Source organism: Bombina bombina, chromosome 8, assembly GCF_027579735.1.
Source record: "Bombina bombina isolate aBomBom1 chromosome 8, aBomBom1.pri, whole genome shotgun sequence".
Taxonomy (NCBI): domain Eukaryota; kingdom Metazoa; phylum Chordata; class Amphibia; order Anura; family Bombinatoridae; genus Bombina; species Bombina bombina.
Genome location: NC_069506.1, coordinates 268,546,758 through 268,690,936, shown reverse-complemented (window position 1 = coordinate 268,690,936; position 144,179 = coordinate 268,546,758). Strand labels below are relative to the sequence as shown.

The 144,179-nt window shown below is 39.2% G+C and overlaps 2 protein-coding genes across 5 annotated transcripts in view; one reads left to right on the top strand and one right to left on the bottom strand.

Moving 5' to 3' along the window:
• Positions 1-36,815: 36,815 nt before the first annotated feature.
• HYOU1 (hypoxia up-regulated 1) lies at positions 36,816-90,417 on the bottom strand. 4 transcript variants are annotated; one of them, XM_053691299.1, is made up of 25 exons: positions 90,347-90,417; positions 89,256-89,355; positions 84,157-84,250; positions 83,940-84,018; positions 83,691-83,845; positions 82,885-82,961; positions 80,295-80,476; positions 76,514-76,629; positions 75,378-75,564; positions 74,475-74,609; positions 74,131-74,213; positions 73,843-73,975; positions 73,567-73,754; positions 72,127-72,265; positions 71,080-71,140; positions 70,327-70,403; positions 70,053-70,196; positions 61,867-62,042; positions 60,185-60,272; positions 59,923-60,045; positions 41,513-41,646; positions 40,670-40,754; positions 40,287-40,533; positions 40,109-40,195; positions 36,816-39,846 (listed from the first exon to the last, which is right to left on the bottom strand). In XM_053691299.1, the coding sequence occupies exons 2-25, from the start codon at positions 89,347-89,349 to the stop codon at positions 39,788-39,790; spliced, it is 2,943 nt and encodes a 980-aa protein (XP_053547274.1). In that variant the 5' UTR covers positions 89,350-89,355; positions 90,347-90,417; the 3' UTR covers positions 36,816-39,787. The 4 variants fall into 4 exon arrangements, with proteins under 4 accessions (XP_053547274.1, XP_053547275.1, XP_053547276.1 ...); XM_053691300.1 differs by having other exon boundaries at positions 90,294-90,403; XM_053691301.1 differs by lacking the exon at positions 90,347-90,417 and adding an exon at positions 89,619-89,750 and having other exon boundaries at positions 40,057-40,195.
• Positions 90,418-118,092: 27,675 nt separating this feature from the next.
• Positions 118,093-144,179, top strand: part of VPS11 (VPS11 core subunit of CORVET and HOPS complexes) — a 126,981-nt gene continuing 100,894 nt past the window's right edge. The window contains exons 1-5 of the mRNA XM_053691297.1: positions 118,093-118,246; positions 129,519-129,663; positions 130,533-130,668; positions 133,811-133,974; positions 142,078-142,310. Coding sequence (XP_053547272.1) covers positions 118,110-118,246; positions 129,519-129,663; positions 130,533-130,668; positions 133,811-133,974; positions 142,078-142,310 — 815 coding nt within the window. The 5' untranslated portion in view covers positions 118,093-118,109. The remainder of the gene's footprint in view (positions 118,247-129,518; positions 129,664-130,532; positions 130,669-133,810; positions 133,975-142,077; positions 142,311-144,179) is intronic.

The following is a 144,179-nucleotide window of genomic DNA, read 5'->3' as shown; positions in this document are numbered from 1 at the left end:
TATGTGTGTGTGTGCATCTGTGTTTATCTGTATGTGTGTGTGTGCATCTGTGCTTATCTGTATGTGGGGGGGTGTGCTTATCTGTATGTGTGTGCGCATCTGTGCTTATCTGTATGTGTGTGCGCATCTGTGCTTATCTGTATGTGTGTGCGCATCTGTGCTTATCTGTATGTGTGTGCGCATCTGTGCTTATCTGTATGTGTGCGCGCATCTGTGTTTATCTGTATGTGTGTGTGTGTGCATCTGTGCTTATCTGTATGTGTGTGTGTGTGCATCTGTGCTTATCTGTATGTGTGTGTGTGTGCATCTGTGTTTATCTGTATGTGTGTGTGTGTGCATCTGTGTTTATCTGTATGTGTGTGTGTGTGCATCTGTGTTTATCTGTATGTGTGTGTGTGCATCTGTGTTTATCTGTATGTGTGTGTGTGCATCTGTGTTTATCTGTATGTGGGGGGGTGTGCACATCTGTGCTTATCTGTATGTGGGGGGGTGTGCGCATCTGTGCTTATCTGTATGTGTGTGCGCATCTGTGCTTATCTGTATGTGTGCGCATCTGTGCTTATCTGTATGTGTGCGCATCTGTGTTTATCTGTATGTGTGTGTGTGCGCATCTGTGTTTATGTATGCATCTGTGTTTATGTATGAGTGTGTGCTTATCTGTGTGTGTGTACCTCTGTGTCTGTGTGTGCATCTGCACCTCTGTGTTTATGTATGAGTGTGTGCACCTCTGTGTTTATGTATGAGTGTGTGCTTATCTGTATCTATGAGTGTGCGCCTATCTCTGTGTGTGTGCGCGCATCTGCACATCTGTGTTTATGTATGAGTGTGTGCTTATCTGTGTGTGCACCTTTGTGTCTGTGTGCATTTGAAAAATATCATAGGATTGTATGAGATAGTCAAGTAATTTTTTTTTGTATTATTGTCAAAGCATGCAACGTTGAAGAGGTCTCATATGGAACTATGCAAAAGGAAGAATGTATAATACAATTATCAGACACAACACTTTCATACACTGAGATACAAATGAGTTGAACATTTTGTGTAGTTTTTTTTTTTTTTTAACCTTTATTTATCAACAACAGGTATAATTTGTACCTACAGATGATGCCTATCCCTACGACTAAACATAGGGTAACAAAAAGAAAAAAAAAATAGAGCTCTAATTTCTGCAAATAATCTATACAGTACCTTGCATAATAACACTTTATATCAGGCTCTCACAAAAAAGCACCAAGAAATCAAGAAAAGAACATGACTACTGTTATAATTTAACATAACATGTCTTGTGTATATATAAAAAAGAAAAATTGTTACGTAACTATTCATTATAATACCTGTGTTGAGATATATATATATATATATATTTCTTCCCCCTTATATCCTACCATGAAAAGAGAAGAGGGGGAAAAACATAAAAAAAAAAAATCTAATATAGGAATCTACAAATCTACATTTGTACTGGTCATTTACTCTTGACATTTCACATTGCATAACAGTATATTATAAATCAGATATGAATAATTTTGTTACAAACTTATACAGGTGGCCCTCGTTTTACAACGGTTCAATTTACACCGTTTCAGAATAACAACCTTTTTTTCCAGTCATGTGACTGCTATTGAAAAGCATTGAGAAGCAGTGCATTTATTAAAATAGCCAGTAGGTGGAGCTGTCCGCTTGTGTTGCAGCAAAGCCAAGCAAGCTGAAATTAATCCGTTTAACCAGACCTGAGCTATCGAGCAGATTTCAAAGGAACAAGATCTTCCTGTCTATAACTCAGTCCAGATTGGAATGCATAGAAAGAACTGTTTGCAGAAAAATGCAAGTGAAGTCTGTGTTGTGTGATTATTTTATTAGGTTTATAATTCTGTTTAGCAAATGTTTTTGTTAATTTAACTTAGTTTAATTATATATTTTGTGTTGTGTGATTATTTTATTAGGTTTATAATGCTGTTTAGCATTTAAAGTCTTCATTTCAAAGCTTTTAAAATAATGTATTAGGGTTACTTATGACAATTTTGAGAGGGGCCTGGAACCTATCTCCCTCACTTCCCATTGACTAACATTATAAACTGGGTTTCAATTTACAACAGTTTCAATTTACAACCATTCCTTCTGGAACCTAACCCCGGCGTAAACTGAGGGCTACCTGTATATGAAATTAGTCATCCAATATGTTACATAACATAGGAATCTACATTTGTACTGGTCCTTTGCTCTTTAGAAATCATATTGCAAAACAATATATTATAAATCATATATGCATAATTCTGTTAAAAAACTTCAGTATGAATTCATCATTCAGTATGTTACATAACAGCAGACAAACGGGAACAGTTAAAAAAAAAAAAAGGGAAAACCTCTCTCGCTGCCTCTATCTCACCACCATGTTGACCAAACTATAAATCGGTCAGTGATCACTTTGACCCCTTTTTAGATCCGTAAAAAGACCTAATATAATAAATGCCTAAAAAAATTATCGAAAGGCTTCCGAATGGGCCAGTGGGGCCAAGGTTTGTTCTTGAATTTTACGGGGATATAGGTTAATTATAGGGCTCCAATTTTTAAAAAGTTCTTGATCCCTATCCTTAAGAGAAAAAACTGTATTGTATGATTCAAACACTAGTTGTTGATGGAGCAGGTTACGAAGACTAGAAAAACTTGACGAATGCAGGTCCCTCCAATTTTTTAAAATCAGGAGTCTGTTCACTATAATTATGCTGTTCAGCATCCTAGTATTATTTAGTTTAGCCGTTTCTAGATTAGGATGTATAAAAGAGATTACATGATAGGCTTGAACTTTAAAATTGTCATAGTAGAGCTTTCTGTATCAGTGATTGACTTTGCCCCAGAATTGATGTATTTTAGGACAGTAGAAAAACATGTAGTATATCCACCTTTTCCAAGTGGCATTTTGGACAGTACTGCTTTGTACCTAGAGAAAATTTAGACCATTTGGAAGGAGTAAAATATGCATTCTGTATTTATTTAGTATGTAATTCTTTCCAACTAATTGATATATTTAGTTTATCTAAAGCAGGACAACTATATTTAATATTTGCTAGTTCGTAACAAGGGAAATATTGAAGCCAATCAGTAAACATTTTATATAGATGTATTTGTCCTTGTTTGGCTAGCATTATATTATATATAAGAGAGATGGTAAATTTACCTGATGCAAATTCTTTAATACATTCATTAATTTCAGAACATTGATAATCGGAACCAACATTCCAGTCTTGTGAATTGATATAGTGGCATATTTAGAAATATGCAAATAAATTAGATCTAGGGAGCTCAAATTAATTTATTAAATTGTTAAAAGAGAGAATTGGTCCAAAGGAAGAGACCATTTGTTGAATATATTTAAGTCCTTTATGAGCCCAAATCCCAAATATCGCACAGTGGATTCTGGGGGTGAACTCTGGATTCCCTTGAATCGGTAGAAAGACAGAAAATCTATATCTAAGATGCAGCACATTTTTTTGCCAGGCAATAATAATATTTTAAAAGGATAATAGATTAGATACATTCGTCGGGAGTTTTTTAACTGGACAGTGGAGAATAGATTTTAAGGAAAAAGGAGATATAAGTGTACTCTCCATCTCGAAAGAAGAAACTTTATTTGACTCAGTGAGCCAATCGATAGCAATTTTAACTAGCGTAGTCAGATTATAGAGTTTAATATCAGGAAGAGCGAGACCTCTGTTTGCTTTTTTTTTTTTAAGAGTTTTGAGAAATAAATAGAGGCAGATTCTGAAGTAAGTAAAGTATTCGCGGGAATATAATTATTTTAACTATATTTACTCAAGCTGACAGAGATAACGGAAATGCAGCCCAGTTTTTGAGATCTAGAATGGCTTTCTGAAATACCTGTGGATAATTTAATTTGTACCACAATTTAGGATTTTTGTGAAGCATAATACCCAAATATTTAATACTGTCAGAATTTTTAAATGAATGTACCAAATAGCTCTCCTTAAGTTTTCGAATCCACAGGAGTTCGCTTTTTTCGACATTAATCTTATACCCTGAAAAGGAACAAAAAATTGTAAAAATCTTGGAATAGAATTGATTGAGTCATGTAAGAAAATGATAAGTTCATCAGCATAGAGCTAGATTTTAAAAGCAACTGTGCCGACTCTTATTTCGGCCAATTCTTGACGCAGCCAAATATCTAGAGATTCAACTGAGATAGATATTAAACAACAAGGGAGACAGCGGGCACCCTTGTCGAGTACCCCATCCTAGAGAAATTTTAGAGGAAAGATTACCGTTTATAAGAAGTGATGAATGTGGATTTTTATAAATCTTAGAGATAAATTCAAGACAGTGACCTTTAATACCAAATTGATCTAAAGAATGTAGCAGATGGTCCCAAGATATTGAATCAAATGCCTTCTCAGCGTCTACGGATAATACAGCTAAATCCTTACCTGACTTCACTTTATTCTCTTTCTGTGTCGAATTTTGATTCCAAAAAAAATCTAACACAGATTCAACTTTTCTGAGATTAGAGGTTACATTTCTACCATACATAAAACCAGTTTGATCGGTGTGGATTATTTTATGTAGACAGCCTTTAAGTCTATTGGCAATGATGGAAAGAAGTATTTTATAATCTGCATTTAAAACAGATATAGGTCTATACGCAGCTGGTTGTTCACTATCTTTTCCTTTTTTCGGGATTAATGTAATATTCGCTGCGGAAAAAAAGTTAGAAATATGGCTAGCAGTTATATAATAATTATTAAAAAGTACCACTAAAAAACTACTGATATCTTCAGGAAGCATTTTATATAATTCTATTGGCAGCCCATCTGGGCCTGCTGCCTTGTTTAACTTAGCGTCTTTAATTATTATCATAACTTCTTCCTTTGAGATTGGGGCATTAAGAATTTCTACATCTGATACAGGGAGTTTGGGGAGTTGCTATTTTAGCCCAAAACAAATCCTTGTTATTAGTATCTATATCCTGCGCAGAATATAGTTTTCGAAAATAATCATAAAAGGCCGCTCTGATATTTTTGTTATCAGTATATCTTATATGGCCATCCTTAATAGCGGATATATAATTTCAGCTCTTACTGTTCTTAACTACTCGGGCCAAATATTTGGCAGAACTACCATCGTGTCCTTTAAAGCGATTGCTCATTTTAGTCTCTTCCTCAAGACACTGTTGTTTGAGATATACATCTCTTTCCATTCTAAAATGAGAATATTGGGACCAATTACTCTGGGTAGGGTAAATCTTGTACCGACTAAAGGAATTTTTAACTTGATTAGATAGTTGCCATTCTTTCATTGTACATTTATTTTTATAGTGACACATATAAGCCTTAATTTGACCTCTTAAAACAGCCTTAAAGGCTTCCCAGAAAATTTCAGTTTTATTATAATAATGATAGTTATTTAGACAGTAATTTTGCCATTGCAGTTTTAACCAATTGATAAATGTACTATTTATTAAAAAATGAGGGAACGTAAAACTTATACAGGGAGTGCAGAATTATTAGGCAAATGAATATTTTGACCACATCATCCTCTTTCTGCATGTTGTCTTACTCCAAGCTGTATAGGCTTGAAAGCCTACTACCAATTAAGCATATTAGGTGATGAGCATCTCTGTAATGAGAAGGGGTGTGGTCTAATGACATCAACACCCTATATCAGGTGTGCATAATTATTAGGCAACTTCCTTTCCTTTAGCAAAATGGGTCAAAAGAAGGACTTGACAGGCTCAGAAAGTCAAAAATAGTGAGATATCTTGCAGAGGGATGCAGCACTCTTAAAATTGCAAAGCTTCTGAAGCGTGATCATCGAACAATCAAGCGTTTCATTCAAAATAGTCAACAGGGTCGCAAGAAGCGTGTGGAAAAACCAAGGCGCAAAATAACTGCCCATGAACTGAGAAAAGTCAAGCGTGCAGCTGCCAAGATGCCACTTGCCACCAGTTTGGCCATATTTCAGAGCTGCAACATCACTGGAGTGCCCAAAAGCACAAGGTGTGCAATACTCAGAGACATGGCCAAGGTAAGAAAGGCTGAAAGACGACCACCACTGAACAAGCCACACAAGCTGAAACGTCAAGACTGGGCCAAGAAATATCTCAAGACTGATTTTTCTAAGGTTTTATGGACTGATGAAATGAGAGTGAGTCTTGATGGGCCAGATGGATGGGCCCGTGGCTGGATTGGTAAAGGGCAGAGAGCTCCAGTCCGACTCAAAGATGAGCTTGTGGGGCCTTTTCGGGTTGAGGATGGAGTCAAGCTCAACTCCCAGTCCTACTGCCAGTTTCTGGAAGACACCTTCTTCAAGCAGTGGTACAGGAAGAAGTCTGCATCCTTCAAGAAAAACATGATTTTCATGCAGGACAATGCTCCATCACACGCGTCCAAGTACTCCACAGCGTGGCTGGCAAGAAAGGGTATAAAAGAAGAAAATCTAATGACATGGCCTCCTTGTTCACCTGATCTGAATCCCATTGAGAACCTGTGGTCCATCATCAAATGTGAGATTTACAAGGAGGGAAAACAGTACACCTCTCTGAACAGTGTCTGGGAAGCTGTGGTTGCTGCTGCACGCAATGTTGATGGTGAACAGATCAAAACACTGACAGAATCCATGGATGGCAGGCTTTTGAGTGTCCTTGCAAAGAAAGGTGGCTATATTGGTCACTGATTTGTTTTTGTTTTGTTTTTGAATATCAGAAATGTATATTTGTGAATGTTGAGATGTTATATTGGTTTCACTGGTAAAAATAAATAATTGAAATGGGTATATATTTGTTTTTTGTTAAGTTGCCTAATAATTATGCACAGTAATAGTCACCTGCACACACAGATATCCCCCTAAAATAGCTATAACTAAAAACAAACTAAAAACTCCTTCCAAAACTATTCAGCTTTGATATTAATGAGTTTTTTGGGTTCATTGAGAACATGGTTGTTGTTCAATAATAAAATTAATCCTCAAAAATACAACTTGCCTAATAATTCTGCACTCCCTGTATTTTGGTTATTCTCTCTTTGAGTTGTATATATGGCTAAAGAGATTATTGTGTGGTCTGAGATTATGATATCATTCATTTTAGGGCTTGAATCTAACAGGAGAAGTTGTTCTAATACTAAAATATAATCAATTCTTGAAAACGTATGATGTGATTTAGATTCACACGAGAAAGAGGAAACATCAGGAAATTTAATCCTCCAAATATCGTTAAGTTTAAGATATGTGCAAAATTTTTAAAAATATTTAGCTGCTTTATTATCTTGTCCCTTAATAATAGACATTCTATTGATTCTGGGACAAAGTGTCATGTTAAAATCGCCTTAAAGTATTAATCTATAACTACAATATGGGTATAATTTCATTTTAATCAAATCCCAGAATCCAAGTGAAAAGTGATTAGGTCCATAAACATTACATAAAGTATATTCAAAAGCTCTGATAAGCATATGGATTATGATAAACCTATTATTGGGATCACATTCAGTTTGGATAACTTGATGCTCTAGATTCTTGTGAATTAAAACTGCCACTCCAGATTTACGATTCAAACAAGGAGTAGCAATTACTTTTCCTACCCACCGTGACTTTATTTTAGGAAGTTCTTTATCTTTAAGGTGGGTTTCTTGCAAAAACACAATGTCAGCGGAATGTTTACCTAACTGAGATATAATTTGTTTGTGTTTTATGGGGGAGGTTATTCTGCCAACATTCCAAGATAAGATATGAACTTGTCCTGTAATACTCCTTTATATTTTTAAATATTTAGTCATAGTGGGGAGACCAAGGCAGGAAAAAGAGGGAATAGAGGGGAAGAAAAGGGGGGGGGGGAACACCCCTAAAATTAAAATAACCTGGGTAGATTAAACGTGTATCCAATATCACCGGGTCGTGAGAAATATCCACAGAAAAATCAATTTCGGAGAAAACCAAAGAGAAAAGAGAAAAAAATTACAGCAGATATTTCGGACTGTAGCTAGAACCTGGCTTTGCTAGTTTCTACATTATACTCTATCTTTCTTTGCTGTTATTAAGAGTGCTTGTATTACCGTTACTCTCCACTAATATTTTTGCCGGATATATCATCCTCACTTTGTAACCTTTATCTATTAATTGTGGAAAGAAGGGAGACATCTCCATCCTTTTAATTTGAGTAAATCTTGAAATAGTAAGATTTTATGATTGCCAATAGTTAACAGTAGACTCCTCCTATATTGTCTGAGATTTTCTACTTTATCTTGGAAATTTAACACTTTTAAGATAAGCATCCTATCTCGGATGGTGCCATCTTGGTTGAATCTTTTTGTGCCTACTCTGTGCGCTCTTTCTATAGCTATGGGTAGTTTTTCTTTCGGAAAACCTAATATTTGGGGAAGTAGCTGGGAAGTGAAATGTATTAAATCCTCATAAGCGGATATCTCTGGGAGACCCACTAATCTAATATTGTTGCGCCGGGCGCGATCCTCAATATCCTCCATTTTGGCTGTCAAAGTAAGTATCTTATTATCATGTTTATTTATTGTGTCTTCTTGAATATTAATCTTATCTTCTATATTAGAGATCCTTCTTTCAGCTTCTACTAACCTAGACGCAAACTGTCTTAACTCGCTTGCAATTGCTGCTATTTCTGTTGTTATACCCCCCAGTTCCTTCCTAATTATTTGAAACTGTGGAGTAAAGAACTCCAAAAGCTGTGTCATTAAAGGTGTATGATCTGGCGGGATACTTTGAGATTCAAGGATAATATCTATGCTATTATCCATCATTTTGGACTTCTTATCCTTTGCTTTTGGGGGCATTGTCGGTGATCGGGTGTTTGTATGGGTGATAAATCTTTCCCTATAGAAATGTGTGTGTATATAGTATCAAACCAAAATTATACAAAGTGCGTGTATAATATTTAACAGATGTCAACTAAAAAAAAACTTTTTTAACTATAGTGATAAAGCCATCTTGGTGGCTGTTTTTTTGTTTGTGTTTTAATATTAGAATATAAAGTGAGTGAACTTGTGAAGACTTGTGTGAAAAGCCAATTGCTAATACATTTATACCAAAATAATGGGTTTACAGAAGTAGCCCAACCAGACTTTATCCTTTTTAGTAAGTGCAAATAACCGTCTATCCCTGTTCAGAAATATCTTATGGCTCCTTATAATGCGTACATGTAGGTTGGTCTTACCCTTGTATATAGCTCAATACAGACTTTTATACATAGATCTTAATTTACTTAACTTTGTTCACAAAAAAGAGCATGCTCTTCACAGACTTTAACATACACTCTGCTTCCACTTGTGTCAGTATTAGGACTTATTGACACTAGCCTAAATTTTCCTAATCAATCGCTATACAGCGGTCACGGATTCTATATAAACGGTAGTTTCTTTTATTCTTTTTTTTTATCTTATAGTTATCACCATCGTATATTCCTAATATACCTAAATATAAGGGGTATGTAGATATATATCGAAACATTATTACCATCTGTTAAATCACTAAAAATGCACTACATATATTTACCACAGCCCGTATATCTTTATAATGTTCCTGTCACATATATTCTGAAATATCCAAATATAAGGAATATATAGATATATCAAAACAATATCTGTTAAATCACTAGCAATACTATACATAAATTTGCCTTGGCCCATATTTCTTTATGGAGTTCCTGTCTCAACAAAGATCTTATAGTAGGAAGTGTCCACCTTAATTTTTAGATATATAATTATGCACAGTCTTGCATTGGAGAAAGGCCATATAGCTACAGGCCACTTAACACTGAGAAAGGATTTATTGTCCTCTTATAGCACAGGGTCTGTATGTACATTGTATTGCAAGCGTGATAATCCGCCTGTTACTTTAACTCCCCTCTTCTGCTTCTTTTTCTTACTTTCTCCCTTCTGTAAGGTATATCGAAGTGTTTCCTCTTTTATTTTTCACCTCCAGATATCCCCCTGGATTCTTCCAGATAGCTATGCTTAGCTTATTTATACATGAGAGTATATATAGCTCTTGCCAGAGGAAAATGTCATGTAATTACATCCAGGGTAACGTCCCTATAGCTTGCAAATTATTAAAATATCTGCTATGTATAAACAACAGCTACGTGGCCCCCTTGGGATTAATTGCTGGGATAACAAAGACACGGATAATAAAAGTTGCAAATATAATAAAAGTTGCAAATACTTGCCACACCTTTCGATTTTCTCTGTTTTTGATTTATTTTGGTTCTTTTTTCCTTTTGTTGTCTAAACGGCAAAACTGCGGCTAGAGAAGAGAGAACAATACCATTGCATCCAGGGGCCCTTGGATCTTTTCCTACTGCTCAGCGAACGAGAAGCTGATTAGCTGGCTCCAGATCGCTCCGGTATCCAACTGACCTGCCTCAATCAGCGCCTTCCTGCTCTGACCCATCCTCCTGGAGCTCTTTGTGATATGTCGTTTCAGCAACTCTCTCCTCCACTCCTTTTTTTTTTTTAATAATTTTTATTGAGGTTACAAATAAATCATACATTGAATGCAATATAGAAGGGATGTACAACATATAAACATGAGGCTGCACTCGGAAGTACAAAACATTGTGAAAATAGGCTGGGAGATATCTCTATTCTTAGAACCTCGTTTTTACAGAGGTCACCTTTTGTTTGGATTAGACATGTGCGATTCGGTTCGGTCCGAATCGAAATTCGGATGAATTTTGTCGAATTCGGAGATTCGGATCGATTCGAATTCCGAACTGCGGTAGTGCCAAATCTACAGAATAAATCCGAATCGATTCGAATTTATTCGGTAGATTCGGATGGCCGTGTATTACACTAGTATTATACAGTATACTAGTGTAATACACAGCACATCCAACTTAACACTGACCGAAAATCTGAATCGATTCGAACTGAATCGAACCAAACTAAATTTCCCACGAATCCGAATGAATCCGAAACGAATTCATTCGATTTCTTCCGAATTCGAATTGATCCAAACCGAAATTCGAATCGGTCCGAATCGATCCGAACCGAATTTTTCGCGGCTGTACATGTCTAGTTTGGATATTTTCTTATCATTGGATTTTCCGACTTCTTTACCGTAAACATTAAAGGCATGACCATTAGGGTAATAATTTAAGTCACTAAGGCACTTAGGATATGAACTCTGGACAAGGAGGCCAGCAAATCTCTCCTTCCCCCAAGGAGAATAACATTATGGGGTTGTCAGGTAATCTCATAGTCTCTGCACCTGGTTTATCTATATGGGGGGTTTAGGGCGTGTGTTGGTCAGGGGTGGTAGGGGATCTTCAGGTAATAGTTACTAATCCGTACTGATTTACCAGTCTAATTATGGGGTTTTGTGGGTCTCAAGTGAGTCCCATGGTTCCCATATAAGAAAATAGTCATTTAGTTGTCTACGTTCCCTAAAGACATAGTTTTCCATGGTTTCCACATAGTTTATACAGTCTCCTCCACTCCTTCTTGACACTACCAGGTTTCCTTCTTGCCTCTGCCTTCCTTCTTGGCTGCAGGTACTAGCCACCCGGCATGGTGTGTGCCACTACACCTCTCAGCAGTGCATCAACTTCCTCCGTGAGCAACAACCAGTTCACAGAAACAACTTACGGGCCAAGGGGCTATGCAGTGTGGGGCACGGTGGAACTCCAGAGCCCAGAACACGAGAACGCCAACTCGTGCATCTCTCTCTGACTCAAAACGGAAGTCAATCAAACCATTTTGTATAGTTGTGAACAAACTGACTGTAACTTTGACTGTAACTTTTGATCCCTGATACTCCTCTTATGTCTGTGACACAATAACTGAGGCAGACAGCGGTTCCAACGATCATATGTAACCTGTACAAAAGACTCCAGCAGTAGTGGTCTCTATCTATTATCCCCTATACTGGGGAGAGTTAAGTAGTAGGTAACAGAAATGCAAATGGAGGCTGACTTTTCATTAATACAATCAAGTACAGGAGCAAGCTGTATAGTAGCAAGTGAAGGAAACCTTTCTTCTTGCAGGGGCTCCCAAAGTGCTCTGTTTTATTGCCTTTCCTATTTCTACTTGCAGTAGCTCACATTTCTGAATAAAATAATCCATTGGAGACATCAGCAATGCAGATAGCTCATTAACAAAGGTACTTCCACTGACCCTCATAATTCACAGTCTTAGGTATGCAGAAGTTTCCTTGATGGGGAAATCTAACATCCCGTCTTGGACTTTGCTGAAACAGAATGTCCTTCGTTATAGGATAATTTGCCTTCTGGGGTAGAAGGGATGACTGTCCTCCTGTCTGCACTACATGTGTCAAGGGAGAAGCAGATGGATTTAGAATGTAGCTGCAGTACAAAAAATAAAGATTTTTTTCTTCAAGCCGTGAAGACTTGGAGACATCTTAGGAAGCCACCCACTGGAAGTCCCCAGAAAGAGAACTTTTAAATTAATTCTCCAACCATGTCTGTGAAGAAACAGCAGTAGACTGTTGGTATGAAATACAGCTGAAGGAAAAATGGAGCCTGAAAACATTCTGGAAGCTGTAGGTAGACCAAACGGGAGCCAAAAATGGAAAACTTTATCCTGAAAGGCAAATCTTAGAAACTGGAGATAGTCTAGGAATAGGAAGGAATACATCCTTTAAATTAAAGGGACAGTCTAGTCAAAATTAAACTGTCATTATTAATATAGGGTATGCAATTTTAAACAACTTTCAAATTTCCTTTCAACATCAAATTTACTTTGTTCTCTTGGTATTATTCATTGAAAGCTAAACCTAGGAAGGCTCATATGCTAATTTATAAGCCATTGAAGCCCACCCCTTATCTCAGGGCATTTTAATAGATTTTCACAGCTAAACAGTGTGTCATATAGATAACATTGTGCTCACTCCTGTGGATTTATTTATGAGTCAGCACTGATTGGCTAAGGTGCAAGTCTGTCAAAAGAACTGATATAAGGGGGCAGTCGGCAGAGGCTTAGATAAAAGGTAATAACAGAGGTAAAAAGTATATTAGTATAACCGTGTTGGTTAAGCAAAACTGGGGAATGGGTTATAAAGGGATTATCTATCTTTTTAAACAATAACAATATTGGAGAAGACTGTCCCTTTATACATTGCCATAAATTAAACCTGTTGAATAATGGGTAGAATAGTCAGTATTGTTACTATTTTAAAAATAGGAACTCTAAAAAATGTGTTTAAAGTCATTAAATGGACAGTCAACATCAAAATTGATATGTTTAAAAAGATAGATAACGCCTTTATTGCCCATTCTCCAGCTTTGCACAACCAACATTGTTATAATAATATACTTTATAAACATTTAAACCTCTAAATTTCTCCTCTTATCACGTAGTGATGACGTCTAACCCCTGGTGATAATACTAGCATGCCATCAGTTTTATACCATGAGCAGTGCTAACACCAGGGTAACGAACAGTGGCAGCCTCAGACTGCCAGCTAATGTGCTATGTGCTTGCCAAACCTAGGACCCCATACAATGAATTACAGATACCCATATATGATGTAATGTGTGTGTGTATCTGTATGTATAAGTGTATGCTCTGTGTGTGTGTATCTGTATGTATAAGTGTTAGCTATGTAGTGTGTGTGTATCTGTATGTATAAGTGTATGCTCTGTGTGTGTGTATCTGTATGTATAAGTGTTACCTATGTAGTGTGTGTGTATCTGTATGTATGTGTTAGCTATGTAGTGTGTGTGTGTATCTGTATGTATAAGTGTTAGCTATGTAGTGTGTGTGTATCTGCATGTATAAGTGTATGCTATGTAGTGTGTGTGTATATGCATGTATTAGTGTAAGCTATGTAGTGTGTGTGTATCTGCATGTATAAGTGTTAGCTATGTAGTGTGTGTGTATCTGTATGTATAAGTGTATGCTATGTAGTGTGTGTGTATCTGCATGTATAAGTGTATGCTATGTAGTGTGTGTGTATCTGCATGTGTAAGTGTATGCTATGTAGTGTGACTGTATCTGTATGTATAAGTGTATGCTATGTAGTGTGTGTGTATCTGCATGTATAAGTGTATGCTATGTAGTGTGTGTGTATCTGCATGTGTAAGTGTATGCTATGTAGTGTGACTGTATCTGTATGTATAAGTGTATGCTATGTAGTGTGTGTGTATCTGCATGTGTAAGTGTATGTTATGTAGTGTGACTGTATCTGTATGTATAAGTGTATGCTATGTAGTGTGTGTGTATCTGCATGTATAAGTGTATGCTATGTAGTGTGTGTTTCTGCATGTATAAGTGTATACTATGTAGTGTGTGTGTATTTGTATGTATAAGTGTGTGTATCTGCATGTATATGTGTAAGCTATGTAGTGTGTGTGTATCTGTATGTATAAGTGTATGCTATGTAGTGTGTGTGTATCTGCATGTATAAGTGTATGCTATGTAGTGTGTGTGTATCTGCATGTGTAAGTGTATGTTATGTAGTGTGACTGTATCTGTATGTATAAGTGTATGCTATGTAGTGTGTGTGTATCTGCATGTATAAGTGTATGCTATGTAGTGTGTGTGTATCTGCATGTGTAAGTGTATGCTATGTAGTGTGACTGTATCTGTATGTATAAGTGTATGCTATGTAGTGTGTGTTTCTGCATGTATAAGTGTATACTATGTAGTGTGTGTGTATTTGTATGTATAAGTGTGTGTATCTGCATGTATATGTGTAAGCTATGTAGTGTGTGTGTGTGTGTGTGTGCATCTGCATGTATAAGTGTTAGCTATATAATGTGTGTGTGTATTTGTATGTATAAGTGTATGCTGTGTAGTGTGTGTGTGTCTGCATGTTTAAGTGTATGCTGTGTGGGGTGGGGTGTGTGTATCTGCATGTTTAAATAACATTTTTGTTTTGAAGTACAATATTTTTTTTTGGAAGTACACTTTTGATTTTTGTTAATACAATACAAATTTTTCTTCTGGAAGTACAATTCTTTCTTTCTAAAGACACAGTGAGTCCACGGATGATCTACTTTCTATTGGGAATATCATTCCTGCCCAGCAAGAGGCAGCAAAGCTGTTAAATATCACCTCCCTATCCTCCCACCCCAGTCATTCTCTTTGCCTACGTTAAGAGCAAGGAGGTGGTAAAGTTTAGGTGTTTGAAAGAAGATTCTTCAAGCAAGATTTTGTTATTTTTCAGCAGTGTAAGCTTGTTCTGCTTTGTCCTGGGGTGTAGCCGTAGTCCATGTCAGTCTCTTCAGTAGAGGATTAGCTTTTAAAGGGACACTGAACCCAAATATTTTCTTGTGTGATTCAGATAGAGCATGCAATTTCAATCAACTTTCTAATTTACTCCTATTATTAAATATTCTTCTTTCTCTTGTTATTTTTATTTGAAAAGCAAGAATGTTAGTTTAGATGCCGGCCCATTTTTTATGAACAACCTGGGTTGTTCTTGCTGATTGGTGGATAAATTCATCCACTGATAAACAATTGCTGTCCAGGGTTCTGGACTTTCTTTTTCAAATACAGATAGCAAGAGAACTAAGAATAATTGATAATGGGAGTAAATTAGAAAGTTGCTTAAAATTGCATGCTCTATCGGAATCCCAAAAGAAAAAATTTTGGTTCAGTATCCCTTTAACCCCTTAACCCCTTAATGACAAGTGACGTACCAGGTACGTCCTGCAAAAACTTGCAGTTAGTGACAATGGACGTACCTGGTACGTCACTTGTCTAAGAGAGTGCTGGAAGCGATCGCAATCGCTTCCAGCAGCTCTCAGGGTATTGCAGTGATGCCTCGATATTGAGGCATCCTGCAATACCCTTAGAAAGCATCCGATGCAGAGAGAGCCACTCTGTGGCCCTCTCTGCACCGGTAGCGATGCGGCCGGTTCGTTGGTGGGTGGGAGCGCAACAGGGAGGCGGGTGGGCGGCCCATCGCTACCCGGCATCCGGCTCCTGTTAGTGCAATGTGCACGCCGGGTGCCGGGAGCGTGCGGGGGCGCGCATGCGCGTGCGCGCGCACGCCCGCGATCACCTAAACACACTGACACCAATGAGTGGGAAGAGGGGGGGAAATATATATATATGAGGATCTGGGAGGGGGAGGGGGTTGGGGTATTGTGGGGGGCTGCTACACTACAGAAAAAAATAAATTAGTAATAAAAAATAATAATTAAAAACACTTTTTTGGGGGGCAAATTGGGTACTGGCAGACAGCTGCCAGTACCCAAGATGGCGGCAATTAGGTAGGGGAGAGGGTTAGATTGCTGGGGGGGGGGGATCATGGAGGTTGGGGCTAAGGCAGGAGTCCATCACAGCTAAAACATTTTATTTTTTTTTATTAAAAAAAATAAAAACTCCTTTTATTTAGTACTGGCAGACTTTCTGCCAGTACTTAAGATGGCGGGGACAATTGTGGGGTGGGGGAGGGAAGAGAACTGTTTGGGAGGGATCAGGGGGTGGGATGTGTCAGGTGGGAGGCTGATCTCTACCCTAAAGCTAAAATTAACCCTGCAAGCTCCCTACAAGCTACCTAATTTAACCCCTTAACTGCTGGGCATAATTTACGTGTGGTGCGCAGCAGCATTTAGCGGCCTTCTACTTACCAAAAAGCAACCACAAAGCCATATAAGTCTGCTATTTCTGAACAAAGGGGATCCCAAAGAAGCATTTACAACCATTTGTGCCTTAATTGCAGAAGCTGTTTGTAAATAATTTCAGTGGGAAACCTAAAGTTTGTGACAAAATTTGTGAAAAAGTGAACTTTTTTTTTTATTTGATGACATTTGGCGGTGAAATGGTGGCATGAAATATACCAAAATGGGCCTAGATCAATACTTTGGGTTGTCTTCTAAAAAAAAATATATACATGTCAAGGGATATTCAGGTATTCCTGACAGATATCAGGGTTCCAATGTAACTAGCGCTAATTTTGAAAAAAAGTTGTTTGGAAATAGCAAAGTGCTACTTGTATTTATGGCCCTATAACTTGCAAAAAAAGTAAAGAACATGTAAACATTGGGTATTTCTAAACTCAGGACAAAATTTAGAAACTATTTAGCATAGGTGTTTTTTGGTGATTGTAGATGTGTAACAGATTTTGGGGGTCAAAGTTAGAAAAAGTGTGTTTTTTTCAATTTTTTCCTCATATTTTATATTTTTTTTTATAGGAAATTATAAGATATGATGAAAATAATGGTATCCTTAGAAAGTCCATTTAATGGCGAGAAAAACGGTATATAATATGTATGGGTACAGTAAATGAGTAAGAGGAAAATTACAGCTAAACACAAACACTGCAGAAATGTAAAAATAGCCATTGTCATTAAGGGTAAGAAAATTGAAAAATGGTCCGGTCATTAAGGGGTTAATGACCACAGCACTTTTCCATTTTCTGTCCGTTTGGGACCAAGGCTATTTTTACATTTCTGCGGTGTTTGTGTTTAGCTGTAATTTTCCTCTTACTCATTTACTGTACCCACACATATTATATACCGTTTTTCTCGTCATTAAATGGACTTTCTAAAGATACCAATATTTTCATCATATCTTATAATTTACTATAAAAAAAAATATAAAATATGAGGAAAAAATTGAAAAAAAACACACTTTTTCTAACTTTGACCCCCAAAATCTGTTACACATCTACAACCACCAAAAAACACTGTGCTAAATAGTTTCTAAATTTTGTCCTGAGTTTAGAAATACCCAATGTTTACATGTTCTTTGCTTCTTTTGTAAGTTATAGGGCCATAAATACAAATAGCACTTTGCTATTTCCAAACCATTATTTTTCAAAATTAGCGCTAGTTACATTAGAACACTAATATCTTTCAGGAATCTCTGAATATCCATTGACATGTATATATTTTTTTTTAGTAGACATCCCAAAGTATTCATCTAGGCCCATTTTGGTATATTTCATGCCACCATTTCACCGGCAAATGCGATTAAATACAAAAAATCGTTCACTTTTTTACTAATTTTTTCACAAACTTTTGGTTTCTCACTGAAATTATTTACAAACAGCTTGTGCAATTATGGCTTAAATGGTTGTAAATGCTTCTCTGGGATCCCCTTTGTTCAGAAATAGCAGACATATATGGCTTTGGCGTTGCTTTTTAGTAATTAGAAGGCTGCTAAATGCCACTGCGCACTACACGTGTATTATGCCCAGCAGTGAAGGGGTTAATTATGGAACATGTAGGGAGCTTTTAGGGATACTTTTAGCTTTAGTGTAGTGTAGTAGACAACCCCAAGTATTGATCTAGGCCAATTTTGGTATATTTCATGCCACCATTTCACCGCCAAATGCGATCAAATAAAAAAAAACGTTACATTTTTCACAATTTTAGGTTTCTCACTGAAATCATTTACAAACAGCTTGTGCAATTATGGCACAAATGGTTGTAAATGCTTCTCTGGGATCCCCTTTGTTCAGAAATAGCAGACATATGTGGCTTTGGCGTTGCGTTTTGGTAATAAGAAGGCCGCCAAATGCCGCTGCATTTCACACGTGTATTATGGCTAGCAGTGAAGGGGTTAATTATGTAGCTTGCAGGGTTAATTTTAGCTTTAGTGTAGAGCTCAGCCTCCCACCTGAAACATGAGACCCCCTGATCCCTCCCAAACAGCTCTCTTCCCTCCCCCACTCCACAATTGTCCCCGCCATCTTAGGTACTGGCAGAAACTCTGCCAGTACTAAAATAAAAGCTATATTTGGGCTTTTTTGGGGGTTTTTTTTTGTGGCATATTTACATATGCTGCTGTGTAGGATCCCCCCTTAGTCCCCAACCTCACTGATCCCCCACCAAACAGCTCTCTAACCCTCCCCCTCTGCCTTAATGGGCGCCATCTTGGGTACTGGCAGCTGTCTGCCAGTACCCAGTTTAGCAACAAATGTGCCTTTTTTAAAAAAAAAAATGCCCTTTTCTGTAGTGTAGCTTTCCCCCCCCCCCCAAGACCAACCCCCCACCCCTTCCTGATCCCTTAGATGTTTATTTCTAAATTTGAAAACATTTTTTTTTTAACTTTTAACAATTTTATTTTTCTGTAGTGTAGCGGTTCCCTCCCGCTCCCGCCCCGTGCACGCGCCCGCCCCGTGCACGCGCCCGCCCCCCATGCACGCGCGCGCTCCCGTCCCCCCCCGCCCCCGATCCCGCCCCCCTTCCCTCCACTCGGCACATCGATGGCCGCCCACCCGCCTCCCAGACTTGCTCCCACCCACCAACGATACCGGCCACTGATGTCCGGTGCAGAGAGGGCCACAGAGTGGCTCTCTCTGCATCGGATGGCCAAGGGGGGTTATTGCAGGATGCCTTCTGCATCGGATGGCCAAGGGGGGTTATTGCAGGATGCCTCCATATCGAGGCATCACTGCAATAACCGGAAAGCAGCTGGAAGCGAGCAGGATCGCTTCCAGCTGCTTTCCAGACCAAGGACGTACGCCACATGTCCTCGGTCATTAACTGTCTTTTTTTTGAGGACGTGTGGCGTACGTCCTTGGTCATTAAGGGGTTAAGCAATGGGAACTTGTGGGGTACAATCCTCACTGCGCCTCCCATGTATTTAATGCTGCCCTAACTTTGAAAGTGTCAGTATATGGCCGGGTTATAATACAATATATTTAATAATTATTCTTTAAAATAAACCCCCAATAAGCATGCATATACCAAACAATAAAATTAATGTAAATTCCTAAATTCTTTATATTAGTTAAAATTTATAGACACATTGAAATATATTTGTAAAAAAAAAAACCCAGATCTGAATCAAACTGAATCAAACTATGCTATGCAAAGATCACAAAAGTTACGTTATTTATTGACCTTATTCGCAGTTGAATTTCATTAAAGGACCAGTCAACACTATACAGAACAATTATAAAAATATTCCTTGTGCAATATTACATGTCTCTTACAGTACCTTATCATTTTTATGTCATGTTTTCCCCTCTAATTATTCTTTTACATTTTTGGCCGCTTTCCCTGTCCTCTTTGTCACGTGTTTGTAACTTGCGAATGAAAAATGCATATACGTATATGCATTTTTCATTCACTGCGCAGCCGCAACCGGAAGTGGTGCACATCGGCAGCGCGCTTCTTTGGTGGAGCAGTGCACATAAAAGGATGTGCACTGTCCACAGAAGCGGAACAGCGTGAACGTGAAGAGCGCGCAAGCGTGACAAGCGTAACACAGAGCTGCCTGACTTCCAGCCTGCTTTGTCAATGTAGCAGGTATGCACTCTGTTGCTTGTTTTGATTGGCGGTCAGTAGCATCGGTACACAGATTTCCATCTCCCCACTGAACAGGATAACACCGGAGCACACGTTTGTGCATAATCCTCTGTGGAGACAACGCTTGGGCACACGTTTGTGCATAATCATCCTTGGAGTGAGTTGAGACGGCTTGACGTCTCAGCTGTTTGGCTGTGTTGCCCGGGCTACGCTCTGATACACCGGATACCAGCGGAGTAGGTGATCAGACATAGGTAGCCAGGCACTGTTTATACACAGCCCTGTGACTTGTTCATTTATCTTGTATAACCGCAGTTTTTCCAGAGTTTACTACATCGGATTGCTGACAAGTTGTGACTGAGGCTCTTACACACAGAGATTACGCTCATCTCTTTGGGCTTACTAATACTAACAGACAGTAGACAGTAATACCACCCGTGCCTCTTACTAACCACTTATACGTGTTGATCCATATACTGTGAAATAGCTGACGCATAGGTCTGTGTCACTACTGTCTACTGTCTGTTAGTATTAGTAAACCCAGAGAGATGAGCGTAATCTCTGTGTGTAAGAGCCTCAGTCACAACTTGTCAGCAATCCGATGTAGTAAACTCTGGATAAACTGCGGTTATACAAGATAAATGAACAAGTCACAGGGCTGTGTATAAACAATGCCTGGCTACCTATGTCTGATTACCTACTCCGCTGGTATCCGGTGTATCAGAGCGTAGCCCAGGCAACACAGCCAAACAGCTTAGAAGTCAAGCCGTCTCCACTCACTCCAAGGATGATTATGCACAAACGTGTGCCCCAGCGTTGTCTCCACAGAGGATTATGCACAAACGTGTGCTCCGGTGTTATACTGTTCAGTGGGGAGATGGAGTTTACTTTTAATAGATGTAATTAAAAAGCACAGTAGAGTGTGGGCTCCAGCAGTGCTGGAGTTCGGCTTGGCAGTTGCCCCCAAAACTTTAGTGAGTAAGAGCACTGATCAGATCCAGGCACGGTGCAGTGAACGATACTGACATTTGTGCTGGGGAGGAATCAGTGTGATCTTATATTGTACTCATTGTGGTATTTTAATGAAATTCAACTGCGAATAAGGTTAATAAATAAGGTATCTTTTGTGATCTTTGCATCTACCAAGATATGAGCCACTAACTTTAGCAGTGCTTAGTTAAACAATAGAAAAATACACTTTACCAGTCAATTTCTATGCTAAGTTATCTGAGATGAAATAAATTCTTTAGCAGCAATAAAGTAAATTCTAAAATATAGATATATATTTGCAGAGATAAATTACACACTAGAGAGATTTACTACAATAATGGGCCTGACTAAGAAATATGCAACCCAAAGGATATTTATCTAGCAAATAAATTAATTACTTAGCATACAAGAGTGACTAGTTAAGACTACACAGGACTATGAATGCAAACTAAAATACAAAATACCCTTTTAAAACTAACTGCGATTTGACTTACCAATTACCTTTGTCTAAAATATTAAAGATAAACAACCGTCATGCATTACCAACATAAACAATTAATGTTTTAACTTCCAGAGTTTCTCCAATCAATCAAATTTCGCCTCATAAATTGAAAGAGGTAATTTTTGCAAGATGGATAAAAAGATATGCCCAGGTTGCTTTATAATAGACTGGATCGCAGCAGTTTTAGTCAGTCCAAAATTCAGCACAGAGTTTTTCTTTTTTCTGCAATATAGTCCCATCCCTTTTTATTTTAAGCTTAGCATGGATTGGCCCTTCGAGTCGAAACATTTGATTGGCTACTGGGGTTTGCATATATTTAACAGCCAAATGCCTTTTGGCTGTAATACTGGATTTAGGCCATCGGGGGCAGCAGATAGAGACAACAGTTTCATTTTTTTTAACACTGCTAATACAGTAAAAACATTTCTTTAAAAATGTTTATTTAAAATACTATAATTTATTTATATTAACAAGTCACATGTTCCAAGTGTATTGGACTATGTCATATTATTCATCCGGATTATTTTAATATGAAACATCATATTATCTATGTACTTATTGGATGCCTGGAAAAATATAAAGAAATATGGTAGTAATTCTTGAAATAACTTGGATATTTTATATCTATAGTTATACATATTCATTTTTACTGTTATACAAATAGATAATCTTATATCCATTAAGGTTCTTCCTGTCATTTTCCATTAGATTCCTGGAACACAGAGAAACTGTATTTATTTTGAAATAACTTAAGCATTTTATATATACTAATGCAGTTATTCATTTAATTTATTACAATCTGAATTGCATTTCCCCAGATCCCCATATAGACATTTAATATAGTATTTAAAATTATATAGGTTGTATTTTAAAATGAATTTCAGTTGCAATGCCACATTTGTCTCTGTTTAGCTAGCCATCTTTCATCTAGACATGCCGTCTAGAACTTGTGGATTCAATATACAGCAGGTGTCAATTTAGCACCTATGTGCATAAGACTATTTCCTTTGAAAATATTTGTAGATTCAAACATTCTCACAGACGGACCGTCTATAACCCACAGGGGTTCCTGTGACCAAGGTAATGAGATAGATGCTCTCTCTTTGAAATAACTTAAATGTTATCTTAATTAGGAGAAGCGTATCTTATGTCTGATATTTTTTTGAACTAATTTGTCTTTCTTTGAAATGATTGCCTGAACTTAATTAGACCAAATGTCTTTTCTTTGTTCTCACCTGGATGCATTATAATTAGGAAGAAGGGGGGGGGGGGGTCTCACCCAGCCAAGACCATCTCATAATACATTGGATTTTTAGCTACAAAATGAAATATCAAATATCTATGATATATCTGTAGTTTATTTAATGTTACTTACAGGTACCCTGACAAAAGCCTGAGTAAGATTACTCAGTCGTCGTTTCTTTTCCACAAGTCCATGTGAGGGAGCAGGCCTCTCAAACCTAGTAAGCTGCCTTGCTGCTGGGCAGATTTCTAAAGGTAAGTGCTGAATTTATTTTTTTCTGGGAATACAGGAAAGCTTTGGCACTTTAATTTTAATATGGGACACAATAGACATTATCCTTTGGAGTTTGGGAATTATGTTATGATGGCAGTAATGGCAGGTACTGGGGATGAGGAGATTGTGGCTCATGGTGTTTGGTGCGTTTCCCTTACTCCCGGCGGCATTATTTTAGAAGACATTTGCCGACCGGGAGGTTAATTTTTGATACGCCCACGATCAGCGGAGCTAGCTGAGGCAGCAATTTCTGTTGTGCGCCTCTTTCCCACTTCACTTCCGGTGTTACGGAGAGCAGCGGTTTGGTAGATAGGAAGTTAAACAAGTTCTTGTATGCTGCGCTATGGTGATGCGGGAGAACAGCCTCAGATCTGTTAAAAAAACGTTGTGCTCCAGTGGCAGCAAGGAAGGTAGGCACCTCAGCAAAGCTCAGTTGAGGTGTAGAGGTTGTCCGGAATATATTGTGACAATTTGCAAGCAAAAATAAAAAAAGTTATGTTTAAAGGGACACTGAACCCATTTTTTTTCTTTTGTGATTCAGATAGAGCATGCAATTTTTTTTTTTTATTTATATACTTTTTATTGAGGTTAAAGGCAAGGTACATCGTAAATAAAACATGTCAAAATCATATATCTACAGAATTAAGGGAGATCACAACATACACTTCGTTGAGAATACAAGATCATGTCTAGAGCCTTGCCAAAAAAGAGAAAAATAAAAAAAGAAAGATAACTCCAGACATGTAAAAGCTATACTTAACCTCATATTTTCTAATATTTTCCTAACTATGAATATGCTAAACATATGTATAAGCTTATTATGTAGCATGAAAGAATACGCTGTACCTGAATTGATAAATTAAAAAAAACATCATGTCTCTTTTCCTGCTACAGACGTTTGTATAATCATTTCTGTTTCATTAATGAATAATATTTTCTTCTAATTTATTGCGTTTAAGGAAAAGAAGACTTATTGATGCAGACGATCATGGTATATATATACCTATGTGTGTCTGTATATATCTAGAGAAGAGGGAAGAGAGAGAGAAAAGGAGAAAAAAAACAAAAAAACAATCATAATAAAATATCCTACCCCTCTCCTTCTCCTAACCTCCTACCAAATGTCCAGTAAAACTATTTCCGAGTTTCTAAATGGAAAGATCAGTTGATCTATTTCGTTAGGAGGAAATATTTTAATAAATTTTGACCACTTGTTAAAGAAGAGTGTTATTTCTTGATCAGAGTTTAAATCTGTTATTAACTGCTCGATTATATATTGTTTTTTGAGATAATTTTTAACTTCCGAGATTGTTGGGGAGAAGTTATTTTTCCATTTTCTAAAAATTAAGTTTCTAGCTGCTAATATGGCTAGGTTAATTATCTTGAGTTCTTTTAAGGGTAGCTTCTCCTGCATTAAGAAAAGAATAATGTTTAAAGAAAATGTAAAGGGAGATACCTTAAGTGTTCTTAATAGCCAATGTTGTAGTTTCAACCAACATTGCTGTATTTTGGGACATCCCCATATCATGTGGATTAAGTTTGCAGCTAAATAACTGCATTTTGGGCAACTATAAAAATTTTTATTGTGCCATCTAAGTCCTTTTTCTGGAGTATAATATGTATGATAAATCAATTTGATATGTGATTCTCTCCATGTTTCTTCTAAGGTTGTACTGAATAATATTGATAGGGATCGTGCTATTTGTAGGGTCTGAATTGTATTATCTAGGGTAAGGGAGATCCATTTCTGAGCTATATATTCAAGGTTAGCCTCCCCCCTGTATGATGTCAGGGTTGAGTACCATGTAGATATGGAGAGATGGCCTGCCTTGACCAAAATTGACCAGTTATCTAATGATTTCCATGTCCAATTCCACGAGAAGTTTCTTACTAACTGTTGAGTATAGTGTCTGGCTTGCAGGTATGCAAAGAAATCCTGATTATTTAATTCAAATTCTTGTTTTAGTTCCTCAAAGGATTTGATATTTTTTGCTGCTACATTAATGAATTGTGATACGAGATAAAGACCCTTACTACGCCAGTTCCTAAAGATGGGCGATTGTATCCCTTCCTGAAATTCCGGGTTCCCTAGAAAAATTTGGAATTTTGGAATTAGTATATCCAATTCTACCCGTTTACCAATTTTTTTCCAAGCTTGGATTATTGTATATATGGATTTAAATAACTTTACCTGCTTGGGAATTAGGTTATAAGATAGATGTATCAGTGCTGTAGGTGAGAAAGGATGGATCATATTATGTTCTAACTTATTATCTGTGAAGTGATCCGTCTCTGTAATCCATCCCATTACAATTCGGGCAAGAAAAACTAAATTATATGCTTGCAGGTCCGGGAATGCCAAGCCTGCATATTGTTTATGGAGTGATAATTTGGGGAGAGATATTCTTGGTTTTTTAGATTGCCATATAAAGTGTCTAGCTGCCATATTAAATTTTTTGATGTCGCATGATCTCAAAAGAATGGGCAGATTTTGTAATAGATATAGCATTTTTGGTAGAAGTACCATCTTAAACAGTGCGACACGTCCTGATATGGACAGGGGTAAGTTTTGCCAGCTCCTCATGTGTGTAATGATCTGAAGAAGCATTGGGGAGATGTTTAAGGAATACCATTCCCTAGGATCTGCAGAAACCTTGATCCCAAGATATCTGAATGAGTCTGTCACTGTTTTAAAGGGAATTTCTGCTAAGGAATGTTCTGTTTTTCTTAACCAGAGTAATTCGGATTTAAGTTTATTGACCTTATACCCAGAGATTCTACCAAATGCCTCAATTATCTTGATGAGCTTTGGGATATTTGAGGAAGTGTTTGAGATATATAACAGGAGATTATCTGCGTATAATGCCAATTTCGTTACATTCCCTTGGATTTTTATACCATCAAGTTGTTGCCTTATTTTAATGGCTAATGGTTCAATTGCTATATTAAAAAGCAGAGGTAATAGAGGGCACCCTTGCCGGGTGCCTCTATTTAGTTTAATTATATTTGATTTTATGCCATTAATAATTAACCTTGTAGATGAGTGGAGGCATAATTTATTGATTAGACTTAAGAATTCCCCCTTAAACCCAAATTGCTGTAGGGAGTTTAGTAAGTAGTTATGATTAACGCTATCAAATGCTTTTTCGGCGTCGATAGCCAATATTGCTGCATCAGGGTAATCTTTTAAAATATTGCTATCAGCGTTTTTAAAATAATCAATGGTCAAGCGTAATTGTCTGATTTTTGCTGCAGAGCTACGGTTAGAAAGAAACCCTGCTTGATCCTTATGTATAATTTCAGCTAGTCCTTCTTGGAGTCTTTTTGCTAGGATGGAGGTGAATAATTTATAATCGGTATTTAAGAGGGCGATTGGTCTATACGATTCTTTTTTATTTTTGTCTTTACCTGGTTTGAGAATGAGTATTGTCTGTGATGCCACAAAATTAGGGGGAATCTGGGTGTTCTCCCTATAAAAATTGTTAAATAGTTTTGTTAAGTGTGGGAGAAAAATTGATGCTAAATTTTTATAAATTTCATTTGGGAGGAAGTCTGGGCCTGGAGCTTTATCTAGTTTTAATGCTTGTATAGCTTGGTTTACTTCTGATTCTAGAATAGGGGAGTTAATTTTAAGATTGATTTCAGGGCTAATCTTTAATAGAGACATATCTTCCCAAAAATGTCCCTGATATTCTATCTCCATGTTGGAGCAGGAATAAATTGCTTTATAATAATTGTAAAAAGACTCAGAAATTTCTTCGGGGTGAGTGGTTACTTTCTCGTTAACTGATATAGATTCAATTACCGTTGAGCCTTTAGAGTTTTTTATTAATTTTGCTAATAGCTTACCCGATTTGTTACCGAATTTATATAACTGTGTAGAGCATGCAATTTTAAGCAACTTTCTAATTTACTCCTATTATCAATTTTTCTTCGTTCTCTTGCTATCTTTATTTGAAATAAAAGCCATCTAAGCTTTTTTTGGGTTAAGAACTCTGGACAGCACTTTTTGATTGGTGGATGGATTTTTTCCACCAATCAGCAAGGACAACCCAGGTTGTTCACCAAAAATGGGCCGGCATCTAAACTTAGATTCTTCAAATAAAGATACCAAGAGAATAAAGAAAATTTGATAATAGGAGTAAATTAGAAAGTTGCTTAAAAATTCATGCTCTATCTGAATCACAAAAGAAACATTTTGGGTTCAGTGTCCCTTTAACATTTAAAGAGACAGTAACATTTTTTGCGTGTGTGGTAATTTCAAATTAAAATATAAGTTTATTTAATTTTAATCTGTTCATTTGTGAATAAAGATGGACCAAGAGGCCGCCCTGCAAGATGTTACATGTTCTTTATGTTTTGATGCAAACGTGGAACCACCAATCCCTTTCTGTGCCTCATGTATTGAGAGAACTTTAAATTACAGGGATAGACTGTTTTTTGAGCTAACATTCTCTAAGGCGGATACTGTCTAGGAGTCTTCTGACAATGTTCAAGATATGCCGCAGCTTTCTCCTCATGTGTCCCAAATGCTATCGTCCACACATGCAGTGCCCTGCGCTTCCTCTTAAGCTCCGCCTGGAGTTACTTTGCAAGACATCACTTCCCTCATGTCTTCTGCGGTATCTGATGCATTGTCTGCTTTTCCCATGCTGCAGGGAAAGCGCAAGAGGAAATGTAAAGAATCAGTGAGTAAGGTTTCTGACACAGTCGTGGCTATCCCGAAGGCTCTTTCCCAGAAATCTGAGGAAGAGGATACTTTGGTAGCATCTGAGGGTGAAATCTCAGATTCAGACAGTGTAATTCCTTCTTCTGATGCTGAAGTTGTATCCTTCAGGTTTAAGCTGGAACACCTCTATTTGTTACTTAAGGAGGTTTTGGCTACCTTGGACGACTCCGACACCACAGTCGTAGTCAATCCTAAGAAGTCTAGCAAGCTAAACAAGTATTTTGATGTACCTTCCATGGTGGAGGTTTTCCCTGTACCAGATCGCGCTACAGAGATTATTGCTAAAGAATGGGAGAGACCAGGTATTCCTTTTTCTCCATCCCCTATTTTTAAAAGATGTTTCCTATTGCTGACTCTATCAAGGAGTCCTGACAGACGGTCCCCAAAGTGGAAGGGGCAATTTCCACCTTAGCTAAGAGAACCACTATTCCCATAGAGGATATCTGTTCTTTTAAAGATCCTATGGATAAGAAGTTGGAGGGGTTGCTCAAAAAGATGTATGTACACCAGGGCTTACAATGGCAACCTGTGGTGTGTATTGCTACTGTCACTAGTGTGGCGGGATACTGGTTTGATGCGTTGTCTGTTTCTTTTCAGACAGACACTCCTCTTGAAGAGTTCCAGGATAGGATCAAGGCCCTTAAGTTGGCCAAATATTTTATTACGGATGCTTCCCTACAGGTTAACAAGCTAGGAGCAAACATTTCTAGGTTTGCCATACTGGCCCGCAGAGCCTTATGGTTGGAATTCTGGTCTGCGGATGTGTCGTCTAAGTCTAAGATTTTGGCGATCCCTTACAAGGGTAAGACCTTGTTTGGTCCGGGATTGGCAGAAATTATTTCTGACATTACGGGAGGAAAGGGTAATTTCCTCCCTCAGGATAAGAGGAATAAGGAGAAGGGACGTCAGAGTAATTTTCGTTCCTTTTGAAAACTTCAAGGGTAAGCCTTCCTCTCCCTCTACCAAGCAGGAACAGTCCAAGCCTTCCTGTAGGCCTAACCAGTCTTAGAACAAGGGAAAGCAATCTAAGAAACCCACTAATGACTCAAAATCAGCATGAAGGGCCTGCCCCTGATCCGGGACCGGATCTTGTGGGGGGCAGACTTTCTTTCCTCGCTCAGGCTTGGGTTTTGGATGTTCAGGATCCCTGGGCAGTGAACATCGTGTCCCAAGGATACAAACTAGAGTTCAAGACCTTTCCTCTCAGGGGCAGGTTTCTGCTTTCAAGATTATCTGTTGACCAGATAAAAAGAGAGGCGTTCTTACACTGTGTTCAATGTCTGGGGTTTTACTCCAATCTGTTCGTGGTTCCCAAAAAATAGAAAACTTTCAGACCAATTTTAGATCTCAAAAGTCTAAACAAATTCCTCAGAGTACTGGCCTTCAAGATGGAAACTATTCATTTCATTCTTCCCTTGGTTCAAGAGGGTCAATTTATGACAACGGTAGATTTAAAGGACGTGTACCTACATGTTCCCATCCACAGGGATCATCCTAGACAAACACTTCCAGTTTTTGGCTCTTCCATTCCGCCTTGCCACAGCTCCCAGAATTTTTTCAAAGTGGCACCTTATCTGGACGACATCCTGATTAAGGCGCCATCCTCTCAACAAGCAAACTCCCACACGGAGATGCTGTTATCCTTCCTGCGATCTCACGGATGGAAGGTTAATTTGGAAGAGAGCTCCTTAATTCCAACTACAAGGGTAGTTTTCTTGGGAACCATAATAGATTCCCTATCAATTAAATTTTTTCTGACAGAAGTCAGGAAATCAAAGATTTCCGATTCTTGTCTGGCGCTTCAGTCCTCTCCTCGGCCATCAGTGGCTCAATGTATGGAGGTAATCGGTCTGATGGTAGCTGCCATGGACATCATTCTGTTTGCCGGTTTCCACCTCAGACCTCTGCAGCTATGCATGTTCAGGCAGTGGAACAGAGATTATGCAGATCTGTCTCCATGATTACATCTGGATCAGGAGACAAGGGATTCTCTTCTTTGGTGGTTGTTTCAGGATCATCTCTTCCAGGGAACCTGCTTCCGCAGACCCTCCTGGGTGATTGTGACAACGGACGCCAGCCTATTAGCATTTGGAGCAGTCTGGGGCTCTCTAAAGGCTCAGGGGACTTGGACTCGGAAGGAGTCGGTTCTACCTATAAATATTCTGGAGCTGAGAGCAATTTTTAATGCTCTCCTGGGCTGGCCTCAGTTAGCTTTGGCCCGGTTTATCAGGTTCCAGTCGGACAACATAACTTCAGTGGCTTACATCAACCATCAGGGGGGAACTCAGAGTTCCTTGGCCATGACAGAGGTAGCCAAGATTATTCAGTGGGCGGAGACCCACAACTGCTCTCTGTCTGCGATCCACATTCCAGGAGTGCACAATTGGGAAGGGGATTTTCTGAGCAGACAGACCTTTCCCCGGGGGAGTGGGAACTCCATCCGGATGTGTTTTCCAGCTTGATTCTCAAATGGAGACAGCCGGAACTGGATTTCATGGCAATTCAGCAGAATGCCAAGCTCCCGAGTTACTGGTCGAGGTCAAGGGATCCTTAGGCTGTACTGATAGACGCTCTGACGGTACCTTGAAATTTCAGTCTCGCATACCTATTTCCCCTGTTCGCTCTCCTTCCTCGGGCCATTGCTCGAATCAAACAGGAGAGGGCGTAGGTGATCCTCATCGCACCGGCGTGGCCTCGCAGGATCTGGTATGCAGACCTAGTCGAGATGGCATCTCTTCAACATTGGAGACTTCCATTGAGGAAGGACCTTCTACTTCAAGGTCCCTTCCTTCATCCAAATCTAATTTCGCTGAAGCTGACTGCTTGGTGATTGAACGCTTAATTTTATCTAAGCATGGTTTTTCTGAGTCGGTCATTGAAACCATGATTCAGGCTCGTAAGCCTGTGACTAGAAAGATTTACCATAAGATATGGCATAAATATCTGCATTGGTGTGAATCCAGAGGCTACTCTTGGAGTAGAGTTCGGATTCCTAGAATTTTGTCTTTTCTCCAAGAGGGTTTGGAGAAGGATTTATCGGCAAGTTCCTTAAAGGGTCAAATATCTGCCTTATTTATTTTGTTACATAAACGTCTGGCGGATGTACCAGACGTGCAATCATTTTGTCAGGTCTTGGTCAGGATCAGGCCTGTGTTTAAGCCGGTTACTCCTCCCTGGAGTCTTAACCTTGTTCTTAAAGTTCTTCAGCAGGCTCTGTTTGAGCCTATACATTCCTTAGATATTAAATTGTTATCTTGGAAGGTTTTGTTTCTTGTTGCTATTTCATCTGCTCGTAGAGTTTCAGAGCTCTCGGCATTACAGTATGAGTCTCCTTACCTTATTTTTCATTCGGATAAGGTAGTTTTGCGTACGAAGTTAAGGTTTCTCCCTAAAGTGGTTTCAGATCGTAACATTAATCAGGAGATTATTGTTCCTTCTTTATGTCCTAACCCATCTTCTCATAAGTAACGTCTGCTGCACAACCTAGACGTGGTGCGTGCCTTGAAATTCTATTTACAGGCGACTAAGGATTTTTGCCAGTCGTCTGCTCTGTTTGTGGTATTCTCTGGGAAACGTAAAGGACAGAAAGCTACGGCTACTTCTCTTTTCTTGTGGCTGAAGAGTATCATTCGCTTGGCCTATGAAACCGCTGGACAGCAGCCTCCTGAGTCACGGCTCATTCTACGAGGACTGTTTCCTCTTCCTGGGCATTCAAAAATGAAGCTTCTCTGGAACAGATTTGTAAGGTTGCAACTTGGTCCTCTATACACACTTTTTCCAAATTCTATAAATTTTATACTTTTGCCTCGGCTGAGGCTTCCTTTGGGAGAAAGGTTCTTTAAGCAGTGGTACCTTCTGTTTAGGTTCCCTGTCTTGTCCCTCCCTTATCATCTGTGTCCTCTAGCTTGGTATTGATTCCCAATAGTAATTAGATGATCCGTGGACTCACTGTGTCATTAGAAAGTAAACAAAATTTATGCTTAACTGATAAATTTCTTTCTTTCCTTACACGGTGAGAAGACTGGGGTGGGAGGGAAGGGAGGTGATATTTAACAGCTTTGCATTGGTGCTCGTTGCTGCCTCCTGCTGGGCAGGAGTGATATTCCCAATAGAATTTAGATGATCCGTGGACTCACCGTGTCAAGAAATAAATTTATCAAGTAAGCATAATTTTTTTTTGTTGAAACTACACTTCAAGCATGTGTCAAAAACACTGTCAAAAATAAATCCAGTTCCCATTTTTCTAAAGAATTTGTGATTTACATACAATGATATAGAATCACACATGCTTGCCTTTATTATTTCTGTGTTAAAGCCCTTTGCCAGCCTTTTTTTTCTTACACCCGAGACCTGATATCTTTGAGCCCTTATAACTTTTTTTGTGCAATTAATTTTCTTTTATACAGGGAGTGCAGAATTATTAGGCAAGTTGTATTTTTGAGGATTCATTTTATTATTGAACAACAACCATGTTCTCAATGAACCCAAAAAACTCATTAATATCAAAGCTGAATAGTTTTGGAAGTAGCTTTTAGTTTGTTTTTAGTTATAGCTATTTTAGGGGGATATCTGTGTGTGCAGGTGACTATTACTGTGCATAATTATTAGGCAACTTAACAAAAAACAAATATATACCCATTTTAATTATTTATTTTTACCAGTGAAACCAATATAACATCTCAACATTCACAAATATACATTTCTGACATTCAAAAACAAAACAAAAACAAATCAGTGACCAATATAGCCACCTTTCTTTGCAAGGACACTCAAAAGCCTGCCATCCATGGATTCTGTCAGTGTTTTGATCTGTTCACCATCAACATTGCGTGCAGCAGCAACCACAGCCTCCCAGACACTGTTCAGAGGAGTGCTGTTTTCCCTCCTTGTAAATCTCACATTTGATGATGGACCACAGGTTCTCAATGGGGTTCAGATCAGGTGAACAAGGAGGCCATGTCATTAGATTTTCTTCTTTTATACCCTTTCTTGCCAGCCACGCTGTGGAGTACTTGGACGCGTGTGATGGAGCATTGTCCTGCATAAAAATCATGTTTTTCTTGAAGGATGCAGACTTCTTCCTGTACCACTGCTTGAAGAAGGTGTCTTCCAGAAACTGGCAGTAGGACTGGGAGTTGAGCTTGACTCCATCCTCAACCCGAAAAGGCCCCACAAGCTCATCTTTGATGATACCAGCCCAAACCAGTACTCCACCTCCACCTTGCTGGCGTCTGAGTCGGACTGGAGCTCTCTGCCCTTTACCAATCCAGCCACGGGCCCATCCATCTGGCCCATCAAGACTCACTCTCATTTCATCAGTCCATAAAACCTTAGAAAAATCAGTCTTGAGATATTTCTTGGCCCAGTCTTGACGTTTCAGCTTGTGTGTCTTGTTCAGTGGTGGTCGTCTTTCAGCCTTTCTTACCTTGGTCTCTGAGTATTGCACACCTTGTGCTTTTGGGCACTCCAGTGATGTTACAGCTCTGAAATATGGCCAAACTGGTGGCAAGTGGCATCTTGGCAGCTGCACGCTTGACTTTTCTCAGTTCATGGGCAGGTATTTTGCGCCTTGGTTTTTCCATACGCTTCTTGCGACCCTGTTGACTATTTTGAATGAAACGCTTGATTGTTCGATGATCACGCTTCAGAAGCTTTGCAATTTTAAGAGTGCTGCATCCCTCTGCAAGATATCTCACTATTTTTGACTTTTCTGAGCCTGTCAAGTCCTTCTTTTGACCCATTTTGCCAAAGGAAAGGAAGTTGCCTAATAATTATGCACACCTGATATAGGGTGTTGATGTCATTAGACCACACCCCTTCTCATTACAGAGATGCACATCACCTAATATGCTTAATTGGTAGTAGGCTTTCGAGCCTATACAGCTTGGAGTAAGACAACATGCATAAAGAGGATGATGTGGTCAAAATACTCATTTGCCTAATAATTCTGCACTCCCTGTAAATGAGTGTAGTAGTACTTTTAAATCTATTTAAAATCTTTTGTGACACTTATGTTTAGCAAGTTAACCACAGCCCTGAGGACGCGTTATCCTGACTGATGCGAGTTAGCCTCAATTGTGTTGAAGTGATCATGTTGACTTTCAACTTACACCTGACACGCACAATATCGCTCATGTTTAACTGTTAGTACACCACTCATAATCTGGCCCTTAATGGTTTCCCTATTAAACAAGGGAGGGCCAGACGAAACTATCTTGAGGGCCGCATATGGCCCCAGGGCCAGTACTTTTAGACCACTGATTTAGATAATATTTAAAAGTGTAAATTAGGGCTGCAACTAACGATTATTTTCATAATCGATTAATCGGCCGATTATTTTTTCGATTAAATAGACTAAAAATAAATATATTTTTTTCCTATATTTAAAATAAAATCCACGTACTGAGTGTTATAAATATACATTTCAGACTAAAACTTTACATTAAAACAACTGTTGGTCCAATTTTTTAAGCAGCAGAGCACATATTTATAATTAAACAAACCACAAACTGTTTGAAAAGAGGTAGAACTAGTAATAGGTAGACTACCACTGTTTATAACATTCTGTTATTCACTCTTTCAGAAACTTTGCATTGAAATGCAAAAATGTTAACATGACCACATGCTCCTGGCTGAGGCTGGCTCTCTTTTTTGCAAGCTATTTTGCATGCAGCAGAGAAGAGGCACTCAGATGGTGTTGAGGTGCCTGAGATGCAGAAATAGACTTTTGCCAATTTCACCAAGGTGGGATATTTATCTCTGTTAGTTCTCCACCAATGCAAGGGGCCTCTCAACAAAGTAAGCCCGGACTTCATTTTAACATAAAAATATCTTGAATATCTATATGCAGTAGTAAATCGCCATCTATAAGGTTAGGGAATGAATATCTAGTCCCTTCTTAAAATAACAGATATATACTTAGGGGTGGAATTTGTTACATTTTCCAATTAATTAAAAATAAGAAAAAAAAAAGGCAAAAGGACTAAAGATTATATATCATTAAAAGGACACAGCCTTACACATTTATCTATACAGTACATATAATCAGCAATAGCAAGCGATCCGCTAATAATTGTGCAAACAGGTAATAGTGACATCAATTCATATAACAAATCCCATCAATCTAGGGCTAGGTATAAATAACATGCTCAGCACTATATCATGCAAAGCATAGTCCCATCACCCGATTTGATATAAACAATCCAAATTATGACTCCTAATTTATTTTTGGGTTGCACATAAGGCAGGAATAGTTGTACACTTAAAACAGAAACTTATAGTGTCCTGAAAAAGTGAAAAGTAAAATGTCTGTAGAGGTCCTATAGGCTAAGGGCATAATCATATAACACAATACCATGTGCAGGAGCTCATTGGAGTAAAGCAGCTGGTGCTGTGCACAGATCTAATTGCAAACCAACTAATCGATTATGAGATTCGTTGACAACTATTTTCATAATCGATTATGCCGATTAGTTGTTGCAGCTCTAGTGTAAATGTAACTTTATTTGTAACGTTTAACACAAAAACTGAATATGCCTAATAATTTTACATAGAAAATAGCATAATTTTGCGACATTTCCAAGCTCTTGAATTTGATGAGTCCAAACGGGTTAAAAGTTGCTAGAGAACACACTTCGGATTTGAATTCTGATGATGAATTTGCACAGTGCAAAGGACGGGGTACTATTTTGACTTGCCATAGATACATTTAATAAACTCTAATAAATTGTTTCTGGGTTTCAGCTTGAATAAAATGGCTACACATCTGAAAGCCCATACAATACTGATTGATTGGAGGGGGGAGGTTCTAGACCAGTGAAACAGTTAAAAAGGGAACCACACCTTGCCATCTTCTCCTGGTGTCGTTCCCTTTTTAACTGCTTCACTGCTGGGAGGCTCGCAAAACTGGCTTTAGAAGGAACACTAAGCGAAACTGGCAGCATATGCACACACCTGGTGCCAACATATAGATCTACTATAAAAAATGAAAATAAAAAAACTTTTCTAGAAATAATTAGGTTCTATTTTGTGGATACTTGGAGGTAAAGTCAAGCAAAATAGAATTTAGATCATAGTTCATTTTTTTTTTTAAATTGGTAGAGTAGGGCTTTGTTTCTCAACCGCGGTCCTCAAGTACCCCTAACAGTCCTGGCTTTCATTATAGCTGAACTAGAGCACAGGTGAAATGATCAGCTGATGGATGAGAGCAGGTTAGTAACCATGGTTACTACTGATCAGCTGATTACTTCACCTGTTCACTGGTTCAGCTATAATGAAAACCAGGCCTGTTGGGGGTACTTGAGGACCACGGTTGAGAAACACTAGAGTAGGGGAAAGTTAAAGGGACAGTCTACACCAGAATTTTTATTGTTTAAATAAAATAGATAATCCTTTTATTACCCATTCCCCAGTTTTGCATAGCCAACACAGTTATATAAATACACTTTTTACCTCTGTGATTACCTTGTATCTAAGCCTCTGCAAACTGCCCCCTTATTTCATTTCTTTTGACAGACATCCATTTTAGCCAATCGGAGCTGGCTCACTGGAACTCCACGTGCGTGAGCACAGTGTTATATAGATAACACACATGAGCTTACACCCTCTAGTGGTGAAAAACTGCAAAATGCCCTGAGAGAAGAGGCGGCCTTCAAGGGCTTAGAAATTAGCATATGAACCTCCTGGGTTTATCTTTCAACTAAGAATACCAAGGGAACAAAGCAAAAATGGTGATAAAAGTAAATTGGAAAATTGTTTAAAATTATATTCTCTATCTGAATCATGCAAGTTTTTTTTTTACTAGAATGTCCCTTTAAATCTACAAGATGTTTCATTTATGTCACTAATTGAACCATTGACACAAACACACCAAACACTGTTTATAATAATATAAAGAATTTTATTTTTTTCTCTCCATGACCTGGCACTTGGAGAAATAGCACAAAGAAGGAATGTCAGATGGAGGCTGCGGCGTATTACCTTTCCTTCTGTCTTGATTTACAATCACTTTCCAGCCCCCTGAGCCAGTGTAAATATATGAAACAATAAAAGTAGAATTATCACAGTCTTATGGATACTTTCACCAATGTTGCTTCAGCCACCATAAAGCCAAACTCTGTGATCCTGCAGCCAAGAGATTGGTTTCCATTGAGATTATTTCCTTGAAAGGCATAAATTGAGCAGAAGTTGCTTTTAAGGCCCTAACCAAATTTAATTTGCAGTCATTATTTAAAGAAACAAAAACAAAAAAAAACACAAAAGCATTCTATAAACAGTGGTCAAGTAAGTTGTTTGCTGGAACAACCTGTCGTTTGGTGCATTGAACTGCAATATAAGGTCTTTGTTTAGAAGTCCCTAGAGCAAAGGTGTCCAAACAGGACAATATTTCATTTGCTCTGTCTTTGTTTTGTTAACCTATTTTCACTTCCCAAAGAGCAGATTTGGACTCCAATAGTCTAGAGGAGTGAGGTAAGAATGTTGTAATGATCCTTAAAGGAATAGTCTAGTCAAAATTAAACTTTCATGATTCGGATAGCACAGGCAATTTTAAGCAACTTTCTTAATTTACTCCTATTAGCAAGAGAATGAAGATAATTTGATATCTTTATTTTAAAAAAGCAGGAATATAAGCATAGTAGCCAGCCCATTTTTATTAAGCACCTTGGTAGTGCTTTCTGATTGGTGTCTAAATGTAGCCACCAATCAGCAAGCGCTACCCAGGTGCTGAAACTAAAATAGGCCGGCTACTTAGCTTACATTCAAATTGAGATACCAATAGAACGAAGAACAATTGATAATAGGGGTAGATTAGAAAGTTAATTAAAATTGCATGCTCTATCTGAATCATGAAAGTTTTTGACTAGACTATCCCTTTAATATAAAAGGGGTCACAGACCTGGGTACACCTGGAGAATCTAGACTATAACATGGTCTGCTTACTGCTGTAGAAATTAGTATAAAATGGATGTCTAATCAAAGAACATTATTATGATAACTAATATTTTCATCTTAAAAAAGGGACGTGAAACCCCAAATTTCATGATTCATGATTCAATTTTAAACAACTTTCATTTTTTTTTTTTTATTAGCAAATTTGCTTCCTTTTCTTGGTATAATTTGCTGAGCAGCAATTCACTACTGGGAGCTATCTGAACACATCAGGTAAGCCAAGCCAATGAAAAGTGTCATAAATGCACAGCCACCAATCAGCAGCTAGCTCCCAGCAAGGCATTGATGGTCATAAAGCCTACCTAGGTATGCTTTTCTTCAAAGGACACCGAAGAAAGGAAGTAGTTTAGATAATAGAAGTAAACTGGAAAGTTGTTTAAACTTGCATGCTCTATCTGAATCATGAAGGAACAATTTGGGGTTTCATATCCCTTAATCTGGCGTGTATAATATATATATATATATATATATAAATATTGATTAATCACTGTTGTGACCATAGCATCATCTATGTTTAAATCAGTACAAGGTATTCAGGTCATCAGTGCTAAACCTCTGACTAGATGCCGTTGCTTGCTCTGGGTAAATGGCTATAGGATGTGCTCACAGGGGGTACCCACCCACAACACTATAAGACACGCACAACCTGGACCCTGCAAGCTGCTTTATCAGGTATAAAACCCCTTTCATGCCCAGTGTATACAATTCACAATCCCAAACTCCCTTTTCTAGGAAAGTAAACACCAAAATATAATTTTTCAACAAAGCTAATAAATAAAGACAATTTAATGACAAATTAGTTCTGGAATCTAAAAGGTCCAATGATGAACATCATGAATCCCTTACAAATAAGGTATTTTATAATATTCATAACAGAAGGATTCAGTTTTCTGAGATGTTGTGTCATATTCCCTTAACCATTATTTCCCATAGTGCCCAGCTGTAGCATTAACATGTACTCAGGTACACTATGTATCCCTTTGAAAAGCAGATTAACATACTGCCGTCCCAGATCTCCATGTTGGACTACAGTGTGATGTAAATTGCACTCTCACCTCAAAGCTGTATCTAAAACCTGAAGAATTTTTATTCTGTGAAGAAGCAACTGCTAACCTGAGTAAGAGAACCTAACCCACCAAAAAACAGCTGTGTTTATTTCCCCTCTCTAAACAATGATTGTGTGTTGTATATCCAGCTAATGCTGATACAAATAAAGCTAAACTAGCATTCAGAAATGTTGCCATTATTTTCTTTTAACCAAATGGCTACCAAAGAGTGCTGCAACTCATGGTTTAACAATGCACGGTAGCCCTCTCTAGTAGGCAAAGGGTGTGGCCTTTACTATGACCCAGCATTATAAATGTTTTTTTTTTTGGAAACATTTTTCATTGTGACACCAAACACTTAAAGTCTTTCTATGCATATAACACATTTCTAGCATATACTAAAGAACTCTTTAGGAAGGAGGCCAAAATGAAAATGGTCCCAAAAGATCTAAAAGGTGGTCAGAAACGGTTCTATATAAACCCTTCTACCTTCAGGGAGCTCAAAACTGATACAAGAGAAAATGGTCAGACAGAAGGAGAATCAGAAAACTCTGTTATACAGTGAACAATTAAGTGCTAAGTCATGGATGCTGCTTTCTCAGATCTGGCAATAAAATGAGATATTCCATCCAGCGCATGTGGCAGCGAAAGATGTAGGTGGACACCACATGAAACCTTCCTGGGACAATAGACAAGAAAAAATAAAAATGGTGCAGACAGGACAGAAATGTACATCTCAATTGCAGTTTGTCTTGTGGGGGGGAAAAAAAAAGTTCTGTTGGCAGGAAACGGTCGTTATGTCCATTACAAAAAAAGTAATGTTAATAAATATGTATGCCAACACGGGATGAGAAGGTTATAATTCCGTCTTGTGGTTATCTTCTGAGGCCTCTGGAGACTTCTGTGTTGATGAATCTAACAAATAAAACAATTAGTTAATAAAGGCAGAGAGACTGGAGAAAAAAAAATATTAAATAAAGGAACAGCTCGTAGTGAAGGAAAGAGCATGAGTATATCAAGATACCAATAAAATTAGGTATGATGCATCCAGAAGAAACAATTTATTTGGAATGGAGAGATCATGTGCACATCCACTCCGCAGTCACACCGTGCCTACACACGTACCATCCTCACATGTGACCAGAGCCTTAAAATTCCTGTGCGTGCCCTGGATTACCTGCTTCCGAATCTCCTAGCTCAGGAATCTCACTCTTTTCTTCTGCAGTTGGCGGCTCTTTTACAGGCTCCTGCTCACTTGGTTTATCTGAAGTGGAAGGGCATATATAAGTAAGTTAGGTAAACACAAAGAATAGTTACAGCAACAGTAGTATAGGGGGTAATGTTACTTAAATCACCTGTACTCTCTTCAGTAGGAGAGATGATCTTCTCGCTGCTCTCAGTACTGTTCTTGTCATCTTCTGATTTTGTGGCGTTTGATGGCTTCTTTTTTGGTTTTGGTTTGGAGAATTTGGCCTTGTTGAGCAGGTAATGGACCTCTCTGTCCAGCGCTCCCAACTTTTGTTCAATGTCTTTGGACAATAGGACTGGCTTCTCCGTGGGGGAAAGTTTATTCTGCTCTGCTTGGGTTTCATTTTTCCATACCTGTGGCAGAAGAGTAAAATAATGCATACGCTAAATGATAGGATAACTGTAAAGTGATAAATGATGTGCTGAACGTTAAAAGCTATTATAGTTTAAGAAGAAATATTCTTAGATGAGCAGTGTGAGATCACCTTACCCATGTATCATTAATGAGCTTCTCCAGTGTGGTTAACTCCACCTCTGTAAAGATCTGATCATCTTCTGGGATCATTCGTGCACTCCTGACAGATAAAAGAAACATCATAAAACTTGCAACCTATTTCTCTCATGTAGCCTACTTCAACTGTCAAAACAGACCCTCAAATTAAAGTGAAGGTAAACTTTGGTGAATGAAAGCATGGTTTTTTTTAAAATACTATTAAAAACAGGGGCACTTTCATTCATCAAAGTTTACAAAGCAGCCATTTTGATTAAAAACTTACCTTTTTTCTTTTCACAGCCAGAGCACCTTCCCCCTCCTGGAAATCCTCTCTTCACACGTCAGCAATGACTAATCCGGCTTCCTCCAATCACAGCATGGCCTGAGGCAATGACCACCCTGGGGGAAAAGCTGTGATTGGAGGAAGCTGGATTAGTCATTGCTGACGTGTGAAGAGAGGATTTCCAGGATGAGGAAGCTGCTCTGGCTGTGAAAAGAAAAAAGGTAAGTTTTTAATCAAAACGGCTGCTTTGTAAACTTTGATGAATGAAAGTGCCCCTGTTTTTAATAGTATTTTAAAAAAAACATGCTTTCATTCACCGAAGTTTACCTTCACTTTAAGCATCTCTTCTCCCTGTACAGCCCACAACAGTCCATATCCTCCAAGTCAGAGGAACATCGCAGAATCTCCTAACCCCTATCACCAAATGCATAGAGGCTTCCCTCATCCACTGACAGCTACTTACAGATAGTAGCCACAACAATTAATAAAACACACACTTCCCATATTCCACACAATCTGTATCAGATACTCAATGACACTTTTCCTTTTTTTCTTACTTTAAAAAGATGCTGGAGTGATTAAGCAGACTGTCAAGGGCACTCAGACGGTCTGGCCACTTCCTCCTCTCTTCCACTTTGAAGAACAGAGACTTGCACAACTTCTTGAGCTCTGAAAGCTTCTCTTTCAGTTCCTGTTGGTACAGAAGTAGTTAACAAAAAAATTAGAAAATAATCAGTAGTGTAAAAGATATTTGATATAAATTACGCTCTAGCATCACAGCCTTGGCAGAAAGTCATTCTGCCCGTCCAACAACCACTTTCATATAGAGAAATTGCGTGGCAATTTATGTCTGATATTAAGTAGAAACAATATTTGCAGATGTTTGTATAACACACCATCTTAAGGGGTACTGGAAAAGTTATGAAAATGTATATAAAAATGACAAGTTTGATGCTTCACATAACTGCTGTAATATTTCCTGCTTATTCTTTGTCCCTTGAGATGCAGTGGACATTATGAAAAAGTAGCATTTAAAATATAACAAAGATAAATAACTGATACTACTGTATTCATTTCAGTTTAAATTTGAACAGATTTTAGTCGCCCCCCCGGTAAATCAACATATTCAAATGTTGCTTTTATGGATGATAGATTATTTTTTTATTATTATTTAATGCTCATCTAAAAAGGAACAGTAAAGTAAAAAAACATAATTTATGCTTACCTGATAAATTCCTTTCTTCTGTAGTGTGATCAGTCCACGGGTCATCATTACTTCTGGGATATTACTCCTCCCCAACAGGAAGTGCAAGAGGATTCACCCAGCAGAGCTGCATATAGCTCCTCCCCTCTACGTCACTCCCAGTTATTCGACCAAGGACCAACGAGAAAGGAAAAGCCAAGGGTGAAGTGGTGACTGGAGTATAAATTAAAAAATATTTACCTGCCTTAAAAACAGGGCGGGCCGTGGACTGATCACACTACAGAAGAAAGGAATTTATCAGGTAAGCATAAATTATGTTTTCTTCTGTTAAGTGTGATCAGTCCACGGGTCATCATTACTTCTGGGATACCAATACCAAAGCAAAAGTACACGGATGACGGGAGGGATAGGCAGGCTCTTTATACAGAAGGAACCACTGCCTGAAGAACCTTTCTCCCAAAAATAGCCTCCGATGAAGCAAAAGTGTCAAATTTGTAAAATTTGGAAAAAGTATGAAGCGAAGACCAAGTTGCAGCCTTGCAAATCTGTTCAACAGAGGCCTCATTCTTGAAGGCCCAAGTGGAAGCCACAGCTCTAGTAGAATGAGCTGTAATTCTTTCAGGAGGCTGCTGTCCAGCAGTCTCATAAGCTAAACGAATTATGCTACGAAGCCAAAAAGAAAGAGAGGTAGCGGAAGCTTTTTGACCTCTCCTCTGCCCAGAGTAAATGACAAACAGAGAAGACATTTGTCGAAATTCCTTAGTTGCCTGTAAGTAAAATTTTAGAGCACGGACTACATCCAGGTTGTGCAGTAGACGTTCCTTCTTTGAAGAAGGATTTGGGCATAAAGAAGGAACAACAATCTCTTGATTGATATTCCTGTTAGTAACTACCTTAGGTAAGAACCCAGGTTTAGTACGCAGGACTACCTTATCCGAATGAAAAATCAAATAAGGAGAATCACAATGTAAGGCTGATAATTCAGAGACTCTTCGAGCCGAGGAAATAGCCATTAAAAATAGAACTTTCCAAGATAACAACTTTATATCAATGGAATGAAGGGGTTCAAACGGAACGCCCTGTAAAACATTAAGAACAAGGTTTAAACTCCATGGTGGAGCAACAGTTTTAAACACAGGCTTAATTCTGGCCAAAGCCTGACAAAAAGCCTGGACGTCAGGAACTTCTGACAGACGTTTGTGTAACAGAATGGACAGAGCTGAGATCTGTCCCTTTAAAGAACTAGCAGATAAACCCTTTTCTAAACCTTCTTGTAGAAAAGACAATATCCTAGGAATCCTAACCTTACTCCAAGAGTAACCTTTGGATTCACACCAATATAGGTATTTACGCCATATCTTATGGTAAATCTTTCTGGTAACAGGTTTCCTAGCCTGTATTAAGGTATCAATAACTGACTCAGAAAACCCACGTCTTGATAAAATCAAGCGTTCAATTTCCAAGCAGTCAGCTTCAGAGAAGTTAGATTTTGATGTTTGAAGGGACCCTGTATCAGAAGGTCCTGTTTCAGAGGTAGAGACCAAGGTGGACAGGATGACATGTCCACCAGGTCTGCATACCAAGTCCTGCGTGGCCACGCAGGTGCTATTAGAATCACTGATGCTCTCTCTTGTTTGATTCTGGCAATCAATCGAGGAAGCAACGGGAAGGGTGGAAACACGTAAGCCATCCTGAAGTCCCAAGGTGCTGTCAGAGCATCTATCAGGACTGCTCCTGGATCTGGACCCGTAACGAGGAAGCTTGGCGTTCTGTCGAGACGCCATGAGATCTATCTCTGGTTTGCCCCAACGTCGAAGTATTTGGGCAAAGACCTCCGGATGAAGTTCCCACTCCCCCGGATGAAAAGTCTGACGACTTAAGAAATCCGCCTCCCAGTTCTCCACTCCCGGGATGTGGATTGCTGACAGGTGGCAAGAGTGAGACTCTGCCCAGCGAATTATCTTTGATACTTCCATCATAGCTAGGGAGCTTCTTGTCCCTCCCTGATGGTTGATGTAAGCTACAGTCGTGATGTTGTCCGACTGAAACCTGATGAACCCCCGAGTTGTCAACTGGGGCCAAGCCAGGAGGGCATTGAGAACTGCTCTCAATTCCAGAATGTTTATTGGCAGGAGACTCTCCTCCTGACTCCATTGTCCCTGAGCCTTCAGAGAATTCCAGACGGCACCCCAACCTAGAAGGCTGGCGTCTGTTGTTACAATTGTCCAGTCTGGTCTGCTGAATGGCATCCCCCTGGACAGATGTGGCCGAGAAAGCCACCATAGAAGAGAATTTCTGGTCTCTTGATCCAGATTCAGAGAAGGGGATAAGTCTGAGTAATCCCCATTCCACTGACTTAGCATGCACAGTTGCAGTGGTCTGAGGTGTAAGCGTGCAAAGGGTACTATGTCCATTGCCGCTACCATTAAGCCGATTACCTCCATGCATTGAGCCACTGACGGGTGTTGAATGGAATGAAGGGTGCGGCAAGCACTTTGAAGTCTTGTTAGCCTGTCCTCTGTCAGGTAAATCTTCATTTCTACAGAATCTATAAGAGTCCCCAGGAAGGGAACTCTTGTGAGTGGAACGAGTGAACTTTTCTTTTCGTTCACCTTCCATCCATGTGACCTTAGAAATGCCAGCACTAACTCTGTATGAGACTTGGCAGTTTGAAAGCTTGAAGCTTGTATCAGAATGTCGTCTAGGTATGGAGCTACCGAGATTCCCCGCGGTCTTAGTACCGCCAGAAGAGCACCCAGAACCTTTGTGAAGATTCTTGGAGCTGTAGCCAATCCGAATGGAAGAGCCACAAACTGGTAATGCCTGTCTAGGAAGGCAAACCTTAGGTACCGATAATGATCTTTGTGAATCGGTATGTGAAGGTAAGCATCTTTTAAATCTACAGTGGTCATGTACTGACCTTCTTGGATCATAGGTAAAATTGTCCGAATAGTCTCCATCTTGAACGATGGAACTCTTAGGAATTTGTTTAGGATCTTTAAGTCCAGGATTGGTCTGAAAGTTCCCTCTTTTTTGGGAACCACAAACAGATTTGAGTAAAACCCCTGTCCCTGTTCTGATCGTGGAACTGGATGGATTACTCCCATTAACAAGAGCTCTTGTACGCAGCGTAGAAACGCCTCTTTCTTTGTCTGGATTGTTGACAATCTTGACAGATGAAATCTCTCTCTTGGAGGAGAGTATTTGAAGTCCAGAAGGTATCCCTGAGATATTATCTCTAGCGCCCAGGGATCCTGAACATCTCTTGCCCAAGCCTGGGCGAAGAGAGAAAGTCTGCCCCCCACTAGATCCGATCCCGGATCGGGGGCCCTCAATTCATGCTGTTTTAGGGGCAGCAGCAGGTTTCCTAGTCTGCTTGCCCTTGTTCCAGGACTGGTTAGGTTTCCAGCCTTGTCTGTAGCGAGCAACAGCTCCTTCCTGTTTTGGTGCAGAGGAAGTTGATGCTGCTCCTGCTTTGAAATTACGAAAATTAGACTGTCTAGTCTTGGCTTTGGCTTTGTCCTGAGGCAGGGCATGGCCTTTACCTCCTGTAATGTCAGCGATAATCTCTTTCAACCCGGGCCCGAATAAGGTCTGCCCTTTGAAAGGTATATTAAGCAATTTAGACTTAGAAGTAACATCAGCTGACCAGGATTTTAGCCACAGCGCCCTGCATGCCTGAATGGCGAATCCTGAATTCTTCGCCGTAAGTTTAGTAAGATGTACTACGGCCTCCGAAATGAATGAATTAGCTAGTTTAAGGACTCTAAGCCTGTCCGTAATGTCGTCCAGAGTAGCTGAACCAATGTTCTCTTCCAGAGACTCAATCCAGAATGCCGCTGCAGCCGTGATCGGCGCAATGCATGCAAGGGGTTGCAATATAAAACCTTGTTGAACAAACATTTTCTTAAGGTAACCCTCTAACTTTTTATCCAATGGATCTGAAAAAGCACAGCTATCCTCCACCGGGATAGTGGTACGCTTAGCTAAGGTAGAAACTGCTCCCTCCACCTTAGGGACCGTTTGCCATAAGTCCCTTGTGGTGGCGTCTATTGGAAACATTTTTCTAAATATCGGAGGGGGTGAGAACGGCACACCGGGTCTATCCCACTCCTTAGTAACAATTTCAGTAAGTCTCTTAGGTATAGGAAAAACCTCAGTACTCGTCGGTACCGCAAAATATTTATCCAACCTACACATTTTCTCTGGTATTGCAACTGTGTTACAATCATTCAGAGCCGCTAACACCTCCCCTAGTAATACACGGAGGTTTTCCAGTTTAAATTTAAAATTTGAAATATCTGAATCCAGTCTGTTTGGATCAGAACCGTCACCCACAGAATGAAGTTCTCCGTCCTCATGTTCTGCCACCTGTGACGCAGTGTCTGACATGGCCCTAATATTATCAGCGCACTCTGTTCTCACCCCAGAGTGATCACGCTTACCTCTTAGTTCTGGTAATTTAGCCAAAACCTCAGTCATAACAGTAGCCATATCCTGTAATGTGATTTGTAATGGCCGCCCAGATGTACTCGGCGCTACAATATCACGCACCTCCCTCTGAGCGGGAGATGTAGGTACTGACACGTGAGGCGAGTTAGTCGGCATAACTCTCCCCTCGTTGTTTGGTGAAATTTGTTCAATTTGTACAGATTGACTTTTATTTAAAGTAGCATCAATACAGTTAGTACATAAATTTCTATTGGGCTCCACTTTGGCATTGCAACAAATGACACAGGTATCATCCTCTGAATCAGACATGTTTAACACACTAGCAAATAAACTTGCAACTTGGAAATACAATTCAATTAGAATAATATTAAAACGTACTGTGCCTTTAAGAAGCACAGAAGATCTATGACAGTTGAAAATTAATAAATTGAAACAGTTATAGCCTCAATCCTTGTAAACAACACAACTTTAGTAAAGGTTTAATCCCATTAGCAAAGATAACAAATTCTGAAAGCAGGAAACAAATTACAGAATAAACGTTTTTTATCTCAGTCAAACTATAATTCTCACAGCTCTGCTGAGAGAAATTACCTCCCTCAAAATAAGTTTTGAAGACCCCTGAGCTCTGTAGAGATGAACCGGATCATGCAGGGAATACAATGAGTTGCTGACTGAAATATTTGATGCATAGTAAAAGCGCCAAAAAACGGCCCCTCCCCCTCACACACAGCAGTGAGGGAGAACAGAAACTGTCAGAAAACAGATTAAGCAACTGCCAAGTGGAAAAATAGTGCCCAAACATTTATTCACTCAGTACCTCAGCAAATGAAAACGATTTTACATTCCAGCAAAAACGTTAAACATAATCTCTAGTTATTAAACAGCTTTATGTATTTCTTACAGTGTAATTCTAGTGAAGTACCATTCCCCAGAATACTGAAGTGTAAAGTATACATACATGACATTATATCGGTATGGCAGGATTTTCTCATCAATTCCATTGTCAGAAAATAAAAACTGCTACATACCTCTATGCAGATTCATCTGCCCGCTGTCCCCTGATCTGAAGTTTACCTCTCCTCAGATGGCCGAGAAACAGCGATATGATCTTAACTACTCCGGCTAAAATCATAACAAAAACTCTGGTAGATTCTTCTTCAAACTCTGCCAGAGAGATAATAACACACTCCGGTGCTATTTTAAAATAACAAACTTTTGATTGAAGATATAAAACTAAGTATAATCACCATAGTCCTCTCACACATCCTATCTAGTCGTTGGGTGCAAGAGAATGACTGGGAGTGACGTAGAGGGGAGGAGCTATATGCAGCTCTGCTGGGTGAATCCTCTTGCACTTCCTGTTGGGGAGGAGTAATATCCCAGAAGTAATGATGACCCGTGGACTGATCACACTTAACAGAAGAAATGAACTTTTATGATTGAGACAGAACATGCAATTTCAAACCACTTTCAAATTTACCAATTATCTAATTTGCTTCATTTGCTTGGTAGCCTTTGCTAAAAAGCATACCTAGGTAGGCTTATCTCAATATTGGGGGCTAGCTGCTGATTGGTGGCTGTACAGGACTCTTGTCCTTAACTCACCCAATGTGTTCAGCTAGCTCCCAGTAGCGTATTGCTGCTTCCTCAACAAAGGATACAAAAAGAATGAAGCACATTTGAGACTAGATGCACTTTGGAAAGTTGTTTAAAGTTGCATGCTCTATCTAAATCACAAATAATTGAGTTCCATGTCCCTTTAATTCAGAACAGATCAATCATTTAAGCCTGAATGTAAAGTATCACTACTGTAGTTTTAAGAGTATTGTTGTCATCTCTCAATCCTAAGTGTAAGTCAGTAAGTAAATCAAGTTTCATGTGCAGTATGTCAGTTTTTTGTAGAAAAGGATCTTTGTTATATTTGAAGTTTAGCATGGAATGGTAAAATAGCAGTATATTAATTCATAGTTCTACATCATTACAATGGACAGTGAAGGTAAACTTAAACTTTCCTGATTCAGATAGTTAATTCAATTTAATCAACTTTCAATTACTTCTGTAACCTATTTGCTTTGTTCTCTTGTCAATCGTTTGTTGAAAAACATACCTAGGGTAAGCTCAGGAGAAGCAATGCACTACTGAGAGCTAGCTGCTGATTGGTGGCTGAACATATATACCTCTTTTCATTGCCTCACCAGATGTGTTTAGCTAGCTGCTGCTCTCAACAAAGGATACCAAGAGAATGAAGCATATTTGATAAAAGTAATACATTGGAAAGAGATTTAAAATGGTAGGCTCTAGCTGAATTATGTCCTTTTAACCTTCAGCAAAAACAACTTGATGTTTTTTGAACTACCTTGTGCTCGGAAAGAAAGAGAAGGAAGATTGTATTTTGAGATTAACAATACGTACACGTTAAAATATATTTATATTGAAGAACCTGAAGCAAAAACGTCTTATCCTATGGTATGGGTTGACAGAAACAGCTTTAAGACATGAAAGAACCAGAACAGAGGTTTGAAAATCCAGATGAACCAGCAGCTCACATTGGATCAAAACAATGTTGAAATTTTAACCCTAAGGGATTATTGTAATGATGTTTGGTCATTCCTTACGTTTAAAAATAAAAGTACACAGAAAAACACTTTATGTCCTTGACCCAAACAGTAAAGGATGAGTTCATTTTCTCTTGTAAGGTGTATCCAGTCCACGGATCATCCATTACTTGTGGGATATTCTCATTCCCAACAGGAAGTTGCAAGAGGACACCCACAGCAGAGCTGTAATATAGCTCCTCACCTAACTGTCATAGCCAGTCATTCTCTTGCAACTCTCAACAAGCTAGGACGTTGTAGGAGAGAGTGGTTAAATATAGCTAGTTTATTTTCTTCAATCAAAAGTTTGTTATTTTTAAATAGTACCGGTGTTGTGCTATTTTATCTCAGGCAGTAAATAGAAGAAGAATCTGCCTGAGGTTTCTATGATCTTAGCAGGTTGTAACTAAGATCCATTGCTATTCTCACATATGTCTGAGGGGATTACACAGATGAGGTAACTTCAGCGAGAGAATGGCGTGCAGTTTATTCTGCTATCAGGTATGTGCAGTTATAATTTTTTCTAGAGATGGAAAACACTAGAAAATGCTGCTGATACCGGATTAATGTAAGTTAAGCCTGAATACAGTGATTTAATAACGACTGGTATCATGCTTACTCCCAGGGGTAATACCCTTATGATATTTACAATGGATAAAAAAAATTAGAGGTTACCTTAAGAAAATATTTATTCAACAAGGTTTTATCCTACAGCCCCTTGCATGCATTGCCCCTGTCACTGCTGCTGTGGCGTACTGGTTTGAGTCTCTGGAAGAGGCTTTACAGGTAGCGACTCCATTGGATGACATACTTGGCAAACAGAGCACTTAACCTAGCCAATTCTTTTATTCTGATGCCATTGTTCATTTGACTAAACTAACGGCTAAGAATTCTGGTTTTGCTATACAGGCGCGCAGAGCGCTATGGCTTAGATCATGGTCAGCTGACGTGACTTCAAAATCTAAGCTACTTAACATTCCCTTCAAGGGGCAGACCCTTTTCGGGCCTGGTTGAAGGAGATTATTGCTGATATCACTGGAGGAAAAGGTCATGCCCTTCCTCAGGACAGGTCCAAATCTAGGGCCAAACAGTCTAATTTCCGTGCCTTTCAAAACTTCAAGGCAGGTGCGGCATCAACTTCCTCTAATAATAAACAAGAGGGAACTTTTGCTCAATCCAAGACGGTCTGGAGACCAAACCTGACCTGGAAAAAAGGTAAGCAGGTAAAAAAGCCTGCTGCTGCCTCCAAGACAGCATGAAGGAACGGCCCCCTATCCGGGAACGGATCTAGTAGGGGGCAGACTTTCACTCTTTGCCCAGGCGTGGGCAAGAGATGTTCAGGATCCCTGGGCGTTGGAAATTATATCCCAGGGATATCTTCTGGACTTCAAAGCTTCCCCCCCAAAAGGGAGATTTCACCTTTCACAATTATCTGCACACCAGATAAAGAGAGAGGCATTCTTACACTGTGTGCGAGTCCTCCTAGTTATGGGAGTGATCCATCCAGTTCCAAAAGGAGGAACAGGAACAGGGTTTTTACTCAAATCTGTTTGAGGTTCCCAAAAAAGAGGGAACCTTCAGACCGATTTTGGATCTAAAGATCTTAAACAAATTCCTCAAAGTTCCGTCGTTCAAGATGGAAACTATTCGTACCATCCTACCACTGATCCAGGAGGGTCAATATATGACTACAGTGGATCTAAAGGATGCTTATCTTCACATTCCGATATACAAAGATCATCATCGGTTTCTCAGGTTTGCCTTTTAAGACAGGCATTACCAGTTGTAGCTCTTCCCTTGGGATTAGCTACAGCCCCAAGAATCTTTACAAAGGTTCTAGGGTCACTTATGGCGGTCCTAAGGCCGCGGGGCATAGCAGTAGCCCCTTATTTAGACGACATCCTGATACAGGCGTCAAACTTCCAAATTGCCAAGTCTCATACGGACGTAGTACTGGCATTTCTGTGGTCGCATGGGTGGAAAGTGAACGAGGAAAAGAGTTCTCTATCCCCACTCACAAGAGTTTCCTTTCTAGGGACTCTGATAGATTCTGTAGAAATGAAAATTCACCTGACGGAGTCCAGGTTATCAAAGCTTCTAAATTCCTGCCGAGTTCTTCATTCCATTCCGCGCCCTTCGGTGGTTCAGTGTATGGAAGTAATCGGTTTAATGGTAGCGGCAATGGACATAGTGCAGTTTGCACGCTTACATCTCAGACCGCTGCAACTATGCATGCTCAGTCAGTGGAGCGGGGATTACACAGATTTGTCCCCTCAACTGAATCTGGACCAAGAGACCAGGGATTCTCTTCTCTGGTGGCTATCTCGGGTCCATCTGTCCAAAGGTATGACCTTTCGCAGGCCAGATTGGACAATTGTTACGACAGATGCCAGCCTTCTAGGTTGGGGTGCAGTCTGGAACTCCCTGAAGGCTCAGGGATCGTGGACTCAGGAGGAGTCTCTCATTCCATTAAGTATTCTGGAACTAAGAGCAATATTCAAGGCTCTTCAGGCTTGGCCTCAGTTAGCAACTCTGAGGTACATCAGATTTCAGTCGGACATCACGACGACTGTAGCTTACATCGACCATCAAGGGGGAACAAGAAGTTCCCTAGAGATGTTAGAAGTTTCAAAAATAATTCGCTGGGCAGAGATTCACTCTTGTCACCTATCAGCTATCCATATCCTGGGAGGCGGATTTTCTAAGTCGTCAGACTTTTCATCCGGGAGAGTGGGAACTCCATCCGGAGGCATTTGCACAACTGATTCATCGTTGGGGCAAACCAGAACTGGATCTCATGGCGTCTCGCCAGAACGCCAAGCTTCCGTGTTACGGATCCAGGTCCAGGGATCCCAAGGCGACACTGATAGATGCTCTAGCAGCGCCCTGGTCTTTCAACCTGGCTTATGTGTTTCCACCGTTTCCTCTGCTCCCTCGACTGATTGCCAAGATCAAGCAGGAGAGAGCATCGGTGATTCTGGCCACGCAGGACCTGGTATGCAGATCTAGTGGACATGTCATGCTTTCCACCATGGTCTCTGCCTCTGAAACAGGACCTTCTACTTCAGGGTCCTTTCAACCATCCAAATCTAATTTCTCTGAGGCTGACTGCCTGGAGATTGAACGCTTGATTTTATCAAAGCGTGGCTTCTCCGAGTCAGTTATTGATACCTTAAGACAGGCACGAAAGCCTGTCACCAGGAAAATTTACCATAAAGGTTACTCATGGAGTAAGGTCAGGGTTACTCATGGAGTAAGGTCAGGATTGCTAGGATATTATCTTTTCTCCAAGAAGGTTTGGAAAAAGGATTGTCAGCTAGTTAAGCGTCTGGCAGATGTTCCAGACGTTCAGGCCTTTTGTCAGGCTTTAGTTAGAATCAAGCCTGTGTTTAAACCTGTTGCTCCACCATGGAGCTTAAACTTGGTTCTTAAGGTTCTTCAAGGAGTTCCGTTTGAACCTCTTCATTCCATAGATATCAAGCTTTTATCTTGTTTGTTGTCTACTCTGGACAGAGAAGAGGTCAAAAGGCTTCGGCAACCTCTTTTTCTTTTTGACTAAGAAGCTTAATCCGCTTAGCCTATGAGACTGCTGGACAGCAACCTCCTGAAAGGATTACAGCTCATTCCACTAGAGCTGTGGCTTCCACTTGGGCCTTTAAAAATGAGGCTTCTTTTGATCAGATTTGCAAGGCGACGACTTGGTCTTCGCTTCGTATTTTTTCAAAATTTTACAAATTTGATACTTTTGCTTCTTTGGAGGCTATATTTGGCAGAAAGGTTTTACGGGCAGTGGTTCCTTCAATTTAAGTTCCTGCCTTGTCCCTCCCTTCATCCGTGTACTTTAGCTTTGGTATTGGTATCCCACAAGTAATGGATGATCCGTGGACTGGATACACCTTACAAGAGAAAACACAATTTATGCTTACCTGATAAATTTATTTCTCTTGTGGTGTATCCAGTCCATTGCCCGCCCTGTCATTTTAAGGCAGGTAATTTTTAAATTTAAACTACAGTAACCACTGCACCCTATGGTTCCTCCTTTCTCGGCTTGTTTTCGGTCGAATGACTGGCTATGACAGTTAGGGGAGGAGCTATATTACAGCTCTGCTGTGGGTGTCCTCTTGCAACTTCCTGTTGGGAATGAGAATATCCCACAAGTAATGGATGATCCGTGGACTGGATACACCACAAGAGAAATAAATTTATCAGGTAAGCATAAATTGTGTTTTTGTTAGAGATAATTACCGTCTGATATTTATATATTAAGGGGTCAATTTAACGAGGGCCGAATGGCCCCTGTTCAGACTCTAATCAAATTCTCTCAGAAAAACCTCAACATGTTATATTTGCATACACCATCTGTCTGTGTAGAAGTGTAAAAACATGAATAAAGGGCAGACACCAGAGGACTGGTGTGAATGGTTACATGCAAGTTTTTTTTTCTCTCTTTTTTGTTTTAAAAAAAAAGAAAATAAAAAAAAAAAAGAAAAAAAGTTTACTTATATTTTCAAATTTGCTTTGTTCCCATGGTATTCTTTGTTGAAGAGATAGCTAGGTAGGTGTCTGGCACACTACATGGCAGGAAATAGTGCTGCCATCTAGTGCCATATAGTGCTCCAGACACTTGCATGCTCCTGAGTTTACATCCCGCACTTTTCAACAGAAGTCAATTAGAAAGTTGTGCGCTCTCTGAATCATGATATAAATATTTTGGGTTTCATGTCTTTAAAAGGACATTAAAGTAAAAATGAAATTTTTGCATCTCAGATAGAACATGCGATTAAAAATAAAAGGCAGCATTGTTCTAGAAGCTTAAATAACAAAATTTATGCTTACCTGATACATTTATTTATTTCCTATGGCATGGAGAGTCCACAACAGCATTCCAATTACTAGTGGGAACCAATACCCAAGCTAGAGGACACGGAATGAACAGAGAGGGAGAACTAGGCAGGAGGACCTAAACAGAAGACGCCACCGCTTGAAGAACCTTTCTCCCAAGAGAGGCCTCAGCCGAGGTAAAAGTATAAAATTTGTGGAATTTGGAAAAAGTACGCAAAAAGGACCATGTTGCCGCCTTGCAAATCTGTTCCACAGAAGCTTCATTTTTGAAAACCCAAGATGAGGAGACAGTCCTAGTGGAATGAGCCATAATTCTCTCAGGAGGCTGCTGTCCAGCTGTCTCATAAGCAAAATAATCATACTTTTTAAACAGAGGGAAAGGGTAGTAGAAGTGGCCTTCTGACACTTACGCTTGTAGGTAAAATTTTAGAGCACGCACAACATCCAAGTTATGCAAGAGACGTTCCTTATGAGAAGAAGGATTAGGACAAAAAGAAGGAACAACAATTTCCTGATTAATGTTTCCATCCGACACCACCTTAGGGAGAAACCCCAATTTGGTACGAAGAACCGCCTTATCTGCATGAAAAATAAGGTACGGGGAATCACACTGCAGAGCTGAAAGCTCAGAAACTCTGTGAGAGGAAGAAATAGCAAGGAGGAACAAAACCTTCAGAGATAACAATTTTATATCAACAACATGCGTCGGCTCAAAGGGACCCTGCTGCAAAACTTTAAGAACTAGGTTAAGGCTCCAAGGTGGAGCAACAGGTTTAAACACATGCCTGATTCTGACCAGGGCCTGAACAAAATATTGAACAGCTGGAAAATCAGCCAGACGTTTGTGTAAAAGGACAGTGCAGATATCTGACCCTTCAGGAGTACTGACTGACAACCCTTTCTCCAGGCCATCCTGAAGAAAAAAAGATAAAATTCGGGGAATCCTCACCCGGCTCCAGGAGAACCCCTTAGATTCGTACCAATAAAGGTATTAACGCCATACCTTATGGTAAATCTTGGGAGTAACAGGTTTGCAAACCTGAAGCATAGTATCAATAACCGCTTCAGAAAAACCACGTCTAGACAGAACTAGGCGTTCAATCTTCAAGCAGTCAGCTTCAGAGAATCCAGGTTTGGATGGAGCAATGGACCCTGAATTAGAAGGTCCTTCCTCAGAGGTAACCTCCAAGGAGGAAGAGATGACATCCTTACCAGATCCGCGAACCAGATCCTGCGAGGTCATGCAGGAGCTATTAAAATTACAGATGATCTCCCCTGATTGATACGAGCAATGACTTGTGGAAGTAGAGCAAATGGAGGAAACCGGTATGCCACAGAGAAGATCCAAGGAACTGCTGAGCATCCATCAGAGTGGCCTGGGGATCTCTTGACCTTGAACCATACTTTGGAAGCTTGGCGTTTTGATGAGACGCCATCAGATCCAACTCTGGAACCCCCCACCTGAGGGTTATCTGAGAGAACACCTACGGATGGAGAGCCCAACCCCAGGATGAAAAGTCTGTCTGCTCAGAAAATCCGCCTCCCAGTTGTCCACTCCTGGAATGTGAATGGCAGATAGGAGACAATCGTGAGCTTCTGCCCACTGCAGTCACCTCCTTCATAGCCAAGGAACTCAGAGTTCCTCCCTGGTGGTTGATGCAAGCCACTGAGGTGATGTTGTCCGACTGGAATCTGATAAACCGGACTAACGATAATTGAGGCCAAGCTACTAAGGCATTGAAGATTGCTCTCATCTTTAAGAGGTTTATAGGAAGTGAAGACTCCTCCCGAATCCACAGGCCCCGAGCCTAACAGGCTGGCGTCAGTAGTCACAATCACCCAGGAAGATCTCAGGAAGCAAGTGCCTGGAGCCAGGTTTTCCTGTGAAATCCACCACGAGAGAGAGTGTCTCTTGTTAGGGAATTCAGATCTATCCTTTGCGATAAATCTGAATGGTCTCCGTTCCACTGACTGAGCATGCATAGTTACAGAGGTCTCAGGTGGAACCGAGCAAAAGGAATGATGTCCATGGAAGCAACCATCAGACCAATCCCCTCCATGCATTGAGCCACTGATGGACGAGTAGCAGACTGGAGAGAAAGGCACGAAGAAAGAAGTTTGGATTTCCTGGAAAAGATTCATGGACAGGGAATCTATGATTGTCCCTAAGAAACACACCCTTGTAGCTGGAACAAGGGAACTCTTTTCCCGATTCACTTTCCATCCGTGGGAACGTAGAAAAGACAACAACATCTCTGTATGAGATTTTGCTAGTTGAAAAGATGACGCCTATACCAAGATGTTACCTAGGTAAAGGGCTACAGCAATTCCCTGGGAGTCTGACCACTGTCAAAAGAGCCCCCAGAACCTTTGTGAATATTCTGGGAGCCGTGGCAAGACCAAAAAGAAGTGCAACAAAGTGGAAATGCTTGTCCAGAAAGGCAAACCTTACAAACTGGTGATGATCCCTGTGAATGGCAAGCTTGTTGAAAAAGAGAAAGCCTGCCCCCCAACCTGATCCAAAATTGGATCGGGGGCGGACCCTTAATGCTGATTTAGAATCAGTGGAAGGCTTCTTATTTTGCTTCCCCTTATTCCAAGGCTGACTGGACTTCTAAGAGGTCCTGGATTGCTCTGGTTTGGAAGAAGAGGAGGAAGACTTCTGTCCTTTAAAGTTGCGAAAGGAGCGGAAATTAGAATTCTGTCGACCCTTAGGTCTATTCTTCTTGTCCTGAGGTAGGAAAGATCCCTTTCCACCCGTAATTTTTCAGAAATGATTTCCGCTAGACCAGGACCAAAAAGAGTTTTACCCTTATAACGTAAAGCCAAAAGTTTGGCCTTTGAAGATGCATCAGCCGACCAAGATTTTAACCACAGAGCTTTGCGAGCTAGAACAGTGAAGCTAGACATCTTAGCTCCCAGTATAATTACCTGTATGTTGACATCGCAGATAAAGGTATTGACCAGTTTAAGAGCTTTGATCCCATCTTGGATCTCCTCTATCATAGTCTCTTCTGATATCAGATCAAACAGGACATTGCACCAATAAGATGCTGCTCCCACAACCGTAGCAATACTTGCCACTGTAAACCTTGATGGATGTAAATCTACTTTAAGTAAGCCTCTAGCTTCTTATCCATGGGATCCTTTAAGGAACAATTATCCTCTATAGGAATGGTGGTTCTTTTAGCTAGGGTAGAGATAGCTCCTTCTACTTTAGGCACAGTGCATCATGAGTCACGAATGGAGTTAGCAACAGGAAACATCTTTTTAAAAACAGGTGAAGGGGTAAAGGGAACCCCTGGCTTTTTCCTATTCCTGAGCTATAATTTCAGACATCTTGTCTGGAACAGGAAAAACATCCATGAATGAGGGAGAATCAAACTCTTAAGTTTAGTAGACTTTTTAGGGTTGACAGCAACCAAAGGTTCAGAGTCGTCCAAAGTAGCTAGAACCTCCTTCAGTAGCAACCAGAGATATTCAAGCTTAAATCTGAAATTAACTTTTTCTGAAATTTTTCCCCCCATAGTATCAGAGTCTGAGATCTCACCTTCAGAAGCTACTGAAGTATCCTCCTCATCAGACATTTGGGAAAGGTTGACCAACACAGATTTAGAGGGATCAGAAACATGTCTAGATTTCCCCTTACGCTTACCCGAAGAAGGGAAAGCAGAAGACACCACAGAGGTTATCTGAGCAGCAAAATCTCCTGCCAAATATACAACCCAAGGAGGTTGAGAGGAACCGCAGGGCACTGTATGTGAAACCACTAAGGCTTGGGACGTTTGAGGAGAAAGATGTGGCATATCCTGAACAGCATTATCCTGAGAGACAACTGGCTCAGAAGGGAGTAATTTATCTTTGAATTTTAGAGTCTTAGCTAAACATGAGGGACAAAATTGCATAGGTAAAACACTTTGGGCCTCTAAACATAATAAACACTTATCTGTAGAAACAGAATCTTGGTCTGTGTCCATATCTGAGAAAGGTCCTCAAACAATGAAAAATAAAAGAACCGTTATGTCACTTTAAGAAAAAAACCTTAACTGTGCAGAAAAAAAGTATATTATGCTAAAATTTATTGAGTCCCTCACACCTCTATACCACAGACTAGCTGAGGAGATCTTACTGCACCGGGTGGAGTTGACAGTAGTAAAGGGAAGAACTCTCACATGCAGATCCGCTCAGTCGTCGGTTATGCTGTTAGCTCTGAAAACTGATCTGGATCAGTAAAACACAGTCAATATAGCCAGAACATGTGATCATCTTAATCACAGAGGAAAACACCCGCACTGGATATTCACTCCGCCCTGAGGAAAACATCTGCACTGGATATTCACTCCGCTCTCACTGAATACAAGTGGAGGACACGTGATCGGACTGAGAAAAGAAACTGCGCCACTGAAAAAGCACGCATTTCTGTCCGACAAAATAAAACCAACGTTGCACACTGTAACACACTTCATGCATTATTATCCTCAAATAAATAAAAAAAAAACTCACACTTTGAGCAATAGACTCTAAATAACCCTTCAGCCAGTCTCCTTAATAAAAAAGGTGGAAAATTAACCCTTCAAAGTCTCATTAAATCAGTGCCTGCCAGACTGCACAAGTATTAACCCCTAAGGGTTATAACATATCCCATATGTAGATCCATAAGAGGGATTAACCTCCCAAGTGCTGTCCTTCAGTACCTAGAAGGCAAATGCACTTACATGTGGACCCACCTGCAGGGCAGGAACAGCTTCTTAGGTGTGATAGACACTCCACTCTCTATCAAGGACCTGAAGACAAATAAAGAGCAGAGTAACCAACCCTGGCTTTCTATGAAGGGATAGCAATAATGTTAGAAATAAAGTAAAGACAACCTCGCCGCTTTCTAACTGCTAATAGCCACCATTACTCTTACTAAAGAGATTGACATGGACATATCCCCTAATCCTTGCTTGCAGGAAAAAGTACCCATAAAAGGATGAAATATCTTTCACCATCTTCGCACATCCTCCATTGACAAAGGCAAAGAGAATGGCAGGGGATTATGGGTAAGGGAAGTTACACTTAACAGCTCTGCTGGGGTGCTCTTTGCCTCCTCCAGATGGCCAGGAGTTGAATATCCCACTAGTAATTGGAATGAGGTTGTGGACTCTCCATGCCATAGGAAAGAAATCACTGTAATATTTCTTAGCAAATCCATTTCAGAGCATAGGATACATGTTAATGGACTACTTGTAAGAATAAAAATTTCTCCGCTTCAGACATTCCATTGTTTTTTTTAATCCTTTTTAATATAGCTGTTATTTGTAGACTCCATAAACCATGTTTACTTTCTAAATACCTAATGTAATTAACATTTCCTTTTGCTCTGCCATGAAAATTAAAAGGTTCAGTAGCTACTCTTATGTTCTAAAACTTAAAAATCCTCACATCTGCTTTTATGATCTTCAGAAGACAACTGTTTGCAAAGTCCTTTTCAGAAGTCAGCAAAATCTACTCCAGAGCTCTCTGAGAGGTCAGAATGTTCAGAAGAGGTTGAGGATCGATCAGGGAGCCCCAATACAATTATTGTGAGATTTAACAAAGCCAACCCCGGTGTGGAAAAATACACATAAGCATATACCCCTTGCTATCTTGGTGATGAGAATTTCCAGATATCAATAGCAAATTGAGACCTCTGGCTAACACTGGCATGCTGCCAAAACATCTATAAGATTGACAGTTTATAGCACCATGTCAGCATTTTCTTAACCTCCATTCTCAAGGGAGATACCAATGAAAAACTCTCTATACTCCCTGTCCAAGGTTATGGAAAACATAACGCTGATGTCTTACAGAGGATTTATAAAGTTGCAGGATATTCTTTAAACAGCATAAATACCTTGGTAGTGGCTGCGTATCCATTATCTTCTAGCCAGTTAGAGACCTGGCTCAACTTACTAGAGACTTCTTCCCTTTCAGCCTTTGTAGAGACTTTAACATATTCCCGTTGCTCAAGTTTATCCTGTGAAGAAGACATGACAACTTATTTACAAACCCCAGTATAGTGTTTCCCACAATGCAAATCCATAAGTCTGCAGCATTCTGTTAAATACTAGTGTTATCTAGTAATTATTTGCTGTTTTGTTAAACATTAATGGTACCTGTGTCTCAAAAATAAAGGCTTCTAAACTGTTTGCGGCTTTCTCTAGCTCATGCTTCGCAATGTCTCGGTCAGTCAAGTCCTGGAGCCTGTGGCAAGAAAGGCAAACAATCTACTTTAATTTCCTTGAGAAATAATTATAGGGACAGTAAACATACAAAATAATGTTATATAATTCTGCACATAGTGCATAATTATGTAACATTATCTTAGTGGCACCTTTATAAATCTAAAGCATTTCCTGTTCTTTTTATCTCAAAGTTGGACTCCACTCAAGGTTCCACTGAGCGGGTCTTGTTCAAAAGCGCTTCAAGAAAATTGAAGTGAATGTAGCTCGCTCCCGCTACCAATGGCGAGATCGGGCGCTCTGTAACTAGACAGCGAACCCGTGAAGCGTTTTTGAACAACAAGACCCGCTCAGTAGAACCTTGAGCAGAGTCCAACTTTTGGATGAAAAAAAATAATCAGGAAATGCATTAGATTTATTAAGGTGCCCCACAAATATCTGGGTATTCTTCTCACTAAAAACCCACATGAATGGTAACAAAGTAAATTTTCCTCCTATATGGCAAAAATGCAATACGACTCAAACTTCCTCTTACACTCTCTGCTAAGATTACCCTGATAAATATGGTATTATTCCCTAAGATGTTATTCTTGTTGCAAAACATAACAGTTTTTGTATACAATAAAGATATCCAAGTCTTTAATTTGCAATGCTCTAAGTTTCTTTGGGGAAAACGTAAAGCTCGTATTTTAATAGCCAATCTCCCTCATCCTAAAAATAATGGAGGGCTTGCATTTCCTAATCTCAGATTTTATAATCTGGCCCGTTTAGCAAAAATGGCTCTGGATTGGCTCGCGGAGGACGACTATCACACATAGTGTTGAGGAAGAGACTTTGGTTTTCCCCTTGTCTTCTTTAAAGGTCCTGTTATATAAAAATAATGCACACTCCTCCTATAAAAGAAAAATTCCCAAGCATACGATATACAATATAATCCTGTCATGGAATAAAATATGCAGAATATTGCAAAAAAATAATCTAGTATCTAAACACCTCCCAATAAGAGTTAATACAGATTTTGTATATGGATCTTATTATTACATTTTTAAATTATGGGCCCAAAACGGTTTAAAAAATATGACTCAGCTATTTGACCTACAGACAAAAATTATTAAAACCTATGCAAGTCTTACTTCAGAATTTGGTCTAAATTTTTTTTTGCATATCTCCAAATTCAACATTTTATTACATCATAAAACTATACACAACCTAATACTTGGGACTTCGGGGAATTAGAATCCACAATCAGATGCTATCTAAAATAAAAAAAAATTAAAAGATTTTTAAAGGTGCTGCTAAGATAATGTTATATAATTTTGCACTATGTGCAGAATTATATAACATTATTTTGCAGGTTTACTGTCCCATTAACGGTTAAATATGGGGAAAGTTTTTACAATTGGTAGTAATAAAAAGATTTGGGTTGGATTTCACAGTAACCTGCTTCAAAGAGTCAATGTAAATGTATTTAAAACACACACACACTTTCCCAATGCTACTGTCATTATTACTATTATTAATTGCATTTGCCACAACTTTTCTTTAAATCCAGACATGCTCTTTCTGCCCACTCCTGCCTATCCTTCCTGTTTGGCACCACCCTCCCCATCCCTCACTTCTTTGTAGATGTCTTCATCTCATCTTCCAGAAGATCTTGGACATCATTCACAGTCTGAAGTGCTTCAATGTCATCAACAATCTTCTGCTTTTTGGGGGTTAATGGCTTTTTGGGCTCTTCTTCTGGTGTCTTTGCAGAGTCTCCTTTTCCAGACTCCTCCTTCTGTTTGGCATCCTGTTAGAAGAGGTTGGAAATATGTCACAGGTCTTTGCTTAGAAAGAAATCGACCATTAAATAGGTTTACTGTAATGTTTTCATGAGTCATTTGGAACATAGGAATTGGTAAATACCACTGCTGTTTGGTATGACCCAAAAAAATAATAATACATCAGACAATCAGGACATGCACCATAGTATATTGGCATTTTCAAAGAATGGGGAAGCCAATTCTACAAAGTCAAACTGAAGAGGGGTTTTCTGGAACTTTCATTTTGAAGACTTATGAGGGTAGGCAGAGGAAAAAACACCAACAGATTTAAAGGGACAGTCTACGTAAACATTGTTATTGTTTAAAAAGATAAATACCTTTACTACCCATTCCCCAGTTTTGCACAACCAACATTGTTAGATTAATATACTTTATGACCTCTTAATTTCTGCCCGTTTCAAAGGCTCTATTGATAGCCTCTTAATCACATGCTTTTGTATTTGCTTTTCACAACAGGAGACTGATTGTTATCTATATGGCCCACATGAACTATGTGTTCACACCGGGAAGTTATTTAAGAGACTTAGCGCAACACAGTTCTAAATGCAACTCAAATAGTCACAGTCATGTGATCAGGGGGCTGTCAGAAGATGCTTAGATACAAGGTAATCACAGAGGTAAAATAGTATATTTATATAATAGTGTTGGTTATGCAAAACTGAGGAATGGGTAATAAAGTGATTATCTATCTTAAAACAATAAAAATTCTATTGTAGACTGTCCCTTTAAAGGAGCAGGAGAGCACTGGGCAACTGAAGGAAACCTGCAGAAATCATCACTTGGCTCTCCACAAACAGCCCATTAATATCCAGTGGTAGTTTTCTGAGATAAGAAAGTAAAGTCAATCATCTGCTACGTCACCTGCCCCATAGACTTTAGGTCACTCCCGCTCTTCGGCATTAGACTAAATGGATACCATATGCTCGACCTGTCTCTAAGATTAAAGGGACAGTCTAGTCCAAAATAAACTTCCATGATTCAGATAAAGAATGTAATTTTAAACAATTTTGCAATTTACTTTAATCACCAATTTTGCTTTGTTCTCTTGGTATTCTTAGTTGAAAGTTTAACCTAGGAGGTTCATATGCTAATTTTTAAGCCCTTGAAGGCCGCCTCTTTTCTCAGGGCATTTCGACAGTTTTTCACTACTTGAGGGTGTTAGTTCATGTGTGTCATATAGATAACACTGTGCTCACGCAAGGAGTTCCAGTGAGCCAGCTCTGATCGGCTAAAATGGACTGAAATAAGGGGGCCTAAATACAAGATAATAACAGAGATAAAACTAGGGAATGGGTAATAAAGGGATTATCTATCTTGTTAAACAATAATAATTCTGTTGTAGACTGTCCCTTTAAGCTAGAGGAGTGGAAGCTCGCACTTGTGCGAGTCTATGTTGCGAGTGGTATGACATATGATAAGCATTACCAACCACTTTAAAGGGACATAAAAAACAAAAATTTTTTATGAAGCATACAATTTTAAGAAAGTTTCCAATTTACTTATATTTTGAAAACTTCTTCTCTCTTGGTATTCTTTGTTAAAAAGCATGTCGATATGCTCTTGAGCTACACATCTAGAGCACTACATGGCAGTAGTTTTGCAAGAATGTTTTTTAGCAATGTTATACATTGTGCAAGCACAGCCCCCATCTAGTACTTAAAGGGACAGTCAAGTCCAAAAAACCCCTCTCATGATTCAAATAGGGCATGCAATTTTAAACATTCCAATTTACTTTTATCACCAAATTTGCTTTGTTCTCTTGGTATTGTTAGTTGAAAACTAAAGCTAGGAGGTTCATATGCCAATTTCTTAGACCTTGAAGGCCGCTGCATAAATAGCTCCTCCCTTTCCTCCCAACCCAGTCATTCGACCGAAGTTAGGAAGAGAAAGGAAAAGCCAAGGAGCAGAGGTGACTGAAGTTTAACAAAAATAAAGACCTGTCTCATAAAACAGGGAGGGCCGTGGACTCATTGTATCGTAAAAGAAACAAATTTATCAGGTAAGAATAAATTTCCCTTTTCTTTTACAAGATACGATGAGTCCACGGATTTCATCCTTACTTGTGGGATACAATACCAAAGCAATAGAACACGGATGAAACGGGAGGGACAAGACAGGGAACCTAAACGGAAGGCACCACTGCTTGAAAAACTTTCCTCCCAAAAACAGCCTCAGATGAGGCAAAAGTATCAAATTTGTAAAATTTCGAAAAAGTATGAAGAGAAGACCAAGTCGCAGCTTTGCAAATCTGTTCCACAGAAGCATCATATTTAAATGCCCATGAGGAAGCCACAGCCCTAGTGGAATGAGCCGTAATACGTTCAGGAGGCTGCTGTCCAGCAGTCTCATATGCAAAACAAATGATACTCTTTAGCCAAAGAGAGAGGTAACCGTAGCTTTCTGACCCCTATGCTTCCCAGAAAAACAAACAAACAGGGAAGAAGATTGACTAAACTCCTTCGTCGCCTGTAAGTAAAACTTCAAGGCACAGACCACGTCCAAATTATGTAACAGTCGCTCCTTCTTAGAAGAAGGGTTAGGACACAAGGAAGGAACAACAATTTCCCGATTAATATTTTTATTTGAAACAACCTTAGGAAGAAACCCAGGTTTGGTACGCAACACTACCTTATCTGCATGGAAAATAAGATAAGGAGAATCACATTGTAATGCCGAAAGCTCAGAAACTCTGCGAGCAGAAGAAATAGCAACCAAAAATAAAACTTTCCAAGATAACAACTTAATATCTATGGAATGCATAGGTTCAAACGGAAGCCCTTGAAGAACATTAAGAACTAAATTCAAACTCCACGGAGGAGCAATTGGTCTAAACACAGGTCTGATTCTAGTCAGAGCCTGACAAAAAGATTGAACATCTGCCAGACGCTTGTGAAACAAAATAGACAAAGCAGAAATCTGTCCCTTTAAGGAACTTGCTGACAACCCTTTCTCCAATCCTTCTTGGAGAAAAGACAAAATCCTGGGAATCCTAACCATACTCCATGAGTAGCCCTTGGATTCACACCAATAAAGATATTTACGCCATATCTTATGGTAAATCTTTCTAGTAACAGGCTTACGAGCCTGAATCAAGGTCTCAATGACCGAATCAGAGAACCCTCGCTTAGATAAAATCAAGTGTTCAATCTCCAAGCTCTCAGCTACAGAGAAATTAGATTCGGATGATGGAAGAGTCCCTGAATGAGAAGGTCCTGCCTCAATGGAAGCTTCCACGGTGGCAGAGATGACATGTCCACCAGATCTGCATACCAAGTCCTGCGAGGCCACGCAGGAGCAATGAGAATCACAGAGGCCCTCTCCTGTTTGACTCGAGCAATCACCCGGGGAAGGAGAGCAAATGGAGGGAACACATAAGCTAGGTTGAACGACCAAGGCATCTATCAGTTCAGCCTGAGGATCCCTGGACCTGGATCTGTATCTCGGAAGCTTGGCCGTATCTCCCAATTGTCCACTCCTGGGATGTGGATTGCTGACAGATAACAAGGGTGAGTCTCCACCCACTGAATTATCCTGGTTACTTCTGTCATCACTAAGGAACTCCTTGTTCCTCCCTGATGATTGATGTAAGCTACAGTGGTGATTTTGTCCGACTGGCCTGAAGCGCATTGAATATTGCTCTCAACTCCAGAATGTTGATGGGAAGTAGAGACTCTGATCGAGTCCATACACCTTGAGCTTTCAAGGAATTCCAGACTGCTCCTCATCCTATCAGACTGGCGTCCGTTGTCACTATCTCCCATGAGGGTCTGCGGAAGCATGTCCCCTGGGACAGATGATCCAGCGACAATTTGTCTCCTCAAATAGATTTAGATCAGGAGAGAGTCCCTTGTCTCCTGATCTAAATCTATTTGAGGAGACAAATTTGCATAATCTCCATTCCACTGTCTGAGCATGTTCAGTTGTAGAGGTCTGAGATGAAAACGTGCAAACGGAATGATGTCCATTGCTGCCACCATCAAGCCAATTACCTCCATGCACTGAGCCACTGAAGGCCAATGATTGGACTGAAGGGATCGGCATGTATTCAGAATCTTTAACTTTCTGACTTCCGTCAAAAAGATCTTCATGGATAGAGAGTCGATTAGAGTTCCCAGGAAGGGAACCCTTGTCTGTGGAATTAGTGAACTTTTCTCGAGATTCACCTTCCACCCGTGAGTCCTTAGAAAGGACAGAACAATGTTGGTACGGGACTTTGCTAGCTGATAAGACGCCTGGATCAGAATATCGTCCAAATAAGGCGCCACAGCAATGCCCCGCGGTCTTAGAACCGCCAGCAGAGACCCGAGAACCTTTGTGAAAATTCTGGGTGCCGTGGCCAGACCGAAAGGAAGGGCCACGAACTGAAATTGTTTGTCCAGAAATGCAAACCTCAGGAACTTTTGATGATCTCTGTGGATAGGGATATGAAGATATGCATCCTTTAGATCCATGGTAGTCATATATTGACTATCCTGGATCAATGGAAGAATGGTCCGAATAGTTTCCATCTTGAAGGATGGAACTCTGAGAAACTTATTTAGACTTTTGAGATCTAAAATGGGTCAAAACGTTCTCTCTTTTTTGGGAACTACAAAGAGATTTGAGTAAAACCCCTGCCCCTGAATTGGAAAGGGGCATATTACTCCCATGAAGGAGAGATCTCTTACACAGCGTAAGAACGCCTCTCTTTTTATCTGGTCGACAGATAATTGTGAAAGAAGAAACTTTCCTCTGGGGAAGGAATTTTTGAACTCCAAATGATACCCTTGAGACACGATTTCTAGTGTCCAGGGATCCTGAACGTCTCTTATCCAAGCCTGGACAAAGAGAGAAAGTCTGCCCCCTACTAGATCCGGTCCCGGATCGGGGGCCGCCCCTTCATGCTGTTTTGGTAGCAGCAACAGGCTTCTTGGGTTGTTTACCCTTGTTCCAAGCTTGGTTGGGTCTCCAGGTGGACTTGGCTTGTGAAAAATTCTCTTCCTGTTTAGCGGAAGAGGAAGAGGGGACTCCCTTGAAATTTCGAAAGGAACAAAAATTACTCTGTCATCCCCTTTGCTTAGATGTTTTATCTTGAGGGAGGAGGTGACCCTTACCACCCGTAATGTCAGAAATGATCTCCTTCAAGTAAGGCCCGAACAGGGTCTTTCTCTTGAAAGGAATAGCCAAGAGCTTGGATTTAGAGGACACATCCGCAGACCAAGATTTTAACCATAAGGCTCTTTGTGCTAAGATGGAGAATCCTGAACTCTTAGCCGCCAATTTGGTGATCTGAAAGGAGGCATCCGTAATAAAAGAATTAGCAAGCTTAAGGGCCTTAATTCTATCCTGTATTTCTTCTAAAGAAGTCTCAGTCCTAAGAGACTTTTCTAGAGCGTCAAACCAAAAAGCAGTCGCAGTTGTGACTGTTACAATGCAGGCCGTCGGTTGCAATAGAAACCCTTGATGAACATATAGTTTTTTGAGAAGACACTCCAACTTCTTATCCATGGGGTCTTTGAAAGCACAAGTGTCCTCGATAGGGATAGTCGTACGCTTAGCCAGGGTAGAGATAGCTCCCTCCACCTTAGGGATCGTCTGCCAAGAATCCCGAACGGTGTCAGCTATAGGGTACATTTTCTTAAAAATAGGGGAAGGGGAGAACGGGATACCCGGTCTTTCCCATTCCCTAGCAATAATTTCCGAAATTCTCTTAGGAACCGGAAAAACGTCAGAATAAGAAGGAACCTCCAAATATCTGTCCATCTTACTCAATTTCTCTGGAGGGACCACAATAGAGTCAGTCGTCCAGTCACCAAAACCTCCCGTAGTAACAGGCGGAGGTGTTCAAGCTTAAACCTGAAAGACATCACGTCCGAATCTGTCTGGGGCAATGCACTTCCTGAGTCAGACAGTTTCCCCTCAGAGCCTCCATACCCCCCAATTCAGAGCCCTGGGAGGGTACATCTGAGATCGCCATCAAAGCATCAGAAGTCGCAGGGACCACCTGGGCCTCTTTCCTACTGCGTTTGCCTTGCAACACTGGCAACCTAGATAAAACTTCTGAAAGAGTGGATGACATAACTGCAGCCATATCCTGCAGAGTGAATGAAGCAGACGCAGGTGAAGAAAACGGCGTCGCCTGAGCGGGCGTTAAAGGCTGTGACACTTGGGGAGAAAGTTGCGGCATACCCTGAATCTCATCAGTCTGAGAACATTCCTTAGATATATCTTTATCAAAGAAAATTTGCTCTTTACACTGTAAAGCCCTCTCAATACATGAGGGACAAAGCGTAACAGGGGGTTCCACAATGGCATCTAAACACATAGGACATGTACTTTGTTCAATGTCATCCATGATAACATAAGCACAGGTAAGCTTGGTCAAGTTACTGATAATATATTGATAAAAATCAGTCCAATGAACTTATAATAAAAAAAAATTGGTGTACTGTGTCTAAGAAAAAAGCAACCTTCTGAATTAAAAGCCCGATATATAAATAGGCAGAGAGTAAGCTGTTTAATTTATACCCCACACTTCCTGCACGTGACCCTTAGAAAAATAACACACTGGTATTCCAGAAAAATAAAGCAGTCACCTCGCCGCAGCTCCTACCTGCCTCCACGTGGCCAATCTTATCTCCTCTAGGACGGCGCACCTAAGATCGCTTGTAAGATATTGCAACAAGCGGGCTTAGGAGCCGTGAGGAGACGCTGCCAACTGGCAAAAACAAGTAAAGTACCGCCATGTACCGGAGTACAGTAAAACACTTCCCCAACTCCGGCACTACCCCCAGCGTCATCAATCTCCATGAACAATAAACTTAAATAGAGCAATGCCCGTTACAGTTCAGGTGCATACCAACATAAATATCCCAGCGCTTCTAGGCTAAGTTCTAAAATGCCAGAATGTCTGGAGAAAAAAGCAGTATGTCGGTTCTCATTCTTCTCTAAATTAATGAGAACCTACATACTGTCAAAGGGAAGCCCTTAGGCCCATAGCCCCTAATATAAAAGGCAGAGTACAGTCGGTTCTGACATATGCTGCAGAGCCCCATAAATAAAAGACTGCACTTACCTCCATGCTGAGGAACAGCATGATAATCTCACAGTGTCAAGAGGTCTTCCTCCTGAGGTCCTGTGAAGGCAGAAGGGTCTTAGTTAACATTCTCTAAGACCATACACAGAAGAGCAGGACAATTATAAGAGGCGCAGTGAGGCATAAAACCCCACCAGTTCCCATAGCCTTAAAGGCTATAACTCCAGAGGCTGCCCTATAGTAAAATAGTACACTTTGGCACCATTTAAAAAAAAAAAAAAACTCTTGATTGAAGAATCTAAACTAACACCTCACTTTTCCTCTTCCTATCACTAACACAGGCAAAGAGAAGGACTAGGTTGAGAGGGAAGGGAGGAGCTATTTATGCAGCTCTGCTGTGGAGCTCTTTGCCTCCTCCTGCTGACCAGGAGGCGATATCCCACAAGTAAGGATGAAATCCGTGGACTCATCGTATCTTGTAAAAGAAAAATGTTATGTTCTATCTGAATCATGAAAGAATTTTTTTTTGAGTTTCATGTCCCTTTATCCGATCTGAGGGAAAACAAGCACTGCAGTGGGCTGGTTGCAGGACAATAAGTAAAGGAAAATGTCAGACCTTTTTTTTTTTTGTATGAACTGTGATTTTGTAAACTGAATACAAAGCACTTAGGTTATAATATAAATGCCCCTTTAATTAACAAGTAAGCCTTGGTGCTGAAATTTTAATTCTTGCTAGTGAAATCAAAATGATGAACATGCCCAAGGATAAATTGCTCATCAGAAAATAAAAATGCTTACAACATGCTATTTTAAATGTATAATAGAAATGCCTTCGCACCTTTAAAATATGTGCAAAAATCTAAATTATGAATAAGATTATACTTAACACATGAAGAGCTTGGTACTAAAATGAAGGGAAGATACCAGGAAGTAAAAAGAAGCGCATCCGATTGGCAGTTACCTGATCTTCAGATTTCTCTCCTTCCTTTTTCCCTTCCTGTTTCTCTTCCTCTGATTTGCTTCCAGTTCCCTGTTGCTCTCCGGCAGGCTCTGGCGATTCCTGCTCCTCATCCTTTGTGGCCTCATTTGGCCCCTCTTCATCTTCCTGCAATAATACAACAACATTATAAAAAAAACAAAAAAAACAACACCGACCAGTAACCATATTTAGCAGAGAGGAGAGGTACTGTATTCTTTCTGAAGGCAATGCAAGCCAATTTGTGACAGTATCTTACCTGCACAGTGTCAGTGGCATTGCTTTCTGGTGTGGAGCTTCCCCCTCCAAATAGGCTGGATATAGTGTTTCCAAGTTCTTGAAAAAGGAAGAAAAGAGATCAGAGTAAGATCACTTGACACCCTAAATACTCCAGTATGGCCTTATCAGATGCAGCTCATACACAGTGCTTACTCTATACCCTGCAATACACAGTTCACACTTACAGCGTGTTTATCTGCTCTCTGGCTGCTACAACTCATATTATGTGTTCATTTGCTTCTCTGACAACCACAGCTCACAGATTGTGTTTTTGGTCCTCACACAGTACATCTGCACACACTATGCTCATTTTGTTTAAGTTTTGTCCAGGTGACCCTGTTCCTTGCAAAACATAGTTCTTACATGCACTATACTTATTTGTTCTCAGTCTTCAGCATCTTCCACATTAGACTTCCAAATGCAGCTTACACAATCTTCATTCTCTGTTACATACACACATAGTATTCTCATTTGTTCTCTACCTGCTAGATGTAATCGCCTTCTTTACCGAACGTAGCGCTTACACACATTGTGCTCATTCATATTTTTCCTTCTACAGCTCACTAATCAGAACATATAAACTAACTATAATAGGTTAAAAAAAAAAAAAAAAAAAAACAGATTCTCCTGTTGAATCCCACCAACTTTCTAATTGCCCTAGCACCTGCGTATCACTCCCACAAATCTGCAAGTGGGCAGTCATGCATCCTCAGTCTAAATATCTTTCACTTACTGGTCAGTGTTGATTCCTGCTCAGGCTTTTCATCAACTGTGGTTTCAAACACAGCTTCCACCTGGAGGTAGATTTAAAAAAAGCACAGTATTATAACAGAGCATAAAGCTAGGTGCACACTGCACAGAAAATAAAGAAGAAAATAAATTGGCAGACAATTGGTTAGTAGAACAAAATATGACGATAGTGAAATAATACTAAGCAGCATCAAATCGACAAGGATCTGCCCGGATGTTACAGCCAATATGGCTGCATACAGCTAAAAAGAGTGCATTTGTTAAATGAAATATCACTGTCAGTAGTGCAAAACAAACCAGAACTAACTGGGTCACGCTCCTATGTTATATTTTTGGATTTAATAAAATAGCTTCAAGTATTTTAATGTTTTGCCTCTTGAACTGCTTCTTCAGTAGAATTTATTTTTGACAGAATAGTTCTCAGTTTCTGTTAACCACCTGTGGTATCATGGGGTTTGCAATTTGATAGCAGCGCATACATACTACAAGTGATATGGTGTTGGCATCAGTAAAGCCTTGAAATAGTGGATATTTGTAGAAAGTCTTGTATCATCCAAATTTCTATTATACATTACAAAATATAATTCATAAACATTTTTGTAACATCTCAGATCTCTTTTGAAAAATTTGTGATGGCAGCTTGTGAACGCACCCAATAAAGACTAAAATCAGTTGCCCTAGCTCATATACTTCAGGGGTGCTTAGTGTTTTCTGCATGTAACTTAATGTTTTAAAGCTACCCAAGACTGGGGTCAAATTGATATAACCAAATCTGATTTTTAAAAGTTGCCTTAGATGGTGTAAACTCTAAACAAGTATGAAGCACTTGTGGAAAAAAGTGAATGTTGCCGTCTTATTTTCCAACATGCAAAGTAAATCAAACCTCTGTTTTTTGCTTAGGTGAGGTGCACGCCAATCCTAGGACCCTGCACACAGTCCTACAATATTCCATGCAAAAAATACAGAATGCAGCGCTCTCTTCAGTGCTGTATCCTGTACTTTTTGCTGTCCAATTTTCTACCCTACATACCCGATCCAGACTTAGTAGTCCACTTTCATCCATGTTAAAATGAGCCTTAATGCCTTTGGACTCATAATCTGATCGCTTCTGGAAACTTTGCCCAACTCCATTAAGGTTCACGGTAGTGAGATTTAGAGATCCAAAAACCCTGCACAAAAGAAAGCGATTCACAGAGAATAAAACGAGTACTCCAACAATGAAATACACCAACAACATTAATATTCTATAAGTACTTGCTGCAAAATCTTGTTTTTACATTCATTATATCAGCAAGTAAAGCAAGATTCATATAACAATGGGCATTATGTTCCCTACACAAAAAAACGGAGTACAGGTGGCCCTCGATTTACGCCGATTCAATTTTTGCGCAGTTTCAGAATAACAACCTTTTTTTTCCAGTCATTTGACTGCTATTGAGAAGCATTGCATTGATTAAAATAGCCAGTAGGTGGAGCTGTCCGCTTGTGTTGCAACAAATATATGCAAAGCCAAGCAAAGAAACAGGCTGGGATTAGTCTAGCTAGACATTAGCTATCGAGCAGCTTTCATAGGAACAAGATCTTCCTGTCTATAAAACAGTCCAGATTGTAATGCATAGAAAGAACTGTTTGCAGAAAAATGCAAGGGAAGTCTGTGTTGTGTGATTAATTCATAAGGTTTATAATGCAGTTAAGCAAATGTTTTTGCTCATTTAACTTGGTTTAATTATATATTCTGTGTTGTGTGATTATTTGATACTATTTATAATTCTGTTTAGCACTTAAATTCTTCATTTCAAAGCTTTAAAAAATAATGTATTAGGTGTTACTTATGTCAATTTTGTCAGGGGCCTGGAACCTAACTCCCTCACTTCCATTATAAACTGGGTTTCAATTTACAACGGTTTTAATTTACAACCATTCCTTCTGGAATCTAACCCCAGCGTAAACTGAGGGCTGCCTGTACAACATTTTGAAAATCACATGCCCTTAAAGCATCTAAGTTCTATAACATTTAGCATTTTAAAGAAGATGGATCTCATTTACAGTAATTCAACTCTTTTTTCCTAGCAGACTGTTAAACTGAGATCAAAACGAGAACAAAGACAAATTGATAATAGGAGTAAATTAGAAAGTTGTTTAAAAAAATGAATGCTCTATCTGAATCATTAAAGAAATGTTTTTGGTTTAGTGTCCCTTTAAGCCATTTTCTTTCAAAGGTGGTGAAAGCACAGGACACAAAAGCAGACATTTGTGGATTCAAACATAATAAACTATTGATAAATGTAGTTGATGTAAGTGAAAGCTAAAACGCTATAGGCTGAAATGTAGTAAGCCTTACATTGATTTTATTATTTCACTAAAAAGAAAAGCCAGAAAAAGTGTAATTAACTTAATAAACTGTGTATATTTATTTAATTACAAGCAGTGATACCCTAAATGTTTTTGACTACTTGCTAAGGATACTCACTGCAGATCCTCAGGTCCCAGAAAGCTGAGATCACCATAATTGATGTTGAATTCAAAGTCATCTGTGTATCTGTTGAAAGTAATAACCTTACGCTGTGGGTATGGAGCCATCCTCTGGAAGAGTATGCGCTTATTGTGCTTCAGGCTTTTGATCTGATTCTCCTCATCAACCTCTCGGGTGAACTCTACCTGTGAAATTTATAAATCTATTAGTCATCACCATTATGTATCATGTGACTCTTCTACAAAGCAAATACTTCTCTATGGGATGTCTCACCTGTATGGGGTAAAGCGCCGCATCTCGTACTATGAATGGCTTGACCTTGAAGGCCTTGCTGAGAGCAGCTGCCTGGTACACTGCACCCATTGCTGCTGCCTCATCTGCATTAATGTTCTTCCCCAGCTCCTCCCTGGTTAACAGATAGAGGACATATGAAATATGGTATTGGAACTAGACAGAGTATCAGACATAGAATACAGAAACAAGTGGAAAGTAGCCTAGGGCAAACACATACATGGTAGGGTAGAAAGAAACTATAGGGCCAACACTCATACGGATACTCACTTCTTAACAGCTTTAAGGAGCAGCTCTTGTACTTTGGGAACACGGGTTGCTCCACCCACAAGGATCACTTGATCTATTTCATCCTATAGGAAGAGATGCAAGGTTTATTAAAAAATACAGTAGCATGCATGTTAACAATTGCAGGAGTGTGAGGAGGTAAGGATTATTAAAAATAAGAACATACAAGCAAACAAGATGCAGAAAATAAATAGAACATGATACTAAATATAAAATCAATAATAAAAAATAAGATTTTACAATAGTTATGAAATGTACAGAATACAAAATAAGAGTTATTTAAAAGATCTCTTCACAAGAACAGATCTATTGCATGCAAGGCTCACCATGTTCATCTCTGCAATGCTCAGGGCTTGCTGCACAGGAGCTGCTACTCTCAGGAAAAGATCAGGGCATAGGTCCTCTAAATCCTGGCGGGTCACCTTGGATTTGAAGTCTATATCATCCATGAGACCCTCAATCTGTACACAAAGAAGAAATACACATTTAATGCCACTTTTGTCTGTTATTCCTATGCATTGGGAGTAGGGCCTGTATATCAAACATACCAAGTGCAGGACATATGCACAGAGCTATGAAAATAGAGACACATGCACGACAATGCTTAGAATATAAAGTCATTATAGAATTTTAGTATTAATTCATTTTTCTTTTAATATAGCGTATATATATATATATATATATATATATATATATATATATATATATATATATATGTGTGTATGTTTTTCTGATAAACATATTGCACATTTATTAAGGTGAGCAATTTTACAGATATTACCAGGGGCTATGGCTGCATGGGGCCGCACATTATCTATCACACACATATATACATATACATACATACACACACACACACACACGTATATGTATATATAAAAAGGCAAACAAAATAACAGGTATCAATTTTTGTCCTTTGGCTTCTAGTTATGCCGGTTAAAATTTAGGAGGGGGAACTGTGAAACTACAGCTCAAAAAATGTCACTGAATTCTTTCCCTAGTTACATGATCAGTTCTTTTCGGTCTTTGGAAAATCATATTACTACATATGCAAGCATAAATTAAAAACTTATGTTTCATATTCACATTTCATTGCTATATATCAGCAGCATGAGTTCATCCAACCATTATGTCATGCAGACAGTAATGAGTGGCTGCACTAATGCATGTGGTCACTTTACCCACCACGCTGTAAAAAACACAATAAGGTCAGTTCACATATGCTATACCTGAGCCATATGGTCATTATTGGCACTCAGAATTGTCTTTACACGGTTGGCCTCCTTGAGCAGCTTTGCCATGGCTCGTGGATTTTCACGAACATCTTTTTTTGATTTATTTTGACCATTAAAGAGTTTAGCCAGATGATCCCGAAGCCGCATGTCTATTTCCAGTCCTCCGAGTGTACGATCAAACCTGAGGCAACACAACAACTTAAATTTTCTTGAAAGGGAGAAGAAAAAAAAAAAAAAAAAAAAAGGGAGAAAAAACAACAACAACAACAACAACAACAACCATGGTCCTTCTAATAGGCAGAACTTTGTCAAATGTTCTATAGATCTGGTTTAAGGTGACCCTCTGAGTCACTGCAGTGCACCAATAAGTCCGTGAACAAGAAGAGACAACGTATGTCTTATTGTTCGGACTTTGTCACTTTGAGGAGACTTCATACCCTACAACCTCTTACTGACATGCTGGATCATGTTGTCCACTGAAAGGCTGTATTACAAATACTAACTATATAATGCTGCCTTAAGTAATAAGGCAATTTAGTAAAGACATTATCAAAGCCTGATTTTACTGTACATGAGGAAAACAGCTGTGACACCCTAGCAGTTCTGTCCCCGCCCTATTCCCCATGCCATCTTAACACCTGCTTGTCCCCAAATACCAAACCTCTGTATAATGAGTGGACATTATTGTATTACACAATTATTTGTAACGCCTAGTTTAAGTGGATACAATTCTGATAAAATATATTGTGTATAAGTGTGGAATGGTCATTCTAGTCTCTTCAATTTTATTTTATTTTAGCAGCTTAATCACTAAAATTTCCATATCTGTCCATTATTTGCCACATAATAAAATTAAAATTGCTAGAATGTATGGGAAGACCAGGTTTATTGAATCTATGGACTTTCCTGCTCTGGGGTGAAGGGACAGATGTTATGTCACTATTTGTTACATCCCTCATCTGTCATTGTGTCACCATGTGGGAGATGAACAAACTATAGACCAAAGCAAGCTTAGAGTGTGTCAGTGTGCTCTGGTAACCATTTTTTTTTTTTTATAGCCTTCGGGGGAAGGGAATTACATATATACAGTAGGCAAAATCCTTGTTCTCCGGCTAAAGCAACCAGCTTACCCCACTCCTCGGATCTGGAGCTGTGGTTGAGTGCCAGAGTCTTTGGTCTTCACAGTTTGATACGTTACAATGGTGCAGACTGTACTTCTGGCTCCCATGTCATAAAACATAATATTCTGGGGGTGGGGGAGATTAAAATGAAAAACCTTGGTCAGAAGGGACGTTAAACATGCATATTAAAAAGTGTAGCATTTACATATGTTTTGTATGAAGAAACTGATGCTATTTAACTAGTCTGTAGAACTGGAAGTCAATGGCTAATAAGAAAAGCTCCCACAGCTCTATTACTGTGTCTTTATTAAAAGGGACAGTCAAGTCCAAAAAAACTTTCAGGTTTCAAATAGGGCAACTTTCCAATTTACTTTTATCACCAATTTTGCTTTGTTCTCTTGGTATTCTTAGTTGAAAGCTAAACCTAGGAAGGCTCATATGATAATGTCTAAGCCCTTGAAGGCCGCCTCTTATCACATGCTTTTTATTTTGCTTTTCACAACAGGGGAGAGCTAGTTCATATAAACCATATAGATAACATTGTGATCACACCAGTGGAGACACTGCACTAATTGGCTAAAATGAAAGTCAATAGATAATAAATAAAATGTCATGTGATCAGGGGGCTGTCAGAAGATGCTTAGATACAAGTTAATCACACAGGTAAAAAGTATATTAATATAACTGTTGGTTAGGCAAAACTGGGGAATGGGTAATAAAGGGATTATCTATTTTCTAAAACAACAAAAATGATTGTGCCGACTGTCCCTTTAAGAGTAAATGATATATTAAGTTCAGATATAGGCTACAAATGGCTTGGGACTCTGATATGCTATGGAATCAAAAACACAGCAACATAAGGGCATTGGTTAAGCCCAAAACATTGCTGTGTTTTGGACCCAATGTTTTGAAAAATAAGTTTTTTTTTTGTTTTTTAACTGAACAGCTGGAGGCTTTGTATTTTTGTCTCTTGGATATAGGCTTGGTCAGCCGCCTCCATTTGCTGTTACAACACAAGTGTTTCCATACTTTTAAATAATATGAAATCAACATTACTTTGGTGTGATAATACGGTGTACAGCGCTGTAGCTCTGAACAAAGAAGAGAACAGATGTTTGCAATCCAGTACTAGTAAGTGTACATGCTGTGTTATATCTAGACAATGGGAACTGCTGTCCCACAGGCATAAAAAAAAAAAAAAAATCTAAGTGCAAACTGGACATTTAAACACATTTCATTACATCAGTCCTCATAAGTTATTTTATTAAAGGACCAGTCAACAGGTAAACTGAAATATCAGTAAAGGTGCGCAGTAAATGTGAAATGTAAAGCATCGGCAGAATAAAATTTGGACAAGTCAATGTAAATATTTATAAAATCTTACTTTAATTCTCTGCATGTTCAATTATAGCGCCATATTCCGACCGACCCTGTCCCGAGTAGGCTGTACTTATATGTGTAAATTAGAATAAATTATTTTCTTTTTGCGCATGCATGCATGTCACTGCTCCATGCGTGTAAACAATGCATGTGACCTCGGCCGTGTAACCTCCGCGTAAAGCTTTCATTGCTGAAATTTGCCACCGTTATGAATCCCACGGTTCCAAAACCCCACCCACTAATGGTCTGACCCTAGAGTGAGAGACCCCCGAGACTATCTATAAGGCCGCTCTTGATGGTGACCAGTTGTGCCTATCAATCCCACCCACTGAATACTGACCCCACCTACCTACTACCTGTCCTTAGTTGTCCGAGTCGGTCTCACTCTCAATGTCTCTGTGGGGTGACTGGGGTCACCCCACAGAGACATTGAGAGTGAAACTGACTCAGACAACTAAGGACAGACAGGTAGGTTAGGAGGAGCGAGCGGCAGTCTGCCTTCAGTGCTGCTGAGTCTGACAAACAAACAGTTGTTTTTAACCTAGGCTCTTCCAGACTGAGACATGACCCGCCGCTGTCAATCCTTCTGTTATGTGCACGATAGCGCGTTCACAGGTCGCCAAATACGTCAGCAGTGACGTCACCGGCCAGTTAGTGCATGCGTACTATGCTCAAATCGCAAATACCTATATGCGATTGTATACTGACACCACGTGACTTAAGGGGACAAGGAAACGATATACATTTTCAAAACACTTGTTCCCAATAAATATACTTCCTTTTTCAGCCAAGTAGGTCTCAAAATGATTGACTGTCTATAATACACCTATTTATGTGCAGATCCTATACTATTGACTGGTCCTATTAAGGCACGTAACATGTACTGTATGTGAAAAAGTGTAATTTGCCAAATTACCTGGATAGAATAATAAGGGTTTAAACATATATTTTTATGCTTTACATGTATTGTAAAAAAACGAAAACCTTTTAATGGCCTCCTTGAGCAATTTATTAATTTTTTGACTTTGGGGGTGGGGTGTTGGGAAATCAATATTTTTAAAAGTCCATAAAACAATTTGAAATTCTAAATATACTGCAAATAATATAGGTGTTCTGTTATAAATGTTGTAAAAAAAAAAAAGTACATTAAGGGCTTCATTTATCGTAATTCTCCCACATTTACGCCTACAAATACGCTGTCGGAATTGTTCTCCTATTTATCAAAGCAAAATATGCCTAAAAATAAGCAAATACGACCACAAAATTCTCCCACTCTATTCTCTCTCGCCTAGGCGCATATGTGCGCCAAAGAAAGCACAAAAAATGCCCTTTTTGTCGTATTTTTAAAAATACGCCTGACTAATCGCAGAAATTCAGATTTACCATTATTTTGCACCTTAGGAGAACCTAAAATTCTCCTACAAATACGATCATGAAAGTTCTCCATAACCACTGTGGAGAACATTGAATTTACTCCACTTTTTTTGCAAGAGAAGATGGAGTATAGATGGAGTATTTCTTAATTTTGGCAGCTATAAGAATGAAGAATGAAATATGAATCAATGATGTAAATTTTCTTTTAATAATAAACATTTTAAATCGATGAATGTGAAGATAACAATTTTTTGTTATTTTAGGTTTTATAATAAATGTATTATTTGAAAATAAAAATATGGTGCCCTATTAATTTATTTTTGTAAAGGAAGACAAGCTTATCAGTCTAAAGCCAACAATAAATTATATCAAGTAGAGATGTGACATGTCCATAGTTAACACATTTTGGGTCACCACTGACATTTTTGCATATCTATAGGAGTCATAAGTACTGCTGGGGGTGTGGAAGAAGATAAAGGTGTTATTGTTTAAAACATCAGTTTTTATTATTTTAATTGTAGCATGTGTAAAAAAATATAAAGCTTTCTTACACGACTAAAACCAAAAATGCATTTATTGATTAAATTACATGTATTCAGTTACATGTTTTGTCATAATTTAAAAAGAAATTATATATTTATTTTATTACATTAAAATTAAATTAGGTTTGTATTTGAATAATTAAATACACAGTTAAGTGTGGTTTAAACAAGTTAGATTTCAATAAAAAAAAGTTAGACAGGTTCTATACAAAAATCAAGTCTATATGGGAGTATTTCTAATGATAAATAAGGCGCATATATAATACTAATGGAGAGACTTTTCAATCTGCTGAATCACTCCTTTGGAAATTGGCGTTAAAATACTATAGTTTTTATGCTAAATATGGTCGCACATGTGCGCCTCTCCAAAGGCGAGCTGCGGAGAACTGATAGAACTGAAAGACGCATTTCGAGAATGAATGATAAATGGAGCCCTTAGGTGTCAAGAGGACACATATAATCTTTGTATAGCGAGATATCTAGAATTCACAGACCTGTGCTGTTGCATTGATATCCTTTCTACGGAACACTCCGTAATTCAGAGCCACGGCAGTATTATCGTTAATTAACTGTAGGACCTTTAGGCCAGTTAGCTTAGCTGCTTGCAATACTGCTCTGCGCTCTGCCTGGTTAAAGAACACAGGAACGGTGATCACTGCATCTTTCACGGGCTGCTCTGCAGGAGACAAAAAAAAAAAGAGAGAGTAACTGGACTGACATTTATTTTTAGAGCACTAATAAAATGAAGTAAGGTTTCCGGGATGCAATCTCAGTTTGGTTGTAATAATGAACAAAAACATTACATTCTAGATGAGGTTAAAAGATGATAAAAAAAAAAAAAAAAAAAAAAACTCTATTGAGCTCAACCTATATAGAACACATCTGACTTATAATTAAGAGGCTGTCAATTTAATATACATTAATTCAATTACAAAGCTGAACTATCCCTTCTATATCTTAGATATTGGCAGTCACAACCGCCTTAGGGGAAAAGTTCCAGAACGATTACTCTTACAGTTAAAAACATGTTTATGTTGCTGAAGATTAACCTTTTAATGCCGTTATGCCATTGTATTCTGTCACAACGGCACTGGGCTTTAAAGCCGTTATGACGGAATACAACGTCATCGCAAACGGCTGTCCTGAAGCCTACTAGGCTTGCAGGATTTGATCGCGGTCTGGAGGGCGTTCCCCCCCCCAGACCCGATCCCATAATTGAAATCTTGCGATCTTTTACACGATCACGTGATTTCAGTTTGTCTACATTGAAACGCTGTTCCAATGTAGACTTTTTAATCCGGTCATGAAAGGGTTAAAAAGGGACAAAAGGGACAGTGACGAGCTTGTAATTACAAGACTTTTCTGTTGTATAGAATAACATATCAGCCAAGTCTTAATGTTTTTAAAACAAATTAACATCCTTTTTACTGCATTTAGTTTTCAATAGCTAAACCCTACCCACCATTTACCTTATTTGAAGGAACCAATCTGGACTTTAGTCTGCAGACAACAAGGCTAGCCACAGTCATAAAGTTACTATAAAATACATTGTTTTGCGGATGTTATCTGATAACGCCAAAAAAACAGATATGTAGCAGAGTTTGCATGCAGAAGTCAGCATGGTGCTATTAAAGTGGTGAGAATTAGAAATTGCTCAAATTGTAGAGCTAAATTACATGAAAAGGGGCAAAACAAAACAATGAAAATATATTAAAAAGTTGTTTTATTATGCATAACTAAACATATAATATAAAAACCTCAAGGTGTTTAAGCCTTAAACTATGACCTTGGCACAAACTGTAATAAGGAGCGCTTCTATCAACTCTTTATAGGTACCTTAAATGTTGTGTTTCATGTCCCCTTAAATATATTTGTATAAAGTTATCCTATCCCCCTCTCAAGCTCCTGCAGAAAACAGCCGCACTTTGTCTAACCTCTCCTCAGTTTAAATCCATTTTCCCTTTGTTAGTTTTGCAGCCCTAATTCTGCAATGTCCGTCTTAAAAATGAACCCCCAGAACTTAACTCTAAACTCAAAGTGAGGTCATTCAAGTGAGTTGTATAGTGTCAGGAATAGGTTTTCTTCCCTGGCATCTATGCCTTTTTTAATACATGCTAGTATCTTATTTGCCTTAGAACAGTTACTAACCAACTCTCACCCTTCAGCCGATTACTTCACCTGTGCTCTAATTCAGCTATAATGAAAACCTGGCCTGTTTGGGGGTAATTGAGGACCGCTGTTGAGAAACGCTACCTTAGAAGACATTGCCTTGCATTGTGCACTCATTTTTGTTTCTTATCTATAAGTACATCTAAATCCGTTTCCTCCTCGGTTTTGCTAAGTCTTGTCCCATTTAAATCTTAGGTAAACTGAACATGTTTCACAACTAGAGGATTAGTTCATGTGTGCCATATAGATAACTCACGGCCGTGGAGTTACCTAGGAGTCAGCACTGATTGGATAAAATGAAAGTGTCAAAAGAACTGAAATGAGGGGACAGTCTGCACAGGCTTAGATACAAGGTAATCACAGAGATAAAAAGTGTATTAATATAACTGTGCTGGTTATGCAAAACTGGGGAATGGGTAATAAAGGGATTAAAAACAATAACAATTCTGGTGTAGACTGTCCCTTTAAAGTCTCATTCTGAGCCACAAGATTTGCTCTGCTTTCAAACAGGGTTATGCAACTGATGCTGCCTACTAGCTCACCAGCTGTGTCCTGTGGCTTTGAAGCCTTTGTGAGGATTAAATAGACAGTAAAGTCAAAATTACATTTAAACAACTTTACATTTAAATTCTAGTATATGATTTTCTTCATTCTTTTAGCATCCTTTCTTGAAAAGCAGACCCAGTTAAGCTCAGAAGCAGCAATGCACTACTGTGATTTAGCTGCTGATTGGTGGCTGCACATAGAAGTAAATTGGAAAGTTGTAGACTCTGTCTACTAAAAGAACATTTGGATGTCTCTTGAACAGTGTTAATAATACAAAAACCCCATGTCGTTATTTATTACAGCATGCAATTTATGCACTAGAATGTCCCTTTCACATACAATCTAGTTTCAAATATTGTTCAAATTCACCTGCAAACTCCTCAGCCAGAGACCTGGAATAGTTCAGCATCATTCCCAAGAGTTCTTCGGGAGAATATAGGAGCTCACTAAAAGGAAACAAAACCAAGGATTATTTTCAGGATAGGAGCAGATTTCAGTGGGAGAGTGAGGTGCTAAAACTACAAAGGGATGAATAAGACAGCAAATATAAATAATATAGGACTGAATGTTCCAACAATTACGGCCCTCAGTACTCAAAACGCTGATGTGTTTTTCAGACTTCTATATTAACGCTGCAATTGTACTGAGTACTTTTTCTTCTTTTGTAAATCAAATACAATCATTTTTGTACAGTCAGATAACAAATCTGCAAACATTTGGCTGATAGATATTTCTACCTAATTCTCATTGTACCCAATAACTAATCAGCATTAGTAGAGAGTGCACATTATTTTGCTGTAATAGTCTCAATTTAAACTTTAAAGCTTTTCATAAACATTTTATTGTAGATTTTTTTTTGTAAAATATTTATATTTTTGTTATCTCTTTTTAAATCCAGATTACTTTTATATTAGGGCTATTAGAAGAGACATAATAATGGATTGATATTCACTAAGCTGCAAAATAACACCGAGAGCCTTACTGATCAGTATTCCAGGACTAGCCTCTATAGAAAATGATGTACCAACACTGAGGTCTGCAGAACAAAATCAGCAAACGATGTATACTGTGTGCAACAATGTAATTCTGCTTGGATCTGATCTACATTGTATGGGGTGATATATATCTGAAAGTCCACTCCACTCTATTTATCATGGCTGGTACAGAGCACTCACTCAGACAGCTTGAAGAGGACTGTTCCTCGGCGATCATCCTTAACCACCTGGTAATCAGGGAACCTAGTTTTGAATGCCTCCACCTGAGGATTCTCTCCCCGCTTCCCCAGCAGGTCCTGGAAGTAGCGGAATGTAACCTTGGGATTCTTGACAGCCTGTTAAAGAAAGGAGAGTACAGGGAATAAGATGCTCTCTCTGGAAACCGAACATGTAAGCCCCGTTATAAGGAAGTGAAAAATAAGAGCTCACCATTCCAAGTGCATTATCGCCAAAAAGACGCTCATTCTCCTTCAGAGAAACAGCTACTGGAGTTTTCCTTCTAGACTCCCTTAAAAACGTAAATGTAAAAAACAAAGTAAACGTATTATAAAAAGTAAAACCCACTTCAGTAACATTGCTGCTCATTTGGCAATTCCCCTTCTGAAATTTGCCATCATATTTTTTTCAATATATCAGCACTACTCACTTGTTTAGGACTATTTCCATAGGAACTCCAGGCTTCACAATGGCGACTTTTACCCACTCACTGCCGATATCAATAGACATAACCGCAACAGACTCTGAAAGGAGGAGAGAACAGAAGGCCTTGCTCTTAAAAGGGACATTGTACACTAGATGTTGCTTTGCATAAATGTTTTGTAGATGATCCATTTACCTGGGAGTGTTTTTGTAACAATGTATAGTTTTGCTTATTTTTAAATAACATTGTGCTGATTTTCAGACTCCTAACCAAGCCACAAAGTTTTAGATGTATACTGATATATACAGACTTCAGATTGCTTCTGTTTGTATAATGGGTCTTTCATATGCAGGGGAGGGGGGGAGGTTCTGCTATCAGCCGCTTTCAGTGGGTGTCCCAGTCTTATCTCATCAACAGTGATAAATTGGGAGCTTCTAAGCAAGTTTTTAAAAGGTTTTACACTGGATTTTTATATCAGTATCTGTGCCTATTCTTCTTTATAGTAGTGTCTATTGCATGCAGTTATATTGTTTTTTGCCCCCTTAATGTGTCTCCAATTACTTTTTATACCAGCAGCATAGTATAAAACTTATGATAAAGTGCTTCTTTATGTTTATTTTTATATATGAAATATCCGTTTTTGTTCTTTGATACCACAACCCATTAATATGGGTTGAGCTTGCAGGGAAATCATATCTACTTATGTTATCACTTTCTGTACACACAAATGCTTCCTTATCTGTTAAGAACAACGGAAATGAACATTTAATTGCGTATCTTGTCTACCATCTCAACTACTTACCACTGGGATTGTAATTTCTTCTGCTGGCTATGCTTACACAACTTTTTTATAGCCTATTCTTAAAGGGACAGTCTAGTTAAGAATAAACTTTCATGATTCAGACAGGGTATGCAATTTTAAACAACTTTCCAATTTACTTATATCATCAAATTTGCTATATACTCTTGGTATTCTTTGTTGAAAGCTAAACCTAGGTAGGCATATGCTAATTTCTAAGCCCTTGAAGGCCGCCTCTTATCTCAGTGCACTATAAGTTTATTCTTTGTTCATACACTTCCGCCCTTCACTTAGCCAAGCAAACTTACTTCTCTTCTCTCATATTTACTCTTTCCTCAAACCCTAAACGACTCTTCTCCACCTTTAACTCTCTCCTCTACCCACCTGCTCCACCACCCCCGCCTGTCTTTAGTTCTCAAGACCTGGCAGACTACTTCTTAAACAAAACACGTACTATCCGAAGCAACATCCTAACACCAACCTGCAATATTCCAACAACAGGCCCAATAACTCCCTCTGCCACCCTCTGTATCTTCCATCCAGCCACTGAGAATGAAGTTTCTTCCTTACTATCTTCCTCACGCCTCACTACCTGCCCACTCGACCCTATCCCTTCGCATCTAATACCCTCCCTGTCTTCCACCCTCACTCCTGCTCTTACCCACATCTTCAACCTCTCTCTCTCTCTACCGGCTCATTCCCATCTTCTTTCAAACACGCAAAAGTCACTCCCATACTCAAAAAACCCTCCCTCAACCCCAATTCTGCTGAAAGCTACCGCCCCATATCACTGCTTCCACTAACATCAAAACTAGTTTACAATCGCCTAACCCACTTCCTGTTCGCCAACTCCTTGCTTGATCCACTGCAATCCGGATTCCGCCCAAAACACTCAACTGAGACTGCCCCTACCAAGGTCACAAACGATCTTCTCTCTGCTAAAAATATTGGCCACTACTCTATACTCATCTTACTTGACCTCTCAGCTGCCTTCGACACAGTTGACCACCCCCTCCTCCTACAGACCCTTAGCTCTTTTGGCCTTTGTGACACTGCTCTTTCCTGGATTCACTCCTATCTTTCTCACAGGTCTTTTTCTGTGTCATTTGCCGGCGACTCCTCCTCTCCTATGCCTCTGTCTGTTGGAGTACCTCAAGGATCTGTTCTGGGTCCTCTACTCTTCTCCATCTATACTTCTTCACTGGGTAAACTTATCAACAGTTATGGCTTCAAATATCACCTCTATGCTGATGACACCCAGATCTAACTGTCCACCCCTGCTCTCTCTCCCTCTGTCCTCTCTTATGTCAGCAACTGCTTATCTGGTATTTCTTCCTGGATGGCCTCTCACCACCTAAAGATTAACATGTCCAAGACTGAGCTCCTTCTTATCCCCCCTCAAGCTCTACGCCGACTTCTGACTTCTCTATCCCTGTTGACGGCATCACCATTTCCTCATCGCCCCAAGTCCGCTGCCTCGGAGTCACACTTGACTCAAACCTATCCTTCGTCCCCCATATCCAATCGCTTTCTACATCCTGCCGCAATCATCTACGCAATATTTCCAAAATTTGCCCTTTTCTGAGCGCTGACACCACAAAGCAAATAATTCACTCCCTTGTTATCTCCCGACTTGACTACTGCAATAACCTACTCGCTGGCCTTCCTCTTTCCCGCCTCTCCCCCCTTCAATCCATCCTAAATGCCTCTGCCAGGCTGATCCCCCTTTCCCGTTGATCTATATCTGCTGCACCTTTCTGTGAGTCCCTTCATTGGCTCCCCATTCACAGCAGAATCAAATTCAAAATTCTCACCCTTACATACAAAACTCTCACCAACGCCGCTCCCCTCTACCTATCCTCTCTAATACACAAGTATACTCCAGCCCGTCCACTAAGATCCAACAATGACCTGCTACTTGCATCCACAACAATCACCTCCTCTCATGCTAGACTGCAGGACTTCTCTCGTGCAGCACCTACCCTCTGGAACACTCTCCCTCGTGCTGTCAGGCTTTGCCCTAATCTTTCTTCCTTTAAATGTTCCCTGAAGACTTTTCTGTTCAGGGAAGCCTACCACCCAACTCCATAATAAATTAATTTCACTTACCTAACATTTTCCTCATCTAACTCTGTATTAACATCCTTCTCAATCTTGCAGTCCTCACCTCCTGTTTCTCAACCTCCTACCCTTCTAGATTGTAAGTTCCCACGGGAATAGGGCCCTCAATCCATCCTGTATGTGTTTGTAAATTCTGTCCTGTCTCTTACAAGTCTTGTATTGTTTTATTTAAATTAATTGTATCCATGGACAGCGCTGCGGAATATGTTGGCGCTTAATAAATAAAGTATAATAATAATAAAAAATCTTTTTGACAGTATTTCACAGCTAGACAGCACTAGTTTATGTTTTCCCATATAGATAACATTGTGCTCACTCCCGTGGAGTTATTTATGAGAAAAGAACTGAAATATGGGGGCAGTCTGCAGAGGTTGTAACAGTGTTGGTTATGCAAAACTGGGAAATGGGTGATAGAGATTATCTTTTTAAACAAAAATTCTTGAGTAGACCATCCCTTTAAATATAAAAATGTTCAGTTTAGGTAGGGATACCATAGGCAAATTCAGCTATTTCAGTCCTATAAAAAGGGTATAGGAGTAATTTGTAAACAATTTAATACGCTCCAGCAGGTAAAATGAATCATTAGTAACAAATTAAAGGTGAATTTTTTTTTAGGGTAAACTGTCCCTTTAAGGCTAGCAAATCAACTCATGGAGGAAAAGAAGGAAGGTGCCTCTGAAATAATGCTTTGCATTTATAGAACCACTTTACACCCTACTTAAAGGGACATTGTACACTAGATATTTTTGCAGAAATGTTTTGTAGATTATCCATTTATATAGCCCATCTGAGTGTTTTTGTAACAATGTATAGTTTTGCTTATTTTAAATAGCATTGTGCTGATTTTCAGACTCCTAACCATGCCCCAAAGTTGTTGATGTATACTGATGTCTACAGATTCAAGCTTGCTCCCATTTGTCTAATGTATTTAAATTTTAAGGAAAAGGGGGAGTGTTTACTCATCCTGATGTCCCAACCTCTTTAACTGGGTGTCCCAGCCTAACCTCATCAACAGTGCTAAACTTGGAGCATCTAAGTAAGTTTTTAAACGGTTTTATATTGGATTTTTAGATCAGAAAGATAAGCATGAAGGTAAGTTCATGAGTGTGCATGTGTCTGCAGCACTACTTGGTAGCAGTTTTGTAACAATGTTATACATTAACAGGAGCACTAGATGGCAGCACTATTTCCTGTCATGTAGTGCCTCAGGCATGTGCACTCTACCTACCTAGGTATCTCTTCAACAAAGAATAACAAGATAACAAAGCAAACTTGATAATAGAAGTAAATCAGAAACTTTTTTAAAATTGTATCCTCTATCAGAATAATGAAAGAACATTTTTGGGTTTCAAGTCCCTTTAACCTTTGTTGAAAAGCAGGAAGGTAAGTTTAGGAGTGTGCACGTGTCCCCAGTATTATATGGCAGCAGTGAGAGCACTAAATGGCACTGGCAGCACTACTTCCTGACATGTAGGGCTCCAGGCATGTGCACACTACCTACCTACATAGCTCTTCGACAAAGAATAATAAGGGAAGGAAGCAAATTTGTAAGTAAATTGGAAAAAAAAATATATAAAATTGTATTCTCTATATGAATCATGGGGAAAAAAAGTATCTGGGTTTCATGCCCCTTTAAGTATACTCCGTGCACCAGCATTTTAAACACAGCAGTTGCTCAGAGAGCCTAAGGTGCTTGTATCATTTGATTTAGTCTCAATTTGCATAACTGCATGATTCAACCCCACTTGCTCTCTGACCAACTGTAGTATTTAACCTCTTAACGACCAGTCTTTCTATAGGGCTTGTTTGTTTGTTTTTTATAGCAAGACCACGCTATTACAGGAGGGAGGGGGCTCATAATAGTGTGGTCTTGCTGCTGTGGTTTTACGACCCACTAAAACATTAGTGACCAGCGATGTAAAATACTGGTGAGAATGTCTAGCTATGCTTCACATGTATGTGCAGCGAAAAATGCTAAAACTAAAACAGGGATACATTTTACTTTAAGCATGTTTGCCAATATCTGTATATATTTAAACACTTAAGAGTACATAAAAACAAGTGAGTACCTGTTTCTCTGGCATACACACATGCAGAGTGAGTTTTGCTATACACAGTGCACCCATGTGAATCTCTGGCATAGACTATTAAGGGTGGATTCTGTGGTTGAAGCTCAGCTCCTTACCTGTCTCCGTGGAGAAAACTGTTAATAGGAGGAAAATTCCTGCAGCCCAAACATATGGCCTCATTTTCCAGGCCTCACTCTGTAATCCAGCCATGTGCAGCTAAAGAGGAGGAAAGAGGGTTAGTGTCAGTGGCTGGGCAAACCCATTACAAAGTAAAATCAATCATGATTGCAACCCTGGCACCCATCTGCACGTGCTGATCAATAGATGCATCAGGCAGACCCTTATCAGTCCTTGATTTCCATCTGCCAGTACCTCCCCCAGGTTTTTACACTCATCTGTTACTTCCTTGTTCCTAGTGTCCAGTTATCCATCCCAAACCTCTTCCTTGCTACGTCACACATGACCCATATCCTACTAACCACAATCATTGAAAACAAGTATCTAAATAAGACTTGTCTAACTGAAGATTCAGGGGACACAATGTATCTCTATGGTGGATTGTATTTGGTCCTCCACATCTTCCAAATGAATGCTGTATAAGTCAATGTTCCCAACAGTAAATGACTGAGAAAATGTGGAACCACAGGAGACAAACAAGTAGCTATTGTGTATGTTAATCAACCTGGAACTAGAAAAAAACAGGTGTCTAACAGACATTGCTTCCTGTGGCAGACAAAGCAATTGCAGATTGGTCATTGTGGTAAAATGAAAAATGTCACTGTGGCTCCAAACCAAAAATGTCCGTGTGGCCCCTCATGTGAAAAAAGGACAACACGAACCTAAATTATTTTAGAATCCAGAGAATACCCAAACTGAGGTCTGCAAATGATTCACTAAAGTGTAAAAACGATCTGAATGTACTAATGAATGAAACCCATAGGATAGTATTATCTGGAAAGTTCTGTCTTTCTGGAAAGTCCATTGAATAGTCAGTCTCCCCGGATTCCTGTCAGTAACCTGGCACAGCTTCTGTGTCTCTCACCCTCTCACCTCCCGCAGACCCAGGTCTCTCTGTGTCACTCAGCACCTATCGTCTGTCCCCTCCTGCAATATCCTTCTGTCATGAGCCCTCTACCTAAACCTCCGGTCAGTACCTCCCACAGTCTTCAATTTCTCCCAGTACAACCTCTTCTCTCCCCGCATTCACCTCACGCAGACCCTGCTCTTTCTCTCGCTCTCTGCAGTATCGCGCACAGGCCGGAACGCGGCGCAAGCTGATTGGCGGATTTGCCGGCAGTAACTGACGTCACGTCCAACGCTGATCTTCAACCATTCAGTGTGCGACTCGAAATTTCGGCCTCTCATCTAGTTGGTCCACGTCCCGGGAACCGGCTCGCGTTGGATTGGGCCACGAATACGTGACATCACCCATAGCGTGAAAGCGAGCTTGATAAGGCTAAGGCGTGACGTCATGTATCTTATGGTGTGACGTGTATATGTGTGTGTGGTTACTGACCTGGGGGCATGGGTTACTGTTAATAGAAGCTACATTGCATCAGTTATGCTTTTATGCTGGGGGTTAGAATGTTCTAGAGAAATGTTCAAATGCGTCTTTATTAAAGGTGTAATATTTATATGTGAACCCCTTTCAGCAGACGTGGTAGGTATAAGCATTAAGGTAAAACAAGATACTTGGGCATATATCTTACAAAAAAATAAATAAATAAAAATTAAGCTGTTATGATTCTGGCCGACCATTTTATTTTAAGAGACTTTCCAATTTACTTCTTACATTAATTTGACTTTGTTCCTTTGGTATCCTTTGTTGAAGAGCATACCTATGTACGCCCAAGAGCAGCAATGGAGTATTGAAAAGTAGCTATTGGTTTATTGGCCCATCAGATGTGTTCAGCTAGCTCTGAGCAGTGCATTGCAGCTATGGAAATGACCCCGCTGCTGTAGTTATATTATAGTTATATGCAACACAATAGCACAGTAATAAAATGCCCTTTCACATTATTGTGTTTAGCCAACCAAAGTTTTGGATAGGTTTGATTTCTGAATACTATTGTAAATCTCTGTATTTTATGAAAATGTATAAAGAATCCTCTTCAGTAGGGGGTGTACTCTACAAAGGGCCCTGGTGCAAATATTTTTTTGGGCCCCTTTAAAGGGAAAGTCAGTAGTGAACCATACATAATATACATGCTGCTCTGTATAATGATTTTGAGTATAAAAAGATAGCTGGAGCTGCACTAATAAAAGATTCCCCTGCATTAGGATTGTACATGTTTTGCACATACTTTAATGGGCCCTCCCAAGGCCTTGGTGCCATTGGACCTGCTGAACCAATGGTAGTTCCGCCCCTGATCTTCTTATTAAAAGAGATGCAGAAAGAGAGCAAACATGACTCCATTCTGAAATATGTGTGTAAATCATAGGGTTAGTGAAGGGTTCTGTGTGAGTTTATATCGTCACGGATCACTGATTTGTACTACAATTAATAAATAAGTTAAAGGGACACTAAACCCAAAAAAATTCTTCATGATTCAGATAGAGAATACAAATTTAAACAACATTACAATTTACTTCTATTATTTATTTTGCTTCATTTTTAAGATATCCTTAGTTGAAGAAAAAGCAATACACATGGGTGAGCCAATCACACGAGGCTTCTATGTGCAGGAACCAATCAGCAACTACTGAGCCTATCTAGATATGCTTTTCAGCAAAGAATATCAAGAAAATAAAACAAATTAGATAATAGAAGTAAATTAGAAAATTGTTTAAAATTGCATGCTCTTTCTAAATCATGAAAGAAAAAATGTGGGTTTCATGTCCCTTTAAAATAAACACTTTTATAGAGCATGGGAATGGGGAGGCATCATAACTAACTACCCCTTAAAATTTGCTACCTTCCCTAAGTACTCCTGTGCTAGACACATACCAATTTGACCTAGATCATATTGTGTCCCCTACCAACAGGTGTAACAAGCACTTTTACATAATTGTATATGCAGAGTGCAACATATACATTTTATTTTAATTAAGAATGTTGCCTCAGTAGTAGTATGATCACTGCCAAAACTCAGCCACAATATTACCACAATCACAATGTGTCCATAGAAATGGTTAATGTGGATGAATATTGGGGACCTCTCTGGCATCCAAAGGGTTAATAATAACCTCATTACCTAGCCCTTATCTTAGTATTAGCCCGCTGATATTATGGGGAGAGGGTTAAAAAAATTAAATGCCCTGAACATAATACTCATAATCAGGGATAGGCAAGGTGTCTGTACACTGACATTGGTGTCCGTGACTAGCCCTTGCAGTGTCCGGCACAACCTTAGTATATCTTTTCATTCTGATTAAATAATAGGAATTAAAAAAAAATATGTAGTGTGAATAAAGTTAGTGGCTTGTCAAGAGACTGCTAGCGATATTGGGTGATAAGTTATGGAATAAATAAAGCCTTAATGAAATACTGGATGTGTATCTGCATCTGTATAATAACACCCAGCTCTATACAAAGACACAGTAGTGACACTGGCACATGCGTATAGCCAGACAAGGGCCGGTTATAGGGTCAGTGGTATCTGCATCAGTATAATAACACCCAGCGCTATATAATGACACAGTAGTGACACTGGCACATGCGTATAGCCAGACAAGGGCTGGTTATAGGGTCAGTGGTATCTGCATTAGTATAATTACACTCAGCGCTATATAATGACACAGTAGTGACACTGGCACATGGGTATAGCCAGAAGAGGGCTGGTTATAGGATCAGTGGTATCTGCATCAGTATAATAACACCCAGCGCTATGTAATGACACAGTAGTGAAACTGGCACATGGGTATAGCCAAAGTAGGGCTGGTTATAGAATCAGTGGTATCTGCATCAGTATAATAACACCCAGCGCTATATAATGACACAGTAGTGACACTGGCACATGTGTATAGCCAGACAAGGGCTGGTTATAGGGTCAGTGGTATCTGCATCAATATAATAACTCCCAGCTCTATACAAAGACACAGTAGTGACACTGGCACATGCGTATAGCTAGACAAGGGCTGGTTATAGGGTCAGTGGTATCTGCATCAGTATAATAACACCCAGCTCTATACAAAGATACAGTAGTGACACTGGCACATGCGTATAGCCAGATAAGGGCTGGTTATAAGGTCAGTGGTATCTTCATCAGTATAATTACACCCAGCGCTATATAATGACACAGTTGTGACAGTGGCACATGGGTATAGCCAGAGGAGGGCTGGTTATAGAATCAGTGGTATCTGCATCAGTATAATAACAGCAAGCACTATAAAATAATGTTTTTAATTTTAAATGTACCTTGGTGTCCTTTACTATGGTCTGTAATTTGGAAAATCTCCGCCACAGCCTTTGTCTGTGCCTATCCCTGCTCATAATCAGTAGCAGCTTATTCAACAGGGCATAGTTGTTTGTTGGACACACAAACAGCACTTTTTTTTTTTTTAAATGATGGCATGTTTGCTTAAATTCCAGGATGGGAATTTGCCCCCGTGTGGCAGGAAGTACATATCAGTTAAAAGGACACTCAAGTCAAAATTAAACCTCAAGATTCAGATACAGCATGCAATTTTAAACAACTTTCCAATTTACTTCAATTAACAAAATGTGCTCAGTCTTTTTATATTTACACTTTTTGAGTCACCAACTCCTACTGAGCATGTGCAAGAATTCACTGCATATGCATTTGTGATTGGCTGATGGCTGTCACATGATACAGAGGGAGTGGAAATATACATAACTTTGCAATTTATTTAACAAAAATCTACTACTCATTTGAAGTTCAGACTAAGTGCTATTGCATTGTCTTCTTATCATGCATTTGTTGATTATGCAAATCTACTGTATTGACTGGTCCTAACAGTATTAGCCAATAAGCATACAAGTAAATTATATTGCAAAGTTGTTTTATTCGTAAGAATTTTGTATAAAAAAACTCAAGGGGTACTGTCCCTTTTAGACCAAACATCAGCCTTTATATTAAAGGGTGACCGCTAATGTTGACATCATAATCAAAAATACAAACTTATAGGTTGTATCTGTAAAACAAAGGAATATACTTAAGTAACAAAAACCTTTAGGGGTAGCAGTAGCTTAAACTACGCTAAAGGTTCTGCTATCTACAATGGAGTTTTTTTCCATACTATTGTACTGATGGGGCTAAACTTCCAGAGTTGTTGTATAGACAAGCTGGATCGGTGATGTCTGTAATGGAAGTGGGTCAAGCGGAAGTTTAGCCCCATCAGTACAATAGTATGGAAAAAACTCCATTGTAAATAGCAGCACGTCCGGTCTCTGTATGTAGTTGGCATTCTCAACATAGCACCCCCACCATTTACACCCAGTGTAACAGGCTCAGCCACATAATCAGCATTGAAAGCAGAAGCCGGTTGTTCCTTTATTCTGCTACGTGGTCTATCACACTTAAAGACTGCCGCTCCAGTGACTGTCTGTCCTCTCACTCCGGATCTGATTGTGATTGACAGGGGGTCAGCGGCATTGAAGGTAGACCACTGCTCGCTATTGAATCTTTGCTTAATTTTATTTCTTCTAATTAGAGTACTGCCAACATTTTACTGCATTGTTTGAGGGATGGACAACTGTGGATGGTTGGCTGGAATATATGTTATGTAAATGCGATTTATATAGATTATAAACTGATTAGTACTGGCATATGCAGTACATTCTATTTACATACTCTGAATTAGATTTGAATTAAATGCTCAGAGGGCAAACAGTTACTGGGAATTGGCGTGAGTGTAAAGAACATCGGTAGTATCTGCTGAAGTATTCTGATTATATACAGTAGAACGCTTTTATGCAATTAAAGTCTTGATCGGACTGGTCAGACTCATGGTGTAGGATCAGAGTTGAATCTTGTTGTGATTTCTGTAAAACTGTGTTTGTAAAGTGCGAGGTGAGGTGATTGAACATTACACAGACAGCTCCAGCATGGGGGCTGGTTGTAAGGACTAGCTAGTGTCAGTATATGGCCGGGTTATAATACAATATATTTAATAATTATTCTTTAAGCAAACCCCCAATAAAATGCATATACAAAACAATACAATTAATGTAAATTCCTAAATTCTTTATATTAGTTAAAATTTATAGACACATTGAATTATATTTCTAGAAAACCAGATGTGAATCAAACTATACAAGCGTAAACTGTTACAATATTCTTTACAAAGCAAGCCAAATATATCTTTAGAATTAACCTTATTCACAATTGAATTATATTACATCACCACTATGAAATACCACAATATGGGTCACCAACTTAAGAGTGCCTAGTTAAACGATATAACAAGATGCTTTAGCAGCCAATGTTTCTGAGCTGAAATAAACTCTTTTTAGCTACAATTAAGGCAAGTTCTAAAATATTATATAGTTACCAATAACGTAATGCACACCAGAAAGATTTACTTACAATAATGGGCCTGACTAAGAAATATGCAACACAAAGGATATTTATCTAGCAAATAAATTAATTACTTAGCATACAAGAGTGACTAGTTAAGACTACACAGGACTGTGAATGCAAGCTAAAATACAAAATGCCCTTTTAAATCTACTAACTACAATTAGTTATGGTTACCAAATACCTTTGATTTAAATATTATATATATATATATATATATTTATCAATCGCGTATACTTCACCAAAATAACCAAATCGATACTTCAGCTTCTAGAACTTCTTGTTTCACCTCATATGAAATAAGAGTATTTGCAATATGGATTATAAAAAGTAGCCCAATTTTCTTAAAGTGACTGTGTCCCAATGCAGCAAGTTATCAGTCCAGAGTTCAGCACAAAGTTAGCCAGCCTCCTCTCTCCTCTTGCATCCAGCTTATATTATCTTAATCATTGGTGAAACTATATGATAGGCCCTTCGGAAGCTTGTCTGTGATTCGCTCTTGGATCTGAACATCTCATAGGTTATCTTGGGAGACGCCTTCCTGACTGGCTCAGCATGTGTTCTAATAGACAACTTATTTGGCTGTCATATCAGTTCCAATCCCCTAGGGGGCAACAGACAACCAGCAAATACAGTCTCACCATCAATCACTGCTACAATCCAAATATCTCCCTATATAGTGATTATTTAACATACTATAACTTTTTGTATTAATCACTTACAATTTTAATTATAGATGGGATAACATAATGTCATTCTTCTGATTACTCCAATACTAAATACAAGCATATTTCTAGCGATCATACCAATAAGCAATTACATTGTCTATCATTTGCTTTCCCCAGAATCATCTTAATATGACATACATACCTTGAGATTAGCAAACATATGTCATTTTCATATAATTATATCTACATTGGATCACTATCCCATACAGATTAATATTTCATATCTGTATATCTTTGAGCGTACAAAACACATAGGATATTATTTAAAATACCAATTATATGTGTACTTATTAGGTGCCTGAAAAATATAAAGGAATAGGTTACTAAAATTGGACATTTTAAATTGACTCTTGCTATTTATTAACTCAGCATATGTATCCCAATTTATCCTTTAGATGTCTGGAAGACAGAAAAAAATATATAAATATGTTACATATTTTAAAGTGGGATTATTACAATTGTTATTTAATCCTTTACAATCTGAAAGGCATTTCTTCTGAGGATATATATATATATATATATATATATATATATATATATATATATATATATATATACAGTCTGAGAATCAATTATACTTGAAATTTTAAACACAAGTTGTATTTTAAAATTAATTTTAAAGCTAAAATACAAACGTGTTTCTGTTAGCCAGCATAGATGTTTATTTAACACAGCTGGTACCAATTTGCATTTAGATGAGGACAGCTGTATCCTTTGAACAGGCCTGTATATTCCCTTATTCTTGTAGACGGAGCGACTGTTTTTTTTTAAATAAGGAAAAAAATGTATTTACCCAGGCCTCCTTTGAAATAGAAAATTGGGACCTTCTAGCTTGTGATCTGATCTGTTTTAACTTCACACCTTAGGCAGGAAACCAGAACGAGAGGGGGGTTGTTTTACAGACAGTTTCACAATTAAAATGAGTTCTTGGTCTTATCATAAATCTATGTGTAGATAAATATACATACATATATATATTATTTAATAATACTCGGATATCCTGACACTAGGGACTGAGGAAAAAAGCCTTTGTCTGTAGCTAGTGGGTGTTACGGATGTATTCAAATATAGTCAGAGCAATGTAAACTTTATCATAATTTTTAGGCACTTTAGAAGCAAAATTGATAATACATGTCAATAACAAACTTTATCTTCTTTGAGTGCTTATTTAAATAGCCCATATTTTTTGGGGTGTATAATGTCCCTTTAAGAAGTCTCTTCCTCGTAGTCAATTATTGAGGGTTGATAGGATAGTGGGGGATGAGTCATTAAAAAGATCAGATTACATGATATGGGTAAGACATTTTTAGATAGGGGTTACCCTAAGGCTTTGGTCCATAAAGAGGTTACTAAAATATGTAGAGTTGGTACTAGGGATACTACACCTAAAAGGCAAAAGAAAGAGAGACTATTGTTTATTTCCCAGTATAATCTTTATAGCGATAGAGTGTTGTGTATTATTAAAAAGCATTGGAATATTTTAAAACAATGTAACACAGACATTCCAATTTTTAGTGAGTCACCCATGATGGCGTACAAAAGGGGTAAAGAACCTTAAAGATATGTTGGGTTAAGAGCGATTTGGGTTCTAGATGTACAGACAACACAAGATATATCACTTTTCCCTGGGTGGGGTGTACTAATTGTAACTCTGTCATCAAAGGCAATCTTTTTGTTCATCCACGTAGTGGTCAAAAAATTAACATTCAATCTTACTACACGTGTGATTCTACTCATGTTGTCTATTTAATTAAATGCGCTTGTGCCAGTGGAGGCTCCTCTATAGGAGCACAGTCGCACGTGAACCCCTGAGAACCCCTGAGAGAAAAACCACAAAACCAAAAAACTTTTTGGCTAAATAAATATAATTTTTCCAATAGCACCCCTATTGGAAAATTATATTTATTCAGCCCAAAAGGTTCCATTCCAATTTTGGCCAAATTTTTTTTGCAGTTTTTACTTCTATCTATCGCACCGCACGTGCGAGTGAGAGCCACGTGATGCTACAGTGAGGGAGGAGAAGCCTGGTTGGGGCGCAAAACGGAGTCGAAGCCAGGTAGTGAGAGGAGAGGGCAGGCAGTGGGCACATCCAGGGGTGAGTCCGATTACATATTCTTTCTATGGGACATAATTGCATATGTTGTGTAATATGTAGAATTCGGTACACTGTGACGTCACAGCGCCGATTGATCTGTCAGTCCTGTTAAACTGATCCTGATGTGAAACATGAATGCTGGAGAGGAGAGAGAGAGAGAGACAAGATGGGAGAGAGACAAGAGGTGAGAGAGAGACAAGAGGAGAGAGAGAGACAAGAGGAGAGAGAGAGAGAGAGAGAGAGAGAGAGAGACAAGAGTAGAGAGAGACGAGGAGAGAGAGACAAGATGAGAGAGAGAGAGACAAGAGGAGAGAGAGAGACAAGAGGAGAGAGACAATAGGAGAGAGAAAGAGACAAGAGGAGAGAGAGAGACAAGAGGAGAGAGAGAAAGACACAAGAGAGATATCTAAAAACAAATAATTAGCTTTTATTCATTTCACAAGCCCTATTTATATCATTCAGTAATTAAAATACTTGCTAGGTGGTATTTAACCCCAGTTCATGTATTGTGAACCCCCATTTTAATAACCCACAAGCCACCACTGCCTTGTGCTAAAAGTTATATGGGCGAAACAACCCGTAAGATAAGAGAACGCCTTAACCAACACAAATCCAACATCAGGAAGGGTGACTAACAGGCACTTGTTGCATGTCATTACCATGAGCATGGACATCAAATTAGCCAACTACGTTGGTGAATAATTAATCATATAGGCCCTTTAAGAGCAGGAGGAGACAGAATGAGATATTTAAAACAAAGGGAAGCATTATGGATACATAGATTAGATTCTATGTATCTCAAAGGCCTTAATAGAGATTTACATTCATCTGTAGTCTTTAGTCTCTAAATTCTTTCCATTATAGGTTATTTTTACCCCCGCTTTATAAAAATTTCTCCCCTCATATATGGGTTTTGATACCTATATATAATGTCTGCATATTATCCAAGGTTTTTATAATAAGACTTTTTGTGTCAAATAATTATCCATCAAAGATTTTTTTCAATCATTTGTATGACATTATTTGTACTATTTCTCACCTGTAATTAGTAACATTCAGAGGTGGAATATCTTTCTGCCCTCTATCTTGTCTGTGTAAAACTTTTGTTTTTAAAAAAAATGAAAGAAAAAATGTTATTAAAATTTTCTATTATTATGTTTGTCCACTAGGTGAAGTGTTTAATGTTTATATAGTACACATATGGTTTGGGTGTAGTTACATTTTATGTGCAATTCCATTGGTTAAATTTTATGTGTAATCCTATTGGTTGAAACAGCCTTTAAAGATAACAGAAATAAATCACCTCTGGATTGAATAGACAATTGAATAATAGAGGATTTCATTAGAGAAGTGCGAGCCCCGTTAACAGCATTTGAAAGGAAGATGCTAAGCAAAGTGTATCGACTAAATTAGGAGAGGAACAGCTTAAGGGAGGTTGACTTTACTGACTGGGAAGGTTAGGGGGTTGGGGGCTAGGCGTAGCCCCTTCCTTTGAATAGCACAGCTATAGCAGGACAATGGAAGAAGGGATGGGCAATGTAGATAAGCTGCAACTAGCTGATCCTGAATAGGCTAGCACAGGGATTGGCCAGGAGGGGGAGAGGGGGCGTGAACAGGAGTTTAGGGGATTAACTGCCTATAAAGATGATTGCACAATGCTTGGAGCTCACAAATAATTATTTTCTTTTTCTTACAGATATTTCAAGGATTACATTTGGAGAACTCCAAGATGGCTTCTAGAAACAGGAGAATTCCGAAGAAATTCCAGGAGGGAGAGAACGCTTGGACTGTAGCCGCTGAGAAGGATGAGAAGAGGGCAGCAAAAAGAAAGAGGAACGTTCCAGGAATGGCAGGAAGAGGAAACCAGGGAGTGGTTCTTCCTGATCGGGTAGGGAACCTTAGGCAGGAGGCCACGGAGGTAAGTGTCGCGCCCCTTCTCCCCTTCCAGCCCCCATCCTCCGCCCGCTCGGTACACTCATACGCAGCCTCTTATGGGTCTAACTCAGCCCAATCTCCCGCACCACCCCCGGTACACAGGGCACTAGGGCTGGGGGATGAGTCACCGCCAGGGATCCCATTAGCGCAGGGTAGGCCCGTTACATCGGCATTTAGCGCGGCCAAGCGGGAGTGCATGGGGGGTCATAGCGGACCCGGTAGTAGATCAGGCGGGGGAGGTTTTCCAGGCAGCATCACCGCCTCTATTGGCTAATGGCGCATATTGATGACGTCAACGGCAGGCGTGGTCGGTGCCGCGACCGTTGGTAAGGGACCAGATATCGTTCAGGAGGCGGGTGGTAGAAGGGGGGAGCTACCTCCATACGGTAAGGGGCAATTTCAGCGATAGAATCGCAGCGCCCCAGGGGAACCAGGCGAGTAACAGGGAATACTTTGTGGCGGGTTTAGCTCCAGTGGGTGATAGGGGGAGTCTCCAAATCAGTGAGGGGGGAGAAGGCTGTCGAAGGACCCTGGTACATGCGGCCCCATTGCAGAGCAGGTACGTTTACGTAGTGGGGGAAGGCACCCACGACAGTAACCAGTACTATAGCAGGAAGGGGGCAGGCAGCGACTGAGCGAATAGGGGCATTGGAGTGGCGCAACATCAGGCGGGTTGATCTGCTAACCCTGAAATAGGCACATACGTAAGAGGCAGGGATGGGCTGCTATATATGAGGGTACCTGAAAATGGTAGGGCCAGCCACGACAACCCACATAATCAAAGAACCATAAATAACATGTGTTATCCACAGGCATTGCAAGCGGTCACACCTGTCGCTGCAGCAAAGGGGCAAAGAGGACTCCGCCAAAAAGAGGATTAGAGAGAACACAGAGCAGACGAACATATCGAGCAACCTGGGACCAGTGGAGAGGGGATAACAGGGGAACACCAATCTGGCGACTCGCAGACAAGGAAAAAAGGTAAGAAACGTAGTGCTATACTTTCTGATAGTTCTAGCAGTAATTCTGACTCTGATGGGGATTCTGATGTGTTACGGGGTCCCAATAAGAAAATATTCAAAATAGTACGTAAGATTTATGCAAAACAGGGTCATAAGGAGGAGCAAAAGGGCTCTGATTCAGAGGACAGTGAGGAAGGGGGGGCCCAGGTTGAGAATGAAATGAGCGGGGTACGCTTAGTCCCGCTGGCTGCGCACTTAAAATCCAAGTTGGTACAAAAAGAAAAAAAAGGGAGATACTTAGATTTCTTTGACATAACTAGAGAAGTGATTGCCACTAAGTCCAGGGGGAGGGGGCAAAAAATAGGAAAAATAGTTCATTTGCTGAATGGGTTAAGGGGTTTGCAGTGTACGCAGAAAGTTTCCTAGAGGCACACCCTAGCCAAATGAAGGGTATGATGAGATACCTACACCTAATCGCAGATTGCTTCACAACATACGGGGGGTTTTCCTGGAAGGAATATGATGAGTTCAGGAGAAGCAGTGTGGCCACAGGGGGAAAAGGCAGAAAGGATTTTGGGGTAAAAATCATAGATACATGGTCCCGCCTGGTAAAGATAGCGGAGGGGCAGGGTGGCAGTAAAATGCAATACGGGAGCGCGTTTGCAGTAAAAGGGATTAAGGAGGAGATAAAAGAATGCTGGGCGTATAACGATAAGCGCTGCGATAGAGGAACGTCTTGTAGATACAAGCATATTTGCAGGCATTGCGCAGGGAATCACCCCGGGGTGGAATGCAGGAAGAGCCAAGGGGGAAAAATTATTCCTTTCGTGCCCCAAATAAGTTTCAAGGGAGAGGAGCTGGGGCTGGCCAGAACCCCTCTGAAAGTAAATAAGCTGGTGTAGGCCCTAGAAGGATATCCCAAGGTGAGGGAGAGGGAAAGATTAACGGGGGGGCTACTATACGGGTTCAAGATACCCATACAGGGGAGGGTGGAAGCCACAAAAAAGGAAAAAAACCTAAAGTCTGCATATGAATTGCCTGAAGTGCTAAGGGGTAAATTAAAGAAAGAGGTTGAGCTGGGAAGAATGGTAGGCCCCTTTTTGAGAAAGCCAATAGATGGGTTGGTAGTGTCCCCCTTAGGCGTCGTCCCCAAGTAAGAATTAGGAAAATTTAGACTGATTCAGCACTTATCGTATCCTAGAGGGCACTCAGTCAATGACGCCATAAGCAAAGAGGACGCATCAGTAGCTTATCAATCTTTTAACCAAGCGGTTAACCTAGTCAAGGCGGCGGGAATAGGAGAAGATTTAGCAAAAATCGACATAGAAGCCGCATTAAGGCTATTACCGCTGCAACCTGAGAGCTTCAGATTGATGGGGTGTAAGTTTGAAGGCGGCTACTATGTCGATAAATGCTTGCCAATGGGGTGCTCTATCTCTTGTGCGTATTTCGAGGAGTTTAGCTCCTTTCTGCATTGGCTGATACAAGAGAGAACAGGTAGTAACTCGCTAGTGCATTATTTAGATGATTTTATGATTGTTGGTAAGCGCGATACAGGCGAGTGCGGGAGAATACTGGGGGAAGTGTTAGCAATTTTCAACGAGCTGGGAGTGCTGGTAGCACTAGACAAATCAGAAGGCCCCTGTACCTCCCTAGCCTTTCTGGGAATAGAAATTGATTTGATAAATAAACAGTGCAGGCTACCGGGGGAAAAAATTGAGAAAATTAGGATGGCCATAGACCAAATGCTAAAGAAGAAGAAGGCTACCCTTAGGGAGATTCAGAAATTACTGGGCCTCATTAAAGGGACACTATACCCAAATTTTTTCTTTTGTCATTCAGAAAGATCATGCAATTTTAAGCAACTTTCTAATTTACTCCTATTATCAATTTTTCTTCGTTCTCTTGCTATCATTATTTGAAAAAGAAGGCATCTAAGCTTTTTTTTTGGTTTCAGTACTCTGGACAGTACTTTTTTATTGGTTGATGAATGTATCCACCAATCAGCAAGGACAACCCAGGTTGTTCACCAAAAATGGGCCGGCATCTAAACTTACATTCTTGCATTTCAAATAAAGATACCAAGAGAATGAAGAAAATTTGATGATATGAGTAAATTAGAAAGTTGCTTAAAATTTCATGCTCAATCTGAATCACGAAATAATTTTTTTTGGTACAGTGTCCCTTTAATTTCGCATGCAGATTGATACCCCTGGGCAGAATTTTTAAGCGAAGGCTCGAGATAAGCACAAGAGGGGCAAAATTACCTAACCATAACATTAGGCTAAGTAAGAGCTTAAAAACAGACCTGAGAGTATGGGATCGTTTTGTGAAAAACTTTAACGGTATAAGAATTTGAGAGGAGAGAATCTTAGCAACCGAGCTGCAATTATACACAGATGCCGCAGGCGGGTCAGGTTTTAGGGCATACCTTAATGGCAAATGGTGCGCAGGTAAATGGCCAAGCCTATGGGAAGAAAAGGGATGGACGAGGAACCTAGTGTTACTGGAATTATTCCCCATAGTGGCAGCAATAGAGCTGTGGGGTAGAGACTTGGCTAATAAAAATATTCTGTTTTGGTCGGATAACATGGGGGTAGTAGAGGTGTTAAACAACCTATCAGTATCTTCCGCTCAGGTTATCCCATACGTGCAGCACCTAGTTCTTAAAGCGCTCGAGAACAATATAAGCTTCAGGGCCAAACACATCCCAGGCGTAAACAATGTTATTGCAGATGCGCTGTCAAGGTTTAAATGGGATCTATTCAGACAGCTGGCGCCTAAGGCAGAGCTAAATGGTGAAGAATGCCCCATTTCTCTTTGGCAGATTGGGAACGGTTAGAAATAATCAAAAGCATATAGTAAGCACTGGGAAGACTGGAAAAAATTTATGGGGACAAAAAGGGCACTGAAGAAGAGCTATTCTTAGAATACTTAGCACAGTTGAAACAGGCACAAATAAGAAAAGGGAAACTGACTACAATATTGGCAGCTGTATCGTATTTTTCCCAGCTACTAGAGGTACACGACGTGACGAAAAGATTCATAGTTAAGAAGGTAGTTAAGGGGTGGGCAATAGAGGAAGAAGGAAAGAACGACAGGAGGGAGCCCATCACGGTAGACAGGTTGAGAGCACTGCTTGACTCGCTAGGTCAGACTTGCAGAAACGACTTTGAGGCAAATTTATTTTCGGCAATATTTATCATCGCATTCTCCGCAGCATTGCGCATAAGCGAGCTAGTAGCAACGAGTAAGACCGCAGGGGGATACGGGATAAAAGCAGGGGACGTCAGGGTAGAAAGAAAATCAGTTTTAGTGTTCATTCAGAAATCCAAAACTGACAGGGAAGGAAAAGGGACATGGTTAGTGTTAAAGGAGACAGGGGACAAAATTTGCTCAGTGGCAGGCGTAAATAACTACTTAAGGGCAGGTGCAGCGAAAGGGGACATGTTCTTTAGACACGAGAATTGAGACCCAGTGACTAAATTCCAGTTTAGGAGGGTATTAGAATTAGCGGTCAAGAAGCTGGGTTGGGACCCCCACACACTTGCACCCCATTCATTTAGGATAGGAGCTGCCACAAATGCAGCAGCGAGTGGGGCGCCAGCAGAGCATATAAAGAAATTGGGAAGGTGGAAATCAAACGTTTTTAAAAAGTACATAAGACCACTATAAGAAGGGATAAGGTCTGCCATACATAAGGGCAGCTAGGCAGGCACTGCATGTTTTTCCGTTGTGTGCAAACTTTGTCAATAATCAAGTTAACAGTCAAATTATTTTATGTTGCAGAAAGAGCGTTAAGAATCTGGGTCTTAGGACACTCCTACGTGCATTGGGCCGCAAAGCAAGCGGCAAAATCCAAGCAAGGAGAAAACTTAGGTTTCAATACAAGCGCAGTCGGAATCAGGTGGATAGGGCAGAGAGGAATGAAATGGGGACAGTTAATGGGGGTAGCACGAGATTCAAGGAGAAAATGGGGGAAACCTGACATCCTGATCATCCACCTAGGGGGTAACGATATAGGTTCAACACCCTCAGTTGAGGGTCAGGGAGACTTTGCGATGGTTCAAAGCAGCATGGCCAGACACAAAGCTAGTATGGTCTAGCATCATTACAAGAAGGTATTGGAGGGACTGCGTATCTCAAAAAGGGGTTTCAATTGCAAGAAGAAGGTAAATCAGGCAGGAAGGAAAGGGATGGAAGAAGTAGGAGGGCAAGTACTGGAACACCCGCTTATCGGGGTCCGGAACCCTGAGCTATACAGGGCAGACGGTGTCCATCTCACAGAGCAAGGCAACAATCTATTCCTGGAAGATCTGAGGGCCATCATAAAGACACTTACAAGGTAAGAAAAGGTCACTAAGTGTGCTTTGGTTGGCGGCAAGAGGGTCCTCTTTTGGTGGCGGGAAGTGGGCGTCCTGGCACGTGGGTAATGCAATAATGGGGGGGAGGTGTGTAGGGTACGGGGGCGGGGTATTGGTCTGTAGGTCAAACCCACAAGCCCTCCTAGTCTGCAGACCTTTCGGCCTGTTACTAGCAAATTTACGCCCCTGAGTTGCTCGCGGTCACGCTCCTTGGTTACATGGGGATGCCCAGTTCTCTCGTCATGCTGTTGCATGAATTGTGTTATCAATTTAAAATCCAAATTGGATTAAGGATATGTTATTATCCTAGTAGTTGAGGATCGCTCATTTTCATAATTTAGATTTGAATTTAATAAATGTGACCTTTTCTAACGCCAAATCTGTGTCTGTCATTATTGGTATATGAAAATTGAGTAAAAGGGGTTACCGAACTAAAGGGAAAGTGGGAGCATTTGGGTAACAGGTATCTGGGAAGATAGTTAAAGTGTAAATCCCTTAGCAAAGTGTATCGACTAAATTAGGAGAGGAACAGCTTAAGGGAGGTTGACTTTACTGACTGGGAAGGTTAGGGGGTTGGGGGCTAGGCGTAGCCCCTTCCTTTGAATAGCACAGCTATAGCAGGACAATGGAAGAAGGGATGGGCAATGTAGATAAGCTGCAACTAGCTGATCCTGAATAGGCTAGCACAGGGATTGGCCAGGAGGGGGAGAGGGGGCGTGAACAGGAGTTGAGGGGATTAACTGCCTATAAAGATGATTGCACAATGCTTGGAGCTCACAAATAATTATTTTCTTTTTCCCTCCCTCCCTCCCTAGAAACGACAAAGCCTAGCCCAATTAAGAGGTCACGCACAAGAGCGATCACAAGCGACACAGCTAAGGGCAGATGCTGTGGTGTTTCCGCCACTCAGAATAAGACCGCCCGTGTAGCGCCCCTTAAGGGTTTTTTCGCCACGAAGCAGGAAATCAGCTACTGGTCTGTCGGTCAGAGCTGGTGGATGGCATAGAGAAATCATGGCATTTAGCGGTATATATTTTCATAGCGCGGGAAGTGGGCGTCCTGGCACGTGGGTAATGCAGTAATGGGGGGGAGGTGTGTAGGGTACGGGGGCGGGGTATTGGTCTGTCGGTCAAACCCACAAGCCCTCCTAGTCTGCAGACCTTTCGGCCCGTTACTAGCAAATTTTCGCCCCTGAGTTGCGCACGGTCACGCTCCTTGGTTACGTGGGGACGCCCAGTTCTCTCGTCATGCTGTTGCATGAATTGTGTTATCAATTCAAAATCCAAATTGGATTAAGGATATGTTATTATCCTAGTAGTTGAGGATCGCTCATTTTCATAATTTAGATTTGAATTTAATAAAGGTGACCTTTTCTAACGCCAAATCTGTGTCTGTCATTATTGGTATATGAAAATTGAGTAAAAGGGGTTACCGAACTAAAGGGAAAGTGGGAGCCTTTGGGTAACAGGTATCTGGGAAGATAGTTAAAGTGTAAATCCCTTAACCGATTTTACAGTCTTACACAATTAATACAGTCTGGCATCAAGCATGGGGGTAAACCCGCAGCGGCAATAGAGGAGACGGATGAACGACGTACACAAGCTGAGAATAAATCATCCCGATTAACTTTAAGAAACAGTGCCTCTATCCATACACCTCAACAGACACAGAATACCTCCTACCTCTCGCTCTCTTACACACGGCCGGCCCTCGGGTGGGAGAGGGAGGTCATTTGCAGGCTCCTGAGGGGAATTTTTATGGAGGTGACAAGGGAAGGCAGATACTAGATCCTAACCTTGATGGCAACTATCAGGATACCTTAGCAACCCACAGTCCCAGGTTTGGCTTGCGGGATAGTTTCTGTGGCCCTAGGGCCTCACTTCCTCTTAAAGCATAAATGTGATGGGTCTGAAATAGGGATACATGCTGAAAATGTTGCAACTTAAAGGGACACTGAACCCAAATTTTTTATTTTGTGATTCAGATAGAGCCTGCAATTTTAAGCAACTTTCTAACTTACTCCTATTATAAAACTTTCTTCATTCTCTTGGTATCTTTATTTGAAAAGCAAGAATGTAAGTTTAGATGTCGGCTCATTTTTGGTGAACCTGGGTTGTTCTTGCTGATTGGTGGATAAATTCTCCCACCAATAAACAAGTGCTGTCCAGGGTCTGAACCAAAAATTGGCTGGCTCCTTAGCTTAGATGTCTTCTTTTTCAAATAAGGATAGCAAGAGAACGAAGAAAAATTGATAATAGGAGTACATTAGAAAGTTGCTTAAAATTGTATGCTCTGTCCGAATCAAGAAATAAAAAATTTGGGTTCAGTGTCCCTTTAAGATGGGGATTTGCCATCGATTTAGTGTATAAGTTTTATTTTATAGCCGTGGTCGATCCGTTTTATATGGCTTAAAAGCTGTCAATGCAAGGCAATAAGAAAACAGTAGGAATTCACAGGAACAGCTGATGTAACATTAGAAAGTATTTCAAAATCATCCAAGTTTTTTACTTTTGGTGCTAGATCAGGATAACCCAGCTGTGAGACTAGAGCTGCTGATTGGATAAGCTGCAGTTTCCACTCAGGACCAGCAGTGCACTCAGGACCAGCAGTGCTCTGGGGGCCCAGAGTGGGACTTGAAAGGGATATGAAACAGTACTCCTTTAGTAAAAAAAAAAAAAAAAGTTAAATCGAAGTACACATAAAAAGAAACAGATTGTGTAAAAAGTAGCTAACAACTTGTTTTTCTGCAAAATAAGCATTTAGAATTTCTCATTATTGCCACCACGCTCAGAGCCTCTTCTGAGCATGAGCAAAACAGACTTACTGTCTCGCTATATATATCTTCCTATAGAGTTCCCCAGCCTCCTTGTAAGGCTGTGACAGGAAGTAATGGACACTCTACAAATTAAATAATAAAATAAATAAAAGGTAACATTCTTTTAAAATAATGAATGATACATATTGCAATATATATTAAGTATAACCCATTGCTTAGGACTTTTTTATTACAACAATTTAATATCCCTTTAACTATGTGATTTAACCCTTTGCTGGGGTTAAACACATAGTATTGCAACATAATTAGCATTAAAATTACAGATTAGAGCATGTCATTTTAATATTATAATGGCTATTTAATATGCTATTATTACGAAAAAACTGTGCTATCTCTTTCACAACCCAAATTAAACACACACGGCTAGATTTAGAGTTTTGTCGGTAACGACCCGCGTAGCTAACGCTGGCTTTTTTCTGGCCGCACCTTTAAAATAACTCTGGTATTGAGAGTCCACAGAATGGCTGCGTAAGGCTCCAAAAAAGGAGCGTAGAGCATATTTAACGCAACTTCAACTCTCGATACCAGAGTTGCTTACGGACGCGGCCAGCCTCAAAAACGTGCTTGTGCACGATTCCCCCATAGGAAACAATGGGGCTGTTTGAGCTGAAAAAAAACCTAACACCTGCAAAAAAGCCGCGTTCAGCTCCTAACGCAGCCCCATTGTTTCCTATGGGGAAACACTTCCTACATCTGCACCTAACACTCTAACATGTACCCCGAGTCTAAACACCCCTAACCTTACACTTATTAACCCTTATTCTGCCGCCCCCGCTATCGCTGACCCCTGTATATTATTTTTAACCCCTAATCTGCCGCTCCGTAAACCGCCGCTACTTACATTATCCCTATGTACCCCTAATCTGCTGCCCCTAACACCGCCGACCCCTATATTATATTTATTAACCCCTAATCTGCCCCCCACAACGTCGCCTCCACCTGCCTACACTTATTAACCCCTAATCTGCCGACTGGACCGCACCGCTATTATTATAAAGTTATTAACCCCTAATCCGCCTCACTAACCCTATAATAAATAGTATTAACCCCTAATCTGCCCTCCCTAACATCGCCGACACCTAGCTTCAATTATTAACCCCTAATCTGCCGACTAGAGCTCACCGCTATTCTAATAAATGTATTAACCCCTAAAGCTAAGTCTAACCCTAACACTAACACCCCCCTAAATTAAATATAATTTTAATCTAACGAAATTAATTAACTCTTCTTAAATAAATTATTCCTATTTAAAGCTAAATACTTACCTGTAAAATAAATCCTAATATAGCTACAATATAAATTATATTTATATTATAGCTATTTTAGGATTAATATTTATTTTACAGGTAACTTTGTATTTATTTTAACCAGGTACAATAGCTATTAAATAGTTAAGAACTATTTAATAGCTAAAATAGTTAAAATAATTACAAATTTACCTGTAAAATAAATCCTAACCTAAGTTACAATTAAACCTAACACTACACTATCAATAAATAAATTAAATACAATTCCTACAAATAAATACAATGAAATAAACTAACTAAAGTACAAAAAATAAAAAAGAACTAAGTTACAAAAAATAAAAAAATATTTACAAACATTAGAAATATATCACAACAATTTAAACTAATTACACCTACTCTAAGCCCCCTAATAAAATAACAAAGCCCCCCAAAATAAAAAATGCCCTACCCTATTCTAAATTACTAAAGTTCAAAGCTCTTTTACCTTACCAGCCCTGAACAGGGCCCTTTGCGGGGCATGCCCCAAGAAGTTCAGCTCTTTTGCCTGTAAAAAAAAACATACAATACCCCCCCAACATTACAACCCACCACCCACATACCCCTAATCTAACCCAAACCCCCCTTAAATAAACCTAACACTAAGCCCCTGAAGATCTCCCTACCTTGAGTCGTCTTCACCCAGCCGAGCCAAATTCTTCATCCAAGCGGAGCAAGAAGAGGTCCTCCATCCGGTAGAAGTCTTCATCCAAGCGGGGCAGAAGAGGTCTTCCATCCGATTGAAGTCTTCATGCAAGCGGAATCTTCTATCGTCATCCATCCGGAGCGGAGCGGCAGCATCCTGAAGACCTCCGACGCGGAACATCCATCCTGATCGGATCAGCCAATCGGATTGAACTTGATTCTGATTGGCTGATTCCATCAGCCAATCAGAATATTCCTACCTTAATTCCGATTGGCTGATAGAATCCTATCAGCCAATCGGAATTCGAGGGACGCCATCTTGGATGACGTCATTTAAAGGAACCGTCATTCGTCGTTCAGTCGTCAGCCAGGATGGATGTTCCGCGTCGGAGGTCTTCAGGATGCTGCCGCTCCGCTCCGGATGAATGACGATAGAAGATTCCTCTTGGATGAAGACTTCAATCGGATGGAAGACCTCTTCTGCCCCGCTTGGATGAAGACTTCTACCGGATGGAGGACCTCTTCTTGCTCCGCTTGGATGAAGAATTTGGCTCGGCTGGGTGAAGACGACTTAAGGTAGGGAGATCTTCAGGGGCTTAGTGTTAGGTGTATTTAAGGGGGGTTTGGGTTAGATTAGGGGTATGTGGGTGGTGGGTTATAATGTTGGGGGGGGGTATTGTATGTTTTTTTTTACAGGCAAAAGAGCAAAGGGCCCTGTTCAGGGCTGGTAAGGTAAAAGAGCTTTGAACTTTAGTAATTTAGAATAGGGTAGGGCATTTTTTTTATTTTGGGGGGCTTTGTTATTTTATTAGGGGGCTTAGAGTAGGTGTAATTAGTTTAAAATTGTTGTGATATATTTCTAATGTTTGTAAATATTTTTTTATTTTTTGTAACTTAGTTCTTTTTTATTTTTTGTACTTTAGTTAGTTTATTTCATTGTATTTATTAGTAGGAATTGTATTTAATTAATTTATTGATAGTGTAGTGTTAGGTTTAATTGTAGATAATTATAGGTATTTTATTTAATTAATTTATTGATAGTGTAGTGTTAGGTTTAATTGTAACTTAGGTTAGGATTTATTTTACAGGTAAATTTGTAATTGTTTTAACTATTTTAGCTATTAAATAGTTCTTAACTATTTAATAGCTATTGTACCTTGTTAAAATAAATACAAAGTTACCTGTAAAATAAATATTAATCCTAAAATAGCTATAATATCATTATAATTTATATTGTAGCTATATTAGGATTTATTTTACAGGTAAGTATTTAGCTTTAAATAGGAATAATTTAATTATTTTAACTATTTTAGCTATTAAATAGTTCTTAACTATTTAATAACTATTGTACCTGGTTAAAATAAATACAAAGTTACCTGTAAAATAAATATTAATCCTAAAATAGCTATAATATAAATATAATTTATATTGTAGCTATATTAGGATTTATTTTACAGGTAAGTATTTAGCTTTAAATAGGAATAATTTATTTAAGAAGAGTTAATTTCGTTAGATTAAAATTATATTTAATTTAGGGGGGTGTTAGTGTTAGGGTTAGACTTAGCTTTAGGGGTTAATACATTTATTAGAATAGCGGTGAGCTCCAGTCGGCAGATTAGGGGTTAATAATTGAAGTTAGGTGTCGGCGATGTTAGGGAGGGCAGATTAGGGGTTAATATTATTTATTATAGGGTTAGTGAGGCGGATTAGGGGTTAATAACTTTATTATAGTAGCGGTGCGGTCCGCTCGGCAGATTAGGGGTTAATAAGTGTAGGCAGGTGGAGGCGACGTTGAGGGGGGCAGATTAGGGGTTAATAAATATAATATAGGGGTCCGTGGTGTTAGGGGCAGCAGATTAGGGGTACATAGCTATAATGTAGGTGGCGGCTCTTTGCGGTCGGAAGATTAGGGGTTAATTATTGTAGGTAGCTGGCTGCGACGTTGTGGGGGGCAGGTTAGGGGTTAATAAATATAATATAGGGGTCGGCGGTGTTAGGGGCAGCAGATTAGGGGTACATAAGTATAACGTAGGTGGCGGTCGGCAGATTAGGGGTTAAAAAAAATTAATCGAGTGTCGGCGATGTGGGGGGGCCTCGGTTTAGGGGTACATAGGTAGTTTATGGGTGTTAGTGTACTTTAGAGCACAGTAGTTAAGAGCTTTATAAACCGGCGTTAGCCCAGAAAGCTCTTAACTACTGACTTTTTTCTGCGGCTGGAGTTTTGTCATTAGAATTCTAACGCTCACTTCAGACACGACTCTAAATACCGGCGTTAGAAAGATCCCATTGAAAAGATAGGATACGCAATTGACGTAAGGGGATCTGCGGTATGGAAAAGTCGCGGCTGAAAAGTGAGCGTTAGACCCTTTTTTGAATGACTCCAAATACCGGCGGTAGCCTAAAACCAGCGTTAGGAGCCTCTAACGCTGGTTTTCACGGCTACCGCCAAACTCCAAATCTAGGCCACAGTTACACATAATGATACACAAATAGGGTTACCACCTAGTTGTTCAAGGTTCATAATAAAGACCAAATACAGAAATAAAGGTCCACCTTATTGTCATAGTCCCATTATGGTAAAATCTTTAGAGTTCTTAATTATTTTCTTGGTCATATTGCATTATTGAATTTCAAAAATTGGTATGGGGGTTCAGATGAGGGCTACCAACAATACTACAGTGTTTGTGTCTCCACTAACAAAAAAGGGGAGCTATATTTTGGGGTGTAAAGTTGCTGTTTTCTCTATAGACTTTCCCCAGCCAGCCAGCTCTGCTCACCTACATGGATACATTGTATCAAACCCTCAGCCTACAGGTTTTTATACATTTGTAACTGTTTACTGTACACAGACACTTAAAGGGACACTGAACCCAATTTTTTTCTTTCGTGATTCAGATAGAGCATGCAATTTTAACCCCTTAATGACAACTGACGTACCAAGTACGTCATGCATTAACAACCAGTTAATGACAATAGACGTACCTGGTACGTCAGTTGTCTAAGAGAGTGCTGGAAGCGATCGCAATCGCTTCCAGCAGCTCTCAGGGTATTGCAGTGATGCCTCCATATGGAGGCATCCTGCAATACCTTTTCAGAAGACTCCGATGCAGAGAGAGCCACTCTGTGCGGGGGCGCGCGCGTGCGCGATTAGCTGGCCACTGACACCAATGAGAAGGGAAGAGGGGGGAAAAAAGAATTAAAAAAAATAAATATATAAGGATCTGGGAGGGGGAGGGGGTTGGGGTATTGTGGGGGGCTGCTACACTACAGAAAACATTAAAAATTGCAAAAAATTGCAAAAAAAACACTTGTTTTTGGGGCAAATTGGGTACTGGCAGACAGCTGCCAGTACCCAAGATGGCGGCAATTAGGTAGGGGAGAGGGTTAGAGAGCTGGGGGGGGGGGGGGGATCATGGAGGTTGGGGCTAAGGCAGGGGTCCATCACAGCTAAAACATTTTATTTTTTTTTATTAAAAAAAAGAAAAACTCCTTTTATTTAGTACTGGCAGACTTTCTGCCAGTACTTAAGATGGCGGGGACAATTGTGGGGTGGGGGAGGGAAGAGAACTGTTTGGGAGGGATCAGGGGGTGGGATGTGTCAGGTGGGAGGCTGATCTCTACCCTAAAGCTAAAATTAACCCTGCAAGCTCCCTACAACCTACCTAATTAACCCCTTCACTGCTGGGCATAATTTACGTGTGGTGCGCAGCAGCATTTAGTGGCCTTCTAATTACCAAAAAGCAATGCCAAAGCCATATAAGTCTGCTATTTCTGAACAAAGGGGATCCCAAAGAAGCATTTACAACCATTTGTGCCTTAATTGCAGAAGCTGTTTGTAAATAATTTCAGTGGGAAACCTAAAGTTTGTGACAAAATTTGTGAAAAAGTTAACTTTTTTTTTTATTTGATGACATTTGGCGGTGAAATGGTGGCATGAAATATACCAAAATGGGCCTAGATCAATACTTTGGGTTGTCTTCTAAAAAAAAATATATACATGTCAAGGGATATTCAGGTATTCCTGACAGATATCAGGGTTCCAATGTAACTAGCGCTAATTTTGAAAAAAAGTGGTTTGGAAATAGCAAAGTGCTACTTGTATTTATGGCCCTATAACTTGCAAAAAAAGTAAAGAACATGTAAACATTGGGTATTTCTAAACTCAGGACAAAATTTAGAAACTATTTAGCATAGGTGTTTTTTGGTGATTGTAGATGTGTAACAGATTTTGGGGGTCAAAGTTAGAAAAAGTGTGTTTTTTTCAATTTTTTCCTCATATTTTATATTTTTTTTATAGGAAATTATAAGATATGATGAAAATAATGGTATCCTTAGAAAGTCCATTTAATGGCGAGAAAAACGGTATATAATATGTGTGGGTACAGTAAATGAGTAAGAGGGAAATTACAGCTAAACACAAACACCGCAGAAATGTAAAAATAGCCATTGTCATTAAGGGTAAGAAAATTGAAAAATGGTCCGGTCATTAAGGGGTTAAACAACTTTCTAATTTACTTCTATTATCAATTTTTCTTCGTTCTCTTGCTTTCTTTATTTGAAAAATAAGGCATCTAAGCTATTTTTTTTTGCTTCACAACCATGGAAAGCACTTGTTTATTGGTAGGTGAATTTACCCACCAATCAGCAACAACAACAAAGTGTGTTCACCAAAAATGGGCCGGCATCTAAACTTACATTCTTGCATTTCAAATAAAGATACCAAGAGAATGAAAAGAATTTGATAATAGGAGTAAATTAGAAAGTTGCTTAAAATTGCATGTTCTATCTGAATCACGATAGAAAAAAAAATTGGGTTCAGTGTCCCTTTAAAGCAGCCCTGTCATTACCTACTGTACAAACTGCTGAGAAAATAATGCTCACACATCACAGCCTTAAAGGGCAGTAAAGCACCTGGTCACACAGTCTTAAAGGGACAGACAAAAAAATACACACAGCCTTGAAAGGATCAACTAGCACCACACGCAAACCGTAAAGTGAATGTCAAGTTAACATGACATCCTTACGGCATTGTATAGACTTGTAAAAATTAGCATCAGTTTCATTCATCAATTTTTTAAAATTGATTTATTTTCTTAAATTTTTACCTTGTTACTGCACCGCAGATAAGCACAGCTCTTCTGCCCGCCATACTGTCTAATTGATTGACAGATGACGATTCTTCAAACAATGAATCCTTGTTTCCCCCACGGGGCATTCAGTCAAGGATTAGTTGTTTGAAGAATTGTCATCTGTCAATCAATTAGACAGTATGGCGGATGGGAGAGCTGCGTTTATCGGCGGAGCAGGTGCCGAGCTGCCCTTTAAGGTTGCCCTGCGTGAACATTACTGTGATCTGTCCCTTTAAGACTGTGTGCGCAGGTGCCGAGCTGCCCTTTAACCCTTTTAGTGCTAAGCACTTTCCCACCTGCGTGCAAAGCTGATTTAACTTTTTTTTTATTTCGAATTTTGTTAAATATATATATATTTTTTTTTACTTTTTCTATTTTTTTCCCAGATCCTCAAGACTTACATCGTTGGAAAGGTTAGGCGATTACCTTTCCAACGGTGGGTCTTGGGGGTCTGTAGCTGCTTAGATGCGTGAGATACAGGCTTCTAAGCAGCATGCCCTCTTTCCTTATACTTGTTATTGTAATATTTAAATAAAGTTGTGCAGTGATGTCATGACGTCATTGAGCGTGACGTCACCACGCAAAACGTTAATCCCCGGCGATGCCTGTCACTATACAGGCCCGATTGCCCAGGTAGGAGCGGGTAGGAGCGGGTGGGAGCCCCCAGATCTCCCTCATGGTGGGAGAGTGCTTGCGACAGCTCTGAGCCGTCGTTAGCACCTGAGTGGAAAACTCTACAATGACTCAGAGCCGTCGATTACACTCAAGGGGTTAAGGTTGCCCTGAGTGGACATCACTGTGATCTGTCCCTTAAAGTGAATGTAAATTTTGATGCTAAAGTGTTTAAAAATTTGATTAAAAACAGGGGCACTTTAATTCATCAAAATTTAAATTTCACTCCTGTTGTGAAAAAAAAACTTACCTTTTATTCTTGACAGCAGCTCCTGCTTCCTCCACCGTTGCAAAGCCTCTTCTTCCTGGGTCTAAAATGAGTAATCTGGCTTCCTCCAATCACTGCGTTGAATCAGACACTGATTCCTCCGGGGGAAGCCGTGATTGGAGGATGACCTATCCATCATTTCTGACATCAGAAATGGCTTGCGACGACGGCTGATTTGTAAATTTTGATGAATAGGTCATCCTCTCTTCACATGTCAGCAATGACTAATCCGGCTTCCTCCAATCACAGCATGGCCTCAGGCAATGACTACCCTGGGGGGAAAGCCGTGATTGGAGGAAGCCAGATTAGTCATTTTAGACCCAGGAAGAAGAGGCTTTGCAACGGGGGAGGAAGCTGGAGCTGCTGTCAAGATTAAAAGGTAAGGTTTTTTTTCACAACAGGAGTGAAATTTAAATTTTGATGAATTAAAGTGCCCCTGTTTTTAATCGAATTTTTAAACACGGGCACTTTAGCATCAAAATTTACATTTACTTTAAGGGACAGATCACAGTGAAGAGGATTTCCAGGAGGGGGAAGCTGCTCTGGCTGTGAAAAGAAAAAAAGGTACGTTTTTAATCAAAACGGCTGCTTTGTGCTTTGTAAACTTTGATGAATGAAAGTGCCCCTGTTTTTAATAGTATTTTTTTAAAAACGGACTTTCATTCACCAAAGTTTACCTTCACTTTAAAGGCTCTGTGCGCAGGTGTCGAGCTGCCCTTTAAGGTTGCGCTGCTTGAACATTACTGTGATCTGTCCCTTTAATGCTAGCATCCCTTTAAGGTTGCGTGCAACACGTGTGGATACATACTATCGCTCCTTTAAAACTGTGCATGTTTACCCACTAAAGGTTGTGTGTGCCTGACCCTTTAAGACTGTATGAGAAGATGCAGAGCTGCCCTCTAAAGTATGAACATTACTGCGATCTGTCCCTTTAAGACGGTTTGCGTGTGGTGCTAGTTGATCCTTTCTAGGCAATGTTTTTTGTTATTGTCTGTCCCTTTAAGACTGTTTGACCAGGCACTATACTGCCATTTAAGTCTGTGCATTATTTTCTCAGCAGTTTGTACAGTAGGTAATGACAGGGCTGATTTAATTGTCTGTGTACAGTAAACAGTTACAAATGTATAAAAACCTGTAGGCTGAGGGTTTGATACAATGTATCCATGTAGGTGAGCAGAGCTGGCTGGGTAATGTCTATGGGGAAAACAGGGACTTTACACCCCACAAACACTGTAATATTGTTGGTAGCCCTCACCTGACCCCCATACCATTTTTTTAAGATAAATAATGCAATATGGCCAAAAAATAATTTAGAAGGCTAATCTCAGATTTTACCAATTGTGGCGTTCCTTTAATTAATTAACATTAATGTATATACAGCAGCTCTGTAAAATAACAACCTTATAGCGTACTTCTACTGTTAATAAGGTACAGAAAAGCCCCACTAAGAATAAGTACTGGACAATTGCCCTTATCAATTATGGCTGCCTCTGAAGCGCGTTACGTAACCACACGGAATAGTGTAGTCACGTGAAATATTGTGTCATGTGACTCTGTCTGACAGGAGCTGGAAGATGGCGGCTTACCTACAGTGGAGGCGCTTTGTATTTTTTGACAAAGAGCCGGTGCGGGAGGATGGGAAACCTCTAAATATGCCTGGGGGGTTGACTGTGTGTGACTCCGGCCGGGGGAGCCTGATTTTCGGCGATATCCTGATGCGCAGTCAATGTGTCTGTGTACACAGTAATATTGCACTGTGTGTGTGGTAATATTATGTGACTACAGTAATATTATTCTACTTCTTATACAGTAATGTTATATGTGTGTATATACAGTAGTAGTGCTGAATATTTATCTGTATATCTGTCGTACAACATTCTAAGTGACCAAAGGTCTGTTGCACATTTTGCATCTCTTCCTGGTACACTACAGTGATATACATTCAATTAAAATATGTTTAATGTCCATTATAGTCGAAAAATTACATATAGTACCACTAGGGAGCCTCAGAGAACTGCTGGTCTAAAGCGGACACTGTTGCTGATCCAGTTAGCAGTGCTAATCTCAGAACCCAGCAGTGGGACTTACACTGCTGATTAGATCAGCAGCAGTTTCTGTTTGGGACTAGTAGTGCTCTCCAGCTCCCAAATAATACTTTAACTATGTTTTTTTTTTTTTTTAAATTTTCGAAGAGCTTTATTAGAGAAATTAATGTTTTACAGCAAGTAAGAAATCATCAATACAAACACAATGTAGGTACATAAACAGTCATTGCATGTTACTGATTGAATTGTACAATCATACTCCTTTGCTGTATCCCCACACGTCCCATAGACCATAATTATTATAAGACTATATTTTACATTTAAAAAAAACAAAACGGCAAATACATATCTGATGGGCTAATTCATAAGCTATGAATGGAGGAAAGTCATTCCTGTTTAAGTCATTTAAGAATATTGCTTGATCTCATAGGCAGGACGTGTGGGCTGTATATGCCAAACCCTCTTTTATACCCCGGTATGAGAGACCACTTTTGGATCTCATAACCAAAAAAAGGGAGAATCAAATCCTCATAGCTGTAAAACAGTAGTGGATACACATTCTATACAGGGATCCCTCCCCCACCGCCTTGGCCGCTTGCGGCATAGGAGGAGATTGAACTAAGATATTCAATGTGCTTTAATGCCATGGGATTACTATTTATAGAAATATATACATTTAGGATAACACAAGTGCCAGGAAGTGTCCTGTTATAGGAAGCATTATAAGGCACTATCTCCAACAATACAATGCTAGTGTGAGTCACATATTAAGAACAGTATTGCGTGGGGGCTTTTAACTATGTTTTTAACCTATTTGTGGGGGTTAAACACATATGTTTGCACAGGGTCCCTAGTTTTAAAATGACATCTAACAAAACATGTCATTTTTCAACTATAATGTCCCTTTAAATTTCTATAAGTATTTGTACTGGAGAGCAAATATGTTTATGGTCTCTCTCTTGGACTGTCACTAGCCTAAAAAAACAAATTATACACTCATTTGACTCATGTAAATGATGGCACTGTTGTCCAGCCTAGCTTTATGATTGTTATATATATATATATATACTGTACATTGTTTAAGAATATTTTTTCTCCCATTCTGTCATGCATACATTTATAAAATGTTATATAAGATTTTATTGCTATCGCTGTGTAAGATATTTAGTTTTTTATTGATGTTGAAACGTAATATATATATTAAATACACACACATATATATATATATATATATATTTATTAATGGAAAAAGACAGTACAAATTAATGTACAACTTAGCTTTTATATTCAAATATGTGTGGGTTTCAAATGAAGGGACATTTTTGAGGTTGGAGTGGCACCTGACCTTAAAGGGACACTGTACACTAGATTTTTCTTTGCATACATGTTTTGTAAATGTCCATTTATATAGCCCATCTTGGAGTGTTTTTGTAAAAATCTATAATTTTGCTTATTTTTAACTAACATTGTGTTGATACTCAGACTTCTAACCAAGCCCAAAGGTTTAGATGTATACTGATGTCTACAGACTCCTGATTGTGTAATGGGTCTTTTGATATGCAGGAGGGAGTGGGGGTGCTCTTCTTTTTTTCTCTGCCCATTTCAGTGGGTGTCCCAGCCTAACCTTATCAACAGCGCTAAAGTAAGTTTTTAAAAGGTTTTATACTGAATATTTATATTAGTATCTATGCATATTCTTCTTTATAGTAGTGTCTATTACGTGCAGTTATATGAAAACTGGTTTATACTATAAAACCCAAATTTTTTATTTCATTATTCAGATAGAGAATACCATTTAAAACAACTTAATAATTTACTTCTATTATCTAATTTGCTTAATTCTATTGATATTCTTTCCTGAAAAGCGTATCTAGCCCAGTAGCTGCTGATTGGTGGCTGCACATAGATGCCTCGTGATTGGCTCACCCATGTGCATTGCTATTTCTTTAACAAAGCATATCTAAAGAATGAAGCAAATTAGATAATAGAAGTAAATTGAAATGTTGTTTAAAATTGTATTCTCTGTCTGAATCATGAAATCATTTTTTTGGGGTTTAATGTCCCTTTAAAGACTTTTTCTTGGCCTTCCCTTTAATAGTTACCAGTAAAGAACCCCTCACCAAAGGGGCATGGACAGATCTACCACTCCCCTGATTTACCTATAAAGGTAATCCTCAGGCACCTTCCTTTCTCACTCCTAGTTCTGTCCAGCCACAAGGTACATGTAGAGAAGTATCGGGGCTTTCAGAGTTATGAAATTGAGCAAAATGCATCATAAATGTCCATTGCAAAGTTTGTTTGTTTTTCTCCCTTCATATAGCTGTAAAGAAAAATCCAGGTCAGCGTTTGAAAGCCATTGACTATATTCATATATGTGCAGCCACCAATCAGGAGCTTCTGAGCCTACCTAGATATACATTTGAACAAAGGATATAGAAAGAACAAAACAAATTATATAATGGAAATAAATTGGATTTTATTTTTAATTGCATGTTCTATATAATTAGGTTTCATGTCTCTTCAAATTAAAGGGAAATGAAACCCAAGCATTTTCTTTTGTGTTTCAGACAGAACATTCCATTTTAAAAATAGTTTCCAATTTACATCTATTATCAGATTTGCTTTGTTTTTCCATGATATTCTTTGTCAGAGATACCTAGGTAGTTGTCTGTAGCCCTACATGGCAGGAAGTAGTGCTGCCATCTAGTGTTCTTCCAAATGGATAACATTCTTGCAAAACTGCTGCCATATAGTGCTCCAGAAATGGGCACGCTCCTAAGCGTACATCCTTGCTTTTCAACAAAAGATACCAAAAAAACAAAGAACAATTGATTTATAGAAGTAAATGAAATAATTGTTTAAAATAGCATGTTCTGTCTATGATTAATGAAAGAAAATTTTGTTTGTCCCTGATTTATAAACTACTGTCCCAGGATTCCCTGCTGTAATACATTTCTGCCAGACATTCCTATCATTCTGAACTGACTACCACTTTTTTTTTTTTTACTGACTTTTTATTTCTAGTAGAACAAAAGTTAAAAATCACACCCTAACCTACAAAGCACCTAACGCACACATGCCCTCTGAGGTTTTTTTTTTTTAAATACTCCCCCTCCCATTCTGATTTTAGTTATTTGACTCATGCTTTTCTACAGTGTACACACAAACACACACACACACACACACGCTTAAGCATTTGATTAGATATACACACAAAACTATGGTACTTTAACTGTTTCTTTACCTTCTTTATAAAACATCCTTTTTTTGGCTTTCAAATTATGAGTAGCATGTCACTTGGAGGGACATTGTTCTTTTCTCTTTTAAATGTGTTCCCTATGATCCATTTTTGTGCTGGAGTGTATTAAATTGTTTACATATAAGTCCTTTACCTTGATTTTGTCATTTGAAATAGCTAGTTTTGCCTGTTGCATCCCTAACTATACTGGAAATTTCAATACTTTAAAGGGACAGTGAACACCAGAATTTTTGTTTTTTAAAAAGGTAGATAATCCCTTTATTACCCATTCCCCAGTTTTGCATAACCAACAGTTATAATAATACACTTGTTACCTCTGTAATTACCTTGTATCTATGCCTCTACAAACTGCCCCCTTATTTCAGTTCTTTTGACAGACTTGCATTTTTTTTTTTTTTTTTTTTGTTTAATCTTTTATTTATATCAAAGTATTCATTACAACAAAATAGTTTCAAACAGTAATTATGCTCCAATGATCAAAACATATTACATGGTAGGTTTCTTAACAATCCCACAAGATCCGAGTTCTTAAAGTCCACATGAAAAATTGTATGTTCACCTGAAGCGGTCATGTAATAGGTAAGACCTGACTCTTCTACATCAAAAACATATTTCAACAGCACGTTCAACAGTATTTAAACTCTGACAATCACAGTAAGTTACACAAAAAGTTCTTTAGCAGGTTTGTGGGGTTCATCTGATCAAAGTACACATAGAGAGATCTGTTCCCCTACATCAATACTGCAAAGGCAAATACCTGTATATATCTCCTGTCCCATCGCAGATCATGGGGTAAAGTTGGTCAGTCAAGTGGTTATGTCTGAGATGTACAGTTGGTAAGGGGGCTGTGTTAATCTGGGTCCAGTACAATCTGCCAATCATGTTCAGCTTCTTTTCAGTTCCGACTATTGCTTATATAACTAGAGGGGTATATATAACATCTGACAGTCGAGGGTAATAATTGTCCCCATGTGTTGGGAAGTTGGGTGGTGCGTTTTGTCTTGCTGGAGGGGAACTCTCCATATATAACCCTATGATTTGTCAAAATAAAGGAGCGCCGTACAAGGGACCTAGCTCTGCTTGGTATAATAATAGGATTCCCAAAAATATAGCATTTCAGCATAAAATTCCAATCTGCCAGTTTTATAGTAGAAAAATCTCTCCAGGGATAGGTTCGTCTCCATTTGTGTTTTCCACATTAATAGAGTCGGTGTGGACTCAGACTTCCACAGCCTAGGGATTATTTGTTTGGCACTGCATATGGCTAACTGAAATAGGGATGTGTACTGTTTAAACTGGAATTTAGGTAGGATATGAAATAAATATATCAAAGGGTCTAAAGCGATATTGTGATTTAGTAACCTGCTCATTTCTTGGTTAATGTCTATCCAAAATTTTAAGATCTTAGGGCATTCCCACCAAATATGGTAAGGTGTACCTTCTCCCGAACACTTCCTCCAGCATCTATCCGATGCTTCTGGGAATATATATTTTAATCTATGAGGGGTGAGATACCACCGAAGCAAGAATTTATAATTAGTTTCTAGTAAGGTGGCTGAATGTGCAGATTTACTGGTATGTCGAAAGATATCAAGCCACTCTTCCACGGAGAGTGTGTATGGAAGTTCCTTGTGCCAAGATACTATTGTGGAGGTTTGTTTGGGGTCAGAGGGCGTGAGTAGGATTTGATATAAGGTGGATATAGCATGCATTGGAGGTGAGCTGAGAGTGCAAAGTTTTTCGAAAGGGGTACGGTCTCTTGTCGTTTGGTGTTTAAGTTTGTGGGTGTGCATAAAGTGCTTAAGTTGTAGGTATTTAAACCAATCTGTGAATTGTGTGATTCCCAATTCCACCAATTGTTGTTTAGGTATCAATATGTTGGCCTCTAGTAATGTATACAGTGGGAGGAGGTTATCTAGGCTGTTCTGTGATTTAGGCGTAGCTAACATCCCCGTTGGGAAGTCTGGATTGGACAGAACAGTCGTCGGGGGAGAGGGGACAGTTGAAATATGTGGACATCCAGCTATGGTCCGAGACCAGACAGCAAATGTTTCTCGTATTATAGGGTAAATTTTTATCAAGGCTGGGCGATTCCCATTCGGTTGCCAGCAATATGCACCGAGTTGGGGGGATCCAATCAAGTCGTGTTCTAACATCAACCAAATTTTGTTGTGTTTATTAGGGATCGTACACCAGTCTATCAGTCTCTTTAAAAAGACTGCGGTTCGATATTTAACTACATCTGGTACTCCTAAACCCCCATATGTTTTCGATAGATAAAGAGTAGATCTAGCTATTCTGGGAGGTTTCTTTTTCCAGATGTACGAATTCATCACGGATTGGAGTCTATTAAGATAAGTATCTGAGAGTGGTATGGGGACCGTTTGGAACAAATAAAGAATCTTGGGGAGGATGGTCATTTTGGCTACCCCTATCCTGCCCAACCAGGATATATTTTTATTTAGCCACGCTGATGTGTCCTTAGTTAGAGTATTTAGGAGTGGTTCATAATTCAGTTCAAATAGTTGCTGAACAGTACTAGCGAGGTGAACCCCCAAATATGTTAGTGAGGACCTCTGTATTTGATATGGTACCTGTGAACTAAGTGTTTGGATGTCAGTCTCATTTAAATTTATGGGGAGCAGTTCGGATTTATGTTTATTAACTAAATAATTGGAATGGAGGCCAAACTCCTCCAGTGCGCTCCGTGCCGCAGAGAGCGACACATACGGGTGAGTTAATGTCAGTAGTAGGTCGTCTGCATATAGTGCTAATTTATGATGGGTGGAGTTTATAGTAAGTCCAGTTATTGCAGGGTTGTCACGTAGTTTGGTAGCCAGGATTTCCATTGAGAGAACAAATAATAAGGGTGATAGAGGACACCCTTGCCTAGTACCATTTAAGATGGGGAAAGAATTGGAAAGTGTACCATTAATTTTAATCTTGGCAGTGGGTCTAGTATAAAGGGCTAGAATTTTTTGAATAAAACTGTCCGGGAAGCCAAATTTCTGTAGGGTAACTTTTAAGAAGGTCTAGTCTAGTCTGTCGAAAGCTTTTTCAGCGTCGGTCGAAAGCAAGATAAAGGGAATGTCATGTATAGTTGCATGTTGCATTAAATGTAAGACTTTTACCGTGTTATCTTTAGCCTCTCTCTGCGGCACGAAGCCCACCTGATCTGGATGGATCAATGAAGGGAGTACTTTATTAATTCTGGTGGATAGAATTTTAGCATATAGCTTAACATCTATATTCAGGAGAGATATTGGGCGGTTGTTTGATGTAATAGTCGGGTCTTTACCTGGTTTCGGTATAAGTGTAATTATTGCCTCAAGCATAGAGGAGGGTAGGCGATGAGATTCATCAATATAATTAAAAAATGAAAGTAGACGTGGGATCAAAAGATGTTTAAATTTTTTGTAATAACCGCTAGTGAGGCCATCGGGCCCAGGGCTTTTCCCCTGTTTTAATGATTTTATAGCATTGGCAATCTCCTCAGCAGTTATTGCCGAGTCCAAGGGGTTAAGATCTTCGGCTGGTATTGTAGGTAGTGTAACAGTATCTAAATACTTGCAACATTCGATATAATGTGTTTTATTATTCCTGTGTGGTGTCAAATTATATAGCGCGGTGTAGTAATCTCTGAAGATTTCTGTCATCCTCCGAGTCTCCACCGTTAGTCTACCAGAAGGGTCTTGTAACATAGGAATGTAGTGGGCTGATTGTTTTGTTTTAAGTGCTCTCGCTAAGAGTTTCCCAGGCCTATTTCCTTCTAGAAAAAAACCTCTGTTGCAATTTTAGTGCTTGTTTCTGGGCTACTAATTCTAGAAATTTTTGAAGCTTCTACTTAGCTTGATCCCATATTGATTTTAGGGATTCATCATGCAGATTGTTCTTATATAAGTTCTCTGCGTTTTGATAAGAAGCAGTAAGGTCTGCTTGTTGTGATCTATTGATTTTATTTTGCAAAGCTTTAATTTTTATAATTTCACCCCTAATGACACACTTATGAGCCTCCCATAGTGAGAACGGGTTTATGCTTGGAGTGTTATTGTGCTCAAAGTAGTCCACTATCGACTTCTCTACTTGTTGTAATATTGGTATTTCATTAAGTATGGTGTCGTCAAATCGCCATTGAAATGGTTTAAAAGGGAGTGAGGACCAGTGTAACCTACATACAACTGCCGAATGGTCAGACCAGCTAGTCGGAGTGAGGTCAGATGAGGCCACTGTGGAGATGGTGTTATGGTCTGTAAATATGTAATCTATACGGGAATGGGTGTTTTGTGGCGCTGAGTAGAAGGTAAATTTCCTATTATTCGGATGCTGGACCCGCCAGACATCATGGATTCCTAATAATGTCAGATCATCCCTAATGGACCTAAGTGACTTTTTCTACACCAGTGATTGTGCAGTAGAACTATCTAACATTGGGTTCAGCGGTGTATTTAAGTCACAGCCTACAATGAGGGACCCCTTGTAAAAGGCTAAAATGTTATTAGTTATCCTGCGAAAGAAAGAGGCTTGGTGTGTGTTAGGGGCATAAATATTGACCAACATAATTGGTTTCCCTTGAAGTAATCCTCCCAGGGCCAGATATCTCCCCTCATTGTCCCTATCTGTTTGTTGGACGTGGAACTGTAATGAGTTATGAAGTAAGATACTGACTCCTGAAATCTTCCTGGTCGGGTGACTGCTGTGATAGTGTCTGGTGTATGTGGACGCAAAAAATCCTGGTTCTTGCCCTTCTATGTAGTGTGTCTCCTGCAAAAATAGGACAGACTTGCATTTTTAGCCAATCAGTGCTCACTCCTGGGAGCTTCATGTGCCTGAGCTCAATGTTATCTATATGACACACATGAACTAACGCCCTCTAGTTGTGAAAAACTGTCAAAATGCTTTCAGATTAGAGGCGGTCTAAGAAATTAGCATATGAACCTCCTAGGTTTAGCTTTCAACTAAGAATACCAAGAGAACAAAGCAAAATTGGTAATAAAAGTAAATTGGGAAGTTGTTTAAAATTATATGCCCCATTTAAATCAGTTTTTTTTCTTCTTGACTTGACTGTCTCTCTTTAAGTCAGTATTCTCCCCAGAACCTTTTTAGCGGGTGCACCACCAGGCTACTTTATAATTAAGCCAATATTCAATGTTTAATTTTTCAATGTTTATTGTACAAATCATCATAAAATAAATGTTGTATTATGCAATTAATTTGTTCTTTAAATTGCACAAACAGTTATAATATTAGTGTCACGGATACTGAGCTGCAAGGGTTAAACCCCTACCCTCTACAACCTCACCCCTGTTGTTTCTCAGTGGTTTTGGCTCCTCAGAGCAACCACAATCTCTGGAAGCTTTTGTTAACCTAACCCCTCTCAGGCTGGCCGGGCTCCTGGAACTACTGGTCGGCCACAGAACAGCAGGACACCCACTAACTTTACCCCTGGTCGCTCCAGCAACCATGTGCCCCAGAGCTCCGCTCTTTTGGGGATTAGTAGCCCATAGGGAGGACAAGAGGTGGGGGAATTACCGGAGGGGAGCTCCTTTGGGAACCAGGGTTTTTGACACCCCTACCCCCATAACTTCAAAGGGCTGTATCTCCGGTCCCCAGTGACAAACCACGCTGATTTTTGGATTCTGGCATCTGGGGACTAAGATCTTTAAAATGACATGGAAGTGCCGCCACCCCTGTGTCCTAGGATTCTGTGGGACTGTGGCTGCTATGGAGGTGCCGGCCTGTCTGGAGAGGCGGGAAAATTGTTGGATTGTCCAGTATCTTATCAAGATGAGCTTTGTGTATAAAAGGAGTGTGTGTTTTCAATAAAATCAGTTCCTGTTTCACCTGAATGCTAGTATGTCTAGTAATTTGGGTGGGCTCCTGCTAAAATCACTTTCCCGGGCTACATAGCAGCCTGTTCCAGGCAGAGTAAGGACCCTCTGGCAGAGCTACCTAGTCTGGTTAGCCGGAGTCTGCCACAGGGTGGGACCCTGAATACTGGTGCTGTCGGGCATCAGGGGTGGCTACAGGCTGTGGTCACTTGCCAGTTACATAACTGCAAGTCAGCAGGGCGGAGCTACCCAGTCGGGGTAGCCGGGGGAATTTGTCACAATTAGAAAGTATGACATTGCCCCTACCCGGCTACTTTGCCTGGCTGGCAAAATTTTCTGTGGCGAACACTGCTTAAAGGGAAATTACGGTGAAAATTGAAATGCACATTAGATGAATTACATCTTTGAATAGAAACAAATTTCCAATATGCATGAAGCAAAAATGGTTATAGTAAAAGTTATCACTGTTTTAGTGTTAACATTTTTTATGCACAAGCATGTGAAGCATAACTAGATATTCTCAGTGCACCAGCATTTTAAGTGCTGCAGCTGCTCAGAGCGCCAGTGGAGCTTGTATCATGTCAGCAATTAACAAATGGAGTCATTACCAGATAATACAAGCACCTTAGGCTCTCTGAGCAAGTGCTGTATTTAAAATGTATTCTAATAAAAGCTATAGCTAATACATGTATATTACAATTATGCTTCTAATAAAAGCTATAGCTAATACATGTATATTACAAATATGCTTCTAATAAAAGCTATAGCCAATACATGTATATTACAAAAATGCTTCTAATAAAAGCTATAGCTAATACATGTATGTTACAAAAATGCTTCTTTTCAAATCTGAAATGTATCCATGTGTATTCCAATTTTGGCTGGAATGTCACTTTTAAGTAATGGTTTTAGAAAACCTATGTAAACAAGAAGATTTATTGAACAATCACGCTCGCAGAGAGGTACTAACATTTTCATTTTCCATTGTTCTCTGTAAATATTGGTCTTACTTTGTATATTGAGAGAAGATTAGAAGATTTGTTTTGTAGAGAGATAAGCTAATGATGTCTGCTATCTCTGTAAGCTCAGCCAATCTAATTGGGTTATGTTGTAACTTAACAGAAACAGCTATTTTCATATGCAAAAGTATACCTAAAGAAGCCACTTCCCATACATTTTTTACTCTGCAGTCTGTAAAATATTTAGGCAACTATCACTGTGTTTTTTGTTTTGTTTTTCCACTTAAAGGGACAGTATACACTCATTTTCATATAACTGCATGTAATAGACACTACTATAGAGAATAAGATGCACAGATACTGATATAAAAATCCAGTATAAAACTGTTAAAAACTTACTTAGAAGCTGTCACTTTGGCTCTGTTGAAAAGGTAGCTGGAAAGCCCACTGCAAGTGGCAAATAAGACACTCCCCCCCCCCCTTCTTTTGCACATGAAAAGACCCTTTACACAAACAGGAGCAAGCTGGAGTAGGTAGTCGAGCGTATTCACATAAAACTTTGGGGCTTGGTTAGGAGTCTGAAAATCAGAGCAATGTTATTTAAAAATAAGCAAAACTATACATTTATTTTAAAAAAAAACTTTATGGGCTATATAAATAGATTATCTACAAAACATTTATGCAAAGAAAAAATGAGTGTATAATGTCCCTTTAAGGTATGAGACCTATTGCTGATAGGGACTTTTCACTTGAATAATGGAAGTGTTTTATTGCATCAGTATGAATCTATAAAAACATTGTATCAGCACTGTGCTACTGTTTTGCTGTTGCTTGTCTGAATATGCAATCTTTCTAGAAGTCTATATCACTTCCTTAATAACAATCCACATATGTCAGGTCAGATTTGGTTCTTGCCTCGGTCCCTCCAGCTTACCTGTTTCCAGGCCTACAAACTTCGTGTCACTCATCTTCACCAGCTTAAACAACACAACATCCTGGTGTCTGTGGGAGAGGACGAGAAAGGAATTAATCCTTTGGTAAGGCAAGACATGAGATGTGATCATGAACTTAGATAGATCACCAATAATCTCTGATGTGAGGTGTGTCTGCTATTCTCTTTAGCACAAAAACATTTAAAGGACCAGTCAACACAGTAGATTTGCATAATCAACAAATGCAAGATAGCAAGCCAATGCAATAGCACTTAGTCTGAACTTCAATTGAGTAGTAGATTTTTTTTTTCTGACAATTTTAAGTTATGTCTTTTTCCACTCCCACTGTACCATGTGACAGTCGTCAGCCAATCACAAATTCATAAATGTATCATGTGACAGCCATCAGCCATTCACAAATGCATACACACTTATTCTTGCACATGCTCAGTAGGAGCTGTTGACTCAAAGTTTAAATATAAAAAGACTGTGCACATTTTGTTAATGGAAGTAAATTGGAAAGTTGTTTAAAATGGCATGCTCTATCTGAATAATGAAAGTTTAATTTTGATTGAGTGTCCCTTTAAGGGACAGAAACATATCAATTAAAGTAAACATTGATGTATACTGTGCACACAGAATTTAATACTAAATACATTTTTTATAATTTTTTTCTGCCTCATCAACCCCCTCATGTCCCTGCTTGTTTGCCCCCTAAACTCTGTGGTTCTGTGGTGATATAAGTAAAGCAAAAAAAATGTGCTTAATCCCTGAGTCTTGAGAATGGGGTAATTAATATACACCCCCAGACTGACTCTTGAAATTATAAACAAGCATTAAACATGTTTTACTACTAGATATGAGGCTTGGATACCCCCCTGTTTAATCAATTTATTGGTGCCAGCTCTTAGAAATTTTTATAAGCGTAGGCATCAATGCTCAGATTTGCTGACAATACTTGTTTTTATTCCTAGGTAAAGGTGTGGAACCTGGACAAGCGAGATGGTGGTAACCCACTCTGCACTCGCATCTTCCCAGCAATTCCTGGTAACAAACCTACTGTGGTGTCCTGCATTACCGTCCATGAGAATCTAAACTTTATGGCTATTGGTGAGTGTGTTTTGGGAGGACGCCATATAAGGTAGGACATCCCATACCGTCCTAACAGCATTAAAGCCCAGTGCTGCTAAGACGACATGGAACGCCCTAACGGTGTGAAGCAGTTAATATAGATAAATATTTTTTGCTTATCTTCACGAGCAAGCTTGATAGGAATCTAGTTTAGACAAGTCCCTGTAAAAAACAAGAAAACAGGAGCGCAACTCCGTGCACCAAACAGTACACGGAGAATCTTAGTGTAGATTTAAAAGCAATTTATTTGTACACAAAGAATAACAAACATCAAATGAAACACTCACATCGATGACCTCAAACATATGAGGTATGTGTCTGCAATAAATATGATTTAGTCGGAACTTCTCTCCACTGGTCTCCTCCTCCCTCTCTTTAGTAGTATTGTCCCAAAGATTTATGTAAGGACTTACCCGCTGGCTATCGAATACTACTAAAGAGAGGGAGGAGGAGACCAGTGGAGAGAAGTTCCGACTAAATCATATTTATTGCAGACACATACCTCATATGTTTGAGGTCATCGATGTGAGTGTTTCATTTGATGTTTGGATGTTTGTTATTCTTTTTGTACAAATAAATTGCTTTTAAATCTACACTTAGATTCTCCGTGTACTGTTTGGTGCACGGAGTTGCGCTCCTGTTTTGTTTTTTACAGGGACTTGTCTTGTCTTGCATCACCACGGAATTCACACCAGTGGATTTTTAAAGGAGCAGCAGGGAAGTGTGGATTAAGACTGTTCAGTTTATTTCTATATGGACTACAGTGATTCATTGTTACTTAGGCTGTGAAAAAGCATTTGGTAAGAAAGATATTTTATATTTAAGAGGTCAGTGTGATCAGTTTATTTGCTACATACTCCTCTGAAACTACTGATATGTGATATTATTGTGCTTATTCACAGGTTATTTTTACTTGTTTATATATTCTCTTATTATTGGTATTTATATACTTTTTTGGGTGGCGCTTTGGGAGTTCGTTTTTTTGATAGGAATCTAGTTTAAGTAATATTTTGAGGTTTTGGTTATTGGCTGTTTCACATACATATGCAATTGCTTGCAACTTCCTGTATTGTGACAGACTCCTTGATAAAATAATGAACAGATAAAAGATTGTAGTACAAGAAATCCCTTTTTATTTTTTTGTATAAAAAAATGCTCAGTGCCATATTTTGTAAAATAAAGGTCTGATATCATATCAATGGTGACACAGGTTTTTACAATGATTATCTGCCAAGCAATATTCTTTAGATCACTCCATTGTGTTTAGAATCAAAAGAACAAGCATGTTTTATATAGTTAAATTGGTCATTATTTACCATGAAAAAATATATAGAAAATTATTGATAAGGTAGGATATATAATACTGTGTGTTAGCTATACAAAAATGTGGCTATGCAGGCCTTGCGGTCGGTAGGATGTTTTAGTGGCGTCTCCTGTGGAGCTGAATAGCTTTGGGCAGCGTGGTAAGTTCAGAGTATCTGGCATCTAACAAGCCTTGCTACAAGATTCCCCTGGTGATTGGCTTAATGACTGAGTGCAGCGGCTGCTGTGGTTAACGCATTCGGAGGGTTGCAACCTGCAACAGGATATTGAGTGACACAGATGACCTAAAGTGCAGCGAGAGCTGCGGTCAGATGGGTTTGGAAAAAGCCAGTGCAAGGAAGTGTGTCAACTCTTGGTATGTCTTAAAAAAACGCTTAACTTTACAGTTCATTTATCGCATATGGTTTTTATATGAATAGTTCGTAATGGTGAGTGTATGGAAATATGTTCAAGTATCCTCACTGATTTTGCATGTGATTTCTTTGGCCCAAGTGACTGTTTTAAAGCTATATAGTCCACAAAGCACTTTATCTGGCTGCAGGTCCAAAGGCTTTACTAACTGCTTACTAACATTTATATTGTATGGCATACGACTGTTCCTCATTGTAATGTGTTGCACTAACTTAATATCTATACCATGAGCATGGCTTCCGCTTAGCCCATTTTCCAATAGCTTTCACCTTGACAGGTGTGATGCATTTTATGTGTAAATTTGTATTTTTGCTGTTGACAATCTCTGTATCCTAATTGGATGATTGTCTATAAATTAATACATTTTCTATCTATTAATAAATTGACTTTAATAAAATAGTGCTAAATCTGCTTTCTTTGTTAGGTTGTAAATTTATCTATCTGACTTCTTTCCTTATTTGTATAATCTTATACAAAAATGATTGCAGCATTGTTAAGCCCACAAGTAATCCTAATATATTCATTACAAACATAAGCCGACATGAGTCAAAACTGAAATGCGCATTTCAGTTTTAAATAGCATTTTTGCATTTTACTTGTATTTAGCAAATGCTTCTAGTAAAAGTTATAATGGGCATATGTACATATGCTGTGTGTGTGTGTTCCTTGAGCCCTTTTATTTACAAATACTGCATCTGCTCTCTGCAAAGGGCATGTTGTTTAAATGCGATTGCAAAGGGGATGCTCAGCACATATACACATGCTCCGACTAGCATTAAAGGAATAGTCTAGTCAAAATTAAACTTTCATGATTCAGATGGAGCTTTCTAATTTACACCTATTTTCAATTTTTCTTTGTTCTCTTGCTATCTTTATTTGAATGTAAGCGTAGGAGCCGTTCCATTTTTGGTTCAGAACCCAGGTAGCGCTTGCTGATTGGTGCTACCCAGGTTCTGAACCAAAAATGGGCCGGCTTTTATGCTTAGATTATTGCTTTTTCAAATAAAGATACCAAGAGAACGAAGAAATATTGATAATAGGAGTTAATTAGAAAGTTGCTTAAAATTGCATGCTCTATCTGAATCATGAAAGTTTAATTTTGACTAGACTATCCCTTTAATGCGTTTATCTTGGAACTATTTTTGCCAATAAAGGTATAGTACAAAGATGCTTCTGTTTCACATTACAATGCACACATGCATATTTTGACAGATTTTCTCGCAAAAGGACAGACAAAACAACATAAATGATGCAAATAATGACACATATTTTTTTTTTTTCAAGCTATTAGTTCAAATGTCTTGTGTCTAGCATATTGAGTCAAGTGATTCTGGCAGCTTCACATCTACTGGTTTTGGTAATTCTATATTTTCTCTTTCTGACTCAGGTTTTACAGATGGTAGCATTGTTTTGACCAAGGGTGACATAACACGTGACAGACATAGCAAGACCCAGATCCTTCAGGAGAGCAGCTACCCTGTAACAGGAATGGCTTTCAGGCAAACAGGCAAAACCACTCACTTGTTTGTTGTCACAACTGAGAGTGTACGGGTAGGTGCTTTCATTTTTTAAAGTACTTATTTTTAAGGAAAAAAAATAAAATAATTCAAAACCTGATGTTAGGGAAATATCAGAATGTAGACCCTTTAAACCAAGATGAGATTAAATGTGTGTTTCCTCCGATAATGCAGGTAAACACTTCCTCAGTATAATATTATCCTAATTGTAAACTTACATATAAGAAGCTTATACAAATAATGGTAATTTAAAAAAAATGATGATTATCATTATATACCCTTTTATAGTATTTCACAATGACGTTCTGTATAAGTGTTTTTGTATTTTGAAATTAAAAAGTTAAATTATAATGGTTCAATGAGTACTATATGAGTGAGTGTCCATATTTAATGCCCCAATGGTTCAACTTCTCTCTTTCATATTTGTTTCCAAGCTGTCTGTCACTGTCTCTTCCCAATTGTGCTTAAAGAGACATTATAGTGAAAAAATGAATGCTTTCAGTTGTTAGAGCATGTAATTTTATCACTATCGATCTTGCAAATCCATGTGTTTAACACCTTTGCAGAGGTTGAACACAGATTTGTTGGGTCGATATTAAACATAGTAACATAGTAGATGAGGTTGAAAAAAGACCGAAGTCCATCGTGTTCAACCTATACAAATCTAAAATATATACAAAAAGCTCCAGTTAAGCTTAAATAATCCTACTAAAAGGTGACCCATTTAATACTAGCAATCATATCCATGAATTTTGTTTATAGACAGAAATGTATCCAAATATTTTTTAAATGTATCTAGGGTATTGGCATTCACTACCTCCTTTGGTAATGAGTTCCACAATTTTATTGCTCTTACAGTGAAAAAACGTTTCAGTTGCAGGAGATTAAATCTCCTTTCCTCCAACCCTCTGGTCACAAACAATTTTCTTGGAATAAACAGAGCTTCTGCCATCTCTGTATATGGGCCTTGAATATATTTATATAAAGTAATCATGTCACCTCTTCTAAAGAAAACCGACCCAGTTTGGCTAGCCTCTCCTCATAGGTTAAATGCTCCAATCCCCTTATTAGCTTTCTGGCCCTTCTCTGAACTTTTTCTAGTTCTGCAATATCTTTTTTTTGCGATTGGTCCCCAGAACTGCACTCCATACTCAAGGTGAGGTCTTACCAGGGCTTTATATAGTGACAGAATTATGCTTTCCTCCCTTGAGTCAATGCCTCTTTTAATACATGCTAGTATCTTATTAGCCTTTGAAGCTGCTGCCCTACATTGTGCACCCATCTTTAGCTTGTTATCTATTACTACCCCCAAATCCCTTTCCTCCTGTGTTTGGCTAAATCTTGTCCCATTTAAATAATACATTGCCTGCTTATTTTTACTTCCAAAATGTAGAACCTTGCATTTTCCCGTATTAAATCTCATTTTCCATTTACCTGCCCATACTTCTAATTTTTGCGGGTCCCTTTGTAACGAAAGTTCATCCTGCGCTGACCTAATGACCTTACTTAACTTAGTATCATCTGCAAAAATAGAGATGTTGCTATTTAATCCTAGCTCCAAGTCATTTATAAAATATTAAAAAGAATAGGGCCCAGCACTGATCCCTGGGGTACTCCACTGATTACCTTTGTCCAATCTGAGTATGATCCATTTACTACTACTCGTTGCTCCCTATCTTTTATCCATAAACTAACATTTTCAGCTATTCCCAGTCCCTTAATTTTGTGCATTAATCTCTCATGTGGCACTGTATCAAACACCTTTGCAAAATCTAAGTATATCACATCAACTGATTCCCCTTTATCTATATTTTTACTTACTTCCTCATAGAATCTAATTAGATTAGTTTGACATGATCTATTTCTCATAAAACCATGATGATTAGAACTCATAATCTTGTTTACACGAATAAGCTTATCAATATAATCCCTTCAAATATCTACCCCACTATTGATGTCAGACTAACTGGTCTATAGCTTCCTGGATCATCCCTACTTCCCTTTTTGAAGAGAGGCACCACATCAGCTTTACGCCAATCCTTGGGTACCATGTTTGAGGATAATGAGTCTTGAAAAATTAAGAGTAGAGGTTTGTCTATAACAGTGCTAAGTTCCCTTAACACCCTTGGTTAACAGTCTTGGTTAAACCTTTAAGACACTGCTTATGAAAAGAGATTTCAAATGTGACCATTTTATGATCACTGTTACCCAAATGTTCTTTGACTTCTATGTTTGATATTATATCTGTATTATTTGATAGCACTAAATCCAATATAGTGTTACTCATAGTTGGCTCCTCTATTAATTGTGACAAGAAGTTATCCCTGAGAACATTTAAAAATCTATCCCCCCTTAGCTGAATTACTAGTTTCATTGGCCCAGTTTATATCAGGGTAGTTCAAATCTCCCATAATTACAGCACTTTTATTAGCAGCCTTACCTATTTGTATTAGTAGTTGAGTTTCATCCAGATCACTAATGTTGGGGGGCTTCAAGCATGTTCCTAGTAATATTTTTTTTTTTAGGATTTTTCCACCCACTCTATTTCCACCCACAGGGTCTCTACATTGTCGCCTGTATCAGAAATATTTTCCCTTATTGTAGGTTTAAGGTTAGGTTTAATATACATGCAGATTCCTCCACCCCTTTTATTATTTCTGTTCCTCCTAAATAATGTATACCCCTCTAAGTTAACTGCCCAGTCATGTGAATCATCCCACCAAGTTTCAGTTATACTGATAACATCATAGTCCTCTTCTGCAACTAAGAGCTCCAGCTCCCCCATTTTACCTGTCATGCTTCTTGCATTTGTTGCCATACTTTTAATTTTCATGTGCTTTCTGCTGATACTTGGTGTGCTTTCCTCCATACTTTGTAATGTGACATTTCTTAAGTCATCTCTTCCTTGAGATATCAAAGGATTGACAGATTCACAGACTGATCTCTCTATTCTATTGTGTTCCAACTGACCCTCCCCCACTTTGCCTAGTTTAAAAGATTCTCTAAACTTGCTACCATCCTTTCCCCCAACACACCTGCACCCATGTCATTCAGATGCAATCCATCCTTACTGTACAAATTGTACCCAAGTGAAAAGTCGGCCCAGTGCTCTAAAAAGTCAAACCCCTCATTTTTACACCATGTTTTTAACCATGAATTAACAGACCTTAGGTCCTTCTGCCTTGCTGAATTAGCACACTTCACTGGTAATATCTCCGAAAATATTACTTTGGAGGTCCTTGCTTTAAGCTTGCTACCTAACTCCCTGAAGTCATTTTTTTAGGACTCTCCATCTCCCGTGGATTCCTTCATTAGTACCAATATGTACCATGACTGCAGGATCAGACCCACATCCCTCTAACAATCTATCAATACGCTCCACAATATGCCTAACACGAGCCCCTGGAAGACGGCAAACTGTTCTATTTAAAGGGTCTGGATGACAAATTACCCTATCAACCTTCCTAATAATAGTCTCCTACCACCAACATATGCCTCAGGCCTTGACTTTTATGCCTCTCTTCCATGACTGAAGAACTGTTAACTATAGTATGCCCCTCTACCATGCCCGAGGGACTGCCCACCATAGTATGCTCCTCTTCCACAGCTAAAGGACTGTCCACTATACATTTACATCATCTAATGAATGAGAGCATGTCATTTTCTCCTACTATAATGGCCCTTTAAAGGGACAGTCTATTCCATATTTTTATTGTTCAAAAAGATAGATAATCCCTTTATTACCCATTCCCCAGTTTTGCATAACCAATTATAACTTTTACCTCTGATAACCTTGTATCTAAGCCTCTGCAGACTGCCCCTTTTATTCAGTTCTTTTGACAGACTTGCACTTTAGCCAATCAGTGCTGACTCATAAGTAACTCTATGGGAGTGAGTACAATGTTATCTATATGGCACACGTGAACTACCACAGTCAAATTGCCCTGAGATAAGAGGCGGCCTTCAAGGGCTTAGAAATCAGCATATTAGCCTACCTAGGTTTAGCTTTAAACAAAAAATACCATGAGAACAAAGCAAATTTGATGATAAAAGTAAATTGGAAAGTTTTAAAATTGCATTCCCTATCTGAATCATAAACTAGACATTCCCTTTAAACACCATTTTTCTTTTGTGTGAAAATTGTGCTTTGTCCCACGCTCCCTAGAGAGGCCAAATAGCAAAATATGTAAAGTAGGTTTTCAAAATGCTGCAAATTCACTAAGGGCTAGATTACAAGTGGCGCAGTATTATTATTATTTTTTCTGCGATTGTGAAAACTCAGCTAGAATTAAAGCTTTTTGAGCTAGTCGGGTTGCATTCGTATTATAAAAGTTCCAAAAAAAACTTATTTTGTGCAAGCAGTTACCCGAATAGCGCAAAAATCCTAACTTTAAGTTTTCACGTGTGCCTGCATGTTATCTCACATAGAAATCAATGTAGGAAAATACAGGGAGTGCAGAATTATTAGGCAAGTTGTATTTTTGAGGATTAATTTTATTATTGAACAACCATGTTCTCAATGAACCTAAAAAACTCATTAATATCAAAGCTGAATAGTTTTGGAAGTAGTTTTTAGTTTGTTTTTAGTTATAGCTATTTTAGGGGGATATCTGTGTGTGCAGGTGACTATTACTGTGCATAATTATTAGGCAACTTAACAAAAAACAAATATATACCCATTTCAATTATTTATTTTTACCAGTGAAACCAATATAACATCTCAACATTCACAAATATACATTTCTGACATTCAAAAACAAAACAAAAACAAATCAGTGACCAATATAGCCACCTTTCTTTGCAAGGACACTCAAAAGCCTGCCATCCATGGATTCTGTCAGTGTTTTGATCTGTTCACCATCAACATTGCGTGCAGCAGCAACCACAGCCTCCCAGACACTGTTCAGAGAGGTGTACTGTTTTCCCTCCTTGTAAATCTCACATTTGATGATGGACCACAGGTTCTCAATGGGGTTCAGATCAGGTGAACAAGGAGGCCATGTCATTAGATTTTCTTCTTTTATACCCTTTCTTGCCAGCCACGCTGTGGAGTACTTGGACGCGTGTGATGGAGCATTGTCCTGCATGAAAATCATGTTTTTCTTGAAGGATGCAGACTTCTTCCTGTACCACTGCTTGAAGAAGGTGTCTTCCAGAAACTGGCAGTAGGACTGGGAGTTGAGCTTGACTCCATCCTCAACCCGAAAAGGCCCCACAAGCTCATCTTTGATGATACCAGCCCAAACCAGTACTCCACCTCCACCTTGCTGGCGTCTGAGTCGGACTGGAGCTCTCTGCCCTTTACCAATCCAGCCACGGGCCCATCCATCTGGCCCATCAAGACTCACTCTCATTTCATCAGTCCATAAAACCTTAGAAAAATCAGTCTTGAGATATTTCTTGGCCCAGTCTTGACGTTTCAGCTTGTGTGTCTTGTTTAGTGGTGGTCGTCTTTCAGCCTTTCTTACCTTGGCCATGTCTCTGAGTATTGCACACCTTGTGCTTTTGGGCACTCCAGTGATGTTGCAGCTCTGAAATATGGCCAAACTGGTGGCAAGTGGCATCTTGGCAGCTGCACGCTTGACTTTTCTCAGTTCATGGGCAGTTATTTTGCGCCTTGGTTTTTCCACACGCTTCTTGCGACCCTGTTGACTATTTTGAATGAAACGCTTGATTGTTCGATGATCACGCTTCAGAAGCTTTTTCTGAGCCTGTCAAGTCCTTCTTTTGACCCATTTTGCCAAAGGAAAGGAAGTTGCCTAATAATTATGCACACCTGATATAGGGTGTTGATGTCATTAGACCACACCCCTTCTCATTACGGAGATGCACATCACCTAATATGCTTAATTGGTAGTAGGCTTTCGAGCCTATACAGCTTGGAGTAAGACAACATGCATAAAGAGGATGATGTGGTCAAAATACTCATTTGCCTAATAATTCTGCACTCCCTGTAAGCGACACCCAAGATCGCGCAAACACAATCGCATTTTCACATTCCCCGTAGAAGTCAATAAAAAAAAAAACACCCATTGCGCAAACAACATGGCATATTCGCATTACCAAATATGAAATATTTACAGTAAATACATATTTAAAATCTTTATTAAATATGAATATTGCATAAATATGTTTAATCTAGATAAAGGGACACTAAACCCAATTTTTTTCTTTAATGATTTAGACAGAGCATGCAATTTTAAGCAACTTTCTAATTTACGCCTATTATCAATTTGTCTTCGTTCTCTTGCTATCTTTATTTAAAAAGCGGCAATGTAAAGCTTAAGAGCCAGCCCATTTTTGGTTGAGAACCTGGCTTATGCTTGCTTATTATTCGTTTACTAAATGTAGCCACCAGTAAGCAAGCGCTATCCAGGGTGCTCCTAAGCTTTAAATTCTTGCTTTTTAAATAAAGATAGCAAGAAAACAAAGAAAAATTGATAATAGGAGTCAATTAGAAAGTTGCTTAAAATTGTATGCTCTTTCTGAATCATGAAAAAATTGGGATTAGTACCCCTTTAATGGCAAGGGGCTCTAATGCACAATGTGTTAATATGAGTGTTACTGTACTTCATAATGTATTTTTTAAGTGTTTTGTGCAACTTTTTTGCTTTGGAAAAAAGTTAACCCCAGCTCTCAGATTTGCGGGAAGGATTGAAGTGTAAATGGCGATTTGCTCTTTCGTAATCGGGATTTCGCTCAACTTGTAATAGCTGCACAATTAAATAAGCTTGCGAAAAGAGGATATCGCTTGCGCAAAACAGTTTGCCCCTCACTTGTACTAGCCCTAAACCAGCTATTTGATTTGGAGTATTTAGAAATTACAGAATTTGCTTTTGCCTCGTAGAGTGTGTGAGACAAGCACCATTATCATACAAAACCAAGAGGTGTTTAACCAATTCGCTACTGGGAATTTCAGAGAAAAACTTCATCAAAATCAGAATTTTTAGCATAGTCTGGTGGTGGTGTGTATTTTTTTTGGCCTATCAAAACTACATTTTTTTTTTTTTAAGAAGTATACAAACAAAGGTATTGATCTAGGCCCATTTTGGTATATTTCATGCCACCATTTTGGGATCATATAAAAAAAATAATTCACAAAGTTTGGGTTTCGCACTTAAATGATTTACATACCGCTTGTGCAGTCATTGCACAAATGGTTGTAAAAGCTTCTCTGGGATCCCCTTTGTTCAGAAATAGCAGACATATATGGCTTTGCCAATGTTCTTTTGGTATTTAGAAGGCTGCTAATAGCAGCTGCATACCACACATCTGAAATTTCCGTCAGCGAAGACGTTGTTAACTGGTAAGGGTAATAGTATTGTAATGTAGGGATTACCCTTCCACCTCCCTGATTCCTCCCTAACAGATTTCTTCCCCCCACCCACACTCCTCACCACCATCTTATGTACTGGCAGACAGTCTGCTAGTATGCAGTTTAGAGCTTTTTTATTTATTTACTTTTTTTATTTTACTGCTGTGTATGGATTCCTCCTCCTCAACCCTCCCACCTCACTGATCTCTCCCAAACAGCTCTCTAACCATCCCATCCCCTCTCGTACTAGTGACAGTCATTTTAGGTACAGTCATTTGTCGTCAGTACTCCATTTTCATTCATTTTTTTCTATAGTGTAGGAATCCCCTCCTCCCCACCATAGTTATGTAGTCCCCTAACCTGATTTCCCCATTCTGTTTAGTATAGTGACCCATTCCTCCCTCTCCCTTCCAAACTTGTTTTCTGTAGCTTAGGGCCCCACCCCTCCCGCCTTCCGTCCCTTCCATCTCACTGGCACCAATTAATAACAGTGTCACTGTCTGTAACAATTTTGCAATCTGGCTTTGTATGGTAACGGAGCATTGATCATGCACCTTTTGTCATATGAAGGCAGATGCTGGGAACCAAAACAGCAAGTCTTATCACTTGACAACTGAGACTGCTTTGGCTTTCAGCACTATGGACAAAGACCTACGTTATGCAGTATGATGGGCTCTGTACTGCGTGATGTAGATCTGTTTGGGCAAAAGGGTTAATGTAGTGTTGTTCACTCTGTTTGTCAAGCACCACCAAATCTTTACTTGTCTTTTCTACACAGTCTGTCTTTTTCATCTCTCTATCTCTCTCTTTTCCCCTCCCTAGTCATATGAGCTGTCCCAAAAGGATTACCCGTATACAGATCTGGATATCCATGGCTGCAGCTTGCGCTGTTCAACCCTGACTGACCCGTCGCAAGACCTGCAGTTTGTTGTGGCTGGGGATGAGTGTGTATATCTTTACCAGCCAGATGAGAGGGGCCCCTGTTTTGCTTTTGAGGGACAGAAGCTAATTGTACATTGGTATCGCGGTTACCTGATCATTGTGGCACGGGACAGGTGTGTAGCCCACATGGCATGAAGTCATTATTATTGTCACTAGCCATGTACTGTTCTCCCTGTTATTTCTCTGTGTTTCTTACTCCCAACACCTCTTCTGTTTTTATTAGTTGTGTTTTCTCCTTTTTTGTCTTTTTAATCTCACTACCCAAATCATCTTTTTGTTTTCTGTAACTTTCTCCCTCTTTTTTTTCTTTTTTTACAAAATAAAATTAAGTTTTTAAATCATCTTTCCATTTTATAAAGAGAAATGAACACTTGATTCCTACAGCCTTTTAGTTCATTTTCCAGTGTACACATGATTTCAATCTAACACTGCCTACCTTAGATTCATGATAACATAATAGCATGGCTTCTAGAAATAATGCTGTGCTTCAATGGGTAACTCCTTGTCCTTTTAATGCTTTTGTTATAGATCAATTATTTGACCTGCTTTGTAAAAATTATATTCTTGTGCTAAATAAACTAATTTGTCTATGTGGGAGCTGACATTGACAGATATAAACCAGGCAATAAAATAGCCTGTGTAAGCAATGTTTTGTGGAAACCCTGTTAGATAACAATAATTATATGTTCCGCACAGTCCTTTTTATTGCCTGTTTTATGTCTATCCTTTATTGTCCTCAGCAGGAGAGAGAGAAACTTAAAGTAAATGTTAATTTTCCGATTTTGGATTGAACATAATAATTCCTTGTGTATATCTTAGTAAAACCGCCACTTTTTTTAATTTTTATTATTATAAAAAAATAAATAAAATAGTTGTTATATTTATCTCACCAATTTTTGGCCGTTTTCAAGACCAGCTCCTCCCATCCGCTACTTTCTCATTTTACTCCCTGTTACGTATGGAGCAGTCCCACCCGCTTTTTACACAATCTCAAAGTGCGTTCCGTCTAGTACATCAAGCTACATAGTATTCAATGAATGAATACATTCATTGAATACTATTGTGGCATCGAGTGCAGCAGCTTACATCGTTCCACCTTAGTTTTTCAACAACTATTTTTACTTTTTCAGTTCTATATGCACCTCAATTATATTACCTGTCTTCAATTCGGTTTTCAAGTCATTCTATATGTTTTGAAATGAGGAGTGATAGGATCGCTTCTTACCTGGCTGAAGGACGATTGTGGAATAATTGGCAAATGCCTTAAAAAATGATACAGCGCATGCGCAAAGTGTGAACGCGCTTCCGAGTTGAATGATAGATTAACATTCTAACGCAGGCGCATTTGGATCGAGTGACGTAGTGAAAAGGGGTTTGGTCCCTCCGGGGGGGATTCAATGATTGGTAGACAATAATCGGCCTAATCTGTCAATCAAAAAGCTAAGATGGCGGGGGAAGTAATAGTACTTCGAGCGAAGGGATAGAAAGGTAAAATTCAAGAATAAAAAATAGTTTTTAAAATAATGATGAATGAAACTACACTTATTTTTACATAATGATTAATGCGGTGTTAAAGGGACACTGAACCCAATTTTTCTTTCTTTCATAATTCAGATAGAGCATGCAATTTTAAGCAACTTTCTAATTTACTCCTCCTATTAATTTTTCTTTGTTCTCTTGCTATCTTTATTTGAAAAATAAGGCATCTAAGCTAAGGAGCTAGCAAATTTTTGGTTCAGACCATGGACAGCACTTGTTTATTGGTGCTGTCTAATCAGCAAGGACAAACCAGGTTTTTCACCAAAAATGGGCCGGCATCTAAACTTACATTTTTGCTTTTCAAATAAACATACCAAGAGAATTTGATAATAGGAGTAAATTAGAAAGTTGCTTAAAATTGCATACTCTATCTGAATCACGAAAGAAAACATTTGGGTTCAGTGTCCCTTTAAGGGGAGCCACTGACTTTACATTCACTTTAA

What these genes read in the sequence shown, in the direction of transcription:
- HYOU1 (XM_053691298.1), bottom strand. An exon ending in CTGGGACCTGAGGATCTGCA is followed by an intron (nt 72,266 to 73,566) that starts GTGAGTATCCTT and finishes TCTTTTGTGCAG; the next exon opens with GGTTTTTGGATCTCTAAATC. An exon ending in ATGCCACTGACACTGTGCAG is followed by an intron (nt 70,197 to 70,326) that starts GTAAGATACTGT and finishes GTATTATTGCAG; the next exon opens with GAAGATGAAGAGGGGCCAAA.